Source organism: Papio anubis, chromosome 3 (assembly GCF_008728515.1).
Source record: "Papio anubis isolate 15944 chromosome 3, Panubis1.0, whole genome shotgun sequence".
Lineage (NCBI taxonomy): Eukaryota > Metazoa > Chordata > Mammalia > Primates > Cercopithecidae > Papio > Papio anubis.
Window position 1 is genome coordinate 67,532,942 of NC_044978.1, and position 117,582 is coordinate 67,650,523.

The 117,582-nt window shown below is 38.1% G+C and overlaps 1 protein-coding gene and 2 long non-coding RNA genes across 11 annotated transcripts; 1 reads left to right on the forward strand and 2 right to left on the reverse strand.

Annotated features, from left to right (window-relative positions):
- Positions 1-9,340: 9,340 nt before the first annotated feature.
- Positions 9,341-36,744, reverse strand: LOC103884601. Its single transcript, XR_004182695.1, has 3 exons — positions 35,874-36,744; positions 15,934-16,095; positions 9,341-13,757 (listed from the first exon to the last, which is right to left on the reverse strand). It is a non-coding gene; the product is annotated as an uncharacterized LOC103884601 (long non-coding RNA).
- Positions 36,745-36,767: 23 nt separating this feature from the next.
- Positions 36,768-111,742, forward strand: TRPC3 (transient receptor potential cation channel subfamily C member 3). 9 transcript variants are annotated; one of them, XM_017959026.2, is made up of 13 exons: positions 36,787-37,357; positions 56,085-56,856; positions 63,876-64,064; positions 73,519-73,683; positions 76,365-76,581; positions 78,053-78,286; positions 80,900-81,164; positions 83,968-84,163; positions 85,426-85,635; positions 86,891-86,938; positions 88,798-88,881; positions 105,976-106,048; positions 108,525-111,742. In XM_017959026.2, the coding sequence occupies exons 1-13, from the start codon at positions 37,143-37,145 to the stop codon at positions 108,665-108,667; spliced, it is 2,811 nt and encodes a 936-aa protein (XP_017814515.2). In that variant the 5' UTR covers positions 36,787-37,142; the 3' UTR covers positions 108,668-111,742. The 9 variants fall into 9 exon arrangements, with proteins under 9 accessions (XP_003899198.1, XP_009205777.1, XP_021794451.1 ...); XM_009207511.3 differs by having other exon boundaries at positions 36,788-37,357; positions 105,973-106,048; XM_009207514.4 differs by lacking the exon at positions 36,787-37,357 and adding an exon at positions 37,918-38,735 and having other exon boundaries at positions 105,973-106,048.
- Positions 60,604-73,585, reverse strand: LOC103884602. Its single transcript, XR_004182694.1, has 3 exons — positions 73,481-73,585; positions 67,552-67,615; positions 60,604-60,687 (listed from the first exon to the last, which is right to left on the reverse strand). It is a non-coding gene; the product is annotated as an uncharacterized LOC103884602 (long non-coding RNA).
- Positions 111,743-117,582: the final 5,840 nt, after the last annotated feature.

Below are 117,582 nucleotides of genomic sequence, written 5' to 3' on the forward strand. Positions count from 1 at the left end.
TTTGAGGAGGAAATTCTGCCCTGAACTTTAGTGCTAAGGAACCCACCCCAGACAACGCAAAAGGCAGGGTGGGGTGAGTCAGAGTGTCTGGAGGCCGAGGCAGGTGAGGATAAGGGCTGGCAAGGGGGAGAAAATTTGAATCCCACTTTCAATTCACTTCTCTAGTACTCTGGCAGAGTCAACAATGACTTTGTATCTGTTCAATCCTGTGAAAACCTTCCAGAAACCAATTATGCTAGACTTCCCTGGACCTTCTGATATTATTGACATTTCTCTTTCCTGAAATAGTCTTCTCCTTTGGCATTTTTCCTCCTTAGGCCTCTAAACATACACCTTCTCCTGCTTATCTTTCTTTTCCTCTAACCATTCCTTCCTTTTCAGGTTCCCCTGGTTCTACATTTACTCCTCTTCTCTTTTCACTCCACTGATCTTCCCAAGTCATTTCATCCGTCTCATGCATGGCTTTGACCTATACCTCCGTGCCCAGTGTAGGTGCAGGTCAGACCTTTAATTCTGTCCTGTTCTTTCTTCTGAGTCCCAGACTTGTGTATCTGATATGTATACTGAACAACCCCACATGGATACTCACAGATTCCTCCTCCAAGATGCTCTAGATGAACTCAATACCTTACTCATTAAATCCATTCCTCTTCATCTGCCACCAAGTTACCCTTCATCTTACATTCCTTATTTTAGTAACTGGCATAACAGTCCCTCAATAGTGCAATTCAGAAACCTGTGAGTGCCACTAAAATGCAAGTCCTGTCAACTCAACCTCCCAAATAACTCTGCATCTCCTCCACTATATTAGGCTCTTGTTTTCCTTGCCTTAACTACTGCAATGACTCCACAGCAAGACTTTTGTCCCTAGTCACTTTTCCTTCTAACTTACCCCCCAAGTGGCTCTTGGAGTTATTGTAATAAAACAAAATATTATCACATCACTCCTTTACTGCAAGCCAGTTGATGGCACTCTATAACCAATGAGAAAAACATGCTTTAATACATCTCTTAGTTCATATTCTGTTGCTTATAATGAATGCCTGAAACTAAGTAACTATATTATAAAGAAAAGGAATCTATTTGTTACAGTTTTAGATGCTAAGAAGTCCAAGGTCAAGGAGCCACATCTGGTGAGGGAATTCTTGCTGAAGAAGAGTCCCCAGGTGGCACAGGGCATTGCATAATGAGGGGACCAAGCATCGTCATGTGCTAGCTCGGGTCCTTCTTTTTTCCTTTTATGAAACTACCAGTTCCCCTCTTATGATAACCCATGAATCCATTCGTCCATTCATGAGGGCAGACTCCCATGATCCATCTCTTCAAGGCCCCACTTCTCAATACTTTCACACTGGGGATTAAGTTTCAACATGAATTTTGGAGGGGACATTTAAAGCATCACAATAGTAAAGTCCAGCATCATCTGTACTTTGCTCTCCTTTATCTTCTTTTTTTAATGCTTTTTTTATTTTGAGACAGAGTCTCACTCTGTTGTCCAGAGGTTGAGTGAAGTGGTGCAATCATAACTAACTGCAGGCTCAAACTGTTGGACTCAAGCAATCCTCCCACCTTAGCCACTCAAGTAGCTAGGACTAAAGGTGTGTGCCACTATGCCCAGCAAAAAAGAAAAAAAAAGAAAAAAAATATATATATAGAGAGAGAGATGAGGCATCTCGCTATGTTGCCCAGGCTGGTCTCAAACTCCTGGCCTCAAGCAATCCTCCCTCATTGGCCTCCCAAACTGCTGGGATTACTGGTGTAAGCCACCATGCCTGGCCCCATATCTTCTTCATAACCTTCTTACTTAAACACAGCTAGTCTTAAGGAACATTTTTTTCTAGTTCCATTCTTTCACTCAAGACTTTAAGACTACGTTGCCCTAAAAGAAATTGAGATTTGTGTTTCATTTCTCAATGACACAATTTCATTTACCTTTTATGGATGAATGCATACATTATCATACATTGATGGCATGAGGGATAAAAAGATAACTCACAAAGTACCCCCAGCAAGGCCCTGCATTAAAACAGTGCTGGTCAGACAATACTCAGTATGTAACTTATTATTTCATACAACTATCTTCACAATTTGGTCCTCTCTACCTATGGAACTTTATCTCCTCCAGCTCCTCCTCTTCACTCTGATTTCTAAAAATAATCTCAGGTTTATTTTTAAATACAAAGACCCCTTAGTATACTTGATTATAATTCAATTTATAAAGATCTAATAGCCATAAAACTTTTGGGGTGAAATATATTACGTAAAGCTGGGCATACTATACAAATAGGTATTAACATTTAGATTTCTCTTTGCAAAGGCCTATATGTTCTGTGACCAGAAAGAATATAAAAAATTGTACTAAGATTGACTCACTCTACTAACTAAAAAAACCTTTGAAGGCAATAAAACGTTTGCCTATTGGAAAGCACCTAAAGAGAGCTTCAGGTAACCTTACTGGAAGAAGGAGTTTCCTGGGCTCTCCTTGCAGAGGCAATCACAAATCTCCTCATGGAGAACCAAAGAGAGATGTCAAGTCTGAGTCAGAGAGTGAGAGCATTTCTTTTTTTTGTTTGTTTGCTTTTTTTTTTGTTTTTTGAGACAGAGTCTCACTCTGTCGCCCAGGCTGGAGTGCAGTGGTGCAATCTTGGCTCACTGCAAGCTCTGCCTCCTGGGTTCATGCCATTCTCCTGCCTCAGCCTCCCAAGTAGCTGGTGCCTGCCACCAAGCCCGGCTAATTTTCTGTATTTTTAGTAGAGACGGGGTTTCACTGTGTTAGCCAGGCTGGTCTCGATCTCCTGACCTCATGATCTGCCCGCCTTGGCCTCCAAAAGTGCTGGGATTACAGACGTGAGCCACCGCACCCGGCCGAGAGCATTTCTTAAGACAAACTCAATAGTATGTCTAATATGATCTATATTCTTCTGAGATTCTGAGTTGAGAGAAGACAGAGGTAATAGGGAAGTTTTTAGCTACCAAATGATAAACCAAACAATGAGGCATTAATAATCAAACATGTTTACAGTTCATTCCTTTCACTGGCACTGAATAGAATGCATAATGCAGCAGTTTCATCAAAAGGTCATAATGTGAGAAATTACGTGCTGAACATCCCTGAACCCTGTAAATGGAGTAATGACTCCATGGAAGAAAGAGTCTCCAGAATTATGATAAATGATGAAAGACTAAGATATTTGGCAAAGAAGTACATATGCAAATTTTAAAAGATACTCGAACTAAGGTATCTTGTTGTTTAAAATTTGAAAAGGGGCATGTTTGTTCGAACACAGAAATAATGTGCTGTATATCCAAGTGATTTTGGAAAATTAAATTGTAAAATATGGTCTAATTATTATTTCACTTTTCTTGGATTAAGGTGGGTTTTTAGTTTACTCTTTTAAAAAAGAATATGCTATAGAATAGAATTTAGATTGTTCACTTTTTCACATAAATCAGCCTCGCCTATTTTCAATTTGTGAGTTATTGGGATTGAGCCAAAGCTGATTTTTTTTTTTTTTTTTTTTTTGTGACAGAGTCTTGCTCTGTCGCCCAGGCTGGAGTGCAGTGGCACAATCTCGGCTCACTGCAAGTTCCGCCTCCTGGGTTCAAGCGATTTTCCTGCCTCAGCCTCCCGAGTAGCTAGTACTACATGTCACCACGCCTGGCTAATTTTTTTATTTTTAGTACAGACAGGGTTTCACCACATTGGCCAGGTCAGTCTCAAACTCCTGACCTTGTGATCTGCCCACCTTGGCCTCCCAAAGTGTTGGAATTACAGGCGTGAGCCACCGTGCCAGGCCCAAAGCTGATGTTTTTATAGTGAAAACTTGAATACACTTATTAATTCATTTAAAATAATAGTATTCAATTTTATAATGGTAAATATGAAAATATGAAGCTTATGTTCTACTAGAAAAGAAAACAACAATCAAAATAAATATGACAATTTTTGAAAGTGATAAGTGGCCTAAAGGAAATAAATAAGTGGTATGACAATACTAATAACAGTTAACATTGATCAAATACTTTTTATATGCTGGTACTATTCTTTACATGTAATCTTGTAATGTAGGTAGTATTATTAGCCCCATTTTATGCATGAAAAAACTGAGTTACATGGAGGTTAAATAACTTGTCCAAAGTCACGCAGCTACAAAATAACAGAGTGAGAATTTGAAGTGAAGTTGTTTCCTGTGTATTCAATCAATCATCTTGATGAAAACAACTGAAATACTTAAAAGAAACATTTTAAAATTATCAAAATGATAACAAGATAGTTTTTTTTTTTTTTTTTTTTGAAGGCCTAAGGTCAAGGGAAAATGAGAACTCTGGAAGGTAAATGGGTTGAGGAGAAATGGGTACAGAAACTGCTTTTGCTCTGAAGTCATTTGTCAATCTGGATAAATTAGAAGCTTTGTTTTGAAGGCCTTGCTGGGCAAGGGAGATGGCATGATGTGGAGAATTCGTAGAAGATCCTCTCCTAAATAAACTGAAAGCTCCCCTCCACAGAGCTGCACACTCAGGACAGGCATGAACCAGAAGTGAGCCAGCTCAGGAAGAAAATTTAAACCCCTGATTTAATTGCTATCTCAAGACTTCTACTCAGTTTAAGGTGAAAGTGCCCCCCAGAAGCCTAGACGAAGCAAACAAAAATTCTTTCAAACTAAAAGATTAGTGGGCCTTCACCTGTGGGACTCAAATTGTTTACAAATAATTTTTCAAATACAATGTTCTACACACAAAGGAAACCAGCAACATAAAGAAACTAGACTTGAGTAAGAATCAAAAATAATAAAAACACAGACCCCCCCACCCCAACAAAGACTTCAGAGGCAAACAGTGAAAGAACTATGCTCACCATGTAATATAAATGAAGATAAGCTTGAAGACATCTGTAAGAAACAGAAAACTATAAAATGTTGCAAAGTGGAGTTTTTAAAAACCTGATCTTCTAGAAATACAATATATGACAACTAAAACTGTAAAAATGTCAATGAATTAGTTTGATGCCAGATTAACCTAAAAAGCTGAAGAGAGAATTAATGAACTGAAATACAGGTTGGGAGGAATTATCCAGAGAACTGTATGGCGAGATATAGGGCTGGAAAATACAGAGGAAAATGAAAGAGAATTAGAGGATATTAGGAAAAGTTCTAGGCTAACATAAATTTAACTTAAGCTTGTCTAATGTGTGGCCCATGGGCCACATGCAGCCCAGGATGACTTTGAATGCAGCCCAACACAAATTTGTAAACTTTCTTAAAACATTATGAGATTTTTTTGTGATTTTTTTTTTTTTTTTTTTTTTTTAGCTCATCAACTGTTGTTAGTGTTAGTATTCTGTGTGACCCAAGACCATTCTTCTTCTTCCAGTGTGGCCCAGGGAAGCCAAAAGATTGGACACCCCTGGTTTAACTGCTATTCTAAAAGGAGGCACAGAGGCAATATTTGAAGACATAAAGGCTAAGAATTTTATAGAACTAATGACAGACCCCAACCTACAGAGTCAAGAAACTCAATGAATCTCAAGAAATATTAATACAGAACTCCCTGCTTATCCACAGTTTCACTTTGCATGGTTTCAATTAACCACAGTCAACTGTGGTCCAAAAATATTAATGGGAAATTTCAGAAATAAGCAATTCATAAGTTTTAAATTGCATGCTATTCTGAGTAGCATGATGAAATCTTACATCATTCCATTCCATCTCGCCCACCTGGGATGTGAATTATCCCTTCATCCACGTATCCATACTGTATACTACCCACCTGTTAGTCACTTAGCAGCCGTTTCAGTTATCAAATAGACCGTCATGGTATTGCAGTGCTTGTGTTCAAGTAACACTAGTTTTACTTAATAATGGTCCCAATGTGCAAGAGTGGTGATGCTGGTGATTTGTATGTGCCAAAGAGAAACCATAAAGTGCTTCCTTTAAGTAAAAAGGTAAACATTCTCTACTTAATAAGGAAAGAAAATCATATGCTGAAGTTACTAAGATCAGTTCAGTTATTGTTGTTAATCTCTTACTGTGCCTCATTCATAAATTAAACTTTATCGTCGGTATATATGTACGTATAGGAAAAACCATAGTATATATAGGGTTCTGTACTATCCACTATCCATACTGGGGACTTCTCTATCAAGAGATCTACCCTTAGACAAATCAGAGTGAAACATCAGAAAACCAAAAACAAAGAGAAATCTTAGAAAGCTTCCCAAGAAGAAAAGACAGATTGCCTTTGAAAGAACAATAACCTGTTAGCTGACTTCATGGCAGTCAGTGAAATGACTGTCTTCAGTGGGCTGAGAGGTGGTGCAGAGGTCTGATGGTGTTGGGGCCTATAGACCATGGTAAGAAATTTGCATTCTAATAAAGCCAAAGCCATTAAAAGGTTTGAGCAAGACATAATCTGATTTAAGTTTTACAAAAGTCACTATGGCTATTTTGTAAAGGAGGAATTTAAGGGAGGAAATGATAGATTCAACATAAGGGCTGTTGCCATAGTCTGTACAAGAGAAACACTTAAAGAATATTAATATATAAATAGATATCAACCAGAAAAATTGATTCATCTTGGCCATATCTTAACACTGTTATTCAAGGTGTAGATAAAATTATAAAAATGAGCCTATCAAATCTGTAGATCATGTACAGTTTTGAACAAGGGAGACCACTTTACGTGACAAAGTCAGTACCCAAGAAGACTTCAGCTTCTTGGTGTGATGGAATAAATGAAACAAGCTGAAATTAAACAGAGTAAATGTGATATAGGAGTGACAGAACTTAGTACAGCTCATAGAAGAAAACAAGAAAGGTTTTCTTTGACAAGATAAGTGAACAGCGATTTCAATCTTGGACTCATTAATCATTCTACATAATAGTACACATTTCTTCATACAACTTAGACCAAACCTTGTCCCCAAACGGGACAAGGATGATGATGAAGGGCAGAGAACCATATTACAGAAGGGATTTTTGGAAGAACTGGGGATATTTAACATTGGTAACTTAATATTATTTCATTAACATGTACTGAACATCTCCTTTATGCCAGACTGTCATAAGCACAGGAGATTCAAAATATATAGGACTGGTTCCTTTTCTCACAGTATTTATGGTTTCATTACACTGAAAACAAAAGTAGAAGATTGAGGATAAACAACTGTCTTCAAATAATTTCAGATTTATTTATTTATCTTGAGATAGAGTCTTGCTCTGTCACCCAGGCTGGAGTGCAGTGTGATCACTGCTCACTGCGGTCTCGACCTCCCAGGCTCAAGCAATCCTCCCACCTTAGCCTCCTAAGTAGCTGGGACTACAGGTGCCCACCACTATGCTTAGCTAATTTTATTTCATTATTTGTTGAGATGGGGACGGCGTCTCCCTATGTTGTCCAGGCTGGTATCTAACTTCTGAGCTTAAGCAATCTTCCCACCTTGGCCTCCCAAAGTGCTGAGATAACATAACAGCCATGAGTCACCTCACCTGGCTAATTTCAGATTTATTATGTGGAATAACAAATGGATATGACACCTAGGTAAGCATCCTCACTTCTCTGGAGGCTAAGGCAGGAAGATCCCTTGAGCACAGAAGTTTGAGGCTGTACTGAGCAATGTTCATGTCACTGTACTCCAGCCTGGGTGACAGCACGATCCTGTCTCAAAAAAAACAAACAGCAACAACAACTTAAAAACTCAAGCAAAAAAAAAAATACTTCTTTAATAAATGTTTTAAAATGTTAGAAGAGTTTTTAGTATGGTAGATTGATCATTTGGTGGTTCTAATTAACAACCTCCCTGTATCCATGCTTTTAAAATGTGACCATGCCACTCCTCCCATCAAGATATAGAGTCTATTTCCCATGTCTTGAATCTGAGCTGGCCTTGTTAGGTGCTTTGGCTAATAGAATGCAGCAGAAGTGAACCTGTGCCAGTTTATAAGCCTAGGCCTCAAGAATCCTTGCATGCTTCTACTTTCTCTCTTGGACCCCTGTTCCACCATAAGCACAAGCCCTGGCAAGCTGCTGAAGGATGAGAAATCACATGAAGGGAGCCAAGGGATCCCAGCTGGCAACCAGATGAACCCTGGAAGCACAGTGAACTAGACATCACATAGCTGCATGCAGACACATGAGCACAGCTTAGCCCAGCCTAAATTGCCAACCTGACTTGCAGTATCACGAGCTAAATAAATTGTTGTTTTAAACCATCAAGTTTTGAGGTTGCTTGTTATGCAACAATACTTAATTGATACAGCCAGCAAGTCCATGAATATCTTCAATCAATTTCCTTGGTTCGAGAAATAATAATTTCTGGTTCAGGTTACTTCCAATTCACTATTAAATTTCTGAATGGTAACAAAAGGAAGCAAGTAATGAAATGATTATTCTATATAGATAAGAGCTTTTATTATTAATTTTTAGATCATACTTAGGATAGTGATACTTTGCTGCTTTTCTGACAATGAAGTTAGTTTTAAGAATGGCTTGATGTATTTTAAAGACAATTGGCCTGAATAAGAATTTTAGCTAGTTTATGCCTTTTTTCCTTACATGTATCTTGAAATATAGATTCATAATTACTTAGCTTCTTATTCATTCTTTTATTTTGCTTGTGCCAAGATGCTTACTGTGGGCTATGACACTTTAAATCACAATGAAGACACTGAATTTCCAGAGGTATAATATCACTTTCATCTTTTGGTTCAAAATCCATATGCTTCCAACATATTCTAACAGTAGTTGAGCACTTCCTTTCCTTGTCATGCAATAAAAATAGAATCCTTGTATTTCCATTTTCTTTTGGAAAATTTCCAGCATTCCCTATACTATCAAATCATGGTATTGGAAGGATGATTTAGGGGCACAATATCTCATTGCTACTAAATGCTTTTCATTTTTATTGTGTGTTACTACTTGCTCTGTATTAAATGCCCCTTTCCTTTTGTGGTGCTGTGTAGGATTTGCTATACAGTAAAATATAATGCAGATATTCCAGATTATCCTTCGAGGATTAACTAGTCATTCTAATTACTATGTGCCATAAAAACTGGACCTCTAGGTTGGATTACACAAAGCAATGTAAATCTGGGAAAATAAATGATCTGTTGACTGGGCCCAGTGGCTCATGCCTGTGATCCCAGCACTTTGGGAGGATGGGGTGGGAGGATCATTTGAGCCCAGGAGTTTGAGACCAGCCTGGGCAACATGGCAAAACCCTGTTTCCACCAAAAGTACAAAAAAATAGCCAAGCATGGTGGCACCCGCTTGTAGTCCCAGCTACTCGGGAGACTGAGGTGGGAGCATTGCTTGAACCTGGGAGTTGGAGGTTACAGTGAACTGAGATTGCACCACTGCACTCCAGCCTGGGTGACAGAGAGAAACCCTGTCTCAAACAAACAAACAAACAACAACAACAAAAGATCTGTTAAACAGCCAAGGTCAAAATTAAGAAGTCATTGCTAGCCTTTCCCTGAGAAAGAAGTTGTGGACCTTGAGGATCCTTCCATAGTCTTCAATGATGTTCTCAAAGCCAACAACCGGAAGCAGATGAGTAATGTAAAATCTGTTTAGAATCTCTGGAACTGAGATTTACCTCTAATTTTATGCCCAACTCTTGAGTCAGATCTTAAATGAGTGAACCAAATAGCCCTCAGGAGTAGCCCTCTACTTTTTTCTCTGAAGATCTGTTTATTTTCCAACTAACCAAGAATAAGACAGTTCTCCTACCACAACAGCTTTAGTATTATATCACTGCTTGCGAGTTTTCCCAACTAAGGTCTTTTACTTAGAATCTGTTCCTGATATTTACCTCACAGATATTTATGAAGTAAATATATGATCATGACACTAGGCCCTATGATAAAGCTTCTATGGTCTTCCCTCTGGAAGACAAGATAATGAAATTATTCATTTAAAGACACTACTTTAAAGGGTATTATTACCTTTTTATCATCAAGAAAGCTTTTGGCATCCATTCCTTAAGGAGCACATTCACAATTCCATCTCTTTACTAATAAGGAGAATTATGTTTTGGAATCAAGTTCCAGGCACAGTTTTCTTGCTTAGAAAATGAATGCACTCTAGTCAACAAAAACAAATTCTGAAAAACTGTAAAAAATATTTCTTCAGTTCTTGACTCTCACTCACTTCTGGCAGGTTCTGATAGTGAGTTGGGAGGGCCACGAATGTGCAAGGGGCCCCCAGAATGCCTCTCTTTCTATTACCATCACTGGGATGCACAATGCACTTCATCAAAAGCAGCACTACTGTTAACCTCATGAGAAAAAGGAGTCTGTTCCAGGCAAATTCTTTTTACGTGTAACACTCACCACTTTGTTTTTTGTGTGTTTCATTTTGCTACAATATACTCCCAAAATAGTCTGCAAGTTGGGAATCATTTTACCAGAAAGATGGTTAAGTGGAAAATGTAACATGATGTGAAAAAATTATCAACCTCTGGGACTAGATTTTGTGACAATGATGCGGTTTCTGTTAATCATGCCATATTCACATCCGATCAGTTATCAGTTCTTGTCAAGTTCACCTCCAGAAATTCTCTAGTTTCTCTACAGTCTATTGCCACAACCCTAATTCAGGCCCCCACTTCCTTTCCTGGGTTCTATTGTTTGGGGCTCTAACTTGGTCTTCCCACTCCCTATCTTTCCCTATTCTAGTCCATCCTGATTTTAATCATCTTGAGACCAACTTAAATTGTATTATTGACATGGTAAAAATCCTTTAATTGTTCACCTTTACCTACAGTGTAAGATTCGAACCTCTTCCGAGGCATTCACAACTCTTTTCTACCTAGACACATCTCTTTCCGAATGTCCTCACCCCTCCCATTCTCACATACCCTGAATAGCCACTCTGCACTTCCTGCCCCTCTGCCTTTGCACTTTCAGTTCCCTTTAATGAAAATATCCTCCCCACTGCAAGTATAAATTCTATCTTTCTCTCACAAGTCAAATCAGATGCCACCTTCATCCACAGTCTCTGTGATATCCTGTGTGAACAGAACCAGTCTATCCCACTTCCTCAGCTTGGGTGGCAGAAAGAACTATTTTCTCTGTAAATTCAGCTTGAATCACTCTGAGCTGTACCTCACATAAATGCAAAATGGCCTTCCCACTGGAGAGACCTCTCTCCATGGTAACTCCAGTGCCCTCAGGCATGATTTCTCAGTCCTAGTGGACAATATAATTACTCGTATCTCCAGGAGGAGAGAGAGAGATATTGAGGGGGTGGGGGGGGGAGAGAGAGAGAGAGAGAGAGAGAGAGAGAGAGAGAGAGAGAGAGAGAGAAGCTAGCTCCATCCACCCAGGGGCCCTTTCCTATCACCTTTATCACTCTCATTTTCACACTAGAGTATTGGGAAAACACTGGGGATCCGACATCCCTGACATCCCTGCGCTTCGCCTCGTGTCCAGCACTTGAGAACCTTGTCTTCCTGCATGTATACTACCAAAATCTGGCAACTTGCCATCCAGGGCACTCCCTGTGCTCTGAAGAAACGCCCTTGGGCCACGTAGGGCTACCACTGCTGTTGCACTGGCCATCCTTTCCTCCATGGGCGGAGGGGAAGGAGAACCCTCTCTACTTGCTGGCACAGGCAGCTGCCCTCATCCCCACCACTCCAATGTTGCCGTTCTTCACTTAAAAGGTTCCTTAAGTCTGCAGCATACCCACGGAGCCTTGGCAACCCAAGGCATTGTGAGCAGTGCGCAAATAGCTCACTCTTGAGGAATTTCCTCTCAGCCTGTGCTGTAGGTGGCACCCTCCATTCCATGTCACTCCATCCCTCACTGTCTGACTCGAATCCCCTTCCCAAGATCAAAGCTTCACATCACCATCAATTCCATCAAATGTGCCTTCCAAGTAATCATCCGAGTCCTTAGGACACATACCAGTTAAAGTGCCTTTAGTTGTATTTTTAAAAAAAAAAACACAACTACTCAAACTTGATTAAGCAATAATGAAATTTGCTGGATGACATGATATAACTAGAAACTTAGAAGTAGCATAGGCTCGAGGATGACTTAATGCAGTAGCAAGCCCTATTTCTTTGTGATTCTTGGCTCTGTCTTCCTCTTTGTATCGACTTCATTCTCAAGGACAAAGGGGACCAGGGTAGCCTTAGTGTCTGAGCCTACTGCCCACACGTGATACATCCAGAAGAGTGAGAAGGTTGTTTCTGCATGCATTCCTGGAGTAGGAGGCAAAAAAATACCCCGAACCCCAGCAACATTTCCTCAGTGGCTGAAATGTAGACTCCCATTCTTGAGCCAATCCCTGGCAAGGCGGAGAAAGCTTACCAACCAGGCCCGCCCACTGGGAGTCACTTGGGCTTTCCACGGAGGGGTGTACACCTGAACAAAATTGGGTTGATAGAAATGACAAAAAAGAATGCTGAGCAGGCTATCACCACATCCACTAGAGAGGGATTTCATCTGTGCCTCAGAATAGCTGCCTTCTTTCTGAACTGGTGAAATAGAAAACCTCTCATATACATTGATTAAAATCTTAGATACAGCAATATTACCCATTTTTAAAATAAGCTTTTAGAATCCTACAGTCACAATATTGAGCAAAAGAAGACAGACACAAAAGAAGATATGTACTGTATGATTTCAATTATATAAAGTTCAAAAACACTGTATTGTATTAGAAATAAGAGGAGTAATGACTGAAAAAGGGCATGGAGAGGGATTCTGAGCTAATGTTCTGTTCCTTGATTGATGCTAGTAATGGCAGAAGTTTTATTTGTTAAAATTCATTAAGCTGTACATACATGATTTATGTACTTTTGGAATATGTGGTCTACTTCAACTAAAAAGCTAAAAATAAATAATAGAATTATAGTGCAAAGTATTGTGCAAGCTGTGACAGATATTAAGATTAATAATACACAGTCTCTTCAAGATTCAAGGATGTTGTAGCTGAGCAGAGGAGTCACATAAGTCAATCATCCATTACTACACAGTGTTAGGATATGTTCTATGATGAGGAGCATGAGATCCAAGGTCAAGTAAGACTTCCCAGAAAGGATCACATGTAAGTTGGAACAAGCAAAACGTGTGGGTATGAATTTGCTTAGTGAGGAGTGAGGGGATTGTGCAAATGCACGGAGGTAACAAAGTACCTGAGAATAGTTCAGCATGGCTGGGTCTGAGTGTCTAAGAGGAAGAGGAAACATAGAGGGTAGAGAGGTCAACAGGGGCCTTTTAGGTTATGTTAAGGAGGTGGGCTTTATCCTGAAGGCAAGGGAAAGTCGTAAAAGGGGAAGAAGGGGACTACCATGATCCGTCATCAGCCGAGAACACAGCTGGCATTCATAGTGAAGGGGCATCTGTGTGTCTAAGGACTGAAAATAATCTCCATGAAGAGGGTGACAGGCATCAGGGCTTGGCTAAAAGAAATTCATGGGAAGCTAACTGGCCTGTAAGTCAGATGATTTAGACTCTTGCCCACCTTTTCCTACAACTTTGATCTGTACCCTTAGACAAGGTGGAATGGGGAAGGGAAAAAAACGCTGTGGACTCTTCTCTAATTTGGCATAAGGACAGGGCAGGCACATCTACTTCAGGTAATTTACTAATCCCATTGACTACATCCCCATGCCATAGCTATTCTCACCAGGGTTTAAGAAGAGAACTCAGCCTTAGAATGACAGAGCTGAGATTCAAACCCAGGACTTCTGGGATCTTGGTGCTCTTCGTGCAGTATTCTGGGGAGGATCAAAATTCCCACATCTTTGTCTGCAAAGGGAAGAATTTGCCCTTGGTTACTTACAAGGTCTTTTCAGTTCCTTCCAAGATTCTATGCTATAATTAGGATGCAAACCCTTCATCCAGAGATTAAATAAGTGTGTTCTTAACACACTTCATCTGCAGATTCTTGGTCATAAATTATGTTCCCCTTTTATTATTTTTTATAAATAAAAGGAGCATAGGCTTTCAGAGGCTTCTTTCTAAATTTTACAGGAAATAAAATGTAACTTTAAGAGTAATTAGGGATCTAGACACTTTTAAAAGCCAGGTCTCTATATGTTAAAAAGCAATATGTAACTGATTTCTATAAGTTGGGAAAAAATGGAAAAATATTACCCCCACTTGACAGAATAATGGCTTTATATAACTACTTAAGCATGATGTATTGCAATTTAGTCATTAGAGTTGCTTTTAATTACCCCCTTTTTTCCCTAATTCCTATGAACCTCACAAACTCATTCCATCATGAGCTGTCCAATGCAAGATAAAAATGTCATTGCTAGTGTCCTAGCATCCAATGTGATTGGTATTGAGCTTGATGTATATTTGTTTACTTTTCTATTGCTGACATCAAATGAATATTCAGTGCAGAATAATCAATGTAATTTGACCTTTTGCTCTCTAGTAAAGGAAATAGCACTGTAACCTAATGGCTATATTCTATATCAACACCTATATCAATGTTTGAAAGATATACACTAAATTTTTAGTAGTAATACCCATGAGGTAGAAGTGGTACTGTGGGAAAAGGGACTTTCACTTTTACTCAAAATACTTTGATTTATTAGAATAATTTTTTAACAATTAAAATGTCTTCATATACTACAAGCGTAATTTTTAAAAGTAAAGAATACCACTTTCCCAGCTTTCAAAATCCTTAAGAAGTAAATCATTCTGAAAATTTGTACAGCCCAATAATGACTGTATCTAATGAAATATTGTAATTAAGTAAACATAGCTATATGTTTTACCACGATTTTTAGCAATAATAATAAAGTTTTATGTTGAGAATCCTATTTTTAAGAAAGAATTTCAACTCTGTTGAGAGAAGGGAGTATGATTCTAAAAAATCTATCAGAATATTCTCTGAGTGTGAAGGACAAATGATATCCACAAAACTCCCACATCTAAAGCCAAGACAATCTTCCTGGGTAATAATAGCAATGTCCAAGAGCAGCGAATGCCTAAGGGGAGTAAACTGGGAGTTGTGCAACCAAAACTGCAGTCATGAATCCCACAATTAGATTAAATTTTTACAAGATTTATTGAATGGCCGGCCACATTATGTATTAGGGAAACACAGATGACTAAGATATGGTTCTTTAATACCAAATTGGCAGGCTGATCTCTACCCAAGTAATCTCAATGCTCTACTCTGGTATCAAGGGTAATGATATTAGTGTAAAAAGAGGAAGTAATTAATTCTGCCTTGGAGAGGTGAGGCATGGTGGTTAGGGGAAGTTTTCAGAACAGCTGATCTTCTAGTAGGCTTAAAAGGCAGATAGAATTTCTCTGGGCAGAAAAAAAAGTGTGGAAGTTCATTTATTGGGAGTAGGGGAAGATAGATGTGAAGGCCATTGCACAAACAAAGGCATGTAGACAGTAGGTGTGGTAATATGAGGTACCAGATTGAACTGGGAGTGCAGTGAGGAAAGGATGCTGAATTAGTGAGAAGCTGCCAGATAGGAATAGGAAAGGTAACTTAGGGTTGAGTTCAATTCTAGCAGCATGGCAGAGTAGATACCCTAAATGGTTATCCACTATAGTGGGCGTGGCGGCGGGTGCCTATAATCCCAGCTACTCAGGAGGCTGAGGCAGGAGAATTGCTTGAACCTGGGAGACGCAGGTTGCCGTGAGCTGAGATTGCACTACTGCATTGCAGCCTGGGTGACAGAACAAGACTCCATCTCAAAAATAAATAAACAAACCCCTGTTCCTTAATAATTATTTTTAAAATCATGCTTTTTAAAGAATTGCTGAGCACAAAAAGAAGAGAAATAGCTTAGGGCTAGCTCTTGCCTCCAAACCAAAACAAAAACATTGAGTTGAAATGGAAATGGTAAGAAGCCTTCACTAATCTGAGGAGCAACACCTGTACCAGCACTGGGACAAGAATACTACACCTAAATCTCATGCCAATCCCAATCCCTAGGTAAGAATTTACCCTGAGATTTCAACATTTACAACTGGATTCTCAGAAGGGCTAATGTCTTTCCAGATCAGCACAGCCTCCTTGTTCCCAGCAGAAGAAAATCCAAATCTTCTCTGAAGTAATTTCACTTTAGGCCCTTAGAATTTTCACAGACTACATTCAATCTGAAACAAACTTACAATAAAAATAATTTTTAAATAAACTATCAAATATACAAAGGAAAATCTACCTTTGTGAGTAAATAGAAACATAGAAACAAGCAATAAATACAGAGATCTTCAAAACTTTTAATATTGTAATTAGTAATTATATAAAATTACTATTCCTCAGATAATCTTAGCAGTAAAAGGTAAAATTTTTTAAATGAGCAAAAACCATAGACTTTCAAAAGTGACCAGACAGGTTTGAAAAATAATCAAGTAGAACATTTAGAAATAAAAAAAATATAATTGTTTAAAATAAAAACTTAATTGAATGTTAAATGACCAATAAAAACAGAGAGGGAATTACCTTATTCTCCTTTTTCATGGCATTTACTTGCCTTTTTTGTGGCATTTATCACCTTCTACCTTCCACGTAATTTGCTTACTATATTTATCATTTATTGTCTGTTTCTTAATTTCGTCTCTTCAAATGTAAGCGCCTCCTGGGCAGGGATGCATTTATTTTGTTCCCTGAGGTACTCAACTGCCCAAAACAGTGTTTACCATTAGTAAGTGCTAAATAAATATTTGCTGAATAAATGAATGGAACTGTCCAGAATGTAGCAAGGAAATATTAGGAGATGAAAAATATTAAAGAGGTATTAAGGAGCACAGAGAATAAAATGAGAAGGTTAAACAAATATCTAATTGAAATTCCAGATAAAGAGAAATGAAAGAATGGACAGACTATTGTCCAAGAGAAATGGCTAATAATTTTTCATCACTGATGAAAAACATGAAGACATAAACATAAGGATATTTACTTGCTTTGCTCTCACAAGATTGTCCTCAGGAGCAAAGTACTCTTTGAAGATTGTCAGAGAATAAGGAAGCCAGGGTTATTGAAAGGAACTTGTCCTCATTCCCTGTCACCTTACTTTGATGAATTTCGGACATTCAAGTTGGGCTAAATGCTTTGATCTTAAAAGAAATAGTTTAAGATGGGAAAAGACATGAAGCCCACTGATGATTTACCCTGTCTTGATTAAAGGTCAGATTGAATTATATCACTGGGTTTTCCAGGTCTCCAGTTTGTAGAAAGCAAATGGTGGGATTCTCAACCCCCATAATCGTGTTAGCCAATTTCTCATAATAAATCTCTTCATGGCTGGGCGCGGTGGCTCACACCTGTAATCCCAGCACTTGGGGAGGCTGAGGCGGGTGGATCATCTGAGGTCAGGAGTTCAAGACCAGCCTGGCCAATATGGTGAAACCCTGTGTCTACTAAATATACAAAAAAATTAGCCGGGCGTGGTGGCAGGTACCTGTAATCCCAGCTACTCAGGAGGCTGAGGCAGGAGAATTGCTTGAACCTGGGAGACGGAGGTTGCAGTGAGCTGAGATTGCGCTACTGCACTGCAGCCTGGGTGACAGAACAAGACTGCATCTCATAAATAAATAAATAAGTAAATAAATCTATCTCTTCATAATAAATCTCCTTTATACATGTGGGTATATGTGTGTGTGTGTGTGTGTGCGCGCGTGCGCATGTGTACGTGTGTGTATATATACATTTACATAAAGAAGAATTTCTAGCTTAGGTAGAGAAAGGTGCAGGTGCTCAATAAATATTATTTAATGTAAACAGTAAATTCACTTAAATGATAAATTTGTATGTTTAAACAGGCTTATAATTAGGTAAAAGTGAGCATAATGTTATGAAGTCATATATCTTTTACTGGTTCTCTTTCTCTGGAGAACCCTAATACAAGTGGGTATATAAGGTTTTTTTTTTTTTTTATGATGCTTCATAATTTACATATACTTTATATATGTCTACTTTTTATGTCAAATATTACATAAAAGAAAAAGTCCCTTAAATTTTGCAAATATTGGATATACAGAATCATATATAAAGCTCAAGTTAGATGATACATGTGAAATCATTTCAAGCATCATAAAGATTATTATTCTTTTTTAATATATGAATATTTTTCCTAAAAAAGCTCTAAGCTCTTGAGAAAAGAGACTGTTTATATTATTATGTATCTATGATACATACTGAATCACATCTTTATTTGAATTGAAATATTAAAAATAAAAGAGAAAAGAAAAATAACTTTTTTATATTCAGGGGTCAGGAAGTCATTCAGGGATTATAGAAGAAGGATAGCATCTGGTCTGGATGTAAAAGATGACTCTGGTAGCAGAAAATGTAATGAAGTGAAAGTTGGGGAGAAGAAGAAACCTGGACACCGAACACCAGGAGAACAGTGGAAAACTGCTGCAAGAACATGGGCTGGGGATCATGAATACCTGAACTGGGAAGGAGGCAGTGGGAATAGAAAGGAGGGGTGGTTCAGAGGTGCAACTGATGGGAGCTGGGGAGAGACTGAAGGGGAGGAGAGCGGTTTCTCATTCAGCAACTGGGAAGATACTGAAGAAGAAAAGCAGATAGATGGGCAAGTTTGTGAGGGAATTAGTCAACCATGTGACATGGGGGAAGTCAGCTTCTTCATAGCTCATTATTCTTCTCATATGTAATATGAGGGTGCTGGGCAAGGTACTCTCTTAGGATTCCAACTCTAATATTCTGACTCTAGACAGCAGAATGCTTTTCCTCCCAAGTCATTCAATGAACGCTATTGTGTTTATTCCTCATATCACTGTGAGGAAGGGAGAAGCCTTGGAAAGATCACAGTTTCCTTTACCTCTTCTTGTTATCTTCTGGGAATTTAGAGCGTGAGAAATTATTCAGAACTTTAAAATTTTCAGGTAAAAATGTAACATCAAGAATATTCATTTGACACAGTGGGCATGTGAAAAAAAAAAAAGAAAAAGAGAAAATATTCAGTTGTCCAAATGCAGTCAAGAAAAAACAATTGCCATATCTTTTTAAAAAATCCTAAATTTACTTCAGAATGTACTGACTAATTAATAATATAAACAGTGACCAGTGACTCCTGGAAAGGTAGGGGGCATTACTTAGGGGAATACTTACATTTATTCTGTCAGTAATTTGATTAGCAGAATTTCTACCTTCAGGTAGAAAAACGTACAGGTGCTCAATAAATATTATTTAATGTAAGTGGTAAATTCACTTAAATGAGAAACTTGTATGTTTTAACAGGCTTATAACTATGCAAGAATGAGTATGATGTTATGAAGTTATCCTTTAATAAAGGTTTTTTTTCAGAGAAATAATTTTCTGATATTATGGAAAAATAGTGATGTAAATTTTTTACACTAAATGTATTACTTGAATAAAGTATTCATTTGTTAGAATATACTTATTTTATTTTAAACAAATTATTTTTTAGTTTTTAAAGGAGCTGTTGAAGAGGTCTCTTTCAATTAGGAGGCTATTGTTGTTTTGCTTTGAGCAGCCATATTTGTTTTGTCCCAGAGAACATGGCTTATCAACCTCTTTATTTGTTAATTGATAAGAAAAGAGTCCCTCACTCTCCAGCAGCAGCTGTAGAAATCTAATTTCAAACATATCTATGCAAATTATTAAAAGGAAGGAAGGAAGGGAGGGAGGGAAAAAGATAGGGGAGAGAAAAAAGACAATTTTTACAGTGGAAGAAAAGGAAAGAGGGAAGGAAGGGAGAGAGGAAAGGAGGGAGGGATCAATAATGAGAAAAAAATTAAAATTTTCATTAGATAAATATAATTCACAAGTGCTATGGAGAAATAATTATCCCCGCATCATTCTCACTTATCAGGCATGAAGAAATGTCATTAAGACCCTGTTATCACTTTTATTGTACCACTTTTAAAATTTATCCTGTGCTTACGTCCCCTCCGTGGGAAAATACATATTCTCACACATGGTTTTGAAAATCACTCTGGAAGGAAATGTGGGAAAATCTATATGGTGTGACAGAAGAATATGATTCAACAATTATTTGTGTTACCTACCCATAGATAACATTCAGGGAAACTTAAACCATCAGTTTCTGTTATTATAGGCTTAAAAATACTATTTGTCTTAATGGTGCTAAGTAGCATATTGCTTTCCAGTAGAATTAGCCTCATTGAATGACAATAATTCATTCCGAGTGTTTCCCATGGGAGGAATTAACAAACATGGTTAAGTACTGAGGGGGAAAAATAAAGTTAGGATCCTTATTTGAAATATATTTAAATACCTTTGGTTGTATCCTCTTTATTTTGCCACCTCACTGACTGGCATGCAGCACCGTGCTTTGGTGCTAGTACATTTATTTCTATGTATCTCTCAAAAAAATAGCCATTGACTAAATGACTGATTAGCTTACTATACTCTCCTTTCTATCGCTTAGAAAACATATTATAAGAGCTCCACAGTAAAAAGATGTGTCTTTTTTTCCCCCTTTTCCATCTTTTATTCCACATCAGGACTTAAGGAAGGAAGAAAGTTTTATAGCCTATATCTAAATAAAAATCTCAGACAAAGGGTAGGACTTGAAATGATAAGTGTATACTCCTGCACTCAGGGAACTAGGAGGCTTCCTTTACTAAATGACACTGAAATTAAACTCAAGAAAAGGATTATTCACTAATGATGAGGTCACCAGTGAAAAACACCAGGGTTTTGCACAAATAGGAAAGAAAAAAGCATGGATTGGTTAGATTGGTATTTTATCAGATTTAACACAAGAATGTTAAACAGAGAGTAAGCGACCCTCTAGCAGTAAGTGCCCCTATAATCAATCATATGTCACGTATCACCTTTCAATTCCTGGATTTACTTCTTTGAACTTTATTGATTTTTTTTTAGCATTTTATATTTTTTTACATCCAATTCTTCTAAAACTGGAATCTGGAAGCTCTTTGAATGCAGGGAAAATTGTTTTAAAAATGTCTTCCTACAGTGTCTTACACTAGTCTGACATTCAATAAATATTGGCTGATTTGGATAATGAAATTAAATAAAACCATTTAAATTTGAGCAATTAGGTTAAAAAGGTTTTTTTTCTACTTACTGAGGTAGCAGATGGTCAGTGCAGAAACTCTGAAAAACATAGAAAAAACTAAAGAAAAATTTAAGAGTCATAAAAAATCCTAAATGCCTTCTCCCACTTCCTGCCCCCAGGAATAAGTGTAAGTTTTTGTAGCATTTTTGCTATGTTGGTTTGATGAAAAAATACAGCATATAGCTATACATAAAAGTTCCATAGCTCACAATTTTTGTGTAATAGATATCATGAACTTTTCCCCACGTCAATATTCTTTTCTAACATGACTTTTGTGTCAGTTCGGTATTCCATTGCATGAAAACACCATAAATCCTAGTGAACACCAAGATCTTATTGTCTGTAATTTTGTCTATTATAAATTATTCTACTGTGAATATCATATCAAAAAATAGCGATTTATAATTAATCAAATATTTGGTTGAGCTCTTATTAGGGAGGATGTTTGACAAAGACAGAATGGAATTAAATGGGTTTGTACAATTTTGTATTGCATATTTTACACATTGACATAGAAAAAAATCACTAATCTCTTCAGTTTTAAAGTGTGGCTAAGAAATAAGATACTGAGATTTTATAGGAAAGAATTATTGTCTTTTTTCTTAGAGTATAAAATAATTATAGAAAATGAAGGCCTTAAACCATTTAACAATGGCAAAAATAAAAGGCTTAACATTTATTTTCTTCATCATTTATCATATATTAGTGAGTTACTAAAAAGAAATACGGGAAAGAATTTTTGCTAATTCAGTAAAGTTTGAAGGCCGTGCATGCTAGATAAATGACATAAATACATTCTTAATACACTGATAATGATCATTGATCAGTCTCAGTCTCAGTCTTAACTTGTGTCAGATGCAAAAAGCTATGTGGCTTTTTAAAAAACTCTAAAATTCTAAATTATAACCTATTTACTTAATTATAAAACATGACACTGCCAAAATCTGTCCCTTACCTGAATCAGTTTTTTTTTTTTAATAATTCTGTTACCAAGACAAATGATAACAAAAACTAAAAACAAAAATCTCAGAATATGCCATTTAAAGGAATCAGTTCAAGGACTACTTATTTGTATTCCTTTTCATTGGTTAGGCATCCTAGTGACCGTTTTTTTAAATCCAAAAACTTTTATAGGAGGTAATATATCAGATTACTAATTTTTTTTTTTTTTTTTTGAGACAGAGTTTCACTCTCGTCATCCAGGCTGGAGTGCAATGCACCATCTTGGCTCACTGCAACCTCCACCCCCAGGGTTCAAGTGATTCTCCTGTCTCAGCCTCCTGAGTAGCTGGGAATACAGGCGCCCGTCACCACGCCCAACTAATTTTTTTTTCATATTTTTAGTAGAGATGGGGCTTCACCAGGCTGGTCTCAAACTCCTGACTTCAGGTGATCTGCCCGCCTCAGCCTCCCAAAGTACTAGGATTACAGGCCAGATTATTCATTTAAAAAAGGTTTTAAGGAAAGGATTATTACTAAGATTATCTACCTCTTATCCAATTTAATCCCTTGCTCCCAAAGTAGGTTTATACCTTAAATATGGGCTAAAAAATGTCAGTAATTAAAAAAAAATAGCAATGGGAAAAGAAACAAAATGGATTTGGGCCATAGGATGGAGATTCACAAAGAGTATATGACTTCTGCTCTGAAGAAGTCATAATGTTCTCAGAACTAAAATCTTCAGTCTAGCCCTGTAAGCACATTCAGTTATCGTTTACCAAGAACATAAAGACTATCAAGGTTAAGGAGAATGGCATATAGATAAAATACATTTAGGAAGTACCCATCAGCATGGTCCATGCCATCAGCATCACTCCCACCCCTACTACCACCTTTATCAGTTTACATTGTTACCTATAACAAAAAAAAACTCTAGTCAAAATTAAATTCTCCAAGAATCTATTGAGTGGTTGTCCCTATCCCCAAGAGTAACACCCTGAAGGGAAAATAATTTATAAAAACAATAGTGATTGCTCATAAATAATATATATTTCAGTGTATATTTTTCTGTCACCTCATAGAGTTAATCCATATTGTTATCCTTTCTTGAAACAAGGTATAACTTCACATATTTCTATTCACCCCCATCCCCTGCTACCTTCTGTGTTATGATGGCCAGCCAGCATAAGAACCCACTTGACATTCTTGGTCCTGATTTAATGTGGGGCAAGACAGTGCCATTGTGTGTTTTCCTTCAGGCTCATCCAGCTGAACAAGTAGAATGGCTGAGTAGAGTTGGTTTTGTAAAGTGAACACAAGAAAGGGAGAGGGAGCAAGGCGGTTGAGCGCATTATGCAGGGAATCATTATGATGATGGTCATGGGTTTCAAGCTGGGTAAGTAGGCATCGGAATAAACAAAAAAGAGTAGATCAATGGATTAGAGGTTCTGAAAAGATGGAAGGATTGCTAGAATTGTGCTAATACAGGGAGTGACCTGCAACTACAGGAGGTGGTAAGGTCAGAGAGTAAGGTGCATGAAATTAAGATTATGGAAGGGTTTTAGTCGGTTGTTGTGACAACTTCTGGGGTGTGATCATGCGTAATGGTTGAGGTAGGGTGTAGGACAAGATACAAAGGAATTCAAGAAACTGAGACGCCAGGGTGTTAGAAAGATCATCTATGTATATGCTGAATCTTCAAAAATTAATATAGAAAATGTGCAGAAGAGAGTGATAATGAGTCAGGAGCTAAAGTCACAGAGAAATTAGGTGGGGCTCAGGGACAGAGAGATAGTTGCAACAACAAGGTTAGCTGGTAATATCATTTGATGGAATTACATTCAAAGTTGGGGGAAAAGGAGGGAGAATGGTCTGAAGCAGAAAAAAAGAAAAAAGAAAAAAGATCAAAGAGACCTACAGTCATTCCAGGCCCATAAATATAGAAGGATGTATCAGAAAAAGCAGACTTGAGAAGATTGTAAGGGAAGAAGCATCCTCAGGCAACCAGGTTTTCTGCAGAGCAAGAAGGTAAAGGAAACTTTCCTTCAGAAAAGAGGTTGAACGTGTAGCAGATTTTGCTGAGGAAGGATCTTGAATTCCAGAAGAAACAAAGGAAAGGAGTTCAAGAGTTTGATAAAGAATATGTGGGCCAGGTGTGGTGGCTCACACCTGTAATCCCAGCACTTTGGGAGGCCGAGGTGGGTGGATCATGAGGTCAGGAGTCTGAGACCAGCCTGGCCAATATGGTGAAACCCCATCTCTACCAAAAAGCAAAAATTAGCCAGGCATGGTGGCATGCACCTGTAGTCTCAGCTACTCAGGAGACTGAGGCAGAAGAATCACTTGAACCCAGGAGGCAGAGGTTGGAGGTTGCATTGAGCCGAGATTGTGCCATTGCACTCCAGCCTGGGTGACAAAGTGAGACTCCATCTAAAAAAAAAAAAGAATATGTGGGAGATGGGGTTAGAAGTAGAAATGGGCAGATCTGATGGGAGAGGAGAGGTGGCCTGGAGTTGGGAGCTTTTACAGTGAGTCTTATAAACATGTAGGTAAAGGGCCTCATATGGTTTGGCTGTGCCCCTACTCAATCTCATCTTGAATTGTAGCTCCCATAATTCCCACGTGTTGTGTGAGGAAGCAGGTGGGAGATAATTAAATTGTGAGGGCAGTTCCTCCATACTGTTCTCATAGTAGTGAATAAGTCTCATGAGATCTGATGGTTTTATAAGGAGAAACCCCTTTCACTTGGCTCTCATTCTCTCTCGTCTGCCACCATGTAAGACATGCCTTTTGACTTCTTCCATGATTGTGAGGCCTCCCTAGCCATGTGGAACTGTGAGTCCATTAAACCTCTTTTTCTTTATAAATTGCCCAGTCTCGGGTATGTCTTTATCAGCAGCATGAAAATGGACTAATACAGGGCCTAACAAAGACAGTCCTGGTGGACTCAAAGCAGACAATAGGGTCATGGGAAGGCTGGAACTGCTGAGTGTAGGGAAAGGAGATATTAAGGATATTCACGTTCCTTCATGACCTCAGCAGCTAGAAACAAGAAGGCGGCTGTGACAAAAGGTATCTCCAAGGTTGCCCTTTTTTTTTTTTTTTTTTTTTTTTTTTTAAAGAGATGGAGTCTCACTCTGTCGCCCAGGCTGCAGTGCAGTGACGCAATCTCGGCTCACTACAACTTCCGCCTCCCTTGTGCTAGCAATTCTCCTGCCTCAGCCTCCCGAGCAGCTGGGATTACAGGCACACGCTGCCATGCCTGGCTAATTTTCTGTATTTTCAGTAGAGACGAGGTTTCACTGTGTTGCCCAGGCTGCTCTCGAACTCCTGAGCACAGGCCATCCACCCGCCTCAACCTCTCAAAGTGCTAGGATTACTGGCATGAGCCACCGAGCCTGGCCCTCCAAGGTTTCTTGACACTTGTTCATGAGGTTATGTGACCAGGGGGACGTGTCTTGTCCGGTGTGTACTTGATTCACTCTTGATTCCTGCTGGTTAGGGCTGCTGATGGGAATTTAAAAACATCCTCCTCATACAGCAATGTTAGTGCACAAATAAACAAAGTGTGCATATACTATGACTCAAAAATTTTAGGGATTTTCTGGAAAATATTCCCATGTGGCAATCAATTTACAAACAAATTAAATAATGAATGGTTAAATACACCATAGTATATCCGTATTATAAAATGAGGTAGATACATTGTTAAGCGAAAATAAAAATAAGTTGCAGAACAGTAAGTATAGTATAGTTTCATTTATGTATTTTTAAAAGCAACATAAAATCCTATACTTGCATAGCATATCTAACAAACGCTTCTTAGAAACTTACTACATGTTGGGCGCTGTAGTTGCTTTACGTATGAATTCACTTAATCAGCTAGGTACTATTATTCTTGCTGTTGTATAGATGAGGAAACAGACCCAGCAAGGATAAATAATTCACCTCGAACCCCCAAACTATTAAAAGGCAGACTCAAATTCTGTTCTAGGTAGCCTGGCTCCAGGAGCTCTGCTTTTAAACATGTAAAATTGGCTATTACAGACACATATTGAAAAAAGCCTGAAAAAAATACGCCCCAAACTCTTAACTACAATTATTTCTGAGGGGGAGAGTAGGATTGAAGGAGGTAAAAGGTAAAGAATATTGTTAGTTTTTACTTTCACTACTTCATGCTTATTTAAACTTTTGATAATTAGAATATATTCACTTGGATAGTTTTGGTTTTCCTCCCTTAAAAAAATTCAGTGTGGTTCCAGTCTGTACCAGGTTTGTGTTCAAGGTACGATGGCGGCATTATTTAAAAAGTGAAAAGAGTAGGGACGAACTTGCCTCGAGGAAGGAAACTTCAAGGAGGAGATTTTGAGTCTTGAAGGATGAAGAGCTTTCCAGGTAGACATTCGTGGAAGGGCACATGGTTGGTGTTCTTTATTATTATTATTATTATTACTACTATTATTATGATGACGATGATGACAGAGTCTTGCTCTGTTGCCCAGGCTGGAGTGCAGTGGTGCGATCTTGGCTGACTACAACCTCCGCTTCCAGGTTCACGAGATTCTCCTGCCTCAGCCTCCCCAGCAGCTAGGATTAGAAGTGTGTGTGCCACCACACCCAGCTAATTTTTGTATTTTCAGTAGATATGGGTTTTGCCACGTTGGCCAGGCTGGTCTTGAACTCCCGACCTAAGGTGATCTGGCAGTCTCAGCCTCCCAAAGTGCTGGGATCACAGGCTTGAGCCATGGTGCCTGACCTGCAGTTGGTATTCAACAAGTTTTTTGAATGAATTGATTCTAGATAGAAGGAACACATATACAAAGTCTCAAAGGAAAGGTAGCAGGAGTCAAAGCTAGAGAGATAGGCAAGGGCCAGATCACCAAAGGCCTTATGTGTTAAGTAAAGGACATTATCTGGAAGCAATAAGGAGACATTGAAGGGTATAAGTGGGGGAAGATCATATATATTTGGGTTTATTTTAGGTCTCCAGGGCATTATCTTACAGGTGCTTACTGCACATTAAGTGGAGGGATAGTAGAAGAGCATAATCACTGCTGCTACTAATGAAGATGATGAATAAAGCATGTGTACTGTAATTATGGAAAATAAAGCATGTGTACTGTAATTATGACTGTCACAAATCATCTACTATCTTATATTTTCTGTATTTAAGATTATTTCATTCATGGCCACATTACTATTTTTTTTTTTTTTTTGGAGAGAAATGTTTTGCTCTGGCCTCAAGCAATCCTCTCTTCTGCCTCTCAATGTACTGAGATTACAGGTGTGAGCCACCATGCCCAGCCCTATCTTGAGATTTTTTTATATTCTTAGGTACTGGTAATTTTTTTCCTGCTTTTGACTGAATTGTATATTTTGCATTTATATAAAAGTATATTCTGAAAGATATAAAGTCATGAATAAAATCTTCTTATATGTGTTCCCAAAAAGTCATCCTAGCTAAGCAATTCTATTTTTTCCCTATAACATTTCCAACCCATAAATCCTTACTGCACCCTTGCTGCCTGTTTTGAGCTTTTACTATTCCTCCTAAATCAATTGAATTTCTGGATATTGAGTTTTTGCTGAACTATCTCCAAAGGTGTCTTTGTTTTATTTATATTTTAATATATTTGGCTACAGTATGCATTATATTTCTAGCCAAGGATGAGCTGATTATTTTTAAATAAGATATTATTGGTGGCATAGGCCCTTCAATGCATTTTTGGTAAAAATCCACCTGTGATTCACTCAGCTGACTTTACATGAAAATTGGAGCCATTTATGGTTTGGTAGCCTGCCATCTTCTTTCTGATGTGTGAGAAGCCTCTCTTTCCTTTGGGATTTCAGAATTTTAAGCTGCTAGGTAAACAGCTGAGTGAGGGAAAAGTCCTCATAAAGCAAACAAAACATCCTAAAGCAATGACTTCTTTTTGTTGCTCAGTAGCCAAGATTAATGTATAACTTTTAGAAGAAATACTTTAGTGTGCAGGAATTGTTTGATGTAGATACTAAGTCTTTTATTATTTTTCCTGGGCTCTACAGAAAGTGTCAGCCTTCAGAGGGTGCCAGAAAATTCCATTGGACAGAGCTCCTTTTGCAGAATAAATCACCTTTAAGCCAAGATTCAAAGCTTTCGCTTTCCATTATATTTTAGAACATTCTCCTGTTTGGTAGTCAAGCCTAAATCTATTGAACGCAAAGAGGTATAACCTGTCTCTTTTTGGTTCACAACAATATAGATCTTTATTATGCCTTCTATCCCCATCCCCAACTCATAATTATAACAGAGGTTCTGACTGGTTGTATCCAAGACTTGAACTTAAAAGGCATACATTTTCAATAGGGACTGTATCGTTTACTGAATTTTTATATTTTACACATTGATGTAGTTTGAATGTATGTCCCTGCTCAAATCTCATGTTGAAATGTAATCCCAATCTTGGAAGTACGGCCCAGTGGGAGGTGTTTGGATCATGGGTCCCTCATGAATGGCTTGGGCCATCCCCTTGGTGTTAAGTGAGCTCCCACTCTGAGTTCACACAAGATCTGGTGGTTTAAAGGTGTGTGGCAGCTCCCACCAACCCTCCCTTCTCCTTCTCTCCCTCTTTGTTTCTCCTGCTTTTGCCATGTGACCTGCCTGCTCCCCTTTCACTTTCCACCATGATTGTGAGCTTCCTGAGGCCTCCCTAAAAGTTGAGCAGAAACCAGCACCATGCTTCCTGTAAAACCTGCAGAACTGTGAGCCAATTAAACCTCTCTTTTTTTTATATATATACTACCCAGTCTCAGGTATTTCTTTATAACAATGCAAGAACAGCCTAATACACATGTCCAGTTGGACTTTTCCACTTCTCGCAGACATACACAATGTTGGACATCAATGCCTTCCAGGAACCCTCAAGGACATCACTTAAAGTCCCCCTTTGAGTGCTTATCTCATCACTAAGATATACAACAACCTTCTTTCTAAGGGTATTTACTCACAGACTTGACTCATTGATTAAGATGTAAGCCACACTATGAAATTTTTTTCCTGGCATCCAAATCTCTTTTAAGAAATGACTTATAGAAAAGAAAAAGAAAAGTAAATAAAAAAGAAAAAATAGAATTTTTTACAGTAAAAAATAATCTATAGAGGTAAATGAATCATGTTCTTAAAAACTAGTTATGAAAACATTAATGTATATGTATGAACATTTAGTCAGGATTGTGCAAAGGATTCAAACATAAAGTGATCAGACTAGATGTCCTTTAAAATGTTTCAACCCTACACAGTTCATAATTTTCTGGACAGTACAATCTCCTCCCTTTCCTTTATCCCTAAAATCTTTAAAGACATTATAATAATCATAATGTCATATCAAAAGGATTAACAGTTGAATTACATGTTTCTATGTTGCCATGTGAATATCTTGTAATTTTAATTATTTAACCAAAATTTGCATTAAAATGAGGCCATTGAGCATCTTATGTGGGTATTCATACATTTTCAAGATAATTTACTCCAGGTGAATATGGGGAATCTTGCATGATACCAGTACACCAGTGGCATGCCAGGTGAATATCGGGAGAAAAGATAACTTTTTAATTTTTTTGTCTTCTTTATTTCTCTTTGCTTTTGCTTTATCTTAACACTATTGCCTAAAGTTAAGAGTTACAGGATAAAGGAGTTACATTTGAAGATTAGAGCTGGCCAATGGGAGGTAGAAAGGGCATGGTTTATGTCAATGGGAAAACAGTGTCCTTTATATATACAGAGTGTTTAAGTGAGTTTCACCCTCACTTCTCGAAATTCGTATCTGGTTAGACTAAGGGCATCAGTAAGTCAGGTCTTTCTGCAATCAGTGGTGGTGAGTAGATATTTCTGCTTTTAAACGAAACAAAGTTAAAGTGGTTAACCACTAATCTGGTAATATGGACACTAACAACCTTATCCTAAGTCCATTATTAGCAATTCAGAACTTAGCATGGGGTTGCATTTGGAACCTGTAAGAGGTGTGCATGTAGCACAGAATAAATTTGATATAAAAGAAAGGGGAAAGTAAAGAGAATTACATTTACATTTTAATTAACATTTTAAATATGTCTTAAGAATTCAGCCTGGGTAGGATAACTATAAATAAGAAACTATCGTCTCTCATTCAATTGAAGGCAAAAGTACCATGACTGGAAAAACTGACCTACTCTATTTTCCCAGTTTCTCTTTCTGACAGGTGACTTATGTGACCCATTTCCGCCAGTTTCCATATTATAAGTGATTGGTATTCTTTTTCTCCCTGAAGGAAAGACAAATATAACTTTGAAGAACATGTCTTTAAATAGTTTTTGGAAGAGGGTCGGCAGGAATCATTGGGATTAGGATGAAGTGGAATTGTTCTTAACCTTGCCAAAAATAGAGGCTAGACAGATTTGACTTATGTATGTTCACACAGAGAGAGATTGAGGAAATGAACACTAAGTCTTCATGCCCACTTTCCTCAAATCTCCAAACACAATAGCATTCTAAGCCTTGAGCTGCAATTTAGAGTCAAGTCATTCTTCAGATTGTCAATAAAAAACTACAAGCACTTATCAAGTCTGTATCTTACATTGATTCCCTCTGGGACTGATTTCATATCAAAAATTGTATTAGCAGGTATGTAAAGGAGTACTTGATCATAGAAAAATGGATTAATAATACACTTAGTCACATAGGAAAGTTATTACAACCCCTTTAACATACTAATTTACTCTTGGAGATCGAGCTGGAGAGAGCTGTGAATTTCCCATCTATAAAATGTAATTGTTTTTTATTTTTTTAATTTTTTTTGAGACAGGGTCTCACTCTGTTACCCAGGCTGGAGTGCAGTGGCACAATCTTGGCTCACTGCAGCCTTGACAGCCCAGGCTCAGGTGATCCTCCCACCTCAGCTTCCTGAGGGGCTAAGATTACAGGCACGAGCCATGCCATGTCACTGTGCCGGCTAATTTTTTTTTTTATTTTTTGTAGAGACAGGGTCTCACTATGTTGCTCAGTCTGGTCTTGAACTCTTGAACTTAAGAGATCCACCCACCTTGGCCTCCCAAAGTGCTGGGATTGCAAACGTGAGCCACCGTGCCTGGCTTATAAACTGTAATAATTGTTAAGAACTATGAAGGATCTGAAATTTTACCCTACTGGCAAGCTAACAAGGTAGTTAGCCACAGTTTCATGAATGCTGGCAGAAGGCACAAAACTCCCCGGCCAGACGCAAAGGACGGTTTATTACTCATAGCAATAGCAGTATCCAGAGTGCTAGTATTTGTGCCAGTTCCCTGAGTCTCAATTCCCACAGAGTGACATGGAGAGGGGCAGATGATACCTGCACATGCAGTGGGTTGCATTACAAGAGAAGAACCTGGAGCTTAGGTAACCTGAATCTTTTATAACGGTCAGTAAGCATGCTTGACCTTTGCCCCAAGGAGAGCGTTATCTTTATTACACAGAATGGTATACATACTAGCTCTTTGCTGTTTGCCATATAAACATCCTTGAAAAGATATTCCAGAACAAAGGTAACCATTGCCTCTGCTTTCAAGATGTATAGAAACATGAGGCACTCATAAGAATTGTCTCCCCAAAATAATAAATTTCTGTCTCTATTTGCTCAAGATTGAAACTATACATAAATCCCTTAGCTTTGCCCCTTAGCCCATTTTCCACTCCCTCCTCAAACTGGGAGCCCATCTTGACAATGCTATTGGTAGATGTTAATGGGGTAGGGGCGGGGCAAATTCAAAATGGAAGAAAATTATAACTTTTAGTAATGGGTAAGATGAAAGTGGGCCAGGCGCAGTGGCTCATGCCTGTAATCCCAGCACTTTGGGAGGCCGAGTGGATCATGAAGTCAGGAGATCGAGATGATCCTGGCTAACAGGGTGAAACCCCGTCTTTACTAAAAATACAAAAATATTAGCCGGGTGTGGTGGCGGGCACCTGTAGTCTCAGTTACTCAGGAAGCTGAGGCAGGAGAATTGCTTGAACCCAGGAGGCGAAGGTTGCAGTGAGCCGAGATTGTGCCACTGCGGTCCAGCCTGGGTGACAGAACGAGACTCCATCTCAAAAAAAAAAAAAGAGTCAGAAACCCTACAGGGGAGTTGTAGGCAGCTCCTCGCATCTTCCCTTCCCCTAAAAGCATCTTCCTTTCACTTCACTTTAATACACAGCTGGTAATTCCACTAAATGGACAGTTATTGTTGTTTTTGAAAAATATAAATCCCTTGGAGCATTAAGGACTTTTAGGGGCTCACACACATTAGTACAAACTTGTGTAAAATACTTTCCCTTTAACAGCTGAGACTGACTGCCCTGAAGGAATAGCAGTTTTGACTGGCAGGGAATAGAAAGGTCATTGAGAAGCATGGAGCCCTTTTGGGGTAATGGCAGACCAGAGATAAGATCCTGGAAGAATTAAAACAATACGATGTCACTGAGCTCATAGGTGCCGGGAAACATGGCATTATAAGGTAGACAAAGATGTAGAGAAAGAGTGGAGAGATGCCAAAGAAAGGTTTTGCCCATTCTCAAATTTTACTTGGGGTTGGCACTATACCCAAAGCAGCAGAAGAAAAGTCTCTCCCTCCCCCTCCTCACTATGGGATCTCTTCATTTCACAAATAGTTATGGAATGGCTTCTGTTTCAACTGCCACTGCTGTTCCAACTGCCACTGCTGTTATTACTACTTACCATTTATTGAACACTTCCTATGTTGCCAGCTTTATGATTACACTGGTGTGACAATGTCAAATAAGACAATGTCCCTGCCGCTAGAAGAACTGACAGCCCGGTTGTACAACTTAGCAAATACTATTATTATAGAACGGCGTCTAAATCAGATAGGGTAGATCCTTGCTTTAGGAAACAGACTTCTGATTTCTATTGTTAGTTCTATAATTCACATAGTGAACTAATAGTAGCTAATACTAGTGCCTACTGTATGCCAGGTACAGTTTTAAGTACCATTAACACAGAATCCTTATAACAGCCCTATGAAGTAGGTACAACGACTATATCTTCATTTTACTGAGGAAAAAACTGAGGCGTGGAGAGGTTAAGTAGCTTTCTCAAGATCACACAGAACCTGCAGGCAGCCAAGGTGGGATCTGATTCCAGGCTTCTGGCCTTATGTTCTTAAATACCTCCCTATAATACAAGTTTAAGCTAACTTTCCAGAAAATATAATCATAATTTATAATTTATTTCTTTGTTAAAGTAAATTTTGAGTCCTAATATGGTTTGGCTGTGTCCCCACCCAAATCTCACCTTGAATTGTAATGATCCCCAGGTGTCAAGGGTGGGGCCAGGTGGAGATAATTGAATCATGAGGGCAGATGCCCCATACTGTTCTCATGGTCGTGAATAAGTCTCATGTGATCTGATGGTTTTATAAATGGAAGTTCCATTTATAAATGGAAGTGCACAAGCTCTCTTGCCTGCCGCCATGTAAGCCATGCCTTTGCTTCTCCTTTCCCTTCTGCCTTGATTGTTAGGCCTCCCTAGCCACGGGGAACTGTGAGTCCATGAAACCTCTTTCCTTTATAAATTACCCAGTCTTGGGTATGTCTTTATCAGCAGCATGAGAACAGACCAATACAAGTTCCAAACTTCTGACTAGAGGAAATTTTCAAAACATATGTTTTAAGTGAGGAAACTGCCTGCAATCCCCTTGGACTATAAGAGAACAGCAAGCATTAGCGAAAAGCAGTGTATGGGACATTATAAGTTCTGTGTAAAAGGCACTAGAATGTTAATTACCACATTATAAGTTTGGGGATCCTAATTTGGGGGAGGTTGATTGTTCTGATATGCAGCTTTTATCTTCTTAATTTATACGGGTAACAAAATTAATCAGTTAAGGCTGCTTTAAAAAGCAAGCAAATGCATTTATAGGAGAATTTCTATTTTTTTTTTTTTTTTGAGACTAGAGTCTCGCTCTTGTGCTCTTGTCGCCCAGGCTGGAGTGCAGTGGCACGATCTTGGCTCACCACAACCTCCGCCTCCCAGTTTCAAGCAATTCTTCTGCCTCAGCCTCTGCACTGGGATTACAGGCGCCTGCCACCACGCCCAGCTAATTTTTGCACTTTTTTTTTTAGTAGAGATGGAGTTTCGCCATGTTGACCAGGCTGGTTTTAACTCCTCACCTTAGGTGATCCACCCACCTCGGCCTCCCAAAGTGCTGGGATTACAGGTGTAAGCCACTGCGCCTGGCCAAGAACTTCTGCTCTCAAGGAGGGGGAAGAAATGTACACTGTTAGGAACGCTTTACCTGTTTCTGTGCTCTTGCTACCTTCAGAAAATTGCTAAGTCTAACTTCTACACTGTGTCTAATAAGAAGACACTGTTGAGCAGGAATTCTTACAGATAACCGTATTTATATTTTAAAATTTGTTTCATACATTGAAGTGTTTGCTTTTCATGCCTGTTTTTTTTCTTCATGGTTTCTCCTATTCCTTTTGAGATCAGAAAGTTCTCCTCTGTTATGGGCTGAATTGTGTCCTGCCAGAATTCACATGTTGAAGTCCTAACCCCCAGTACCTCAGAATGTGCCAGTATTTGGAGATGGAGTCTTTAAAGAGGTAATTAAGTAAAATGAGGTGATCAGTGTGGGCCCTAATTCTATATGAGTGCTGTCCTTATAAGAAGAGGCGATCAAGACACAGGCACAGAAGGAAGACCATGTGAAGAGAGGGAGATGGCCATCTACAGACCACAAAGGGAGGCCTCAAAAGAAACCGACCCTGTGAACACTTTGAAGTCAGACTTCTAGTCTCCAGAACTGTGAGAAATTAAGTATCTGTTGTTTAAGCCACCCAGTCTTTGGTACTTTGTTATGGCAGCCCCAGGAGACTAAGGCATTGTGTAAAAGTAAACCTTGGTGACTCCAGCATTGGTATAGAGCTTCTATCCATAGTCCTCTAAGGCAGCAGTTTATAAACACATTAATGTAATTATAAAGAAACTACAATCTTAATAATTCATCCAACAAACATTTATTTAGCTTGTCCTGCATATCAGATACTGAGCTAAATAGCAAGGACAAAAAGATGAGCCCCTAAGTAGCTCAAAATAAATAAGATCCCACATCACCCTCAAGGGATTCATAGTTTAGAGGAAACTGGCACATACAGAGTGAATTTCAGTATTGTGTGATCACTGGTAAGACTGTGGTATACATAGTGTGGGTAAGGACCAGAGCCTGTGGGAAATCCACTGGGACCCAAGAGGGCTGTCACACTGGAGGCCACAGCTAACCTAAGGAAAAGTCAAAGTGTGGCAAAAGTCAAAGTGTGACTTTTCTAAGGAAAAGTCAAAGTGTGGCAAATGAATGAAGAGAGACATTTCAGTGACAGGAATGCCATAGACAAACGCAGAGAAATGGGAAAGTATCTAGCATGTCAGTTGATGACTGAGAGTTTGGGGTAACTGCAGTTAGAATGTGTATGAAAGAAGGTGGGAGGAGAGATTGAAAATTTGGATTTTAACCTGAAAGTAGTGGGAAGCCACCAGAGATTTTTAGAAAGAAAAGTCGTGATCAGATTTTGCTTTGAGCATGGTCTTTCCAGTAGTACAAAGAATGAAACAGTATGGGGAGAGGTGGGCTGCAGAAAGGCTGGATAGCAGGGAGAAGCAGGGGAGCCTGAATTGAGGCGGTGGTACCGGGTGGAGAAGGGCAGTCCTGCTTTAGAGATATTCCAGAGGTGAAATTGAACAGGTCTGTTAACCTACATTGTGAAAATGTTAACACTTGCTTATGTACTAACAACTGAAAAGCACTTCCAAGCATAACACACTATACAATATTTACTTGTTTTTCCTGTATTAGATGTATAAATATGATTGCTTCTTTCAACATATAGACTTGCCAATTTAATACACAATATTTTACTTACTTTTTAAGAATTAAATTCAAAGAAGCCACATTTTCTTGTGTTTTGCTTAAATTTGGGAAGAACTGTTCCTCTAAAAAGTACAGTATAATTGGATACAGTTAAATAAATTTTATCTCATCAGAGCGTGTCCAGTATTTTTGTGATTTTTCCAAGTTGGACTTGCTGGAAAGCCGTCTATTTGAAGAAAGAGAAAGTCTGGGAGAACACACTCTTCCGGATCTAATCTAAGTTTTCTCACTACCCACCTATCATAAGTACTTTTTTCAGTCTCTCTAGGCCAAGGCTTTCTTATTCATAAAAGGACCAATAGACTCCTTGATTCCTAAGATTCCTGCTAAGATTCTGTAACTCTTTCCTCCCAAAAGAATGACTGGTCTTGAATTCCAAAATGCAATTTTTCTGCGTGTGTTTTAAAAAGAAGACTGCATGTCGCTGAAAAATCTTCCTTGGAAAGTATATAAATCTTATTAGATGCTTTTGAGATTCATTAAAAGAACCGAAGCATCAGGCACGTTTAAAACATTACCAGGCTGGATGGAGTACGAAGGCACTGAGGGGAATGTACTTAAACCTCCGTAGGTTCAACCAAGTCTCACTGGGCGTAACACAACGAACAAGTGATGCTTTTTGAAACAAATTTGGAGAGTTGGCTGCAGGAAAATTAACAAGCCAGTGGATTTCCTTTCCCCTTCCTTAGGAAACTTGTTTCTGTAGATGCAAAAAGGGCCCTAGATCCTCTGGAAGAGAAAGAGGCGAGTGGGGAGGGGAAGTTTCTCTGCTTTCTTTACTCCCCACCTGCGGTCTGTCTGATTTCCTCTCCAGCTCTGTCTGATAAGGAATTGATTCTCCCCCTCCTCTTCCCCCTCCCGCCCTCCCTCTCCTTCTCCCTGAGTAACGATGCTGTCCTAGCAAGTGATGCTGTCGGAGACAGGAGACAGGCGCCGAGGAGGCATCGCCGCCGCCGCGGGGCTGGAAAGCCTCTCCCAGCACCAGCGCCCCGCTCGGCCCCGGGCTTCCTCGTCGCAGCCACGGCCGCGGCGGTTGCTCCCACGTTTTGATGGTGGGCGGCGGCAGCTCGGCTTCGGCGCCAGCCTCTAACTGCTCGATCGCTGGCCGCACCGCTCTCCGCTCCTGCCTTCCCGCCCTGGGCCGCCCGGGGCCGCGGAAGCCGCGGGAGGTGGGGAAGGGGCGCCCCGGGAAGACCGCACGGCCGCGAAGGTGGAGGAGGCCGGCAGCTGGTACCCCCAGACCCGGACCGCAGCTGGCGCGATGTCCACCAAGGTCAGGAAGTGCAAGGAGCAAGCAAGGGTGACCTTCCCCGCGCCGGAGGAGGAGGAAGACGAGGGCGAGGACGAGGGCGCGGAGCCGCAGCGCCGCCGCCGGGGCTGGAGGGGCGTCAACGGGGGGCTGGAGCCGCGCTCGGCGCCCTCGCAGCGGGAGTCGCACGGCTACTGCCCGCCGCCCTTCTCCCACGGGCCGGACCTGTGAGTACCGGGCCCGGCCGCGGCCCGCGCCTCGGAGGGCGGTGCCGGGCGGGGGGCGGGAAAGCGCGCGCCGGGCGGCTCCACGACGTGCCCGGGACCTCCGAGACCCACATGGTACGGCCGGGCAGTTCGATTCGGGGTGATTTGGAGGGGACAGCCCTCGGCCGGAGGCTCGCCCCCTCGGTCCCGCGCGGTGGAGGGACTCAGGGGCCGCCGAGTGCGTGGCGGGGGCTCTGTCCCGGCTCAAGCGCACGGAACAGCCCGCAGGCGGGCACTCTGACTTCAGACCGGCATCCTGGCGAACAGCCACTCCCTGCCCTAGAGCCCAGGAGCTCGCACGACTGCCGCCAGGGCTGGGCACCCCTTGGAAGACGGACCCCGGGGTCCCGAGCTTACCTAGGGAGGCCGAGGAAGGTTAAAAGATGTGCACAGACCCAGGCGCGCACTTGAACCCCGAACTTCTCCCGGGTGTCCCAGCATGTAGCCACGCTGGGAACTTGGGTCCCCTCCGACGCTCTGGGACGTCGGGGGCGGGGGCAGAGAAGTGGGGAGTAGGGAGGGGACAGTGCGATACAGGGTGTGGGTTGAAGGTTTGTCCAGGCGCCTCGTCTGTCTGTGGTTCAGGCACAGTTGGGGTGAAACTGGAACTGAAGCCCTATAGGGTTCCCTGAGGGAAGGATTGGGCATCGGGCAGCCGGGGAACTGTTTTAGTGGTAACTTTGGCCGCGGTTCCCGGGCGGAGTGGCTCGCGCCCTGGCACGGGGGCTCTCTTTTTCTCTTTCTTTCTCCCCCTCTCTCTCTTTCTAAACGAAGGAGCGGTCGGCGCGCTAATGCATGAGAAAGAGCAACTTTTCTTAATTTCCAATCTTGGAGACAGCTTTTAATCAGTGCGAGACGCAGAGAAGATAAAAAGAGGGTGATCGGTTTCACAGGGTGAGATGCTCTGTATTTTTCCTGTCACGTACACTGGGAGTGCCGCAGGGCTTACTGTCTTTTTTAGGAAGAAGGCTCAGAACTAGGTAGAGAACTTGGGGTCGGATGGTGGCGGGCGGTGCAGACCGGCTGAGCCGGGGAAGTGGTTCTCCAGGGTGGGGACAGAGGTTCTGCAGCGCCCCCTGCTGCCGGCGAGCGGCCCACCGCCCGAGGCCGAGACCTCCGGGTTGACCCCTGCACCCCATGATCGTGCGCTGCTTCGCCCACGCGGAGTCTGCGCCTGGTCTGGCTGCACCTACCCGTAGAACACAGGAACACAATCAATGGCTGCGAGTAGACCCCGCAGGGAAGAGTTCTGATTTTAAATGTGCGACTCATCCGGATATGGTTCAGTTATTGCTGAAGATAAGCATGGAATGGAAACGGCCCAGGAAATGGAGGGAAGGTACATCCTTTGGGATTAAAGCGCCACCAGCTCACTTCCCCGTCTCCCTAAGGTTTTAAAACATTGTCCATTTTTCCTTTTGCCAAATTAGTTTTTATAACCTAGCTGTTTCTTGGTTCCTTTATAAAATTCTTCTTTTTTTAAAAAACCTTAAATCCTTCCATTAGACACCTGAACTCTTATCTGAGGAAGTAGGGCGGAGCAGAGATTATTCACTTTGCTTCTGAAATTTGAGGCCAATTACACAAAGCCCTGGGGCAAATTCTATTGTAGACTTGCTGTCTCACTGATAATAGAACATCTTTTGTATATGTTTGCTAACTTTACATAATTCAACAAGTAAATGTTGTGGTGTACTTATTTTGTAGAGGTCAAGAAGAAGACCCAGTCATTTTTAAGGAGATATACATTAAAAACTTTTCTTCTAGAGCCGGGGCAGCAAGCTCTTCATGTTTCTTTCAGGCTTGTCACTTGGTAACATCAGAGACTAGCTTGGTCTCTGTAACAGAGATTAGCTGTTTATTCCACCTTTGAGGAGAATACGGCCACTGTTTAATAAACAGTGTTTATTGTTGTTTAAAAGTGAACACGACAGCCTTAGGATGGATTCCGAGAAGGATACCCAGGGTCATTTCAGTAGACAAAACAGCATAGCTGAATTTAAAATTCAGCAGGATGCTGAGGATACAATCCCACCTTTACCAAGATAATTTCTCAGGGTAATTCTGTTGCTGGTTTCACTGCTCCCTGCTCCCCTATTCCATGTGGAAATTTTAAATAGACTGACTTGGTAGGAAAACTGTCACCTGCTGTATCACTAACAAGATTATTTTTACCTGTTGATAGAACTCTTGATTCAACCACTGATTCAAACCAAGACTTCCTTCATCCCAGTTGGTTGCAAACCTAGGACCAAGTAATATGTCATTGTAGTGATGGCCTCATTTTTTTAATAATGTTCCAGTTCAATATATCTGATGAATTCCAAAAAAGGTATTGGAAGGCAGTTTTCATGAGTCTCAATTCAAGTGTTTCTCAAGCATGCATATTTGCAAAGTGTGGGCTAGGTACAGCAAGCCACAAAGATGAGCATGACAACTTTCCTGCGCTCAAGAATTTTAAAATCTCATGAGGGAGAGGTGGGAATGAGACTGGGCATGAGCAATTATGCTGTAAGTTATAGTAAAATCAGTTCCGTTTTCAAAAAAAAAAAAAACATACAAAGAGTGACAAAGGGTCAAGTGCAAAGAAGAAAAGGACAACGTTAGGTTGTGGGGAAATCAAGGAAACCTTTATGGGCCTTGAAGGATAGATAGGACAAGAAGCAGAGACAAGGTAAATACTTAATTCAAGTCCTCTCTTCCCCCACAATGCCAGGCATGTCTAAGGAATATAAGTTGGGTTTGGATGGAATATAGATATGTGTAGGGGAGCAGTGATATTTAGCTGGACATGTTGGTTTGAGGCATTAGTGTGGAGGATCCTATATGCCAGAACGAGGCACTAGGGAGCCACTGATTGTTTTAAAGTAGCAGTAATTTGAGCAAACCCACTCTGAATTGAAGTGACAATTAATAGAAAGTGAAGAGACAAATTAGGAGATGACTGTAACTCTCCAGGCTGAGATTAGGCTCTGTAATAGTGTAGTGTTGGTGGAATAGAAAGGGGAGAAATTGAGGGGAAAAAAAAGCCAGCTAGAATCTATGAAATTTTGCAACTCACTATCCATGAGGGCTTTAAAGAGAAAGCAGGATCAGAGACAATTTAGTGATTTTTGACCCAGATAACCAAGATGGTTGATGCCATTGTTGACAAGAAAAAAGCAAAGGTGAGGATCTGATTTTTCAGATAGTTCTTTTGTTGTTGTTTTCTTTTTAAAGGAATAGTGAATGATCAAATATTTCTGATAGAGGTGTTAAGCAGGGAAAAGGAAATACAAGTTTAAAGCTGTCTGATGGGAATTGTTACACAGTTGTGTGACTACATGAGATTACTCAAAGGAGTGTGAAGAGAGAAAGGGAGTCCAAGCTAGATTTTGAGGGCAAAAAATTTTTGTTTGGAGGGCGGGGAGAAAAAGCAGCAAGAAAAGAGAAACATCGATGCACACTTGGCAAAAACTGAAAAGATCAAGAGAAAAACTTATGACTCTACTGTTAGAAGAATCAGTCCTTGTACGTATTGGCATACATGCACAAAATCATTAGATTTTTCAGCAATGTTATCTTTAACAGAGAAAGATTTCTAGAAAAAAATTCTGTTTAGTTTTTCTTCAGAGGAAGTGCTGCCAGAAAGTAGTCACAATAAAAGCAGTTAATTTGTGTTGTTATATACTACTTCATGCTGTCGTTTATACTCATTCACTTAAATCGCTCCTCTTTAAAGCAGTTTTTAAAATCATTGTCACTTAGCAAATGAGGAAATTAGTACACAGAGATGTAATGTTCTAACACTTCCCCGGCAAATCAATAATAGATCTTCTAATACTCACCTTTATATGATCAAGGAACCAAAAATGAGTCCACAGTGCCTTGTAACTCAGATTACCTAAAACACTTTGTATGTTAGTGTCTGTGGCACTCACTGGTCTTGTATAAATGTTCCAGTCTTGGCTTAGGGCGTGTGTTGGCTCAGGCATTAGACTGGAAGCAGCGCTTCCTTCCCTCCCAACCCTGGAAGGAATCAGATTCTCCAAGTGATTGCTGAATCTTAGGGACAGGAGTCTGAACGTTGAGTCCAGACTGATTAGTGTTATTAAGAAAGAAGCAGCTTTTTTTACAGTTACAGTTTAATTTTTAAGAACAGCACAGCATGGCATTAGACTTAAGGAATTTATTTTTTTAATTTAATTTTTTTTTTTTTTTTTTTGGAGACAGGGTCTCACTCTGTCACCTAGGCTGGAGTGCAGTTGTGCGATCATAGCTCATTGCAGCCTCAAATCCTAGGCTCAAGTGATCCTCACATCTTAGCCTCCCAAGTAGCTGGGACTACAGGCACACACTACCATACATTTTGTAAAATTTTTCGTACAGACGAGGTCTCACTATGTTGCCCAGGCTGGTCTCTAACTCCTGAGCTCAAGCATTCCTCCTGCCTCTACCTCGCAAGTGGCTGTGATTATAGGCATGAACCACTGCGCCACCCAGCCTTGAGGCCTTTAATACTCTGAAACTTTTCTTTATATTATCAGTTGTATAACCTAGAGTAGCAATTTCACTATGTACAATGAGTCGTCATTTTTGTTGGTTTGTTTTAAATTATTTTATGTGGTATCAAAGTAATACACGAATATAGCTTTAAAAGTTAGATAGTGCTAAAAGACTTCTACGAGCATCAGCAAGCCCCAGCAATTTCCTGGTCCCCTCTCCTTTTCTGTGTACTCCACTTTCAACTTTTTCATATACTGATATCTTTTTATTCATATTTTAGATGTTATCAATAGTCTCAGGTGAGAATTTATGTTCACATGTATCTCTTATTCTCCCCGTATCTTCCACAAGATGGTTTATCACAACTTCTGGTTAATATCTTATTTAAGTTCTTCATTAATATGGCCATGTAATCATTGTTCACTGCTAAGTCAAATAGTATAGTATGACTACATTTATTTGATTTGATAATTGGTTGTTTTTCTTGGAGTAAATATTTGTCACATCGTGTCCTTGTTTCTTAGCTAAATCTTATACAGTGTCTAACTGTGTATGTTTTCCTGAAGTTATCCCTTCTAGAGCCCTCTAACTTTCTTTGTATGAGGTCTTTCCCCCACCCCCCCCACCCCACCCCGCTTTAGGAAGCTCTTAGAATTGTCTCTTCATTAGCTCTCTTCTGAAGATGTACCTTGCTATGGATGCTTTCTTCACCACCTGAGCTGGACACTGGGGTAACACTTTCCATCTGGACATTATGTCCTTTAGTTCTGGGAAGTTTTAGTTCTGAGAAGTTTTCCTAACCACCATTTTTATTCTTTGCTTTTTCTAGAATTTCTCTTGTCTTGATGTTGGACCTCCTGACTGATCCCCTAGTTTTTGTATCTCTTCTCTTCTGTTTTCCAATGCTTGCTTTTTCTGTTTTTTCTATTTCCTTGTTTCTATCCCCCAACTCTTTCACCGAATGTATTTCCATCTTAGTGATTGTATTTTTAATTTCTAAGAGTTCTTTCTTGTCTTCTGAGTATTCTTTTTTGTAGCATTCTTTATTTCAGAGATCCAGGGTTTTTTTCCTAATGTTTCTCAGGGGAGAAGAGATTGGGAAATAATAAATCTGGCTGTTGGTATTGACGAACTGGGCAAGAGTCCCCCTGTTCCTAGTTCCTGCCGTCCCGTAGGCCTGGTATCCCCACGTCTAGAGCATTTCTGTTTCCGTATCTCCAGCGATTCCATATCCTATCTCTTATAGGGGTGCAGGAGGGTTGTCACTTAACCATATCAATTAGCAGGTGGGAATGTAGGGGGAGGGTTTCTATGCACTTGTTATACAGCCAATCCCCTCATTTTAGGTTCCAGCCTTATCTCTACTTTCTGGAATTCTTTTTGCCTTCAATTGCTGGGCATTCTCTGGCATTGAGCTGGGTGGATCAGCTTGTTTTCTGTAACAGCCACTCCAGTTGAAACTTCTTTCCGTCCACTAAATGATTTACTATTTTAACAACTCATCACCTTTCCACCATTACATATTGTGGCTTGGAGTTACAGATGTCTCTTGGTTTCATGGAAGATGAAATTTGTGTTGCAGTTCCTTGTTCTCCTTGTTTAGAGAGGTAATTTTGAAAAGGAGAAGTGGTGAGAAAGGCCTTTATTCCACCGTCTGGAGACTGAACATCTCTATGATGGTGTGTTGTGTTTATTTAAGCCCTATCATTGGCAATATTATTGAACATAACCAAGAATGGCAGAAGGAAGAACATTCTTACTCGTAACTGATCTTATTAGGCACATGGAGTAGATAGTAACTTACACTGTGTGGTAAGAAGGTCGTCTGAATTCCCCACCTAAAATCATCTTAGTACCACACTTCTGAAATTTAACAATATAGAATATTTTGAAGAATAATAGAATGTTTGAATTTGAAAGGATTTCATCTAGTCCAGTCTCTTATTTTACAAATTAAGAAACTGAAGCTGTAGGTTGACATCTGATTCACAGCAGCCCCAGGCCATCTGAAATCCCCAGCTTTCCGGGACTGTGCTGTTCGCGCTGTGGCCTCCTTTGGTTAAGCATTTCTGTCTGCCTCAAAGAAAGTTTAAAATTGCATGTACTCCTGGGAGAAGCAATACAGGAAACTATTAATTAGTATTAATTTATTTATGAAATCCAATTAATTCATTTAAATTTGGCTGCTGATGGCAGATCAACTTGAGAAAGTTGGTAAGCTAAGTAGGAGGTCTAGGAATAAGGGAAAAGAGGAGAAAAGGGTATTGCAAAGCACAATTGACCCCCTGCCAAATATTATTTATGATTATCCCTTTTATTAATATTAGAGAGGTGAGAGGATCCCAGTCCAGCACTAGACCGTCTTCTGAGGACTGAGTTAGAATTTTAAGGATTTTTCATTATTGTGCTGGGATATAAAATGTGTCTGTTCTGCTGTCCCTCTCTCTTTCTCTTAAAGTTGTTATTAAACATTGAGCTTTTCCTTTGCCTACAATATCCCATAAACCTTTACTCCCCCCCCCCCCCCCAGCGCCCGCCCCCCCCCATTTATAATAGGCAATCAAACACCATGGGAAATGTAATAGGAGGAAGAAAACTTTACGGAGTTGCTGTGCCCTTCCTAGCTCAGGATTGAGATATCCTGTTTCAGGGAGGATGCTTAAGGAATGATGAATGGCTGCTGGGCATTCTTCTAAGGAAGGGAGGCTCTTTGCTTGTCCAGAAGTCTTGCTTCTCAACCCTCTCCCCTGTACTGCCCTTGGAGTTGCATAACATCCACCCAGAAGGGGCGCCATATTAGTGGGCTGTGCTGTGTGAACACATAGGAGTCTGGCCCGATACAGAGGGTCTGCAGATGTGGACTGGGATGGCTGACTTCACACTTATGCACGAGGGGCTCAGCAGTGACTTTGTGAGAATAACTAGGATTGTTATAGCATTTTGTGTTTAATTTAGCATTTAGGTCAGGTATATTTGTCTTCAATTATCTAGTTAAAAAAAAACAATTAAAAATACTATTTTCTTTGCACTGTTCAAATAATAGGTGATAATATGGATTTGGTCCTAGGTCCTTTTAAAAAATGAGAATTAAATGTCCACAAATGCGTGACTTGTTAAGGAAAATGTGTGACTTGTTTTGACTTTAGATATGGATGATAATGATAGAAAACCAGATCCCTTTATTCTATTAACTATATGTATATAATTGATAGTGACTAATGTATTTAAATATGAACTTCTCTCGGGTCAGTAGAAGTTCCTTAATTTTATTATCTGAAGTCATTTTGTCTGAATTCTTGTTCAAGTATAGACTGAATTTATATAACTTTTAATTTCATTGTCACTGATCTTCCTGAAATAATAAAAATTAGTTTTAAAAAGCATTGTGAAGATGAGTTTGAGATTTGTTTAATTACTGATTATTAAAAGTTATTAATTTTAAGATTTATCTTCTGTTTGCCTCTAGATTATCCTGATAAAATATAACTATGTAAAATCAAAATCAAGAGATATAGAATGCATCAAATACTTTTGTGGTGTAACCAAGAATTAAATGTTATTAAGCAGAAATTTGCTTTGAAAGAATGATTGTTGACATTACTTTTATTATTATTAATTTATATTATTCGTGACATTCTTTTTTTATAGATAAATCACTTCGATGCCCCTCCACCACTGCTTCTTCCACACATAATCATATGTGACCAGGGGTATTCTGTAATCTAGAGGGGGAAAATTGTCTGTTCCTTAGGTCTTCAGTGATGTGGTTTAAGTATGTGTGCATCTGTGCACCCATCCCTCCAATAGATCTCACCGTATACTAAAAGCCAAGCATATGGATATGAAAAGAGGCAGCCTTTGCCTTTAAGAACATTTTAGCATCACTGGGGAGATAGGCATGAAGACAGACAATTGCAAAGCAGTACAGTGGTTGGTTTAATGGGGAGTTATACACAAAACACAGTCCTAGAAGCATAAACATTTAAGTTCTAGAAGGCATTTGCTTGAATACTTTCTTGGGCACATACATTTAAGAAGTATTACCAAGAAGTCATGCAGGCAATGGCTAAGGGTCCTCACTTCTGCTCCAGTGTACTTTTAGAGGGAGCAATGCACTGTTAAGTATCTGTTTGCTTTTCTGGTTTTAGCTGCTGAGGAATCTGGCAAAGAGCTACTCATGCTTTCATGAAAAGAAGGAGAGATAAAGCAATGGAGATAGACCAGGGTTCCTCTCCTTAAGTACATAACAGCTTCTTGCTTCTGACAGTCATTAGAGCAAATGCCAAAATTATCATATGTCTAATAGATGTTTTTTAAGTTTTCTTTTTTTTTTTTTGAGACAAGGTCTCATTCTGTCACCCAGGCTGGAGTGCAGCGGCGCAATCTTGACTCACTGCAACTTCCGACTCCTGGATTCAAGCCATTCTCGATTCTCGTGCCTCAGCCTCCCAAGTAGCTGGGACTACAGGCATGCACCACCACGCCCAGCTAATTTTTGTATTTTTAGTAGAGATGGGGTTTCACTATGTTGCCCCAGTTGGTCTAGAACTTCTGGCTTCAAGTGATTCATCTGCTTCTGCTCCCTAAAGTGCTGGGATTACAGGCATGAGCCACCATGCCTGGCCAAGATTTATTAAAATTATACATGAAGAATTCTGAATATAATGCAGGCCAACAGAAACTATCAGGGAATTCATTACTGTGGAGACCTAAATATCTCTCTGCGCTTATAAGTGCTGGAATGTTTACATTTTAAATATTTATGTGTGTGTGTCATGGGGCGGTGGGAAGGATGAGAATCTTTATAAAAGAAAGCTGTGCTTTCCTCTTTCTTCAGTGAAGCACTTTATCTTGCTGGTTTGGTTGTTACTGTGACAATGTATTATTGAGCTCTATGATGTGTAGGTAGATGTAGGCTGAGAAGTAGGTATGAGATACTTGTGGACTACCTGTGCCCATGTACCCTCTAACTAAACAGTTGAACTGATGGGCTAGCTTTCTCTACCCTTGCATGCTGGTGCATTTAGTGGCTACTGGGGTTCAGTATCCCCATTCCACTTCTTTCCCTCCAAAAAATATATATTAAGAGATGTTCAAAATGTGTGTTTTTGATGATATTAAGACTGTTTGTCAGATTCTCTCTCCTCCTTCCAACCACATACACATAAGCCTACTGTGTAGATGTCAGATGTCTCCAGAGGTAGGCGCATTGACTGACAGGTGCCTGCTTGCCAGGGAGATTATGGGATTTTTCTATTTTTTGACTTTTCTTCTCTGATTTTCTTGTCCTTTGTCAGTACCTGCTGCTTCCCACCCTCATTACCATTTCCAATTATCACCATCTCCATAGTGTAACTAACATGGTGGCTGTTCTCTAACACTTTCCCCCACCTCTGTGCTTTTCTCACTACTTATCTTCTGTGGCTCCGTCTGCTCTTCTTGCCCTTCACAAACTGATGGACAGGATCCTGGCTGGTTAGCGCTGTCACTTTCTTCAATGTGGTGAACTCTCCATCCAAACATTTTGGATGTCATTCTCATTAACTCAACTCACAGTGATGGTGTTCTTACTTTGCTTGCTTGCTACATGGGTTGAACAGTTGGTTAATCTTTACGTCATTCAATAAAGGATTTGAGGTGACTTCCTTAATAATGTTCATGTATTGCAACATGCTAAGGAGCTTGTGATTCAACCCAAAGAGCCATGTTAGAAGCTATTCTTTGTAGAACCAAAATGTTCCAACACATAAGCTCAGCATACATTTTAATAATGATACTTGGATTTATAACCCATTGTTCATTTTCTTATTCCCTAGCAGCATCATGATAAAGTAGCCAGGAAGAAGACCTCTGAGCTCTAATTTTCTAGTTCTGTACCCCTCAGTGACTTTAAGGGAGGTACCATTCTGATGAAGTCTTTTAATCTGCAGAATTAGTATCAATTGCCAAGTATTTTTGAACATAGAGTACATTGTATAAGGTACAGTGGAGATAATATATCAAGAATAAAACACAAGAAGCATAAAACGTTTATCCTCAATTGAACTTGAGGACATGAGTGTCACAGGAGACAATAGTCAAGGAGATGAAATAAAATTAAGTGTCTATTATTTATGAGTAGACTACCTATATTACAAAAGCTCAGGCTGACGTGGTCAGGAATGGCTTCAGAAAGGATCAAAAGACTCAACATTTCATACTGAACAGAATCTTGTGGGTCATATCGGCATCGCTCTGTGAAATGTGACCCTCTGTATACAGAAGTGTGATGTAAACTGGACCACTGATGGTAGGAAGGATTTGAACTAGTGAAGAGCAGAAATAACAGTATATTCAGGGAGGGAAACGTAAGAGGAACATCCCAGAGGTAGGTGTAAAAGGGTCAAGAAATCATTCACAACTTGGATGGGCAGCAACGTCTAGCTCCTGTAATCTGCCTGTAACAAAAGTCTGTCTCCTCAGCCTCCCACCTACTGAGTAGGAGAGAAAAAATTAAATGCCCAATCTGTGGTTCACATTAGTGTGTTTTTGCTTACTACACAGACACTCAACAAGTGAATAGTGCAATCAATAAATTAAGCAATTAAGTCAATTAAGCAATTAAGCAGTTATGTGAATTGACAAGGAGGGAAGGCTTGCTCTGCGTTTTGCAGGGATTTGGTCAGTTAGGACAGTGTCTCCCCATGTCTTGAGCTGGCGTGGAAGGGGTTTTTGCTTCCTGATTCTTGTCCCCCAATCTCCAAAAGGGCTCAGAGTCTCAGTGGCCTGTCTGCCAGCATTCAGCACACTGCAGAAAGAGGCTGGGAGGCTGACCTCTTTTATCTTAGTTTGATACTAAAAGTAAATGTTTATTTGGATAAACTTGCTCAGGCTCTCGGGAACTACCCTTTTCCCTGCTCCTCTCTGTCACATCTGGCCCTTGGGGGAGGGGAGCTTTCCCCCTGGACGGGGAAACAGTTAGTGTCCTCTAATTCTTCTGGTCTCTGGGCACTGTTCTATGTCTACTTGGGTGCTGCTTGTCAGCAGAAGTAACTGGGTCTAGGCTGACTTTCTTTTGTTAGAAATCCAGATATGCTCCCTCAAGTACTTGGTTTCATCAGAGCTCCCACCGCTACAAAGCCCAGCACCTGCAACATCCTCCATCCGCCTTACAGTACCAGCAGTCTGTCCCAAGCCTTAGTGCAGGCTACCTGGCTCTCATAGCAGGGTCCACATCGCAGGGGAGATGAGGGTGGCTTGAAAAAGCTCTTTGCTTTACCCACATCATTCCATTACTTAACCAGTATTTAAGGTACTTCCTTACTTATTGAATTCACATCTTGACTTTTACTTCCTTGCTGTTGTTTATTTATCCTCCCAGAACAGTAAGCATCATGGCTTTGCTGTCAAAAGTGGGAGAGCTATCTTGTCTGCACAATGAGAGCACTTTATGATCAGGGTCCTTCAGGATGAATTAGAGGAATAAAGGAATTGAGCAAATCTTTTCATTAGACAATTTCTCTTTTCTCAAATTCTGCTTGCAAAATCCTCAAAATCATTCAGTCGAAAAATGGAAAAATCCCATAATTTTTTGCTTGCAAGAATCTGAACTTCTCCATGATCCTTTTCTTTTCACTCCTCTAAAATGTATCTTCTTGAACTCCTCTTGAATACACTCACCCAACTCTATGCTGCACCACCCACCCTCCAGGCAGAGATGTCCTGAGTCAACCAGGGCAAAGATCTTGTATTGAAAAGGCAAAAAAGAAGAGCACCTTAATATATTTTCAACAAATATCCTTAATAGTACGGGAGTACCCTTGACAGTACAGGAATAGCAGAATAATATGTTTACAGGACAGTGAAGAATGAATCTGAGGAACAAGGGAAGGAAATTTGGCTAGGCAGGGTGGGGTGGGCTGTGACCGTCCCTAAAGGTCATACAGAGGAGTTGCGACTGATGAAAAGAGCAGTAGGGGGGTTACTAATGGTTTTCTGGTTGTTTTTTTTTTTAAAGAGAAGTGTGATCTGGTGAAAGCAGAATTTACGAACAGGAAGATGCTGGGCATGTTTGTCATGTATAAAGAGGAGAATCAGGTACAGCTGGAGACAGTGAAAAATAACATTCAGACAGATTCCAGGTTGAATCCCAGTTCTTCGTTATTTTAGCATTTGTGTTACCTTGGGCAATTTCATTTGAGCTCAGTTTTGTTATCTATGAAACAGAGAAAATTATAACTACTTCGTAGTATTGTTACGAGAATTAAATATGATAGTGCATTGAAAACACTACATACATATGAGGTACTCAAAAAAGTTTAGTTGCCTTCCCTCATGCCATCTCTGCTGGGAAGCTGTTACAACATCCTAGCTATTGCTTGATAAAGATCTGGAGGCTGGTGCTGGCAGTGAGAATTGGAAGGAAGCATTCAGTACAAGAAACATCCCAAAGCAGAAGCTTTAGAACTTTGTGACTGACACGATCATAACAGTGAGTCATAGATGACCTTGAAATTTCTAAACCTGAATAATCAGCCTGAGATACAAATGTTAGGAGTGGGAGCTGCTTTAAGGAAGAAGGTGAGTTGGGGCATTTTAGAGTGGCCATGGGACAGACCACAGTACATGTGGGACCTGAGGTCAGGTGAGAGGATGGGATCTAGGAAGCAATTTGGAAACTCAACTAAACAGATATTTATCAATATTTACTTTCTATGGGTCACTGGGTAGAACTCTGTGGATAATGATAAATAAAACATGACTGTACTGTCTATGAATGTGTACAGTAGTGGCATATATGAGAGGGTATTTATTAATACTCTGGTTTTTTTTTTTTTTTTTTGAGATGGAGTGCAGTGGCCGGATCTCAGCTCACTGCAAGCTCTGCCTCCTGGGTTTACGCCATTCTCCTGCCTCAGCCTCCCGGAGTCTCGCTGTGTTGCCCAGGCTGGAGTGCAGTGGCCGGATCTCAGCTCACTGCAAGCTCTGCCTCCCGGGTTTACGCCATTCTCCTGCCTCAGCCTCCCGAGTACCTGGGACTACAGGGCCTGCCATCTCACCCAGCTAGTTTTTTGTATTTTTTAGTAGAGACGGAGTTTCACCGGGTTAGCCAGGATGGTCTCAATCTCCTGACCTCGTGATCTGCCCGTCGTGGCCTTCCAAAGTGCTGGGATTACAGGCTTGAGCCACCGCGCCCGGCCTTTTTTTTTTTTTTTTTTTTAAATAAAGTCAGACACTTGAGTCCGGGAGCCTGAGGTTGCAGGGAGGCAGAGGTTGCAGCGAGCCAAGATCCTGCCACTACACTCCAGCCTGGGTGACAGAGTAAGACTCTGTCCCAAATAACTTAAAACAGGTTTAAAACACATGGAATATAGGATATTTGTTTTTAAATCTATGTGAGAAATCATTTAAAAAAGGAGAAAGACTGTGCCAGAAATTTGGAATAAGATAGTAATAATAATTGAGCAGTTTTAGTTCCTAGCTATATTCCTGGATACCGTAAGAGGGGTCAGGGGAGTGAGGGTTATACAGTTTTTATTATTAAAGGACAAAAACTCATCTGAAGAGAGAGGCTTGTTGATTTGCAATTCTAGGTTGACTTTGGCACTTTAATCCTCAAAAAAGGTACAAAGAATACTATAGTGAACAATCTATTTAACTCTTTAATTGTTTTTGTAAAGATACAATAACATTTTAAAAATATCACTCCTTCATAAAAGCAAGGTCTTGACATTAAATGGTCACTGCTGAAGGCATTTCTGTAGGCTGCCTACTTGCTGTGCTGTGGTTTAGGTAAATAGCTTCCTGGAGACCAAATTTTAAATAGTTAATAAAGTTTAGGGAAACTAAATGAATGTGAGACTACTTGTCCCTTAGCCTGTGCTGCTCAAACATATTATTTCCACTTCATTTTTGGCAGGACCAGAGTGACAACTGCTTGAAGGCCTCATAGTCAGGGGTCATTGATCCAGGATGCTCCATTATTTTTATATTGGAGGTTCCCAGGAATTGTAAAGGACTTTCATTTAAAGTACGTATTTCAGGGTCCAACCATGAGAGATTCTGACTTAGTTCATCTGGAATGGGGCCCAGAAATCTGATTTCAACAAGCCTTCCAAGTGACCTTGAGGCAGGTGGTACTCAGGTCACACTTAGAGAAACCCTGTCGGAGGTCAGATGAGTTCATAGGAAAGTTATGAGAACTGAGGAGTGTTACTTGTATTTTAGCTTCTGAATAGAGTAGAGCAGAGGGTTCCCTATGGTTCCACCACAATATTTCTCAGAAGAGCCTTTCATCTGCTTAAGTGTTTTGTTTGGACAAATTCTAGGATCGCAAAAAGCATGAAAAAAAATGTTTTGCCTTAAAATGTATTGTCAGTGTCCTCATTCAGACTGCCATGACAAAATATCATAGAATGGGTGACTAAAAAAACGAACAAACAAAAAAACCCAGAAATTTATTTTCTTCCAGTTCTGGAGACTGGAAGTCTGAGATCAGGGTGCCAGCATGTTCGGTTTTTGGAGAGGTACCTTGTAGGTGGCCACCTTCTCGATGTTTCCTTACATAGGAGGTAGCAGGGTGAGGGGAGCAAGCCCTTTTGTCCTATAAAGGCACTAATCCCATCATCAGAGCCCCATCTTTATGATCCTATGATTTCATAATAATCTCCCAAAAGCTCTATCTCCAAATACTATCACATTAAGGGTTAGGGCTTCAACATACGAATTTTGTGGGGACACAATTTGGCAGTTGGATATTACTAGCTATCTGTATTAGTCAAAAGATGCTTAAACATGGCCCTCATAGATCTGCGGGTCAGTGGTACTCCAATGCTTTTACTAGAAAGACGTCCCTGCAGAATGTACTGTCACAGTGTTGAATGACCCATTGGATGAAGATCAGAGGGTAGGAAATTCCTGGCAAAATAATTTTAGTGTTAACATTGCTAGAGTTAAACATTCTGTCCCATTCACCCACATTCCTTCCGTATTTTTCATGCTAGAAGAGATACATTGTCAAGGACAGCTGAGATTATGTTTATGTATTGTGGATGATGTGAATATTGACTCGTTCCATCAGTTCAGACTAATGAAATTTATCTTAGTACTATAAGGAAAGTTAACAAAAAGACACTTCGATTTGTGAATTTACCATGAGTGACATTGTCAGCTCTTTTATTTTGATAAAACAGTATAATTTATTCTAATTGAGATATCTGACTTCTCAGTGTCAAAAGTTTTTAAAGACAAAATAAAAATGACATGTGATTTGTTCTAAAATCAGACATTTCAGTTCAAATATATAGTATAGAGGTATAGCTTCTGAAGGAATAAGATAGTATTAAGAAAAAACCTAAAATACTAAGAAATATAAAGGAAAAATTCATGAAACAATGATGTCCTAATATTCTCAACCCTGTGTCTTTTGGGAGAAATAATAGGATTTTTATAAGTGATTTTCCCTGTAGGTAGCAATCATTAAATTAAAAGCCTTTCCACCAAGATGTCACTTTAATAAGGGTTTATTTTCCCAAAGATAACGCCTCTGAGTATTGAAATTCTGACATATATACTCCGCATGTATTTCCTCTCATCGATACATAATATTTTATACAACATGGAATTTCTTGTCATTTGAAGAATATCAATTCATAGATTAATAATAAAAATATTGACCCAATGAAGTCAGTACCACTAATAGTCATAAAATATACTTATTGCTATCATATTTACAAGATTTTTTTAAAATCCTTGTCATAGAGTTTGGTCTTGAGACAAAGTTCTCTTCTATGCAGTTCTTGTCCACCTAAAAGTCATTATTATACCAACACACACACACACCCCCCACACATGTCCCCCAACTCAGACTTGTACCCTGTCCTTGTCTCCCACACATACCACACATCATACACTCTACTCCACACCCTCCCCTACACATCATACCCTACTCATAACAGCCAAATACAGGACATTTATTTCACTTCAGAAAGATTATAATGTAATGATTTCTAATAAATACTTATATTTTAACATTTTTGTCAACTAAGGGATTAAAAAATAAAAATTTTAATAAATAAAAATGTAAAACATTAATTTTATGTTTAATAAAGAGATTCACACTGTGGTTAAAACTATTCAAAATATGCAAGAGGGTATAAGTGAAAAGTGAAAGTCCCCCTTCCTCTATGACTTCTTAGTCCCAGCCCAGATATGACTTCAAAAGCTTCATGTGTTGATTTCTAGAAATTGCTACAAATACATATGTGTATATCTAACAAATATGTTTATTTAATTTTTAAAAGTTGATCAGTTGACACTAGTCGAGCCATTAGAATTGGGTGCCAGTCACAGCACTGTGTCCTTGCATAAGTCAACAAGCCTCTATGGGGACCCCTTTAGTTGCCATACCTCTATAGAGTCAGGCTTGCCCAGCCACATTTGCCTTAGTCCCTATCCGGGAGACCTTCTGCCAGTGGCTTCTGTGCTCCTCTCTCTGTTTGGGGCCCTCAGAGCTGAAAACGGAGTTGGCACTGGGCTGCCTCTGAGTCCTCTTGCCAGGGAAGCTTCCCAATTTAGTCATCCACCCCAGGCACCCAGGGAGGCCGGTATCCTCTCTAGTTAATTTTCAACTTCTGACTCCACGAATACAGTTTTTTCAATGGTAGGAGGTATTTCTGGAATATATATTCTAGAAATAAAGCATTTTCTTTTCTAGCCATTCACTTTTAACTTTGACTTATTTGCTTCAAAAGTCAGTATTGTGGAAAAAGCTTTATCTGGTACTTTTTGGTACAATTCATCCCACCAAAAATCACAGATTTTTAAAAGGAAGTTATCTTGAATGTTGGAACTGGGTAAGGTAAGGTATAGATTTATACAATATTTGTGCAATATTTTAATAGCCACAAAAATATTGCACAGACTATTGAAAGATTATAGATAGTCACAATGTTAAAAGTGTTTATTTAGCATTGTTTTTCAGAGACCCTGAATTTCTGAAAAAGCTTTTTATTCATGAGGAAAATCTGGAGAACTTTATAAAATTCGATTTTATACCTGGCATAAGGATGATGCACAAGGAAATGAAATTATTTACCTAGCATCACGGAAATTAAGATGTGAACTCAAATCACTGTACACATCAATTGACATAACTTTTATAATGCAGCTAAATAAATCTCAACTAATGTGGTTGTGTTAGGATTTCAGTGCACATTGATCTGGATGTACAAATAGTACCCAGCTGCTTTACTCACAAAGTAATTCTAGTGATTTTTAAACCATAATCAAACCTTATCCTTTCAGTTCCAAGAGGCAAATATGTAATACTAGTAATTAAATAATTCTCATTACAAAGGCACAGTTGTTTTCAATAAAATCAATCTAGGTTGATGCTCAAATTTTTAAATTGCTAAATCTTGTCTGCATCTTTGAAAAGATAAATCCTGTAACTTGGGGATGGGTGAATCCCTTTAAGAGAAATGCATAAGGTGGAGGGTGTGGGGGCGAATGGCAAGTAACTGTAGTCCTAGCTACTTGGGAGGCGGAGGCGGAGGATTGCTTGAGCCTAGGAGTTCAGGGCTGCAGCTGTGATCTTGCCACTGCACTCTAGCTTGGGCCACAGAGACCCTGTCTCTAAAAAAATATTTAAATAAACAAAAATTTTAAAGAGAAAAAGATGAAACTAAGATCCTGCAAGATGATACTTGGCCTAAACCCTGTGCTTTTTTAGGGGGCTGAAGGTCAATGATTTTATTTAGTTAAAAGGATGCAATAACTTGGCAGGAGTGTTTTGGTCTCATTCTTGAAAAAGTTAACTTCCCTTAGCCTTCAAGCCTAGTACTTTAATGCCAAGTACCTGCAAGCCTCAATGTCCAAGACTTTTAAGAGCAGAAGGTACGATGAGTTACATCTTTACTAGGGTCACAAGGAAGGCCTGGGTATATGGAAATTTGTATTATTCCATCTGAATATCATGTTCTAGAGAACAGGAGCATTTGTTCTGAAGGGCTACCGGCTCCCTTCTGGGATCTAGCAGCCAGGGTTAGATTACAGGTATCACTTTCAGGCAAGTAGTTAGCAACGATATCGCTAGCAACTGAGCCGGCCCCCTGCAGACAGAGGTTTGCAGTGGGTACTGTGTATTACAGAAAGGGCCCTGACATGTGAAAGGAAGGAATATGCCCTAATATTCTACAGTTGTTTTATCGTTGCTACTGATTAGGTCCATGGAGGGAAGCCCATCCCTGAGACGCATGACGGTGATGCGGGAGAAGGGCCGCCGCCAGGCTGTCAGGGGCCCGGCCTTCATGTTCAATGACCGGGGCACCAGCCTCACCGCCGAGGAGGAGCGCTTCCTCGACGCCGCCGAATACGGCAACATCCCAGTGGTGCGCAAAATGCTGGAGGAGTCCAAGACGCTGAACGTCAACTGCGTGGACTACATGGGCCAGAACGCGCTGCAGCTGGCTGTGGGCAACGAGCACCTGGAGGTGACCGAGCTGCTGCTCAAGAAGGAGAACCTGGCGCGCATTGGCGACGCCCTGCTGCTCGCCATCAGCAAGGGCTACGTGCGCATCGTAGAGGCCATCCTCAACCACCCTGGCTTCGCCGCCAGCAAGCGCCTCACTCTCAGCCCCTGCGAGCAGGAGCTGCAGGACGACGACTTCTACGCTTACGACGAGGACGGCACGCGCTTCTCGCCGGACATCACCCCCATCATCCTGGCGGCGCACTGCCAGAAATACGAAGTGGTACACATGCTGCTGATGAAGGGCGCCAGGATCGAGCGGCCGCACGACTATTTCTGCAAGTGCGGGGACTGCATGGAGAAACAGAGGCACGACTCCTTCAGCCACTCGCGCTCGAGGATCAACGCCTATAAGGGGCTGGCCAGCCCGGCGTACCTCTCGTTGTCCAGCGAAGACCCAGTGCTCACAGCCCTAGAGCTCAGCAACGAGCTGGCCAAGCTGGCCAACATAGAGAAGGAGTTCAAGGTAAGCTTTGCGCTCTACCCCGGCTGCTCTGCGTGCTCACCCACTTCCCCACTGCTGCCTGGCCCGCTCTGCCACCGTTCGTTCCACATTCGATTTTGCCCAGTGAATGTGAAATCACGAGGGACTGAGAGCATCATTCAGACCTCGTCTGATGTTTTCTTTCTCCCTCTCAATGATGGTGCTGTGACAAATTCGCTTTGGGGATCCAGTATTCTGGATCAGAGAGCTATAATTATGGTGCCGCTCTGTGTTCTGGGTAAGCATTAAATAAAACTCAAGATTTCTCCCCTTTTTGCTAAAAGGAGGGTTTTGGTGTGACTTTTTGTCTTCCAAATCCTTCCTCCTGTTTTGTAGTTAGTTGTATGGTAGCACATAAGTAGTAATAGTTTGTTTTATTTCCCCTGAGGGAGTGTACCGTTTCTGGAGTTCCTGCAATACTAGGTCTGTGTTGGACTGGACAGAGCAAGCTCCCATTCCATCTCCACGATAGTGTTAGTTTTGAATGCACTGTTCATTGGCCCAAGCATTTGTGTATCCCTTTAGAATCAAAAGTCAAAAGACCAATAAAAAATACTATTAAAGTCATTTCACTGATATGACAAAATGCCTTTCCCTGAATTCCGCATATGTATATTCAGAATGGTGAGCCGCAGATGTCAGTTCAATCTAGAAATATGAGGACAGCAAAGTGATTTGCTTTAAGGGATTTTTTTAATGAGTGAACTTTTTTCCTGGACATTATTTTCAGTCAAGCAGTATTATTTATTTTTATAAAAATTAACATTAACGACAGGTCATTTTTATTTTTTGATCAGTTGCTACCTCCTCCTATGCATTTTGATTGGTTCTGGCTACTAAATCTGGGTATTTCATAGTTCTGATCAATATCATTTAGACTGTTTTTGGCAGATTCTTGTCTCCCATTTCCCATCTAAAAAGATGATTGTAGACATCAATTCCTTAAATTATTTTCTAGATGCTTAGTTAATCTTTTTAGTTGAGTGTTATGGTGTCAGATCACAGAAAAAGTGATTATTCTTTCACATCTGAATATAGTTTTTATAGTTAGTGAGATTTACACAAATGCAGCTAGCAATATAATTCAGGTTACAGAAAATATACTTTGTCCCGGTGTTGCAAGAAAATGGGGGGAAAGTGGTCCCATCCCTTTTCCATACACACAAAATTCTCTGGATATCCATCAATGCTCATTTTGTCCCAGTGGAGATCTGGACTTACTATAATTTTGTTAATCCATTAAAATTTTTTCTGATGTAAAAGCTACACACATTTATTGTAAAAAATTTCCAAAAAAGGTAAAATACAAAGAAGAAAGTAAATGTTACCTTATATCTAATCCCTTTGAGGAGATTCATTATGTGGTATTTGAAAAGATTTATTTACTTGGCCCCCAAATGATTATTTTTTTAGATAGAACTCAGAGCAAGTTGGAAACTCCAAATTCTGTTTAGAGACAGTAGAAAAGCACGTAGGTAAAGCACTTTTAAATATCACTTTGTTATTTTGAAACAGTAATTAAAACATAATTCTAAACGTATTTATTTGCCACTGTTTCAAATGCCACACAAACCTTGTTTTTACACATTTTTCTTGATATATACTGAAAGTCTGCAAGAGATTCTATAAAAGGGAATATTTTCTAAGATCATGTTTTAATAATTTACTAAAGATGGTGATGTTTGCAATTCCACCCAGAGACGTCAGCTCAGTGCAACTATGGTAAGAGAATTTGTTATTCATAGTTTTACCCTGAAGCTGGCTAGATCCATATTGGCAATGCTTAGAATCTCTTTCATTGTAACTTAAAGAGTCACCTCTGATAACCTTTCAAGGGTGGGGAAATATCACAAATGAAGAGGCAAAAAGAGAGAAAACACAGTTGAATTCTAGAGAACATCTATAAAGCTGCCAAATATCTATAAGGATATGCAAAAATCATCTAAATCTCCCAGTTCTTTTTTCTAGATTATATGGAAAGTGCTTGTGTAGCAAGATAGCCCTCTCTGAGCCGAAATTAAGACAGTTCTTTAGAAATTATAGTCTCCGAGGACTTCATGTCTGTCTTCCCTAACTCAATGTGCCATTTCTCTCTCATTTTTACCTGTCCTTGTTATTCCTTTCTTATCTGTCTTTATTTCACCTTTCTCCCCTCTTGTCCCATGTTCATGTCCATCTGTCAGGGCTTTAGACAGAGAAAATAGTGCTTCCATAGCACTGACCCAGAGACTGAGCTCTGAAAAGGCAGTGAAAATGAAGCTCATTTCTGAGGCAAGCAGGTAACCTAATTTGCCCTATTCCATGGTGTTCGCTATATTCTTCCCATGGGGACTTTGAGCTCAAAGTGTTAGCCTTGAAATAAAAAAAATAGTTCCCTAGTGAAAAAGAGGTGATTTTTTTTCCTTTTAAAACACCTATATTTATTTTATCTTATCAATGGCCCATAATATCTAGTATCTCACCCCTGAAATTGCCATCATTTAGGTGCTTCAGAGAAGATTCTCAGCCACTCTGCAGTTTTCACATTTCTTTGAGAAATGCAGTAGGCATGGTGCTGAAAACATGTGAAGGTCAATACCCTAAGAGGTCAAACATTCTAGGGTACAGATTTAGATAAATTAGTGGAGGATAGCTCGGTGACAGGTTATTAAAGAAATATTTTGGATGTGCAAATGCCATTTGAAGCTATTCTGAGAAACAGAATATTGGAAGGATAGACTCTTGGTCTAATCCTCCAAAATGTCAGTGGCAAGGAAGCCAGTCATTTATTAAGCTGTGAGAACGCAAATTGAAATTTTCTAGTTCTGACTGAGTCATGACGCACCTTTTGTGTAAAAATAAAGAAGTGGGGAGAGGCGTTTGCTTCCCTGTGCCTCAGTTTTCCTCTCCTTAAAGTAAAAAAACAATTTCACCTTATATCACACTACAGCTGTAAGGAAGGAAAAAAAATGAATATAAAAAGCAAGATGACATTTTATAGCAGGAAAATACTCTAGGAATCATCTTTAATTTTGCAAAAGAGAAAGCAAAGGCTATAGGCAACATTTCATATGCTAAGCCTAGACTTGAGTGTCTTGAGTCCCAGTCGTAGGTATTGTATCTAATATAATGTACCTGGTAATATCGAAGCACTTCTTAGCACCTAATTTGTACCAAACATGTTCTAAGCATTTAATCCTCATAGTACCAATATTGGGTAGGATTGATTATTCATGTCAGAGACGTAAAGTGAATTCCACAATATCACACCTTTACCACAGGTGGTAAAGCAGTATTTGAGCCCAGGAAGTCTGGCTTCAGACTCTATGCTTTTAATCACTATGATAACTTGCCTCTTTTGTTATTAGGGAAAGGGCCTGACAGAACCAAGCCTGTTAAGAGTTGAATTTCAGTTTTCCTCTTCAGGATAAAAAAGGATTAGAATGATAATTAAACCACATACATTAAAAGGAGTGTGCAGAACCTGTAGATATATTGTAATGAAGACTGAACTTCATTATTCTTCCTCTGGCTTGAGCGGATCCTTAGGGTTTTAAGTTCTGCTCTATAGGGTGTGCAGTAGGTCCACCTGCTAACTGTGGAGGGCTGTGGTAATGGATGAGTGGTTTATTAAAGACCATTATGCAAAAGTAACTTAAAAGAAAATTATTAGAAAATGTAGACCAGAAAATGGTCTGATCTGTGAAGTAACATGGTGGAATTACCATTCAATGCGGCCTCATGGTGGAATTAAGAGTCGATGTGGACATGATTGCTTTTGCAGCTGAAGAGAGGCTGTTCTTAGCTGGAGTTCTCCATCTTTCCCAGCGAGCTCTGCATAGGTTTAAAAAAAGGTATCTAATTACTGTAACAAAAGAAATCACCATTATCTCCAGTTCTGATTATTTTCTGCACTCTGGCAACAGACTTCTTTAAGTGGGAAATGTTTAAATTGTTATAAAAACAAACAGTGCTGTCCTTGCAACATGTTTGATTATCAGTTTTTTGGATTATTTACTGATCTTTCAGTGGATGTGAAAAAAAGCTTTCCTTAAAACTAAACAGTTTATAGACTATAATTTTATAGGTAATGAGTTATTATTTAGGTATTACTGCAGATGTGGGTACTAAGTTTTCTTCAAAGCATGGAAAGTAGCCTCTTTCTATTTCTGATCAATGGAGAAATGACCACCCTATGTTGTACCAAATCTTACAGAACAGTCTGAACTGAAGAATAACATGAGGAAATTTCATCTAAAAAAAATCGCATTAAAAGGGAAGCTTTATATGGAAACGGGCATGGATTTAATACTTCTTCTGGATGCTATAATAAAATATTTCATTAGTCTTTCAGGAATGGAAAGCAGATGGATATTTAACTGACACTCTGCACAGAAACCAGAGACTGAACATTTTATTAATTTTATCAGTTGCATGGTACCAACTTGAATGGAAACTAAAGATTGAAGTTTTATTCATTTTATCTGTTCCCTTATGAGGGGAAAAGGATTAACTGTAACTGTTCTTTATCTGAATTTCTGATATCTGAAATGGAAACTATTCTAATCTGTGTAGCCTTTAAACAGTCTCTCTTCTTCTTGTTTATTTTAGCTGATGACGTGGTTTTGCCCATCAAATCACATTAATTATTTAAAGGAAAAAAATTGGAATTCTTCACGTCTTTTTTTTAAGTATGATTTTTGGAAGCCCAGTAATTCTACTGTGCCAAATATTACTTAGTTATATAGACACTTACAGTGTCTCAGGACATGTTACAGTGGGGAATTCTGTTTTCCTCAAGTGTTCCACATTAGATTATTATCTGGTTAGCCTTCCTAATAGGCTAGAATTTTAGTGAAAGTCATAAAAGTGGAACTAGGGTTTCCAAAAATGAGACACTTTCTCAGGAGATGGTCGTTGACACCTTCATTAGAACAAACGGACTAGAAACAAAGCTCCATTCAGAAGGCAACAAGGAATGCTACCAACTGACTTACTTATAGTAGTCCACGGCAGTATATAAGTATGCAAATGAAATTAAAGATTCATGGATTATTTTTAGCAAGGTGTTAGTTCCAGTGGCCTGGAAATTTTTCTCTCAGGTACTGAATTCTGTAACCCTTGAGAATTCCATTACATACAATGATATATTTCTCTTCTTCTAGTTCTGCAGGGCACAATAATATGCCCTTCAAACAAACAGAAAACCCTCTGTATACAGGTGGATATCCATCTACCTCTCTACAGTTGTTCTAAACCAGTTATTCTCAAACATAACATGTATCAGAATCATCTGGAGGGTGTGTGAAAACACACACAGATTGCTGGGCCCTTCTTCAGTTTCTAAATCAGGACATGTGGGCTGGGGTCTGAGAATTTGCATGTCTAACACATACCCAGGTGCTGCTGATGCTGCTGTTCTGAGGACTACACTTTGAGAAGCAATGTCTCCAGTAAGGCAAGGCATAATGAACTGGACAAGTTATTTTTCACTGTCAACCTAAATAACAGAGAGCGAGGTTCTCTAAAAGAAAATGAGGCCGAGTGCAGTGACTCACGCCTGTAATCCCAGCACTTTGGGAGGCCCAGCTGGGCAGATCATTTGAGGTCAGGAGTTCAAGACCAGCCTGACCAATATGGTGAAACCCCATCTCTACTGAAAATACAAAAAATAGCTGGGTGTGGTGTCATCTGCCTGTAATCCCAGCTACCTGAGAGGTTGAGGTAGGAGAATTGCTTGAACCTGGGAGGCGGAGGTTGCAGTGAGCCAAGATTGTGCCACTGCGCTCCAGCCTGGTGACAGAGCAAGACTCCATCTCAAAAAAAAAAAAAAAAAAAAATAGAAAATCATATTTATCTGGGAATGTAATATTGCAGTGGAAATACAAGTGACATGGTAAACTCTGTGTGTATTCAGGGAGGTAAAGAAAGACAAGTTTTTTAAAAGAAAAGTGAGGAGGGCTACACTCCAGGAACGATAACAAAGGCAGAGCTAGTCCAAAGTTGTACAGGCAGTTGCTGGGCAGACGTCCTCACAGAGGTATTTTTTGTGTAAGGTTGCAATGGCCTTTATGCAAGGTTATGGTTTTTGCACTCTCTTGTGATAGTTTCGTGTGTGAGAAGCCTGCCTTCATGGCTTTCTCTGACCCTATTAGTGAGGGTTTTTTGTTTTGTGTTTTTTTTAACACAGTTGACTTAGTTTTGACAACTTTCATATCACATATAGTTGATCTTCTACATCAAATTGCCATTTTAGAAAAATGGCCATTATAGAAAAATTTCCAATGTAGAAATGGTCTTGTTTTGACTTTACAAGAACTATTGTTTGTACAAAAGAGAGAAAACTCTTTGATCCTTTGGTCTTTCAGCATACAATTTTTTGAGTAAATGCTTTTTAAAATTTTTAATTGACAAATAATTATTGTATATATTTATGGGGTACCATGGGATGCTTCGATAGATGTATACAATGTGAAATGATTAAATCAAGCTAATTAACATATCTATCACCTCACATTACTTTTTGTGATAGTGAGATATTTGAAATTTACTCATCAATTTTGAAGTATATAATATAGTATTAAAGCTATAGTCACTGTGCTGTACAGATAGATCTCAAAAACTTACTTCTCCTGTCTAAATGAAACTTTGTTCACTTTGACCAATATCTCCTCATGTCATCTCTACTTTACCCTACCTCTTACTCCCACCCCCTGCCTCTGGTAGCCACTTTTCTATTGTCTGAGTTTGACTTTTTTAGATTCCACATATATGTGAGGTTATTATCAAGCCATTTTCAGAACTATCTCGGATGGTTGGGCTGTTTGCAGGAGAAGGAAACCTGGCTAAGGGGTTGGGTGGGTGCAAATCCAGCCTGTATTCAGTTCAACAAGCCTTGCATCCAGGTAGGCTGCAGCTTTCTACCCCCAAAAGAAGGGATACCTTTTTCTAATTCACCCAAACACTTTCCATTGAATAAAAGCAAATGATTTGTGTTAAAACACTAAATCTCTTGTTCTTAGAATGACTATCGGAAGCTCTCCATGCAGTGCAAAGACTTTGTAGTGGGTGTGCTGGATCTCTGCCGAGACTCAGAAGAGGTAGAAGCCATTCTGAATGGAGATCTGGAATCAGCAGAACCTCTGGAGGTACACAGGCACAAAGCTTCATTAAGTCGTGTCAAACTTGCCATTAAGTATGAAGTCAAAAAGGTGAGTGGGCCTACTTTCATCTAGTTTCATATTAGAATAAACATGTAATACAAACTATGCCATAATCCTAGGAAAATTATTAAAATAATAAGACTAGATGCTAGTAGGCTGGGCAACATAGTTAGACCATGTCTACAAAAAATAAACAAAATTAGCTGGGCATGATGGCATGTGCCTGTAATCCCAGCACTTTGGGAGGCCAAAGCAGGAGGATCACTTGAGGCCAGGTGTTCAAGACCAGCTGGGCAACTTAGCGAGACCCTGTCTCTACTAAAAATTTAAAAATTAGCCAGACATGGTGGCACGTGCCTGTAGTTCCAGCTACTTGGGAGGCTGAGGCGGGAGGATCACTTGAGCCCAGGAGATTTGAAGCTGCAGTGAGCAACGATAGCACCACTGTACTCCAGCCTGGGCAACAGAGCAAGCAAGTCCTTGTCTCAAAAAATAAAATAAAAAATAGATGCTATTGATAAAAGATTCTTTTGTGGGGGGTAATGTTGCAAGTTAAATGTGTAGCTTCTGATACTTTCTACTTTTTACCCATGGTGGGACCTTGAATAAGTCATAAATTTGTAAATTTCAGTTCCCTCATGTACAAGGAGGATAATATCTCTTATCTCTCGCAGGGTTTTGGTGGAATTTAAATGGGTTATGATATGCAAAAGCACTCTGTAAACTGTTAATTATAATACAATTAATAATGCTGTTACTCGTATATGTTTTTGTAAGTCACTTTTACATTCTTATGTGAATCCTCGTAGCAAGTCTGTTATTATTCATTTTATCTACAAAATACATCAGTAGATAATGAGGTTTCTATTCTACAAGAAAACTGAGAATTGCTAAGCTTCAATGATGTGTCTAAGGTCACACAGCTTTGGAGTTGGTCATGCAGGTGCCAGAAATAAAAATTAGGATTTTTTACTCTGGTTACTACAGAAAAACTGTTATGTGTTTCTATTTGCCAACTTGTATGGGGCTTTTAAATAATTCATAAAAATTGTAGTTGTAATGTTTCACGATAATCAGTATCTCAGTTATCCAGAGTCTACTACTTTATACATGTTATGTAACAGATATTTTGTACTTTAAGAGAAACTGATAAATCACAAAGAAATAATCTGTTATCAGCTCTGGTTTTATGAAGTTGATCAATTTACAAAGAGACAAGTGTTCTGTCTTTTCTGCAGTGTGACATGGTGCTTAAGAGGACAGACACTAGAGCCAACCTGTAAGGATTCAGGTCCCGACACCACCATGTGCTCCTGTGTGACCATGGGCAAGTCACCTAACCATCCAGGCCTCCATCTGCTCACTAGTAAAGTGAAGACAATAGTTGTACCTACTTATTCATTTAAGGATTGCATGAGATAATGCATGTAAAGTAATTAGCACACAGTAGTACATGGTGATTGCTCAATAAGTATTAGCTATTAATAATAACATTTCTACATTATGAAAATTCATACCCAGAGTGATGACTCTTAAGCTAGTTAATCCTCAGTCATCAAAGACAGATTTCATGCCCCTTGTACTGAATCAAGTCCTTAGTAAGAGGAATTTATTTAAGCAGGAAGGAATTTAGTGAGTGATATTGAGGAAGCTCACAGAATCCTAAGAAGAGGTACAGGAACAAGCTTATCTAAGCTGTGCTTCCAAAAACCTCACCCAGAACCAGGCACAGCGCTGACCTGCTAAGGGAGTTTCTGTGGCCCAAATGAAACAATTCTGTCTCTGCTGCTCCCATATCAGCACAGAGAGGATGCTCTGAATCCTGCCTGTTTTCATATGGCTCTTTCCACTGGTCAAAATGCCTCTGATCAGTGGACCTAAGCCAATGTTTGCACCCTAGCAGCAAGTGAGGATGGGGAAATCTCTCTCACTCTGTCTCTGTCTCTTTCTCCTCTTTCTCTCTCCCCTCCTGTCTGTCTTTCTCTCTTCTGACACACATACTTCTGCTACCACAATGTAGAAAACTTATACACATAGTATTTGCAAGATTTTGGTCAACCATTAATGGCAGATCTCTCCTCTATTTCATAAGACAGTCAAATGTGAAGATTTTCAGTAAAGATGGAAATAAAACCACTTTTCAAAGAAAGTATGTTACAAGATAATTAAATTGGCTAAATTGCCCTCCTCTCAGAGCGTTCTTGCTAGTTGAGGTTTAGTTATTAATATATTGAGGGAAAAGGATAATTTTGAGCAAGATTGATAGTAAACTGTTTTCCAGAAAACTCTGTGGACATATATTCACACATCCTGCAATATGTATCTCTTTTCTTTGACACCTGAGAGAATTGATTTCAGTTGTCACTGGTTTTTTATCATTGCTTTGAAAGTGTTATATGAGCAGAGACAGCTCATCTACACTTGTGCTTCTGTCAACTAAACTGCCTTGCAGAGTTTCTTTCTTCCTGCATGTTAACTTTAAATAAATTGGCATGTAGGTTACAGTGTATGAGGTGTCGTTAATAATAAATTGATATCAGTCAACCATCAGGTAACCAGACAAAATATTTAGAACTGTAAGGAGATTCAGGACTTTGCAAACCTTCCTGGTTTTGTTTGTTTTATGCTATAAAAGGAGTATTAATTAGAGTAAAGTCTTTGATTTGGAATCCTCACTCAATAAATGTATGTAAAAATTATATTCTAGAATAATAAATGTACGTAAGAATTCTGTTCTAGAATAATAAATGTGTATAAGAATTATATTCCAGAGTACTTGCAAAGCCCCAATTCCTCCTTTCTTTCTTCCTTTCAAAGGCTTCCTTCATTTTCAGTCAACACTCACCCGTCTTCACTCTCACAAGGAGGAAGAATATCACCCTACCCACTCCTGCTGCTTCCTTTTCCCACCATATCATTTCTAGTCTCCAAGCAATACCACATCTTGGGTTATAATGATGCATAAACCCTGCCCACTCTGGCACAGAGGTAGTCTATGGCCATATGCAAGTCATTGGGATTTCAAAGTAACTTTATATGGACTCCCCTACCCCCTGATAACATAATAAACTCATATTTATTCAAATCAACCCATAATTCCACCAAGGAAACCATTCCTATCTAATGGTAAGCCATATTGGCCGCATATGAGACTCAGGAAGTCTTTCTTCTACCGACTGCCCAAGACCTATTCCCAGCTTTGGTTCCGAGTCTGTTGTCTTCTAACTGGGCTCAAGATTCCCAGAGCTCTGGTCTTTCCTAGAAATCAAAGCATGAGTTCAACCCAGGCCTTACAGAACTCAATGATACTTAATCCAGTAAATGAATATATAAAACACCAGAATAGAAACTATCTGACCATGAATTTAATGTTTATGTCAGAAAGGACTTTCTAATATAAAAGCAAAGGAATCTCAAAGCAAAAATACAAATAATCTGGTCACATATAATTTAAAACCTCTGTATGACATCAGAAAGCTTATAAACAAAAGAGTGAAGGGGAAACTGGGAAAATTTTTTTTTTATTATAACTCACAAAAGATTGATCTTCTTAATATCCCAAGAACTCAAACAAATTTGTAAGGAAAACATCCAGAGCCCTGTAGAAAAATTAGCACAAGGTTTGAATAGGCATGTCACAGAAGAGAAAATTCAAATGACTAACATCCATATTTAAAATTTTCAGACCTTCTAGTGATAAACGTATGCTAATGTACAAATACCATTTTCCTTGTCTCAAACTAACAAAGAATAAAAATTTATAATTCTCAGTGCTGATAGTAAAACAGCAACCATCTGCCTGCATCTTTACTAACAGGGAATGGATTTTGGAGATTATTCATCCTAAAATCTTTTTTTTTTTTTTTTGAGATGGAGTCTCACTGTCACCCACACTTGAGTGCAGTGGTGAGATCTCGGCTCACTGCAACCTCCGCCTCCCAGGTTCAAGTAATTTTCCTGCCTCAGCCTCCCGAGTAGCTGGGATTACAGGTGCCCATCACCATGCCTGGCTAATTTTTGTATTTTTAGTAGAGATGGAGTTTTACCATGTTGGCCAGGCTGGTCTTAAAATCCTGACCTCAAGTGATCCGCTCACCTCAGCCTCTCAGAGTGCTAGGATTACAGGTGTGAGCCACTGCGTCCAGCCTAAAATCATTTTTAAGGGATCTCTAAGGTAAATTATAAAGCTGGAAGGATAGTAAACGCTATTGCTATTTATAGAAATACCTATATTATTCTTTGAAAAGAGAATGGAATAGACTGGAAGATGAAATTTGATTTTCTGAAAATGGGTACAGGAAAATTAATTTTTAGGCAAAAACACTAATTTTGTTTAATTAGAATAATGGACTGTTTGCCCCTTCCAAAAAGTCTTGAGTTCTAATTCTGACTCTACCTCTATCCTGCTCTGTGATGTGCAGCTGAACATTAATCCACTCCCCACCATAGAAATAACCAAAGTTCTACCTGCTTCACCATGAGCTACGTCTATTGTGAGAAAGTTTTTGACAAAAGATACTAAAGCTTGGTAGTCCACTGAATCTGGAAAACTGGGCTCTCAGAAAGAGAAGGAGAACATTTCCTGAGTTCTTCCTTTCTGTTCTATTAATATTTCCTGCATAGTAGGATTAGATTTAAATGTAGAAAAGCCATCCTAAAAAGAAACATGCAGCAGTATAAACAGGATAAAAGCATCCATTGTGTATCCACTTTCTGTGCAAAAAGTATACAGGGGAAGCCCAGAATTAAAGAAATGCTAAGAGAGAGTTATAAATATGCCACTGAGACTTTGGAATGGGTGTGCTGGCTGGCACAGTCCTGTGTCCTGTACTGCGTGGCCTCTTGTCCTGGTCTTCCCCAGGCACCAAGAGATAACAGAGCATTTTGCACTCAGCAAGTTTGAAAATCCAGAAAACCTTTGCAGTATAAGTTTTGGGTTTATATTTCACAATTCATTGAGTTTTAAAAAGAAGTTGAATTGCCTAGTTTTTATTTACAAGAATATTTTCCTTTAAATTGTATGAATTGTGGCTCTAACAGTATCATTAAAAACAAATCCAGAGTTCCTACCATGTTTTTACACAACAGTATTCCCATGAAGACAGTTCTTGTGAAGACTGATTTGATGCAAAACGGTGTAACATTAATTAATTTTTAAATTTGATTGTTTTCCCTAACCTGCCCTGATCAGTGGTTCAGTTTATAATCTATTAGTCATTTGGCAAGAAAAAAACATTTCATTTGTTCTCAATGCTGATTTTCCAATTGAAAGATTGAGATTTTCTTGTGTCAAGCATTCTCTCTTTAAATCAGAAAACTCAAAATAAGGGTATTATTTTTGTGATAACTTCAATTTGCTGGTCCACTGAAGTTAGAAAACAGCATACAAATGTTATCCAGTTGGGTGTAACTGGTGTAGTGGCATAAGGAGATTTTTCAGGAGGTAAAACACTTTTCAGGTATAAAGGTCACTGCCCTATTTCGAAGTCATTGAAAAGACCAAAACTCATCTCCTAAAGGGATTAGCTTTTTTGCCTTCGCTTGCTATTATTGTACTGACTTTACTTTCTTTTTTGAAATGCTCCTTGTGTACTTGCATTAGGATTTTAAATCATTGGAGGAAAATCTGTTCGTGTGGATTAAATGAAATCAACAGAATCCATGAAGTGGTGTATAATTATCTCAAAAAAAAAAAAAAAAAAAAAAAGAGTAGAATTAGTAGCATAGTAGATAGACCTGTTAAGCTGAATTTTAAAGTGTAACAGGCAAAATGCAAAGACCACAATTTTGGTTACTACTTAATGTAGAGTAAGGGTTTGCACTGTTGTACAGGTTACATCAAGTCAAAGACTGACCATCACATATATGCCATATGGAAAGGACTGAGTCCATCAAGTCTTTGAAGCTGTGCAATCTTTATAAATATGTAATTAATGCCATAAAGCACATCTTCAAATTTAAAAATTAGTCCAAGGACAAGGAGTAGGAAAGGGAGATATACTATATAACATTAATATTTCTGTCCTCAAGAGTTTAAAACCTAAGAACGACCAGTGCCTTAGTCCACTTGTGTTGTTTTAATAGAATGCCTGAGATGGAGAGACTTATACGAACAAAACTTTGTTGTCTCATGGTTCTGGAGGCTGGGAAGTCCAAGATCAAGGCAACAGTGGGTTTGGTAGTCTGGTGAGGGCTGCATCCTCTAGAGGGGAGGAACACTATGTCCTCACATGGTAGAAGAGTAGAAGAGCAAGCTAGTTGAATGCTGCATAAAACCTTTTTTATAAGTGTCTTAATACCATTGACAAAGGAGCAGCCCTCATGGCCTAATCACCTCTTGAAGGCTCCACCTGTTAACTCTACCACATTGACAGCACCTGAATTTTGGAGGAGACACATTCAAATGATAGCTAACCAGATACTCACAAAAGGGAAATTTGTCCATCAATTCCATATAGACACATGTCTACCTGTCTCCTAACTTCATGGGAATTTTGTTTCCTACAGAAACCCTTGGTCTAAAAACTGCATTGTTGATATCCTAAGTGGTAATCTGATTTGATGACATTATATATTCCACCTGTAGTTTACCCTGAATGAACCATTACCTGTCCCAAGCTTAGCCTGGCTGCAGTCACCAGGGATGCCTTTTATTTATATCTGTCTAACTTCCCTCAAATGCAGATCCTTCAAATATCAAGATGATTGTACCAACATTCAAATTAAGACTATTTTAAATTCTGATTAGGCATCTTGACAAGCATATGAGTTGAAGCCTCAGTTATAATAGCTTATTTTGTGTCTATTCAAAGCTTACTGTGTACCCTAGAACAATGACCTCTTATCACTTAATTCAACTCTGATGCTTCCATTTTTATCTTCTTGTACCAATATACTTGCCCAATATACTTGCCAAATATACTGCCTGGATCTGGATCATACTGCCCCTGCCTGGATCATAGGAGGGGCTTAAGACATTTTGATGAGTGAATAAATGAATGAATGAATAAAGGACATTAGGGACCATAGAGGGAGAGGTGAAGCAGGAAGGAAATTATCTAAATACAGTACAGGGGCAGAAGTGGAAGTTTGGAGAAGTTCTCAACAAGAATCCTAGGAAGTTGTCACATATACCCAGGAATCCTCAACTTTGATTATATTCATGAGTTCAAATAATGATTGCATTGGTCTGTGAAATGCTGTTTTCAAAATTACAACCTTGGAAAAGTGACAAAATCTTGGGTTTGGAGAGAAGATCTAATATATCCTTAGCAACTAGCAGCTACTGAAAATCAGGACCTGGGATTTTGAAAACTGAATGGAAAGGAACTCGCATGATAAAATATGCTTCTTAGTTCAGGCTGCTGTAACTAAGTACCATAGGCTAGGTGGTTTATAAACAACAGAAATTTATTTCTCGGCCAGGTGCAGTGGCTCATGCCTGTAATCCCAGCACTTTGAGAGGCTAAGGCGGGCGGATCACATGAGGTTGAGAGTTCGAGACCAGCCTGACTGCCATGGAGAAACCCAGTCTCTACTAAAAATACAAAAAATTAGCCAGGCATGGTTGCACATACCTGTAATCTCAGCTACTCGGGAGGCTGAGGTAGGAGAATCGCTTGAACCTGGGAGGCGGAGGTTGCGGTGAGACAAGATTGTGCCATTGCACTCCAGCCCTGGGCAACAAGAGCGAAACTCCATCTCAAAAAAAAAAAAAAAAAAATTATTTCTTACAGTTCTGGAGGCTGGAAATCCAAAATCAGGATGCCAGCATGGTGAAGATCTGGTGAGGGCTCTCCTCTGGGTTGCAGACTGCTGACTTCTCATAGTATCCTCACATGGTGGAAAGAGAGCAAGCTCTCCCACCTCTTCCTGTCAGGGCACCAATCCCATTCATGAAGGCTCCTCCCTCATGATCTAATTACCTCCCGAAAGCCTAGCTTTCTAATACCCATCACACTGAGGCTTAGAATTTCAACATTATAACTCAGTTAATTATCTCAAATCTAACGTTCGTAAATTTATTCTCACCACCTCTGTCCGTGGGTCATTGAGTTCCCGTGTATGGTGGTGCAGAGGCAGCTGCCAGTGCAGCCATCAGTGGACTTCTCCACTGGGTGCACTCTGGGGGCAAAAGCAGGGATTTGGGGGAAATTGCACCTCCATCACCTGTCCTGGGAGATGAGACTTTCTTTTTTAATCAAAATTGTTCATGGGAAACTATGCACCAGTCAGTGGAAACCTGTGCGTTTCCTTGTAGGTGGGCTTTGATAAAGAGCCAAATATTAATAACTCTAGGAATTGCCTGGAGTTATTAAGAATCATCAGGATCATTAACTACAACTTGATTAAAGAGGAACCTTTTGACAAGTAGGAACTGCAGCTACTTTCTTTGTTTCTCAGTTCCCAAAAACATTTCATGGGTGTTTCTTAACAGGTTCATTATTACTGTTTATTCTATTTTTTAGAAGACAGTGATACCTTGATTTTTGTGTTACTAAGAACTCCTTTAAAAAATATGTTGTCACTCATAGTTGATTTTTGAATTCCTGAGCTTGGACAAAGAACATATGGCCATTCATAAAAGGCATATCTGGCTACAGATGGGCAGATTTTGGCATAAGGACCTTTACATGGGCCTGACTACAAATACATTCTGCTTCTTGAATAATGACAGGGCTTTAAAGAAATCCCAGTCCCTCTAAATGATGCAGGCAGATAACCTAACAAAATCAAATGGGAAAAAATCAAATGACTGGGCTGAAACAAGTATAATTTGCTCATTTTTCCTGATTAGAATTTTATTTATTAAATAACTGCTGAAGATAAATAGTCGTGATATTTTGACCTTTTGATAAAGGAAGCAATAAAAAAGAGGACAGGAGGGAAGTGACATTTGATGTCAGTTCCTGGAAGAGGTGCATGTGTAGACCCAGCATAATATTTGCAGGTTCATTGATTATTTTTCAGACCTTTTACAGATTTGCAGTAATAGTACATCATTACACAAAGGGCGCATCATGCATATTTTTTTTTTATATGTAGCATTTTAGGGGTTGCTCACGAAACTTCACACATTTCTCTTTTAGCTATAGTCTACAATAAACCAAGTAACTTTTTTTCTTTTCCATTTTGAACTGAATGCAAGTAAGCTGGCCAACCGCAAGATGGGACACATTTTTACAAAAGAAGCCAGATGTCACCCAGATTCCACAGAGAAATCTGTGAATCATGGAGGGTTTCTATCAAAAAGAACTATGATTAAGGACACCACCAATTTTATCCTCTCATTTCCATTCTAGTTCTTCTATTAGTTCTGAAATAATTTTGAAAAATGGAGGGAAAGCAAAGAAGAATATTACCAGAACCTTCCAGTACCAATATGCTAGAAAAATATACTTTAATGTCTTTAGGATGCACGTGTATTTAATAGTTGAACTACTGACAATGGTATGGTAACTTACCTTTCTTTCCCCTTCTCAAACTCTCTCTCTCCCAACAGTTTGTGGCTCATCCCAACTGCCAGCAGCAGCTCTTGACAATCTGGTATGAGAACCTCTCAGGCCTAAGGGAGCAGACCATAGCGATCAAGTGTCTCGTTGTGCTGGTCGTGGCCCTGGGCCTTCCATTCCTTGCTATTGGCTACTGGATTGCACCTTGCAGCAGGGTACTCGCTTTCTACATCTATTTCCTCTCTAGTGGTGTACTGTGTCTCTTTGGGATAAAAAAAGAAAAAGCTTCATGCTTAAGACTCTTATCAGTTTTACCCTGAATGTTAATTGACTTAATAACACAAATTCTCTTTTTTAATTACTGGATCAATTCAAATAAGGGATGAAAAAGGATTCGGTACCAGTGGGATAGATCACATTTGTAGGCATAAAGTACTTAGGCTCTTTTCAGATAAAATCCTCATGGCAGACAGAGAAGGAAAAGGTACTTGAATGAAGTAGCGCTTGTACTGATTTTATTGACAGCTTAATAAGTAGAGTGTCAGCTGGGTTGGCCTGTGAACAGACCGGGGAATGGAGAGCACTACAGCAGTAGTACCAAGAAGCAGTTACACTGGGAACTAGAAGGGCAACCCATTTGGACCTGTCAGAAGAAATCGAAGGTTGAGTGTGTGAAGCACAGTTGAGAACAGTGGTGGTATCCAAAGTCTTCAAGAAAATGCATGTCAGGTTCCCCTAGCTCTGTGTTAATTCAGACAGTTCTTAAAAATGTAGGATTTAGGTTCAGGGATTTTAAGTTTTTTAAGATTGTTTATTGTTTTTGCTTGGATCATTTTGGTTAGTACCTTTATTCTCCTCTCAACTTTCCAATGTAAAATCAATTTAGTTGTGCCCAAGAGATCCCCTAGCAAGATGCGGAAAGGAATACTATTCATGCCAGTTATGGGCACTGCCAGAGAGAAGGAGCTGCACTGAGATCCTTTAATCCTGTTTTTACATTCTGAAATTTGGTTTTGTTTAAATCAGAGGTAGTTTCAAGGCAAAATGAGTCAAGGGCACTTACAAGTGATCCTGGAAATCTGTCATCTCTCTGGCTCAGCAATCTACCCCAGCAGAGTTCTGCTCTGCAAACACCATATACGTGTGAGAACGTTCATCCATCTCACTTCATCATTGAGTTGCCCATGCACGTGAAGGCAGAACGTTTGTCATTTTGATCGTATTTGATAACTCAGCCAAGTTCTTTTGTTACATGTCATGGAAAATTACTTTAAGATTCTTCAAATACGTAAACACTAAAGATGAAAAACTGTAAATAATATGAGAGGGCATGCAATAAAACAAAAATCATATCTTACCCAAATAATTTTCCTTTCTGAAGGAAATGAGTTGGAATGTTCGGGTTTAGAAGTGTTTGTCTCTTAGGGGAACTTAATCAGTTAAAACATTCCATCAGGTTTGAAGTAACCATCTTGGAGTCCACTTCTTTTCTCCCTACACTTTTACAAGTACAACTAACAGTGTGGCGTGCTCTGCAGAGAAGGGAAACATGGAAGTTAAGCCATTCCCAGAGCCCATGTTTAGAGCTGCCGTATACCACGTATCTTATGACAAAAAGGCAATATAGCAAGAATTTTCCATGGATATCGCATTTTTGAGATTTGCATTCTGCTTTCTTTTCATGTTATTTAAAGTTCTAAGAGATTGACCTTTAGGAGAAACAGGCTTGATAATTCCCAAGAAATTTCTATGTGCTATGGATAAGCTACCCCCAAACGTGCCCTTTTTGCAGCTGTGTAACAAAGTGATATGTAAATGTGTTGTTTATTTTTCTGTGTCTAACATGGAAAATGTGACTTTTGTGTGCATTCATGTTCAATCCCAAAAATACCTGCCATCTCTTTCATCATTTATTGACATCACATTAAGGTTCTAGACCTACAAAAACATTTGTTCGGAGTTACAGTCCTTTAAATGTGAACCTCAGTACTTTATAAGGTCACAGACGGAGTTAAAAAGCAGGGTCTGAGAGTGTAGAAAAGAACATACTTGATGAATCTACCAAATGTACCTAATTCTTAGACTATGGAGGCCCTTGGGACAGGAGGAATTGTTTTTCATTTTCACAGGAACATGGGACTTTTAAGGACATTATATCATAGGGGATTTTAAAGGAGTCACCTTAAAATAATTATAAACTGAACTTTGGAAGTCCTTTTGTACCATTTACATGATTATCCAACTCAGAGATTACTTTCAATTAAGTTAACCTACTTAGAGGTTTTAATTATTGTGTATCTCCCTCTTCTTATTAAGGCAGTAACAGATGCAATATTCATCTTAGTTCTAATATTTTCTGCCTTTTTTTAATAGCATACCAGGTATAACTTGATTTTGGAATATTTAGAAATGAGAACTAAAATTTACTTCTGTAGTAGTAATTTTTTTAATCTTCAAAGGGTTTTTAATGTCTTATATGAGTCTATGAGAACCTCATAACATCTCAGTTACAAAGCAATAAAGAATTACACAATACAAAGTTGAAGTTTCTTTTTCTAGACCCTAAAAATCTGGACTTTGCATATTCTTTTGTGTAAAAATAAAAGCAAGAACCGGTATAGGCCCTGTGATTTCCAGAAGTGCATCTATGAATTCAGTCTACCGTAAGACAAATTGGACATTTAGAAACAATGAATTTTGAAGACTTATTAAATTATTTTTGAAGGAAGCATCCCCCTTTAAAAGAATATTTTTCATAATGTAGAGCTTTTTGGAAACAGAAGCAGAATTATGAGTGTTCTCCTTTCATCAATTTTTTTTTTAATCATATATTGTAATCTCCACAAGTGAAAGCCAGATTTTCTGAAGCAAACTTTTCCTCTTTGTTTTGTTGCAGCTGGGGAAAATTCTGCGAAGCCCTTTTATGAAGTTTGTAGCACACGCAGCTTCTTTCATCATCTTCCTGGGCCTGCTTGTGTTCAATGCCTCAGACAGGTTCGAAGGCATCACCACGCTGCCCAATATCACGGTTATTGACTATCCCAAACAGATCTTCAGGGTGAAAACCACCCAGTTTACATGGACTGAAATGCTAATTATGGTCTGGGTTCTTGGTAAGCCTTTTATTTATTCTACCAAAAAGTAATTATAGAAATAATTGCCATTTTCTATTGAAAAAAATGTTATTATGTCTTATATGGTGACAACATCACTATTGCAAGATAAGCTAAATAGCAAAATAATCAATTAATTTTCTAGCTAGGTAATGCTAAAAGGTGTCCCCTAACACTAAATAAAATTTTTTATGTATAACACGACCCTAATTACAAATATACCGTGTTTCAGAAATCTAATTTCAATTATTGAACAAGATGTAAGTTTTAAAATGTGACTCACTGTGATCAATTATTTAATTGAAATACTTGTGAAATAACCCAATGACTATCAACTGATGACAAATACTTTCTTTGTTGTTTAGTTCCAGAGGTTTTAGGAGAGTTTTCATTTTCAGAATGTTTGTTATTAGGTTGAGTGCAAAAGTAACTGTGGCTTTTACTATTTTTAAAATGACAAAAACTTCAGTTACTTTTGTGCCAACCTATTTCATCTTACAATAACCCATTTTGAATAGCTGTGTTAAAATAAGAATTTGAAGTTATGTGAGGAAAAGAATTTGTTGTGCCCTCTGCTAAGAAATGGAGATTGGAACCAGGTTGTTTATTTCTGATTAATCCGAAGTCATTTTTGTATCTGTGTCATCCAGTGTGAGTCTTGATGTCTTCTCATTTTCTGAGTTAGTAGGTTAGTTCTTCCTCCCATTCACTCCTGTGGCCTCAGCCTAGGTCAAGTAATTATTTTATACATTTTCTTTTAAGCCATTAACTTTTTAAAAATTCTACAATATTTTCCCTTTATGTAGTCAGGACAATTTGTTAAGTTGTTAAGTTGTACTGTTTTGTCCTCTTGTCCCAGAATGGCATTTTCTGCTTTCAGTTTCTTCAGAATGTCCTAGGGCCTCTCACTTAAGGGTTTCGTCTTTTTCAAATAATGTTGCTCACTTTTTAGCATGACATGGAAATGAGAAGAGGGGATAAGAGTGTGATATGAGTATTATTGGTAAACCGTTCTTCTTGTTAAAAATCTTGGGGACTTATTTCTCCAATAATCACTACAGTTTGATAACTAACCGTTGTGATTATATAGAACATATTTTCTTCCCCAAAAGTCTTATAGGACAACTTGAAGAACCTTCCTTGCTTATTTTCTTTCCTTCTTCCTTCTCCTCACCCCGCTCCACTACCTCCTCTACATCAATAGAGACGTTTCTGGTGCCACATGTAGACTGCTTCTCCAAATTCTAGTGTTGTGGGGTGAATTATTTTCTTAGCAGGAGCTTCTTCCATTTAACTCCGCACAGAGCCTTAGTGACCATACAGTCAGTCAGTCAATGCTTTGTGATGCCTAGTACTGTGCTTGATGTGTAGGGTATTTTAGAGATACCTGTGGCCTGGTGGTGGACACAGTAATGGCTTCTCGGTCTAGCCTGTAAAATCTGACCTGCACCTTCTGTATTTGTTGTGACAGGAATGATGTGGTCTGAGTGTAAAGAGCTCTGGCTGGAAGGACCTAGGGAATACATTTTGCAGTTGTGGAATGTGCTGGACTTTGGGATGCTCTCCATCTTCATTGCTGCTTTCACAGCCAGATTCCTAGCTTTCCTTCAGGCAACAAAGGCACAACAGTATGTGGACAGTTATGTCCAAGAGAGCGACCTCAGTGAAGTGACACTCCCACCAGAGATACAGTATTTCACTTACGGTAAGTTATTAGCTTCAGGGTCTCCTTATGTTTCAGGAAAGGTATTGGAACCACATTTTGGAAGGAAATGCCAATTAGAGTATGTTTAGTATAAGAGGTGTATTGAATATTTATGGACAGTGGAGAAATCATGAACTTTGGAACCTACAAAACTGGATTCATTTCAAGGCTCTGACCCCCTTTACTGTGTAAACTTGTTCAAGTCAACTTGCTTCACTGTGCCTCAGTTTTCATAGCTATAAAAAGACAATGTTACAAGGTGGAAGAAAATTACCTTTAAGCCTATAAAATAATTACTATTGGGAGACTGTCTTAATTAGGGAAAAAATAGTTTGATAAACTGCTTGATGTGAAAGATAAGTCCCTGAGAGCAGGAGATAGATAATAAAAGTTGCCAAACTGCTCTACAGGCAAAGTGAACAGTAATTCAGCAGAGGCAGGAAGTAGGTCCTAAAGTGACCACGAGAATGTAAGCTCTGGAGAACCAGCAGAAATGTTGGGGGAGGATGTTGTCCTGCTCACATGTCATGGAATGGGGTTCATGTCCAATATCTCTATATTATGAAGAGCAGTGAGACCTCAGCTGACACCCAGTGTGAAAGAACATTGATGCCTTCCTTGCCCCGTACAAACCAATGGTAAGTAATGTTAGCTTCCCTTCTCTTGAGGCCAAATTGAGGAGCCACAGCTAGCAAATTTGTATATAGTTGTAAAATCTGAAATCTGGAAAAGACTTTAGAAAGTGCTGTCTAATCTTCATCTTACAGGTAGGGGAACTCAGGCACAGAGTTTAACTGTGATCTGGTTGTGAAGAATAATTTTTTTGGGTGTAATTAGGGCACATTGTGATGAGTACAAGTAGCATGTAAACGTTATTGAAGGCTGGGCTTCCGCTCCAAAATGTAAGATGTAATTAAGCACCTCTGTTATTTTCAGCAAGCAAAGATTTTTATATACTAAGGAGACTTGTTCAAATGAGCAAATGATCACCATTTGTAATTAAAGAATTAATTTTAGATTGCATTTTATATATCTTGACTATTTCATAACCTATTTATTTAAATTTATTCATGTATATTTAGTGGCTGTTGTCTGGAAGGGATGGATTCAGGCTTCGCTATCTTCTATATGTATTGTTTTGATCAAGTTTTTAACCTAAAGTTAAACCTAAGTCTGGTTTCTGCATCTCTAAAAGAGGATAATAATATCAAATCCATAGGATCATTGAAAGCAGTGTTTGACACATATTAAATAGTCAAGAAATGTTAATTTTTTAAACTTTTATTTTATATTCAGAGGGTACATGTGCAGGTTTGTTACCTGAGTATATTGCATGATTCTGAGGTTTGGGGCTAGGAATGGCCTCATTACCCGGGTACTGAGCATATACCTAATAGGTGTTTTTCAGCCCTTTCCTCCTCCCTCTAGTAGTTTCCAGTTTCATTGCTGCTATGTTTATGTCCATGAATACCCACTGTTTAGCTTCCACTTATAAGTGAAAACCTGCAGTATTTGGTTTTCTATTCCTGCATTAATTCACTTAGGATAATGGCCTCCAGCTGCATTCATGTTGCTGCAAAGGACATGATTTTTATTCTTTTTTGTAGTTGCATAGTATTCCATGAAGTATATGTACCACATTTTCTTTATCCAATCCACTGTTGATGAGCACCTAGGTTGATTCCGTATCTTAGCTATTGTGAATAGTGTTGCAATGAAGATGCAAGTGCATATGTCTTTTGGTAAAACAATATGTTTTATTTTGGATATATACCCACTAATGGAATTGCTGGGTTGAATGGTAGTTCTATTTTAAGTTCTTTGAGAAATCTTCAAAGTGCTTTCCACAGTGGCTGAACTGATCAATAAATGTTAAGTTTTGTTGTTATTGCAGATGTCTGCAATACATCCATTCTTTTGGGAGTGACTCAGTTTGTACAAAATTAACCACATAATATTTCATTGACCTGACAGGTCTGCTGCAGACTTAATAAGTGACCTTGAAAGGGTTTTTAGGGGTCCTCATTCTGAATCTGTATCCAAAATTCTTTTACTTCAGTGGCATTTTACATTTTTCAGGGACAAGTTATATTGCTGAGATATCATATTGTCAGCACCATTGTGATTCAGTGACATTCTCACTCCTCGAAATATTTTATTTGCATAAACTATTGGATGAACTAATTTTCCCACAAAATATGGGAAAGAAGTTACACTCCAGCTGTGCCAATAGGATGACAAAATAACTGGTCAGTAAATTTAATAACTGAAGGGACAAATCAGTCAAGTCAATTGTTTTGTCATCCTGGAAACAGTCTGTGTCTAACGAAGTGTTTTAACCTCTTCATGTTTTGTATTTTATTCTGTTTCTGCTCAATGTGAAGTCAGCTTAGTATCTTTATAATAGTGTACCCTCCATTGAAAGTAATATAGAGTTTACATTTCTGGTTGAAGATGAAAATAATCCCTGGACAGTTAATTAAATCTAGAGTAGTTTCAACTGAGATGGTAACCACCTACCTACAAGATAGATCCTATTTAAGGTATTTGCTTTGCATAGTTGACAATGAATAGAAAGCTCCATTTTTAATCTCTTTCTCTCTTTTTTTCTAGCTAGAGATAAATGGCTCCCTTCTGACCCTCAGATTATATCTGAAGGCCTTTATGCCATAGCTGTTGTGCTCAGCTTCTCTCGGATTGCGTACATCCTCCCTGCAAATGAGAGCTTTGGCCCCCTGCAGATCTCTCTTGGAAGGACTGTAAAGGACATATTCAAGTTCATGGTCCTCTTTATTATGGTGTTTTTTGCCTTTATGATTGGCATGTTCATACTTTATTCTTACTACCTTGGGGCTAAAGTAAATGCTGCTTTTACCACGTAAGTAAAACATCTTTTTATAAAGGAAAGAGAAATTCTAACCAATCTACAGAAAGCAAAGGAAAAATTTCTCTGATTGTAATAAAGATGTTTTTAAGCACAGAAAATAATCCATCAAAAACAGTTAGTGCTTGTGTGTGATTACATTGCTCTGAAGGCTCATCTCTGAGCTTAGTGAGAGTTTGACCACAGAATGGGTCAGAATTTGGAAAAACCCTAGACAAAACTGGCTATATTAAGAAAACAGGATAACAGATTTATAATACTGGGTGTCTCTTGCATTATGTATAACATTAAAATTAGTTTCATCATTTTATAGCCAATACTCTTCTTTCAAAAAGGAAGCATCAGCTTTTATTTTAATATATTCATTGATCAGTACAGGGAGTCGAGTAAGAGGAAATTATAGCTAAACATTTTATAGCCCACTATCATGGTAATACCAGTTTCTTCCTTTGGCCATACTGGTTTCTGCACTGGAGACTCACCTCTTCCATGAAGTCTTCCTTGATCAAGTTTCCTTAGTCATTTTCCCTTTAAGTTCCTTCAGCATGGAGACACCCAGATTGTGAGATCTGTTCTCACCCGGAGGTGTTTGGTTGCCATGGACATAGGGCCCCTGCTGTGTACTGCAGTTCTTCCAGGTGGGGAGGTCATAAACCCTTCCTGCTCTCCCTTTGTTCCCAATAATGCCACTACTGGAAACAAACTATACACTCAGTAAGTACTCTATAGACCACAGTAGAATATCAAGCCCTTGTAGACATCTCAATTGTTCTAAAATGAATTTTTTAATAGTTAATATAGAACAGGTCTTGGAGGTGAAAGAGATTTGAAACTCGCTTTATTGTAATGAAGAAAAAAACCTGTTTTGAACCCAGCAGGGAAATGACAAAGAGATCTTGCACACAGTGTGACCCCTGCCCCTATTTTCCTTTTAACTCTATGGTAACTCATTTTATACATTCTATTTTCTTCAGTGTTTTTTCTAGGGATGTGACCATACAATGTAATAGAAAGGACACAGGCTGAAAATCATGCAGACCTGGATTTGAATGCAGTCTCTGCTGTTTTCTAGCTGTGGCTTTTGGTTAAATTCCTGAACATTTCTCAGTGTCAGTTTCCTTATTTTTAAAATAAGCACAATAAAGTTTAAATAAGGTCGTTGTGACAATTATGTAAGGTGAGTTATATAAAGCCTCTTGCCCACAGTAGGAGCTCAGAACTGCCAGTGTCCTTTCCTTTTTTACTATCCCCCTCTTCCCACACATGCACTCCATATAGATTTGAAGAGAAGCGAGGGGCAGCAAGGTTTGCAAAGGAGCAAGAGGAAGGTGCAGGAGAATTTTGTGACACAGTCAAATAAATGGCAGGAACAAAAAGGTTATGGTTTTTCTTACTCTCCTGTCAGCATCTATGCCATAACATCACACAGCCAAATGTTTCGTAATAGAGAGTAACTATACAGGAATAGAGTTCTATTCAGCCCTCCATCCTCAGGGTGTAGCAAAATTTCTAGAACATAATAGATGCTCTGTTAATATTTGTTTTATGAGTGAATGAATAAACTAGTACTAAAACCTACAAATCTATAAAATTCGTTGTTATTTAGGATGTGTTATAACAAACTTAAAACGTACTTTTTCACAAATCTTTCTCTGAGAAAGAAAAAGACTTACTTTTGAAGGTGTAATGGAATTTTATGTGTGTAAATCTTTAATTTAATTATTATTAATTTAGTTCACCAGTGATTACAATTTGGTTCTGTGACAAAACCACCCAAATACATGTTGCCAAATATCATTTAATTAAGGGACAAATGTAGGTAATTAGTCTGGTGAGGGTCTAAGTGCTATTTGTTGTGGTAGAAGAATCAGGAAGTACATTATATAAATTAAGGGAAAAGAACAGGAGTCTTTCATTCTGTTGCCTCCTCTTCATTTCCAGTTAAGTATTTCTAGGTAGGTAATATATTCCTGTGATAAAAAATTTAAATAGAGAGGCGTCTACAGGGAAATGCCTGTCCTTCTCCCTACCCTTGGCACAGTCTCTTACTTCTCCTTAGTTCCCAGAGGCAATGGTTACTTTTGAATACTTTCAGAGATTTTTTTTATATAAAAAAGAATATAAGTATTTGTATGCCTTTCTTTTTTATTTAAATGATAGAATATTTCACACTTGCTATATCTTATTTTTTCATTTAGTATATCTTTGATATAATTTTATATAAACACACAAAGCTCGATCTGTCTCATTTTCCCACAGTGGCTGCATAGCATTCCATCATATGGATATACCAGAATTATTTAGCCTGTCCCCTATTGATGAGTATTTAGATTACTTTCATTCTTCCCTACTGCAAATGATGCTGCAAGGAATATGTTTTTACATACTTTTAAAAAATTGGTTATATAATTTTAATCCCAACCCTGTTCTACTACAGAAAACCTGATTTAAATTTCTAAATCACATACAAAATCAAACAGCAAATTCCCCTTTTTGTAGGAGAAAGGAGTGGTTATTGTGACTTCACTTCAGCTTTCTCCTGTGGAGTTCAGAGAATTTTCACTTGATGATAACTTCAGAAAAGCTAGGCATTGGCACCATTTAATCACCAGTTCCTGAAAACCTGAGAGAATAATTTTTCTATGAAATGTCATAACAGAGTGGTTATACTCTTGGAGTATATTATGGTGGCATTTTACACCTGTACAGTAATTAGACCCTAACTTGTTTTTTACTTTTCACTCTTAGATATTGAAAACTGTTAACTTACTTACTTTTTACCTTATTTTTTCAACAGTGTAGAAGAAAGTTTCAAGACTTTATTTTGGTCAATATTTGGGTTGTCTGAAGTGACTTCTGTTGTGCTCAAATATGATCACAAATTCATAGAAAATATTGGATACGTTCTTTATGGAATATACAACGTAACTATGGTGGTCGTTTTACTCAACATGCTAATTGCTATGATTAATAGCTCATATCAAGAAATTGAGGTAAATCTGTTTTCTATCCATAGTGTCTATCCTTGTCATCCTATTCTGATAGTATACATCTGCTTCTGTACCCTATGGCTGAGCTCCAGCTCATGTAACAAAGAGGCTTATATCCACACAGAGCCTGGGCCTTTCCCTGTGTTTTCTACCTGGATAGATAGCTATCCACATTCTGGTGTCTTCTAGGTGCACAGCAGGGTTCCCCATGAATTTATTGCTGCTCTGCCTTCTCTCAGGGTATACTTCAGAAGTTTTGAAATAAGTGGCTAGAAAAAGTATTGGCCCTAAGGAAATTACTCTCTTTTCAATTAGCCAGCCCACCATTCTACCTGGTAGAATGACCAGATGTTTGGCAAACACTAATGGTGTTCTTTATCCAGTCAAAATTTTGAGTATTCTAGAAATCTCTTGATTCTTGGTTTTGGATTGGGCTGGGTTTGGTACCTCTCTTCACTGTTGTATATATGTTTTCTTATGTCCTTCACTTTAGTGTTCAGTGTCTTTTTAGTGCTTTGTGGTTTGTTAACTCCACCAAATCTCTATGTATGTTTTAGAAACTCATAATATATAGTGTCCTCAAAGTAGAAGTTTTGGTCCTAATGGCCTTCTAGGCTGTGTGAACTGAGAGAGGCAGCTTCCTCCTAGTACGAACCCCCTTCCCTTCATTTCTCCTATCAGTTAGGGTGGTTATCTCCATCACTGTGGGCAGCACAGAGAATGAAAGGAAATGTAAGACAGGATCAGGCTACTCAGGGGCTTATGTGACATTTGGGGACATATGGTAAACACAGAAATACCAAAAAGCAATTCATCTGAGAATCATTTTTTCCCCTTGCCCTTGAAATATAATAATGCTGTGTCTACAACCTGGCTTGGATAGGTATAGGTGAGGAAGGAGGATGGGAAATAGGCAACTATTGTCAAACATGCAGAATTGACTGGGTGGGGGACAGAGGGAGGAATTAATCTTTTTATCCTTCCTTGGCACTCTATTTTTCTTGTCTTTTTGCCTTGTTTTTGGATGGTAGACAGGAAGTTCTGGTTAAATTTCAGTGGGTACAGGTAGAGACATATGAAAGAGAATGAGAATCTTTTATTTGAAAAATGAGAATATTATGTAGGTCTATAGAATATATGTAGATAAATGTGTATAAGTTACCTATGTCAAAAACATAACTTAGATTTATTGTAAAAAACCTATTAGCATCAGTTACTAGAATATTTAGCTTTTAAAATTAGGTTTTTTCTGTTTTGTGACACAGGATGACAGCGATGTAGAATGGAAGTTTGCTCGTTCAAAACTTTGGTTATCCTATTTTGATGATGGAAAAACATTACCTCCACCCTTCAGTCTAGTTCCTAGTCCAAAATCATTTGTTTATTTCATCATGCGAATCATTAACTTCCCCAAATGCAGAAGGAGAAGGCTTCAGAAGGATATAGAAATGGGAATGGGTAACTCAAAGTCCAGGGTAGGTATCAAAAACTTACCAAGACCTTAAAATAAATGTTCTGTCTCTTTTTTTTCTTGTCTTTTGATGTTTGTTCAATAATTTTTATGTGTGAACTTAGAAGATGTCAAAAGTAACTGTCTAGTCCACAGTCTTTCACAGACTAATACTAAATATTTTCATGATGTTTCAAGAAGTCACTGAGTCAAGGCCCTGTTTTGATCAGAACATCATATAAACTGCCAGATTGTAAACAAACAAAAAAGCCTTTAACTTGTTAAAAGTAACCAGAAAAGTTACTGTTAGAAAACACTTTGTTTTTGTGTGTTCTGTGCTTCTCAACTGTTATTCTGAAGTTACACAGTTTAAACTTCCAGCCTTCCTCTTGGTGTATGTATAGTTCACCACCACCATATTCTCCTTTTTTGTAGAAACTTTTTATTTGGCTAAATAATCTTTTTTCCATTAGTGCCATAAAATAGATACAGGCCCAAGAGCATCCTCAAATAATCATAAGTACTCATTTTATAAATAAGCAAGAAACCCTTGAGTTATCCCAGTTGAGTCATAGTTTAATTTTAACAAAGAAGATAATTTTCATGATGGTACTTTGTTATCATGAACTAACTTTCAGAGATAGAATTGGTATAGATAGATGGATGTGAGTGAACCTAAATAATAAGGAATGAGGCAGACAGGAACAAAGTTATGAAGTATAACTTTTTCTAAAATTGTGCAAATGGTCTGTAGCTATAACATCCTAAAAGCCCACAAGATATCAATGTTATCTCCATAAAGCATTTGCCTTCCTGAGTGAAGGTAGATATTTTTTCTCAGTTGAAACTGGGAGAAAAAGCTAAGATTAGTGCAATTTGATTTATTGCTTTTTAAAATTGTTTTGAATCTTCAAGAATTGCATTCTTTAAGAAAGTGACCTTTTAAATCTTTTTTTGTTTGACCTGGATATGGGCTCTTAAGGCTATTGGGTTACAAGTCAGCAATTGGTTGTGACAGCCCATAATTTAAAATAATACCTCATGTATGCAGTGAGAAGCAGTATAACACAAAGAAGAGAGCTTCGGCATTAGACCTGGATTTGAATTGTGGCACTTGTGGCTTATTAGCAAGGAACATGGATAAATCACTTCACAACTCTGAGCCTTAATTGTCCACCAATTGTAGACAATTGTCTAACTCTGTAGAGTTGTTGTGAGGATTATATGAGATCTACAAAGTTCCAGCCTCAACAAATATCAGTGCCCTTCCTCATTCACAGTTTACAAAGTACTTTGCTGTACATTTGAACCTCATGCAACGCTGTGAGGTAGGTATTATCATTATTCCCATTTTATAGATAAGACGATTGAAGCTATTCAGATAACTTGCTTATGCGAGGTCACATAAACTGACCAGTGTGGGGTAGGTGAAGAATTCAAGTATTTTAGCATCAGATGCCTAGCTCTCTCTGCGGCACCTGGATGCCTCATGCTCAGCACCTGAGTCCACCCTTGGTTACGGCCCACTTCCTCTCAGCAAGCTGTACCTTCAGCTGTGAGGTAACTGGTCTCTTAAAGGAGTCGGGCTCTAGTTGTCACCCTGGGCAGCTCCTGCTGCTACTGAAATTGACTTTGCTTTGAGGGGTCTTTGTTTTTCTGGGGATTTATTAACTGAGACTTTATTGCAAAAAAGAAGTCTCTCAAATGTGGGAGCTCACAACCCTTGCACTTCACAGAACATACCTTGAATTTTCTTTTTCTAGGCAACAGGTCTCACTGACTTCATTCCTGATATTATCATAATGTAGAAGGGGAAATACTAAACGTTAGGTTGAGAGGAGCACACACAGTAGGCTTGTGGCTACCTAGACCCCTGTAAAGAAAACACAGCCTGTTCACAGGAACGGGAAGGAAGCGTTGCATTTAGGCTGTTCTCTCCTGCCTGTATGGTACCATTAACAGGAAAGAATAGCCTTTCTCAGAGAAGATGCTGGAAATAGAAAGTTGGACACTGATCTCTCAGGAGGCTTGCTCCTCGACTTTCCACTCTTCCCATATCTGGTTAAAAACTGCCACAATAAATAAATAAATTTTTGATTTTATTTTTTAAATTTTGCATACAGACGTTTACATCTCTTTAATATTACGCATATTCATAGATACTCTTCATGTATTGAATGTAGCAGAAATTTGGAGAAATTATATTTTTCTATTTCTCTTTTTTAGAAGAGAGGAAGGAGCCTCGAGAAATCTTTCCTGCTAACCTAGACAGCTAACCTCAGTCAGCAATCAGATACTGGCCTCCAGTGGTTGATTGGAGAATTAACTTTTTGTTAGCTAAGGTTTTCGCCAGGCCCAATTGTAAGAGAGCAAAGAAAGGTCCTTTCCTATCAGCGCTACTTCCTTCTCTCTTAGCATCCCACACCTTCCTGAGTTACAATGGTGGGAAGTTAGGTGGTGAGGTGAATCATCTCTTCGGCTAGAGGGCCACATCTTGGAATCACACCTTACAGTGGCAGAGCTTGTCCACAGATAAGAAGACCTGCTGATATACGTGCAGAGTAGGTAGTACCTGTGGGTTCCTCTTGTTTCCTGTTCCTACCCACTCAAAAGCTAAACCTTAAAAAGAAAAAGAGAGAAAAGAAAAGGAAACCAAAATTCTTTAGCCCAATTCTCTCCAAAATTGTGAACCTGACTCAGTATAAGGCCAAGATACTTTGGAAGATGGGTTATTTTGGCTAATATTTTAGGGCTGCAAAATATCAAATGGTGCCATCTGAACCTGCAATGTGTTTCTATTCAAGTCTAGGAGAGGAACTTAGACTCAGGAACAGATCAAACTTCTATGGAACTTGGCCTTCTAGATGCCTTGAGTACATTTTGATAAAGTATGCAAGGTCCCCAGGAAAAATTATGTTTCTTATGAGCCAATTTTTAACATATAATTTCAATTAAATAGTTCTATTACAGTAGTACATTGTGCCAACATTTTGATAAATGTGAGCATATTACTCACAGTAATTTTAACCTTTGGGAATATATTACATCACTTACAAAGCTCAACTTCCACAGAATGTTTCTTGGGAATGTTGACTCCAGAAATGTTATCAAGGAGAATAAATGGATTATATTTTTTATTCCAAATGAATGTATTCTAATTTACTAGGTTAATTGTATTTTTTCCTAGTTAAACCTCTTCACTCAGTCTAACTCAAGAGTTTTTGAATCACACAGTTTTAACAGCATTCTCAATCAGCCAACACGTTATCAGGTAAGCATTCATTAGACGTATCTCTTGATCTGTATGTGATTCCATATATGTCTGCGTGTGTGTTTGTGTGTGTGTCATGAGTTGAATTATATTCTTGAGATATGCCATGAGGATAGCTCAGAACAAAGAAAATGATTCAACACCTGTGAAATTTTTTTAAAAAATTAAAAATAAAAGAAAATAGTATGTTAGTTGGAGGAGACTTTAGAAATCAGAGTCCAAGTCCTTCATTGTTTTTAACTGAGTTCCTCTCACAATATTGAAAGCAAAGTGTTGCTACAATTACCAAATAATGTATAACTTAAACTGGAGAAAGCAGTAGAAGACAGAGTACGTTAGAATGAATAATTCTCCCACAGCAGAAAAACTTGGTTTTTCTCTATGTTTTTCTTTCAGGTGATCCATTTTTTTAAATGGATTGTTTGGCTATACTGTTTCATGAGTACTACTTTAAAATATCTTCTGCATTTTGATACTGGATGTGACATTTGAACACTATTCTCCAACTCAGGGGAAGTTATAGCCCTTTGTTTTTCATCTAGTTGATCATTTTGATCATCAAGTCTTTGACTTTCTGATGTGTATAAGTTCACAAAAGTGAAGATCAAGGAATTTATAATATATTGGTGATGTCAATTACTGCATATTGTTCTATTCCTTATCCAATTTTTTTAGAAGCAGGAAACCACAAAATGACTCAGCACACTAATTGTCAGAGTCTTTTTTTTTTAAGAAAATTTTTGTAAATTTTACGTATTTGTTTATTTTTATGTTATTGATTTTGTCTAACTTTATTTTTAATTGATACATAATTGTACATATTCATTGTCTACATAGTGATGTTTTGATACATATATAGGGATCAGATCAGGGTAATTAGCATATCTGTCATCTCAGACATCTATCATTTCTTTGTGTTGGTAACATTCAATATCCTCCTTCTAGCTATATGAAACTGTATGATATTAAAATATCATTGTTAACTATGGTCATGCTATAATAGTGTAGAACAGTGGTCCCCAACCTTTTTGGCACCAGGGACCGGTTTTGTGGAAGACAGTTTTTTCACGGATGGGGTGGGGTGATGGTTTCAGGGTGAAAGTGTTCCACCTCAGATCATCAGGCATTAGATTCTCATAAGGAGTGCGCAACCTAGATCCCTAACATGTGCAGTTCATAATAGGGTTCACAATAATAGGAGAATCTAATGCCGCTGCTGATCTGACAGGAGGTGGAGCTCAGGCGGTAATGCTCGCTTGCCAGCCTCTCACCTCCTGCTGTGCAACCTGGTTCCCGACAGGCCACGGACAGGTGCCAGTCCTTCGCCTAGGGGTTGGGGATTCCTGGTGTAGAACACTAGAACTTATTCCTCCTATCTAGTGGTAATTTTGTTTCCTTTAACAAATCTCTCCATATCCCCCCCACCCCTACCTTTCCCAGTCTCTAGTATCCTCTGTCCTACATTTTACCTCTATGAGATCAACTTTTTTTAGCTTCCGCATATGAGATAGAACATGCGGTGCTTAACTTTATGTTCCTGGCTATTTCACTTAACATAATGTCCTCCAGTTCTATCCATGTTGCTGCAAATGACAGGATTTCAATCTTTTTTATAGAGTCTATTGTGTATATATACCACATTTTTTATACATTCATCTGTTAGACACCTAGGTTGATTTCATATTTTGAATATTGTGAATAGTGCTGCAATAAAACATGTGGGTGCAGTTGTCTCTTTGATAGGATGATTTCTTTTCCTTTAGATAAATTCCCAGGAGTGAGGTTGCTGGATCATACGGTAGCTCTATTTGTAGTTTTTGGAAAATCCTCCATACTGTTCTACATAGTGGTTGTACTAGTTTACATTCCCACCAATAACATTAGAGTTCTCTTTCTCTGCGTTCTTGCCAGCATTTTTTTTTTTTTTTTTTTGTCTTTTTGATTGTAGCCATTCTAGCTGGAGTGAGATGATATCTCATTGTGGTTTGGTTAGTGATGTTGAGCATTTTTTCATCTATTGTTGACCATTTGTATGCATTCTTTTGAGAAATGTCTGTTCAGATTATTTGCCCATTTTTAATTGGATTTTTTTTTTTTTTTTTTTTTTTGCTGTTGAGATTATTGAGTTCCTTGTATATTCTGGATATTAATCCCCTGTTGGATGAGCAATTTGCAAATATTTTCTCCCGTTTCGTAGGTTGTCTTTTCACTGTTGTTGTTTCCTTTGTTGTGCAGAAGTCTTTGGTTTGGTATGATTCCGTATGTTTATTTTTGCTTTTGTTACTTGTGCTTTTGAGGTCTTGTTTATAAAGTATTTTCCCAGACCAATGTCCTGAACATTTCTCCTATGTTTTTTTCTACTAGTTTTATCATTTCAGGTCTTACATTTAGGTCTTTGATCCATTTTGCACTGATTTTTATACAAGGTGAGCAGTGGGAGTCTAGTCTCATTCTTCTGCATATGGATATCCAGTTTTCCCAGCATCCATTACTGAAGAGACTGTCCTTTTCCCAATGAGTGTTTTTGGCATCTTTGTAAAAACTCAGTTGGTTCTAGATACATGGATTAATTTCTGAGTTCTTAATTCTGTTCCATAGGTTTATGTGTCTGTTTTTTTTTTTTTTTTTTTTTGCCAGTACCATGTGGTTTTGGTTTCTACGGCCTAGTAATATATTTTAAGGTCTGATTGTGTGATACTTCCAGTTTTTTTCTTTTTGCTCAGGATTGCTTTGGCTGTTTGGGGTCTTTCGTGATTCCCTACAAATTTTAGGATATTTTTCCTATTTCTGTGAATAATGTCATTGGTATTTTGATAGGAGTTGCATTGAATCTGTAGATTGCTTTGAGCACTATTGTCATTTTAACAGTAGTAATTCTTCTGATCCATGAGCATGGGGTACATTTCCCTTTGTATCCTCTTCAGTTTCTTTCATCAGTGTTTTGTAGTTTTCCTTGAAGAGGTCTTTCATCTCCTTGGTTAATGAATTCCTGGGTATTGTAAATGGCATTGCCTTTTTTGTTTTCTTTTTCAAATAGTTTGTTGTTCGTGTATAGAAATGCGACTGATTTTTGTATGTTAATTTTGTATTCTGCAACTTTACTGAATTTGTTTATTAGTTCTAAAAGTTATTTGGTAGAGTCTGTAGGTTTTTCAATGTATGAGATCATGTTGGCTGCAGACAGGGACAATTTGATTTCCTTCTTTCCAATTTGGATACCCTTTCTTTCTTTCTCTTGCCTAATTGTTCTGGCCAGAACGTCCGGTACTATGTTGAATAAGAGTGGTGATAGTGGGCATCCTTTTCTTGTTACAGTTCTAAAAAAGCTTCCAGCTTTTCCCAGTTCAGGAATATGTTAGCTGTGGGTTTGTTAGATGCCTTTATTACATTGAGATTCTTTCTTTCTATACCTAATTTATTAAGTTTTTTTATCATTAAGGAATACTGAATTTTATGAAAAGCTTTTATCATCTGTTGAGATAATCATACAGTTTTTATCCTTCATTCTGTTGATGTGATGTATGATGTTTATTGGTTTTTGTATGCCGAAACATCCTTGCATTCCTGGGATAAATCCCACTTGACTTATCAAGTGGGATTTTGATGTGATTTTGGATTTGATTTATTCATATTTTATTGAGGATTTTTACATCTATGTTCATCAAGGATATTGGCCTGTAGTTTTATTGAGTGCTTATTTTGGTATTGGGGTTATACTGGTCTCATAAAGTGAGTTAAGAAGAATTCCTTCTGCTTTAATTTTTCCGAATAGTTTGAGAATAATTGGTATTAATTCTTCTTTAAAGGTTCAGTGGAATTCAGCAGTGAAACCATTTGGTCCTGGACTTTATTTTATTATTATTTTTTTAGAAGATGTTTTATGCACTCATTTAATCTTGTTACCTGTTTTTGGTCTATTTAGATTTTCTATTTCTTCTTCGTTCAATCTTGGTAAATTGAATGTGTCCATGATTTTATCTGTTTTCCCAGGTTTTCTAATGTATTGGCATATGGTTATTCATAGTAGTCTCTAGTGATCTTTCATATTTCTGTGCTATCCATTGTGATGTCTCCTTTTTCATTTTCTGATTTTACTTATTTGAGCCTTATCTCTCTGTTTTTAAGTTACTCCAGCTAATGGTTTGTCAATTTTGTTTGTCTTTTAAAAAAAAAACCTTTGTTTTGTTGATTTTTTGTATTTAGTCTCAATTTTGTTTATTTCTGCTCTAATCTTTATTATTTCTTCTACCAATTTGGGGTTTGATTTGTTCATGCTTTTCTTTCATGCTTTTTTCAAGCATTTTTTATGCTTTTTTTCCCCTTTATGTGCTTCATTAGATTGCTTATTTGAAATCTTTCTAGTTTTTTGATGGATGTTGGCATTTATTGCTATAAACTTGGCGCTTACTCCTGTTTTTGCTGTGTTGCATGGGTGTTGGTTGTATTTCTATTTTCACTCATTTCAAGGAATATTAAAATTTCATTCTTAATTTTTTCCTTGACCCATTGGTCATTCAGGAATATGTTGCTTAATTTTCATGTATTTGCATAGTTTCAAGTGTGCCTTTTGTTATGATGTCTAATGTTATTCCATTGTAGTCAGATAAAATACTTGATATAATTTTGATTTTAAGTTCCTGAGACTTGTTTTATGTCCTAACATATGGTCAATCCTAGAGAATGTACCACGTGCTGATTAAAAGAATATATGTTTTGGGGTTGGGTCTGGTAGCTCACACCTGTAATCCTAACACTTTGGGAGGCCAAGGCAGAGGGATTGCTTAAGCTCAGGAGTTTGAGACCAGCCCGAGCAACATGGTGAGACCCCACCTCTACAAAAGTGAAAAAAATTAGCCAGGCATAGTGGCACATGCCTGTAATCCTAGACACTTGGGAAGCTGAGGTAGGAGGATCTCTTGAGCCCACGAAGTTGAGGCTGCAGTGAGCCATGATTGCACAACTGCACTCCAGCCTAGGGGACAGTGTGAGACACTGTCTCAAAAAAGAAACAAACAAACAAAAAAAAGTGTACTTCCAGCTGTTGGGTAAAATGTTCCATGAATGTATTTTTGGTCCATTGGTCTTGGTGTAGTTTAAACCTGATGGTTTTTTGTTGATTTTCTGTCTAAATGATCTGTCTAATGCTGAGAGTGAGGTTTAAGTCCCTAACTATTATTATATTAGGATGTATTTCTCCCTTTAGACTTAATAATATTTGCTTTATTTATCTGAGTGCTCTGGTATTGGGTGCATATATATTTACAACTGGTATATTCTCTTGCTGAGCTGATCCCCTTATTATTATATAATGCCTTTCTTTGTCTCTTTTTAAAGTTTTACTTTTAATAGTTACAGTGTATTCCATCATATGGTTATACTTATTTAATCATTCTTTTATTGATGGAAATAGAGGATATTGCTAATATTTAGCTATTACAAGCAATACTATAGTAAATCATTTTGTATATATAACATCTCAATCATGAACAAATACATGGAATTGTCTGGTTAAAATATATTTGAATTTTAATTTTTTAGCTATTATCATACTGATGGAGCTTGTACTAACTTACATTCTTACAATAAATATGTTGAGAGCACCTATTTCCTCCTTAATTTACAAACACTGTGTTACCAAAGGTTTTTATCTTCACCAGATAGGTTAAAATGTGCTGCTTTGCATTTCTTTATCATGAATGAGTTTTACCTTCTTTTTTATGTTTATTGTCATATATACTTGTTACTCCATATATATTTGCTTTTCTTGATGGGCTTTTTGTTATCAATGAAGAGGAATTCTTCATATTTTAACAATATCAGCCTTTGTGTTATGACTTAAGAATGTTTTTACCAGTTTGTGTCTTTTTAATATTTAAAGTATTTTTTCCCATCCACAACTTTTTTTATTTTTGTATAGTCAACTTTACAAATTGTTGATGGAGTCAGGTTTTGTGTCCATAGGAGATTATTTAATATTTTTAACTCATATTTCTTTAGTTCTTTCACTTCTCTGGACTCTGAAAATACTTGGTTCATGTAGAATATATTTTCATTTAACCTGTAGGATGGGAATCCAAATATGTTGTCTTTCCAGATTATTATACAGCTGGGTGTGTTGAATAATCTATCTTTTCTATTGATTTGAAATACCGCTTTAATAATTTACTAAATTCCTGTATAAATCTATTTCTAGGCTTTTCATTCTGTTCCACTGATCTGTCTATTCATGCTGTAGAATCCACATTAACATAATTGTTATAGTTTAAGACAAAAATCAAACAAACAAAACACACATACATGTGCATGCTTGCACATGTGTACATATGCATGTGCACACACACATACACATCCTTCAGGGGTTTTGTTTTGTTTTGTTTTTTTACAGAATTTCCTATTATTTTTCCTTCTTTTTTTTTTTTTTTTCTCTTTTCTTTTCTTGAGACAGAGTCTCCCTCTCTTGCCCAGGTTGGAGTGCAGTAGTGCAATCTCGGCTCACTGCAGTCTCCAACTCCTGGATTCAAGCAATTCTGCTGCCTCAGCCTCCCGAGTAGCTGGGACTACTGGTGCCTGCCACCACGCCCAGCTAATTTTGTATTTTTAGTAGAGATGGGGTTTCACTATGTTGACCAGGCTGGTCTTGAACTCCTGACCTCAAGTGATCCACTTGCCTCGGCCTCCCGAAATGCTGGGATTACAGGTATGAGCCACCAGCACCCAACCTCTTCCTTATTTTTCTATTTGAATTTTAAGGTGGGCTTGTCTGCTGGTGTCTTTATTTTGATCGCGTTAAGGCAAATTGAAGTTTTATAATGTTGTCTTTTCTTTTCTAAGGATATGATACTTTTCGATTTATTAGGTCTTCTTTTGTGTATTTGGTGACATTTTAAAGTAGTCCCCTTATTGTTTATATTAATTATGATTAATTTGGTGCAGTTCTCACAAAACCACCACATACCAACCTTTAAATGGCTAAAAGAAAATAGAAATTTATTTCTCTCTCATGTTCCTAATGTGGTACCTAACAATGTCAGGGACCCAGGCTTTTTCCATCATATTACTGCATCATAAATGGCTTTCAGTCTAACATTATCTCATGTTCCAAGAAAGCTCCTGGAGCTCTGCCTGTTATTTCTACATTCCAAAATATAGTTAGAAAGTGATAGAGAAGAAAGTTCCTTCCTATAAGAAACTTCTGTAAAGTTGCACAAACCACCTATCTGCAATGGAGCCTGGGAAATAAAGTCCTAATTTCAAGTGGCCACGCGCCAAGTCAAAAAGCTGCGGAAGAGAAATGGTAGTGTCTGGCGAAGTGGACTATACTATATGTCTTGGTGTTTATCTTAATACTTTTAAACATACTTAGGTCTCTGTTAATTGATTGATATGTTTCAAGTTTTATCTTTTGATCCTTCAGCTCTAAACTATGAAGAAAATCAATATGCGTGTTTACACCATTTTCCCCCTTCCTCTCCCAGCTCCTGCTTGTTAAATTATTAGAACTGTGCTTGTTGAGGGAAGAATAGTAATTTTCTTAATCCCTTTAGGTTCAGTACCTGGGGGCTATGAATTAAACTGATAAATGACTGATAAACAGGAGGGGGAAAAAGGATTATTTATGCATGCAGTGCACATACATGTAGAAAAACTCAGTGATGAGTGGCTCAAAGGGGTAGTTAGCATTTGGGGCTTATATACCAACTTAACAAAGGACAAGAAGTTTGTGGAGAAGTGATATGACAAAGGAAAAAGTGTTTGGGTTGCTAAAGGTAGTAAATTGTTGGAAGGTGGGAGAAACTGATAGAAGATACAGGTTATTTTAGTAAGGTTTGCTTGTACAGAACCACCTTGGTGCTGACTTTCTGTCCCCAGTGGTAATAATTGTTTTTCTCCTAATCTGAGAGGGGGAGAGGAGGAAGACCTTCACAAAGGGAAATGTATGTCTTGTTTTTAGGCAGATGGGTTAGGGCAGAGAGCTCTTTCTGTGTTTCCTACTTTTCAGTTGCCTTCGGCTCAAAATAATCCTTATGCCAAAATGGCATATTTTGGGATGGCATACTCTGATCCACTTCACTACCTTTTCAGGACTATAGCCTACATTTGGTTTAGTTTTCGTCCCACAGTTAAACATAGTCCGTATTCACCAGCAGTCTTTTTTGCCATAATTTTCTATTTATCTCTTTGTTAGCTTAAGTTTGTCTTTTTGTAATTCCTTCAAGAAGAGTTTATGGGAACTATGTTCTCTGAGTGGGTTTATATTCTAAATTAGTTTCCATTTCTATGTATTTATATTGACTACCTGTAATATACTTAGGTGATATTTTTAATGTATGTGTAGACGTTGCTCCAGAGCCTCGTGGAATGGAATGTTGATGTGCAAGAATTTGAGGCCAGACTGATTGTTTTCCTCATATAGTTGACCTGAGATTTTAGTTTGAATGCCCCAAATATCTTTATCTTTTAAATCCAACAACTCGGTATTGATTATTCTATAGGTGGATCTGTATCAATTTTTCCTGGCACACACTATGGCCATTGTATTTTTTTTTTTTTTTTTTTTAGATGGAGTCTTGCTCTGTCGTCCAGGCTGGAGCGCAGTGGCGTGATCTCAGCTCACTGCAACCTCCACTTCCCAGGTTCAAGTGATTGTCCTGCCTCAGCCTCCCAAGTAGCTGGGACTACAGGTGCCGCCACCATGCCCAGTCAATTTTTGTATTTTTTTAGTAGAGATGGGGTTTCATTGTGTTAGCCAGGATAGTCTCGATCTCCTGACCTCGTGATCCATCTGCCTTAGCCTCCTAAAGCGCTGGGATTACAGGAATGAGCCACCGCACCCGGCCACACTATGGCCTTTCAATATGTACATTTAGTCTTCTTTTAATTTTTGAATAATTTTATTGAAATATCTTGAAATATTTTCTCTGCTCCATTATTTTGGATTTCTTCTTCAAAGACACCAATTTAAAGCCTGCTGAATTCTTCTTGACTGTCTTCCATATCTATCATTTTTTCCCTATTCATTTTGAATTTTTCATCCATTTCTATTTTAGGCTCCTTTTTTCTCAAACTTTATTTTATTTTTTAATTTTATTTTTAATTGACACATTATAATATGCATACTTATGGCATACAGTGGGATATTTCAATACATGTATACATTGTGTAAGGATCAAAGCAGTGTATTTGGCGTGTTCATCGCCTTGTTCATTTATCATTTCTTTGTGGTAAGACCATTCAAAATCCTCTCGTCTAGCTATTTTAAAACATACAATACAATGTTAACTATAGTCCCCCTACTGTGCCCTGTAACACCTTAACTTACTTCTTCTATCCAACTATAACTTTGTACCTGGTGACCAACTTCTCCCCACCTCCCATTCCCCCTGCCCTCTCCAATTTCTGGTAGCCACTATTCTACTCTCTACTTCTATGAGATAAACTGTTTAAGATGTCACGTATGAGTGAGATCATATGATATTTGCCTTTCTGTACCTGGCTTATTTCATTTAACATGATGTCCTCCAGGTCCATCTGTGTTGCCACAAAGACAGAATGTCATTGTGGCTGAATAGAATTCCACTGTGTGTATATATACAACCATACTTTCTTTATCTGTTCATCTGTTGATGGACAGTTAGGTTGATTCCGTATTTTGGCTATTGTGAATAGTGCTGCAGTAAACATGGGAGTGCAGATATCTCTTCACCATACTGATTTCATTTCCTTTGGGTATATACCCAGTAGTGGGATTGCTGGATCATATGGTAGTTCTATTTTTAATTTTTTAAGTATCTCTTCAATATACTGATTTCATTTCCTTTGGATATATGCCCAGTAGTGGGCTTTTTGAATCATATGGTAGTTCTATTTTTAATTTTTTAAGGAACTTCCATACTGTTTTCTGTAATGGCTGTACTAATTTACATTCCTATCAATAGTGTATGAGTTCTCTTTCTCCACGTCCATACCAGCATTTGTTACTTTTTGTCTGTTTGATAATAGGCATCCTAACTAGGGTGAGATGAAATCTTATTGTGGTTTTGATTTGCATTTCTGTAATGATTAGTGATGTTGAACATTTTTTCATATGCCTGTTGTCCATTTGTATGTCTTCTTTTGACAAAGGTCTCTTTAGGTCTTTTGCCCATTTTTAAATTGGATTACTTGTTTTTTGCTGTTGAGTTGTTTTAAGTTTCTTATATATTCTGGATGTTAACCCCTTGTCAGTTGCATAGTTTGAAAATATGCTTGATGTAATCCCATTTGCCTATTTTTGCTTTTGTTGCCTGTGTTTTTGAGGTCTTATCCAAAAACTCCGTGCCCAGACCAGGGTCCTGAAGTATTTCCCCTATGTTTTCTTCTAGTAATTTTATCATTTTGAGTCTTACACCTGAGACTTTATTTTGAAATGATTTTTGTATGTGGTGAGAGATAGAGGTCTAGTTTTATCCTTCTGCGTGTGGATGTCCAGTTTTCCCAGCACCATTTGTTGAAGAGACTGTCCTTTCCCCAATGTATGTTCTTGGTGCATTTGTTGAAAATCAGGTAGCTGTAAGTGCTTCCTGGTTCATAGACAACTGTCTTCTCACTCTGTCTCATATGGCAGAAAAGGGACAAGGAAGTTCTGTGGGATCTCTTTTATAAGAGCACTAATCCCATTCGTAAGGGTGGAACCTAATCACCACCATCACATCGGGGATTAGGATTTGAACACATGAGTCTGGGGTGGACAAAACATTCAGTTCATAACAAGTGAACAAGTGAGTGATAATAACAATTGTTTGGTTGTTAGAGAATTTTTTTTTTCATGCAGCATGATTATAATAGGTAAGACTTACCTTTAAAACTATTACAGAACTTGGGGGTGGGTGTGGTGGCTCATGCCTGTAATCCCAGCACGCTGGGAGGCCGAGGTGGGTGGATCACCTGAAGTCAAGAGTTTGAGACCAGCCTGGTTAACATGGTGAAACCCTGTTTCTACTAGAAAAAAAAAAAAAAAAAAAAAAATCAGAACTTGGTCTGCTAAATAGGGATTTTCTTTCAAAGTGATAACTCTTAGAATATGCTAATTCTAATGGGGCTATCACAGCTCAGAATATTTTTAGAACATCTTTAAATAATTACTTTTATAATTAGTCCATAAGACAAAAAATGTTTCATTTTTTTCTAGTTACTGAACTTAGCTAGTTATTCCTATTAATAAGACTTAGTGCCATGACTTTGCATTTTTTAAAAAAATGATCACATCCAACTTCAACAAACATGTAGCCATCACCAATAGGGTCATCACCTTATGTGTTTTATATCCAAATGAGGGGTTTTTTCTCCAAAACAATTTATTTAAAGACAGAGATTCAAATATGCCCCAAGGGGCCACAGCGGAAGAGTTTCAAAAATGTTTTGATCAGGGCCAGACACGGTGGCTCACTTCTACAATCCCAGTGCTTTAGGAGGCTGATATAGGATGGCAGTTTAAGCCCAGAAGTTTGAGGCTGCAATGAGCTATGATCATGTCACTGAACTCCAGCCCTGGTGACACAGCAAGACCCTTTCTCTCAAAAAAAGACAAAAATACCAAAAATGTTTTGATCAATAGTGGTATTTATATTAAAATTAATTATTAATAGCATGTTGAAGTAATTCTTTTATGTGTGTAAAGAACTTTTTTTAACTGGGTGTGATTTTTTTTCTCAAGAACATACTTAGGAGGATGGCTATGATTAAATTCTGCTGATTTTAACGATATTTTATTTGTTATTTATTATAACAATATTTGTGTTTGGTTATTTCAAGTTAAAAGCATGCAGATATGCTATGATATGTTAAGAAATAGGAATTTATTGTGAGACTCCACAGAAGTTGGACTGTGGGTTCTTGAGTTTTATTCTCTCTATTGTCTCTTATGGGCAGATCTGCTTTCACAGCTGACTTCACTTTGGTAACACCCTTGGTCCAAACAAATACAGTATTGGACAGTCTTTGGCCCAGGTGGTGGACTCTGGTCCAGTCCATGAAGGATATAATTGATGACTTGTTTTTACTGGAAGCACATGACAGTTTTTCTCTAAATGGAGCAAAATGAGATGTTCCTGAACTCCACTCACAGTGAGCTTCCAGGCACATTCAGGACAACCCCTGTTATACATGATGTTAGGTTATACAGATACAAAGATATAGGTCATGGCTTCAAGAATCTCTCCATTGAAGTAGAATGGCAGTGTTGAGGTTAGGAAGAAAGAAAGGAAAGAATAAGTAGACAAATACTCACATAACACTACATACTCTGTGGTATAGTTATGCCTATATATGAAATAGAAATAAATATAGATGCAATGAAATATAAATGGTTTGGGAATAGAGAAAACAAAAATAGCTCAGAGCAGTCTGAACTATGTGAGGTATGCAGGCCCAGAGAACATGAGTATGGGACTTTCAGTCACAGCCCCCAACCTCTACCCATGCCTGAGGACGGTTGTCTAAATTCATTTGTTCCTGACTTGCAGCCTCACCTGTTATCTTCATGTCCCTGGAATTTGTGATGCAAAGAACAATGTATAACCATTCAAAAGCTTATGTTATTTCAAATCCTTGATAAACAACTTAGGAACTGCCTCTTCTTTACATTTAAAAACTCACTAGTACTTGCTGCTAATTGAGGCACATATCCAGGGCAACTTCAATCTGTGCTCCCCAGGTTGCAGTCCTTAAACTTGGCCCAAATAAACTCTCTACTTATATATTTAGTTTGCCTCAGATTTTTTCTTTAGGTCAACAGAACTGGGAAACCTAGAAGAGAGGATATTTTAAAGTCAATCAATAGGTTTGCAGGTCCCTCTTCAAAAAAAAAAAAAAAAAAACACACAGAAAAGAGTAACAGGTAAAAGTCAATCAAGTAGAAGGATAAACAAATTTATTCTCTGTTGCCCCAAAGAGCAGAACTTGGACTGATAGTTATTTTGGCTTCAATACAAAGGACTTGTTTTCTAACAGCTATAGTTGTCCAAAAATAGATTAAACCAGCTGTCTGAAAAAATAGCAGGCCCTTAGTCACAGAAGTTTATACAGAAGCTGTGTAATGGTAATCTTTCACAAAGTTTCATGAGTGGTATAAAAACATGAAAAACAATGATTCCTAAGGTCCTTTTCCTGTCTAAAATTTTACTCTATACTTCTGAGTTTTTTTCTATTTGTCTACATCAGTCTTATTACCCTTCATTGACACTTTTTAGATTGTTAAAATTCATAGTACAAAACCTACTAATGACAGTCAAATTTGGCTTCTCTGTAGAATTAAATGAGAGAATGAATGTAAAAGTACCTGATAGAGTGCTTAACAATTATTAGTTGAATTTGATTCAGTGAAAAATACCAAGTGAGAAGAAAAGCTTTCACTCCTTTTGGGAAGGAAGATATCTAACCACCTCACAGCTACCCAACCACCCACATCTTATTTCTTCTCCCAGTCTTAATGGAGAGTTGAAAAATGAAATTGAGTTTGTTTGCAGGAAGGACTGTTTGAAGTAAGTACCGCCTGGGATCTTTACCTGGTTACCACTGAATTTCTGTTTTGGAACCTCTGTTTAGGATTTCCATACCCTGTACAGAGAAAATCAATAGTCTTTATAGAGTTAGAATGTCTTCCTTAAAGAGTGACTCACAGGCTTGTACCAAGAAAGCTGTATAATTTCTGGAGGTTTGTGGAATGTGGAAGTTAATCTGTCGACTTCTATTGTGTTAGTTAGTTAGCAATTTGAGCAAGAGGGAAAAAAGATGAATCTGTTATTGGTAGTTTAATTTTTAGTACCAGCTTTAATTAAAGAATCAGTTGGAAATTTAGTTAAAGGTAGTATTTAAAATGGTACTTTTACTTGTTACATATGAGTTTCATGGTCCTTGCTTATGATACCATCATTAAGATGGATTTATCGAGATTTGCTTTACAGAAGCTTAGATTATAATGAGAGAATAATAGTTATATTATTCAAGGACCTACTATGTAATTTACATGTACTGTCTCTTTTCCAAGACACAGTCTAGCATTTCCATTATGCAGATTAAGATACCAAGGTTCCAGATCTACATGATTTGTTCTTGCAGCTCACAATCTCAACTGTGTTAAAGAAAACCAGAGTTAGACAGTAGCTAAAGTGGTAAAAACAGATTTTATTCAGGAGCTATTGCAATAGGGGGAGAGAGGCCTCAAGAGTCTTTGTTGCCTATTACACAACACTGTCTTGGGTTTACTAGACAAGCTTCCTAATAGAATGGGGATGGCCAATCTTTGTCTCCTTCTCTGAGCTGCAGATCATTTTAGAATCCTCACAAATTATCTTTCCAACATGAACAAAGGGATGGACTATTACCAGGTAGTGTCATATATGGGGAAACTGATTTCTGTCTAACCTCAGGTGCCTTCTTGCCTTGTGCAGAGGCTCAACTTGTCTCAGCACTAATTGTTAAATGGTCATTTCTTTTCCATCAATTTGTATTACTGCCTTTCGAGCTGCTATTAACTGATACACGTAACTTTGTATTTTCGTTTTATAGGAATCTGTCTTCACTGTCCCCTAAATTTAACCACATCCCTGATTTGTTAACCCATTATAGTGAATTGTTCCATATCAATATGAAGTTTCACTGGACTGGGGACTGTGTTCACTGTTGTATTCCTAGCACCTAGTTCAGTACCTGCCACGGAACTGGCTTTCAATAAATATTTGCCAAATGAATGAATCAATCCAGTTTAAGATCCATCCAGCTGTGAGTCTGTCTTGGGATCTAGATTCTATAAAATTCAACAGGTTTTATATCTTACAGTGACTGGTAAAATGAGCTTTTCCTTTTCAGTAGCACGGGCCCTCTCAGTTTCTTGTTATTCTCTGCATAACATTTTGAATCTTCCTGGATTCCTCTCTTTTACTTGACCTTGGTGTAATTTCTACTTTCTTAAAATTGAAGTATATATTTTCTACTCTCGCTATGCCTGCATCTTAGTTCAGATCTTTTTCCTTTTCCTTTGTTATCTTTTATATACAATATTTGTTACATGCATAAGAATATGTATAATGCAAAATAAATTATGAAGCATAATTACATTCACACCTATGAAACCACCACCGACCTGACAATGATAACATTATCCATCCATTGCCTCTACTTATATGCACCTCCCTACCTACTCCTCTGCCTTCACCTAACAGTTAATCCCTATCTTGAAGTTGGGTTTCTCCTCTTCTTGCTTTGATTTTCTTTTCAAATATAATTTATTATATGTGTCAATATTCCTAAAAATATATTTTATAGATTTACTTGTTATTGAGCTTCATAAGAATAGCTTCATACTTTGCGGTCTTCTGCAACTGGAATTTTTCATTCAACATTATGCTTCTAAGATTCATCCACACTATTGTGTGTGGCTGTGGTGCATTAATTTCATTAATGAACACAATAACATTACATTATAACATACTACAATTTGTCTATTCTTGTTAATATTTGTTTAGATTGTTTCTAGTGTTTTGCAATTTCAGACAGAGTTGCTACAAACGTTGTTGTATGTCTCTTGGTTCATACCTGCAAAGTTTCTGTAGACCTTATACTGAGAAGTGGACTTTCTAGGTGAAAGGGCATGCAAATGTTCAACTTTAAAAGATAATACCACCTGGCTGCAGTGGCTCATGCCTATAGCTCCAGCTGCTTGAGAGGCTGAGGCAGGAGGACAGCATTGAGCCCAGGAGTTTGAGGCAAGCCTGTACAGTATAGTGAGACTCCACCTCTAAAATTTTCTTAATATAAATCAATTTAAAAACTAAAAAGATAATACTAAATTGTCAACAAAGTTGTCTACAGTCTTGCCAGTAAAATATAAAAGTCCCCATTGATCCATCTCCTTTCCAACACTTGGCATGACCAGATTCATTAATCATTCTCTTTATTAGATGTAAAATTGTGTCTCCTTTTAGTCATAATTTGTATTTCCCTGCAACAGAGTTTGCAATTGTTTCTTAAGCTTGTTGACCCTTCACATTTCCATTTCTGTGAAACATTCGTTTGTCTTTTGCCCATTTTAAAATTGGGTTATTTGAGTTTTTCTTATTGAATTAAAGTTCTTTATGTATTTGGATCCAAATTATTTTTACTTACAAGTATTACCAATATTTTCTCCCAGTCTGTGACTTATCTTTTCACTTTCTTTATGGTATCTCTATAAACAGAAATTTTAAATTGTAATGAAGTTGCATTTATCAGTCTTTTCTATTGTAATCAGAAGTTTTAATCTTGTTTTTTTTAAAATCCAGGCCTACCCTAAATTTATAAATATACTGTCTTATATAATATTTTATTTTAAGGATTCAGAAGCTTTATCTTTCACATTTAAGATGCACATGGTATTAATTTTTGTATTCATGGTATGAAATAGGGCTCCAATTTATTTTTTTCCATAAGGATAAGCAGTTATCCTAGAAGAGCATTTATTTAGACTGAAAATAGTCACTATATATAGATATTAGAGAAAAGCATGCAATGTAACAAAATATATGGCATTTAGAAAATGTAAAATATAATACAGTAATTAGTATATATACAAAATTTAAAGAAAATATATTGGAAGGACATACACCAAAATGACAACAGTGATTATCATTGGATGGTGAGGTTGCTAATGATTTCATTATTTAGTTGCTCTTCTCTGTATTTTACAAATTCTCTATCGAGAGCATACATTAATGTATTTTTCTAAATACTGGGAAATAAGGTAGTGTCTATGGGTGATAATGTAGCGTCAATGTAACTCAAAAAGAAACTGTCAGTTGAAAGAGAAGCCGTGAATTCAAATCTTCAAGCTTAACTTCTTTTTGAAAGCTTCTTCCATTTCTGAGGCAAAAAAAAGTATTGGTGGATTATGCAATAAGTCTCAGTAGAAGGCATTAAGAGAGTTAAGTTCTGAAACCTGCATAATTTTTCTATACATAGTTATAAAAAATTTTTCTCCCAAGTTGTTTGCTTTACAGGTATGTAAGCCTCTTTGGAAAATAAGATTCGGGGCACTTATGTATATCAGTGGAGGTCTAATCATTTACTTTTGCCCAACAGCAGATAATGAAAAGACTTATAAAGCGGTATGTTTTGAAAGCACAAGTAGACAAAGAAAATGATGAAGTTAATGAAGGTAAGCATCTCCAACTTGAGAAACATCCTTTTATAACTAACTTAATGAACCTGGAAAACTTCATATTGAGGCATACTTTAAAAATCCAATCCCAGGTTATAGTTTGGATGCCTCTCAGATGGGAGAAGGATCTTATGTTACATTTTTAAAACTTCATCTTTTAAAATAAACAGTTATTTAAAATATTGATCAGAGGCAATTTATCTCTACTCATAGTGCCCTAACTGATTCTTAGAATGTAAAGACTGACATCTTTCTAGCACTTTTTTAATCCCTCTGATATAAAGTAGTCAGTAGTATTGGTTACATTTTCAGTGAGTTCACATTAGTGTTAACATTTTTCCAGTTAAGCAGATAAAAGAACAGTGACTCAAACAGAATTCATGTGCTCAGGAAAACCTCTATTTTGTTGTTCAGAAACACATTTTTAACCTGTTTTTCTTGTGTGGTGCTTCTCTTTTGAATTTCACTTTCCCCCCTGCCTCCTTACTTTAAGCAAGCTTATTTTTTTAAGGCATATTTGAGGCAGGGCATCAGTGTGGACTATAAAAATTTTTTACAAAAGTCTAGGAGATAGAGCTAAACACAGGCCCAGAGTTGGAAAGAAATCAACCAGGGAGAAATAAGTTGCCCTAAAAATGCAAACTGTACCTTCCAACATCAATGAGATGCCACTAAATCTATCTACACTGATAAAAGAAGAAAGGGCTAAACTTAATAATATTGTTCATGGACTTTGAAGCCGTTACTTGATTAATACAAGGAATCCCTTTTAAATTGAAATCAATCTAATAGTATATGTATGTAGAAAAGAAACCTGTGAATTTATAATTGATAACTAGCAAAAATCTAATCATGGTGACCTAATCAAACTGTCTCAGGAGAAAGGATTGGAATGAGGTTGTAGTTTAGAAAGCAGAAGTCTGATCAGTTGTACCATAACCTCCATGGGGGTGGGGAGGGAGGAACAAAGTGGGAAGAATTGTATGGCCAAAACAGCATAAAAAACAAGAAGCATTTCCCAAGCCCTTGCACAAAAGAGGAAAATCAATGGGAATTTGGAGTTTTGAACAAAGTTCTTACTAAGAAAGTGTGTCATATAACCTCCTTATTTAATTAATGAGGAAATTAAAATCTGAAGAGTTTGAGTAATTTGTGTTTCCTGAATTGGCAGACTAAATATTTAATACAACACATAGGTTGTAGTCTCCCCATGAGTCAGGAACAAGGAAGAAAGGATAGTAGAAGGTGAAATGGGGCAGGGGGTCCTCTATGATACTGAATGGTGTGAGAATCCACTCCTTCCACCGAAGTCTGCCTCATGATTTCAAATAAGATCAGTTTATTCCTTTTATATTGCCATATGCCAAAGGAAGCACTTTTTTTTTTTTTTTTTTTTTTTTTGCCACAAAAGGCTCCTTAAATGTTTTGTATTTCTGAGAGTTAGAATTTTTTTCAAATAAAAAGGCTCTGATGTTTATGTAATAGAAGAATATTGAAATTATACTTTAAAGCATATTAAAGATACCAGGAAATATCATCAAAGGTGTGTTTCAAATGCCATTTTATTATAAAAAGCTAAGTCAATGGTTTGAAGAATCATTTCTTAGATTCAAGGTAAATTCTTGCTCCAACATTCACTTTGAAAGTCAGTGATTTATCTACATTACAGTCACTTGCAAGAGAATCCAGTGTTTCTTTTCTTTTTTAACCAAATACTGCCTCTCCTTGAAGAGAATCCAGTTTCTAATTGCAATACACGTATGCTCTAAATATTGCCAAACTGAACTATGGGAACAATTTATTTTTATAGCCCAAACTTTCCTATTCTCTTCAAGAATATATTGCCAGTGGTATCATATCTAAACTCCTCAATTGTGCTGTTGCTTGTTACTTCCTTATACATTAATCCTTTATGCTGGACAAACTAATGTCTTCATGTCCATTGCCATTACCTTCCCTAATAAACACTCTCTACTCTTTTTTCTTTCTTTCCCTTACTTCATATTTGCCTTAAAATTATTTGCCTGTCAGACAGATTGATTCATTTTTAGTAAAATTTAGTTTTTCTAGGATTCCCTTTGATCCTAGCAATGGGAAATGTTTGATGCAGGTGTCAATCTTTACACTTGAAAGAAACAAAGCGACTCCCTTGTAGTCAGAAAGGAGATATCCTGGCTATAGATTAGTTAACAGAGAATCACCTTATGTTAAAAGGTGGGTGAACAAAAGGACAATACTTTAAGCTGAGTGTTACTCTTAAAAAATATAGCTGGACTATTTTTATAGCTTTTTTCAAAGGTCAGTATACCTTTAAAGACAGATGTTTCTTAAATATTTTAAAGAAAAAACTTTGAAGTAGCTACTTTGGAGACCTTATGAAGCAAATACATTGATATTGTAAGAATTTCACTCTTTGTTCTTTTCTACATGCAAAGAGCAACTTACCAATAATTTTTTAATATCAATACTATAGGTGAATTAAAAGAAATCAAGCAAGATATCTCCAGCCTTCGTTATGAACTTTTGGAAGACAAGAGCCAAGCAACTGAGGAATTAGCCATTCTAATTCATAAACTTAGTGAGAAACTGAATCCCAGCATGCTGAGATGTGAATGATGCGGCAACCTGGATTTGGCTTTGACTATAGCACAAATGTGGGCAATAATATTTCTAAGTATGAAATACTTGAAAAACTATGATGTACATTTTTAGTATTAACTACCTTTATCATGTGAATCTTTAAAAGTTAGCTCGTAATGGTTTTATTGTTTTATCACATGAAAATGCATTTTATTTGTCTGCCTTGACATTACAATGACATACCATTGTGTTGAAAAGCCCAATATTACTATATTATTGAAATTTTTATTCATTTTAAACTCCACATCTTTGCACTACCTGTTTGCCTCCAAGAGACTATCAGTTTCTTGGGGACAGGGACCATGTCTTATTCATCTTTGTGTCTCCAGCATCTAGTACAGTGCCTGGTACATAGTAGGTGCTCAATAAATGTTGAAACCAACTGAACTGAACTGCCAACAAAATAAAAATAAAAAGTCCTCACTATGTAGCATACCTTCCCTTGTCCAAGTTCTGAGTTCTGAAGAGATCTTTTTTTTTTTTAAATAGAAACTGAAGAAATTTTACAACCAGCTATGACTTGGTAAGACATTCTTAGAATTTTAGGTGTCACTGATAATCCTAGAACCATTGAGCCCCGAGGGAAGAGTTTAACAACAAAATCGGTTAATGGAAAATATAATTACATTAAATATTTAAGTTTCATATAATTATTTAAAACAACACATTAAAGATTTTTCTAAAATACAGACTGCTTGCTTTCTATCTTAGACTTACATTTGTCATTTTTCAGTAATGTGATTTTCTTTTAAGTTGGAGGTTATGCAGGGTTGTCATTTTGTTATAACGGTCTATTTTCTGCCTCTGCTGCTTTAATGCTAAATGAGATATCAACAGCTGACTTCGTATCTCATCCGTGAGCTCCCTTCTGAGTTTTGGAGGGTCTGCTCATGGGAAGAAATAGGAAAGAGCAATGACTATTGGCGTACCTGGAAAGACGTGGCCAAGCATCCCCAGGTGTGTTTCAGTTCCTTTTGAGGCATTTCCTGCCATCATTGCTTACAACGATTGACATCTTTTTTTCTTATCAAAGGATTCCAATTCCACTTTCTATATAAAATAGATTGTGATGTCTCTATGTATGCCTTATTACATAACTGAGCTGAATGCTGGTAATATCCGCAATGCCTCTTGGGAAAAGGCATACAGATCAGTAAGTTCCCTGGTCGCTTCAGAGACCATAAAACATTCAAAGCATTTTTTAACCAGCTAGGTTTAAATCTCTCATAGAGTTATGTTTAGCATCCTGAGTCCCTTCAGTCAGTTGCTGTCAAGTCTTATAGGAATACGAATTGTGATCATAGCTCAAAGAGTTTCAGAGGTCCTTAAAACCAACTAAATACATGCTACTTTAAAATCGTTGCTGTCACACAGAAAAGCTTTCTAGACGTGAAGACAGAAATAAGTGTTAAATGGAACTACATAAAGCTCTTTAAAGTTACTTCTTAATTTCTACTTTTTGAGAGTTAAATTAAGAAAGGAACTTTATACATTTTTTTGCTACCATTGTAGAACATTTCATTAACTTTTGTGCGATGCTAAGAGTATTTGTCTTAAACATTTTTAAGACTTCATGTTGTGTCTCAGAACTGAATAAAATATTGAATTTTTCCATTGTTATATGTTACCATATGTTATGTTAAGATAGTAAAGATACAAAGTTTCTATAATAGATATTTCTGATAGTTTTATAGTATGGTCCAGATTCCAAGTGTGAAAAGTTTTTGCTTATAGCTATGGAACTGAATATTTTGTAATTTTCTTCCTTGGGGTTGGAAAAAATGCTGAATGAAAAAGTGGCAGATTCAGCTGGGGACATTCAGCCTATGATCCTTGGAATCTGAAGATCAGAGAAGTATGAAGATAAGCCTCATGGTATCTACACGATGTGAATTTTTTAAAAAACTGACTTTTTTTTTTTTTTTTTTTTGCGTCCATGCCCCTCACAACTGTGGAGCTCTTTTCTTTATTTACTATTTATAAACTGGTATAGTTTTAATATTTCATCTTTTTCCTTATCATTTCAAGGTGGTGTTTCAGAAGAAGGTGTGATGACAAAGTGTAGTGTGTGCGATTGATGTTTTTGATGCCCTGCCCAGATGCCCTCTACTGGGCCAGTGCACCTGTCTCCCATATTCTCCTGTCCAGTTCCTAGCTAATCACTTCCCCTGGAGAATTGCCCTCAGCTAAAAAGAAGCAGTTTTACCCTGGATGTGATGCCTCCAGCTTCCCATGGCCAGTGACTGATGGGTGGGGGCACAAAGGGCCGGCCCCTTGTCTCAAGGTGGGGCCAACTATTTGGTGCAGTTCATGCTCCAGAGCTCCTGAAAGGATTAGGCTGATGCCAGACTCAAGTTGAGATGAAATCTTGGTTTAGCTTCTTCCTCTGCCTTTTCAAGTTTCCTTCCCTCCCTTTCTCCAGAGAGCATCCCCTTAATGAGTCATCACATCCAAATCTTGTTAGGTTTTGCTTTTAGGGAACTCACACTAAGACAGAAGGTATTAATGTGGTAGCCTACGGTTGAAATGAGGATTAGTCGAGGGGATTGCTGTCAGAATTAGTCCTTCACTTGAGGATAAAGATAGCTCTGGGTCAGCAAGTCCTTTCCCTACTCACTTTTAACAGATACCTTTGGGAAAACAAAGCTCAAAGTTGTTGGGGCAATTCAGAGAAGGGAGCGTTTAAACAGGACCAAAAACAACTTTCTAGAAAAAAAAAACATTAATTAAAGGATTGTCAAAACCCCAGGACTCTTCTTTCCTTGGGACATCTCTCATTTTTTTACCTCTTTGCTATTCTTATTTTTTTCTCAGTTACAGATAAAATAAAGAAAAGAAAGCAACAGTCAAACTGCTTCTTAGACGTACTGTTTGAAAAGTTTGGTACTTTATAAGTTCCTGCTATATTGAATTTACAGAGCACCCGTGACTTTATGGAAGTCACAATCTGTTCAGAAGTTTGGATTCTTAGACTTGAAATAATGAGAAAACTTTGAAAAATGGTACACAATATCTTCAAAGAGTTTATGCACAATAAAAACTTTAAAATGATATGTTGTGATTATTAAAAGCAAATTTGATACAATTTAGGATAACTATCTTACCCAATATGTCAATATATTTATATTTCAAATGTGCAAGCCAAGTGAAAGCAGCTTTTGTAAATGGGATGATAAATTGTCTTATGGACAATATCTAAAGAGAACTGAAGCCACACTAATGACTGTGGTGTGGGACAACCCATTTAACTTCTCTGGTCTTCATAAATAGTTCAGGCAAACAGGGTTATGCTACATCAGGGGTTTCTAGTCCCTGGAGCTCATAGAGGTGTTTCAGCAGGTTAATATCATCCAAGGTGGTAATCTTTCTTTCTGTGTCTTTTTAAATTTTTTAAATAAACTTTTAAAAATATATTTTTAGAAATGGGTCTCCCTGTGTTGTCCAGGCTAGTCTTGAACTTTTGGCTTCAAGCGATCCTCCTGCCTCAGCCTCCCAAAATCAGGCTGGGCACTGTGGTGCACACCTGTAATCCCAGCACTTTGGGAGGTTGAAGCAGGTCGATGGCTTCAGTTAAGGAGTTTGAGACCAGAAGGGCAACATGGTGAAACTGTCTCTACAAAAAATACAAAAAAATTAGCCGGGCATGGTGACGTGTGTCTGTGGTTCCAGCTACTCAGGAGGCTGGGGTAAGAGGATAACTTGAGCCCAGGAAGTTGAGGCTGCAGTGAGCTGTGTTCACGCTACTGCACTCCAGCCTGGGTGACAAAGTGAACCCCCCACCAAAAAAAAAAAAAAAAAAAAAAAAAAACCTAAAATGGGTATCTGTAACTTTGTTCAGTTTAAAAAAGAGTTTGAAAATTTCTAAATTTATACCATGTGTTAGGGGAAACTAATGTTTTTACTCATGACTCAGTCATTCTGCTGACCACTACTAGCGTGTTGATGGTTTTAACTTTAATGCAGTTTAAATTGCTTTTATTTTTAGCCATAAGTTGTTTAACTTATAATGATTGCTTTAGCACCATAACATAAGGTTATAAATTACTAAGGTGCATGGTAATTCTGCAAATTTGTCTCCAAAGTGGTCTTTGTCATATATGAGAGGCAACCATCTTCTGTTGAGTTTTATAAAGACCACCAAGATGTCTATGATACCTTAAAACATCTTTAAAAAGAGGACACACAGTGGTAATTTAACTTGACATTTTCTTTATTGTGAATAAAAATTCCTCACCCTGCTAATTAATTAGTTGAGGAATACTTAAAATTAGTAGTTTGAAATCTTTACTAATCATTTAGAAACAAAACATAGTATGTACTTTAAAAATAATAAATTGCATTTTTAAATGCAAAATCAAAGAACTCCAAATATCATATTATGCAAACTTTTTGTATTGTTTTGATGCTATATCATAGCCTCATTTCACTGTTTTAAAATAAATTTGAGCTTCAAAACAAACTCTTGCTTTCCTTCTACACAATTAATTAAACAGTGGACATCACTTGTTAAATGGAAAATAAGCACTGCCGGCATTGTCTGTTTTTGTTTTGCCTATTTATTAGAATCATAGTATTTCTTAATTATTTGTATGAACTATTTTTTAAGATATTAACTCTTTTCTCCTATATTTTTGTTTTCATTTAAACATTGTTGTGACATATTGAAATGTTTATCTTTACTTTTCATTTTTTTTTAAGTTAGTTTTTTGTTTGTTTGTTTGTTTTTTAGAGATGGGGCCTTGCTATTTTGCCCAGGCTAGATTGCTGCGCTCAAGTAATCTTCTTGAGCCTCAGCCTTCAAATAGCTGAGACTACAGGCATGTACCACCATATCGGCTTTTTTCCTTTGTGGTTTCTTCTATTCCTTTTGAGATCAGTTTCCGTCTGTTATGGGCTGAATTGTGTCCCCTCAAAACACGTGTTAAAGTCCTCGCCTTCAGTATCTCGGACTATAACTATAGTTGGAGATAGGGTCGTTAAAGAGGTGATTAATTTAAAATGAGATAATCTCAGTGGGCCCTAATTCAATATGAGTGGTGTCCTTCTAAAAAGACAAGATAAGACACAAACAGACATAGAGGAAGGACCATGTGAAGACACGGGGAGAAAGCGATCTACAAGCCAAGAAGAGAGGCCTCTGAAGATTGGTTTGGTTCCCTGCTGACACCTTGATCTGTGACTTCTAGACTTCAGGACTGTGAGAAAATAAATTTCTGTGTTGAAAAGCCTCCCAGTGTGTAGTACTTTGCTATGTCAGCCCTAGCAAACTAATAATATATCCTCCAACCTCCAAAATTCTGTAAAATGCTATACAATTCTATTTTCTTCTATCTCTTCTGTGGCTTTATTTTTCAGTTGACTTCTAAGATTTATCTGTATTTTTTTTCTTGAATCTAAATTGATGTATATTTCCCCCAAATTGCTGAAGAGCTAACCCATCTTCATATATTGTCTATTTTAATGTGGAATTATTTTAGCCTCAGAGAAATAATTGTCTGGAACAAAGGGAAAACTTTTTCAGATATTGCTGCAGTAAATAACTTCTCTTCTTAAGAAGCACCTCTTCTCAGGGATTTAATTCTTTTTGTTTCACAATTATTTGTGAACTCTTTCCTGGAAAGCCACAGTGGCTCATGTCTGTAATCCCAGAACTTTGGGAGGCTGAGGTGGGCGATCACTCGAGCCCAGGAGTTCAATACCAGCCTGAGCAACATGGCAAAACTCCCATCTCTACAAAAAAAAAAAAAAAAAAAGAAGAAAAAGAAAAACCACAAAAATCAGGAAAGTAGCTGTATCTGAACTCATCTGTACTTCCCTAGGCAGAGCTCTATGCGCATTAAGGAAGGACTGATGAAAGTGAGTCAAAGAATGTCAGCTCTTAAATCGTGGGTCACTATGGGTCAGTAGTAGTCTGTGGGGCCCCGAGGGGCAGGGTTGGTTCCTGAGGCCTTTTCACAGCTGTCTGCAATTTTGAAAGTATTTTCATAATACTAAGATGTGATTTGCCATTTCACTCTGCTGACATTTGCAATGATGGTACCAAAACAATGGTGGTTAATACTGCTAGTGCTTAAGCATAAATCAAAATAGTGGCTCCAAACCGTACTAGTAGACACCATATTCTACATGCCATGCACTGATAGGAAACAAAAACCATTTCATATAAAAATGTCCTTTACGAAGCAGCAACATTGTTAATATTATCTTTTTTCCTTTTTTCTTTCTTCTGATTCAGCCCTCATTTATTACATCTTAACTCTTGAATATGTCTTTTTAAATGTTCTATGTGATGACACAAGAAGTATGTATAAAATCCTTCTACTGAATATTGAAGTACATTAGCTGGCTCAAGGAAAAGCACTTGTGGGATTGAGCTGCTAGCTGAACTTGCTGCTTTTTTCATGGGACACTATTTTTATTTGAAGGAATTACTGACAAATTATGATTATTCAGACTTAGATATTGGGCATTTACTTTCTTGTGAATTCAAGAAGGGAACCTATCAGTTCAAGGAAAACAATCGACATTTGTTGCCAATGTGTAAATTTCAAACTTTCAAGCACAAATTTGAATTTTGGAAAATATGTATTCGCCATTCTAAGTTTGACAGGTCTCCCATACTCGGGACTTCACTGATGAGATCCATGGTGGTACTAACAGATGGGATTTTTTGATGTTATGTAACGAAGTCACATTTCACATTGCAACTAACCTTTCAAAAAATTACCACTTGTTGAGTTTGGACGAAATTTTCTTCATACACATGAACAAAAACAACATATAACAATAGATTGAATGCAGTAGCAGATTTGAAGCTCCTCCTGTCTACTATTAAAATGGACAGAAAATAGATTTGCACACAGTACCAGTTATTTCATTTTATTTTTTGATTTTGGAAAATATTTTTAATTAAGATATTCGTCATAGGTTTTTAAAAAACACTAATTGCTTTCAGTTCTAATGTCTACTATGGTTAAAATCAATAGGTAAACTCATATAAACAAATGGTCTTCATACTTTCCAAAGCAATCTACAGATTCAGTGTAATTGCCATCAAAATATCATTACTATTTTTCACAGAACTAAAAAAAAAGTTCTAAAATTCATATGGAATCAAAAAAGCGCCTGAATAGCCAAAGTAATAATAAGCAAAAAGAACAAATCTGGAGCCATCACATTATCAGACTTCAAATTATACTGCAAGGCTAGTTACCAAAACAGCATGGTACTGGTAAAAAAAAAAAAAAAAAGGAGACACATAGGCCAATGGAACAGATAGAGAACCCAGAAATAAAGCCAAGTACTTACAGTCAACTGATCTTCAACAAAGCATACAAAAACGTAAATTGGGAGAAGGGCACCCTATTCAATAAATGGTGCTGGGAAAACTGGTTTAGCCACATGTAGAAGAATGAAACTGGCTTCCCATCTCTCACCTTATACAAAAATCAACTCAAGATGAATCAAAGACTTAAATCTAAGACCTGAAACCACAAAAATTTTAGAAGATAACATTGGGAAAACTCTTTTGGACATTAGCCAAATGCAACAAAAACAAAAATAAATAAATGGGACCTAATTAAACTAAAAAGCTTCTGCACAGCGAAAGAAATAATCACTAAACAGTCCATAGAGTAAAATAAAATATTTTCAAACTGTGCATCTGATAAAGGACTTGTATCTAGAATCTATAAGGAACTCAAATCAGTTAGAAAAAACCAATCCCATCAAAAAGTGGGCAAAGGACATTTTTCAAAAGAAGATATACAAATAGCCAACAAACATGAAAAAATGCTCAACATCACTAAATCACCAGGGAAATGCAAATTAAAACCACAGTGAGATACCACCTTACTCCTGCAAGAATGGCCATGAGGCGGGCAGATCACGAGGTCAGGAGTTTGAGACCAACCAGGCCAACATGGCAAAACCCTGTCTCTACTAAAACTACAAAAATTAGCCAGGTGTGGTGGCGGGCACCTGTAATCCCAGCTACTCGGGAGGCTGAGGCAGGAGAATCACTTAAACCTGGGAGCGGGAAGTTGCAGTGATCCTAGATAGTGCTGTTGCACTCCAGCCTGGGGGACAAGAGCAAGACTCTGTCTAAAAAATAATAATAATAATAATAATAATAATAAAATTAGAAAACAGTAGATGTTGGCGTGGATATGGTGAAAACGGAACACTTTTGCACTGCTTGGGGGATGTAAATTAATACCACCACTATGGAAAACAGTATAAAGCTTCCATAAATAAATAAAGGTGGAGCTACCATACAATCCAGCAATCCCACTACTGGGTATCTACCCAAAGGAAAAAGACACATATACATGCATGTTTGTAGCAGCATAATTCGCAATTGCAAAGATATGGAACCAACCTAAGTGTCCATTGACTAATGAGTGGATAAAAAAAATGTAGTATATATATACACCATTGAATACTACTCAGCCATAAAAAGGAACGAAATAATATCTTTTGGCAGCAACTGGATGGAGCTGGAGGCCATTATTCTAAGTGAAGTAACTTAGGAATAGAAAACCAAATACTGCATGTTCTCACGTATAAGTGGGATTAAGTTACGAGGAGGCAAAGACATACAGAGTGATGTAATGGATTCTGGGGACTCCAGGTGGGGAGGAGATTGGGAGCGGGGTGAGGGATAAAAGACTACATATTGGGTACAGTGTACACTGGTGGGTGACGGGTACACTAAAATCTCGGAATTCGCCACTCAAGAGTTCATTCATGTAACCAAAACCCACCGGTACACCCAAAACTATTGAAATAAAAAATAAATAAATAAAAATGAGAGAAAACCCACAAAAAGCAAATGGCTTTGTGGTCCTCAACGGTTTTTTAAGAGTTTTGTAAAGAAGTCCTAAGGCCAA

Coding starts and splice junctions, on each gene's coding strand:
- TRPC3 (XM_009207511.3), top strand. CDS start 37,143: ATGTCCACCAAGGTCAGGAAGTGCAAGGAGCAAGCAAGGGTGACCTTC. Junction 73,684..76,364: donor GGATTGCACCTTGCAGCAGG/GTACTCGCTTTC, acceptor GTTTTGTTGCAG/CTGGGGAAAATTCTGCGAAG. Junction 78,287..80,899: donor GATACAGTATTTCACTTACG/GTAAGTTATTAG, acceptor CTTTTTTTCTAG/CTAGAGATAAATGGCTCCCT.